We start from the raw sequence: 144,179 nt of genomic DNA, 5'->3' as shown, positions 1-144,179 counted from the left end.
GAAATAAATGGTTGCGTAACAGAGAAAATAGCCTGAAAAGGGGTAAAAATGTTTTCTATCTCTTCAAAACCCCCTCACCCTTTTTGAGAACTGAAACCTACATCCCTGCCTGAGGCTAGTGGTCAGGAGGGCAGGGGAGCATCTTTTGTTCTTTGAGCCACAGGAGATGGCCGGAGGGAATTGCCCAGGCAGAGGTCATAAGATTATCTTAGCCAAAGATGGGATTATGGGATTAATCAGAACCTGTAAAGGCTCTGTATTTCTGCTCAGAGGGAGGACATTGGTACTTTGTGATGGGAGTTTGCCAGCCTACTCATTTGCCAGCAAATTAATAAACTCCTATTTCCTTCTCCTCAAACCACTTGTCCTCGTTCTTCTGATGCCGACCTTTTGGTAACAGTTGCTAGGGAGGATGAATAGATACTTGGAGAATGAATGGATGGGGGAAACAGATTGACTTGTAAATTAGTCTGAATGACAGGTGTCATGTTTAGAATGATTTGGGCCAGGTCTGGTTGCATTCTTGATAGTTTTTTTCTGCAATATATTAAGATGACAGGGACAGAAAGGGAGGACTATGGTTCTTTTCGTTTATGCAGATAGAGGGAAAGCCACTTCCAGGGGCCTGTTAATCTCTAAGAACTTTTAATTCAAAATATTCTTTATACCAATGAGTCATATTTTGGGGAGAAATTTCGTGAGCACCTTCAGTGGTGAGGATTCAAATAGATGCTCCCCATCAAGCACATTCTACAGGACAGAACAAAGAAGGTCTCAGCAATACCCTTGGAGAGCGGTGCCTCTAGATCCTGTTTTGCTGGAGACTGGGATTTGATTTCCCAAAGAGGAAGCACTCAAGTCTTGAGTCCACTGAAATAACTGTTGAGTAACAATTTCCCATGTCCTCTTCCTTGCCTGCAATTCCAGCAACTGCCACTAGGGCCAAAGAGGTGCAACAACTCAGAATTGTCCTGAACCCCACTAGGCACTCAGTTTGCAGAGTACAGCTTTTTTATATACAGTCCCTCCTCCATTTTTCTCTATTCAAATTATCTGAATTTCTTTACCAACAATAGAAGGATCTGTTTGCATACTAGTTTCTCAATTATTTCACTGTTGAAAGTCCTGGGTGCATCTTTGCTTGGAGCTGTGAGCTGCAGGAGGAAAACAGGATAAATGGGAAATAACCCTTGCAGGTCTCTGGGTTCTTGGATCTGTCTTTGGATCTGTTGATGACAACTTGGGAGAGATGTCCTTCTAAATGTTCTGAGATGCTTAGTAAACTTTCAGAAAATAAGTGGTTAACTCTAAGGTCAAACATTGGAATTAAGAACAAAGGTCATAGTAGCATGATGAAAAAAAGTTGTTTTTTCTTGCATAGGGCTTTCTTTCACTTTTAATTTTCTTTCATTCAATTTATTTCATTCTTTCTTTCATTTTTATTCATTCTTTTCATTTTCTTTCTTTCAAACATTTATTGGGTACTATTTTTTAGGTAACACTGCTATATTTAAACCCTGGGGATATATCCGGTGACACAAACTCTGTGTTTGTATTTCCTGAAAATTCATATGTTGAAATTTGAACCCCCAATTTGATGGTATTAGCAGGGGGGAGCCTCTGGAAGGTGATTAGATCATGAATGGGATTAGTGCCTTTATAAAAGAGGCTCAAAAGTGTTCATTCTCCACTTCCACCATGTAAGGACACAGCAAAAAGGGGCCATCCATGAACCAGAGAGAAGGCCCTCACCAGACATAAAATCTGCCAACACCTTGATCTTAGGTTTCACAGCCTCCAGAACTGTGAGAAATAAATTTCTGTTGCTTATAAGCTACCTAGTATATAATATTCTATTACAGCAGCCCGAATGTACTTAGACATCTGGGATCAAATGTAGTCTTTACCTGATGAAGTTGATATTCTAGTGGGAGAGGAAGACAATTGAACAATAAACAAATATGAAATAATGGTAGGTAGTAGTAAGTGCTCCATATAAAAATAAAAAAACAAAAATAAAGCAAGGTAAGGAGATAGAGCATCATGGAGGTAGTATTTGGGTTGACAAAGTCAGAGTGAGCCTTTGTAGACATGTGGGGGCAGAGGAAATAATGCAAAGGCCCAAGGCAGGATTGAGCTTTGGATGTGAGGAGCTAGGAGACCAGGGGGACCAGAGCACAGTGAGCAAGGGGAAGGTGGAGAAGAGAAAGCTGGAGATACGGTATTGGTCCAGATCATGAAACCTTGAAGGATGTGGTAGTGACTTGAAATTCTGTTCTTAAGTGTGCTGGGAAGTTGTTAAAATGTACTGAACAGTAGATTGACATAATCCTACTTTAATTTCCAAATGATCATTCCAGCTGATATGAGAAGAAGATCCTAGTGGGAAGAATAGAGTCAGGGAGACCAGTGAGGAGGCTGCTGCAGTGATCCGGGTAAGAGGGCATGGTGGATGGACTAGACTGGTAGCAACAGAGGTGGCAAGAAGTGATAGGCATTCAGACAGAGTTTGAAGGCAGAACCAACTGGATTTGCTGATGGATTACATGGGGAAAAGAGAGGAATTAGAGATAATGCCAAGGTCAGCCTTGTTCAGATTATCCACTCGGGCAATGGACAAATCATTCATGTTCTGGCCTCCAAGAGGTTGCTGGTATCATAACAAAAATCTTTAAAAAAAAAATCCTAAAATTTTGGAGCCAAACTGGTCTTTGAAGGAGCAAAGGGCAAGTGCTACTGAAAGAAAGATCCTAATATGGTTCTAGTGTCAGAATGCTTGGATTCAAATCTAGGATCCACTCCTTACTGTGTGACTGAGGGCAAGTTATTTACATTTCTAAAATCTCAGTTTCTTCCTCTACAGAATAAAAATGATAATATCTACTCCATGGGGCTGTTGCAAGAAGTTAATAAAGTATTCTGCCTAAAGCTCTTGGCAAAGAGCTTGGCCTATAGTGAATAGCCCAAAACTGTATGTATTAGTTAGCTATTGCTGTGTATCAGCCACCACCACCCCCAAACTTAGCGGCTTCAGATAAGAATCATGTATTATTATTGCTCCTGAGTCCACATGTCAGCTTGGCAGCTCTGTGGATCTGGGCCAGGCTTGGCTGATTTTGTGTTGGCTGTCAGTGGGCGGGTCGGGTAGGAGCTCACTGGTCCAGGATGGCCTCGCCCACATGTTTGGAGATTGGCAGGCTGTCAGCTGGAGCAAGGGGGTACTTGGGTCAGCAACAGGCTTACCTGGGTTTATCTACACATTGGCAGCAGGGTCCCAAGGGAGAGTGTGGCCCCTTGAGGCGTAGGCTTAGAACTGGCACTATGTCACTTCTGAGGCATTCGCATGGCCAGAGCAAGTCACAGGTTAACCCAGATTCAAAGTGTGAGGAAATACTCAACTCTTAGATGGGAAGAACTGCAAAGACACATTGCAAATGGTGTGGATAGAGGGAGGGAAGGTGAATCAGGGCCATTTTTGTAATCTATCTACACACATTAGGGGCATCATCACTGGTAGTTAGTTAGTCGTGATGGTACTGACAGTTTATTCAACAGAATTCTAGGTTTCCCTGATTTCCTGGAAAAAGCCATGCCTTCAGGCTCCTAGATACCATCATCCCAAGAACTGGGTTCTGGGAGCAGCTAAAAGAGCAGGAAAGTTCTATTTATCTGCATCTCTTGAGCTGAGTGTCTCCTGCTCCAAAATCAGCCGATTCCTTCCCCAAACCATGAGCATGCAGAGTGGGAGGTTCCAGCTTCCCCTCGGCAGCACTCATCAGTCTGCAGGGCAGGAGCTGGGCCTTGGGAAAAAGCTGACAGGTGGGCTGTGTTAGCCACTGAGAGTTCTGGATTTCTCCTGCAGCACCGACTGCAGGCTTCCCAGGTCACAAGCAGAATGCTCTGAGGGAAAGCGAACAGGTCGCATCATGTGGTAGTCCTGGCATGCAGGAGGTTCCTGTCTTAGTCCTTTCGTGTTGCTACAACAAAATGCCATAGACTGGGGGCTTATATACAGTGTGGATTTAGTTCTCACAGTTCTAGAGGCTGCGAAGTCCTAGATTTGATGTCTTGTGAGGACGTGCTTCCTGGTTCCTAGGTGGCTGCCAGAAGAGGTGAGGGAGCTCTCCAGGGTCTCTTTTAAAAGGGCACTAATCCCATTCATGAGAGCTCCACCCTCATGACCCAATCACCCACCAAAAGCTCCACCTCCTAACACCATCATAGGGGTTAGAACTTCAACATACAACTTTTGGATGAACAGAAACACTCAGTTCATTGCAACCCCTGATAAAGCTGATAAGCCTATTCTTAGGGTCCCGGGGGCCCTCTTTATCTGGTCCTTCCTCCTCTTTCAGCATTCGCAGGAAGACAGTAATTACTTCCCAAAGCAGTGACTAACAGTAAAGTCTCAGGCATCTGTGTATATATTAAATATATATGTGTGTGCGTGTGTGCGTGCATATGCATGGTAATAGATGGGGGTGGGGAAGAAGAAAGATTTGGAGGAGTAGGAGACAGAGACAGACCTCTGCCTATCAGCAGTGCTTTTGGAGTTGTGAACTTCTCAGGAAAGTAGCTTCAGAGATGGGGTTAATCATGATCCACAAAAGTTCCATGCCAAGAGACAGGGATGAGAAGCACAGAGCCTCTATTTTTCTCAATGTGTTCTCAAATGCCCTTGGCTGGGCACAAGGTGCTTATTTGGAGCTCTGGAATCGCCCAGTGCAGAGGTAAGGGCTCCACAGGGCTACTGCTTGAGCACTAGACTTGGCCTTTTTTTAGGGGACCACGCAGGCCTATGTTTCCAAAGGACCTGTAAACTAGGCAATGCACATGGAGCTTACACATCTCTGCCTGGATTGTAGGAGCTTGTAAGTGTGGACTAGGGCTGGCTGGGAGATGGGAGCCGTAGTTGGGCTGTGTGATTTTGGGTAAGTTCTTTCCCTCTCTGTGTCTCAGTTTCCTCATATATAAGGGAATCAGACAATCTTGAGGGTTCCCTCCAGATACAAATTTTCTCGAACGTATGTAACAGACTACTTTACCTACCTGTGGCTTAAACAGGCTTTACTTACTTCATACAAATCCATAATGAAGGAATGCAGGGCTGTCGTGGCAGCTCAACAATGTCATAAGACCCAAGCCCTTTCTGTCTTTCTGCTTTGCCACCCTTGGAGTATTGGCTCGTTGTCTCATGGTCACTGCACCTCCAAGCATCACATCATTGTCCTAAGCAGGGGAAGGGAAAGGGAAAAAAGAGAATGAAGGTTTGTACTAGCATAGTCTGTCTTGGTTTATAAGGGAATCAAGGGCTTCCCTTGAAGCCCTAACCAGAAGATTCACGCTTATGTTTCATACACCAGAACAGTGCCCCACGGCCACCAAACTGGAAGGTGGCCAGGAGTTCTGGACGGGAGCTGGGTTAGCCAACCCACAGGTTGTCTGAAAACACTAACCACAAGTTCATATGGTCCTGAGGGAGCACCCTTGGGCCCTCATAGCCATGGGAACTCTGGCCAGTCAGATGGCCTTCTGGTGGCCCAAAAAGCAGCTGTCTCTCTGAGAACATTTTCCACGTAAGCCCATGGGACTCTAGGTTCCATTAAGACATGAATGTTGCCTCATCTTAGTTGGATCTTGACGACCTAGTTCAGGGCCTGGTACCTTACAGGTGCATGACAAATATTTGTGAATGAACAAATTTCACAACAGTGTGTTTGGACCTTAAAGGACTAGCGCAATCAGGGAATGAGGGTTTTGGATAAATGGACTTTCTGGCAGCCTGAGGGTGAAGCAGAAAAGCTTGTGATCTCAAATTAATTCCAACAGCACCAATTGAGTGGCTTCCATGTCTAAGCCTCCAAGGTAAAAAGAAAACATGCTACATATGTGTCACTGTCAGGGTCCTGCAGGAAACAGATGGCACAATCGGGGGAACTGTGAGAGTCTAATCAGAGACTAATTATGACGGTGTGGCAGGGTTAAGGGAAACCAATAAGGGTGGTGAAGTCCCCTGGAGCTAGCAGTACTGGAGAGCTGTTACCACTCCTGGGCTGAAAGACTAAGAGGAAAAAGTAGATCCCAAAAGAAAAAGACGGCTATAGCTGCATCTAGATCTGGAGCTACAGCTGGATTGGGATCTGGAACTGGAGCCATGGGAATGGGCTGCTTAACAGGAGCTTGAGAGGACCACAGCCACTAGCCACTGCCCCAGACTGGGCCCGGCACAGAGGGAACTGAGGGAACACATACTGCCCTCCCTCTTTCCTTCCATCACTGACCGTCTGTTGGTGCATTTCAGCGCTGTACTATTGGAAACCAGAGGGGAAGGCCCCACCGATGCAGTCCACTGAGATCAAACTCCAGGACACAAGGCAGGGAGAAGAAGGGTGATTTACAATCAGAAACATATTTAGTCTTTGTCCCCATTCTAGGCACAGAGCTCCTAAAACCCTCAGGATTTCCTAAGTAGTAGAAGTGATAAAGAGAATGGAGTATCTTGTGTTATTCATAACCAGCCCCTTTCAACCAGACCTTTTATGTTAATGTGGTGACTTCTGAAATCTCAAACCTCACCCCTCCCAACCCTGACCTCTGGGGGGAGCAGAGGGACTGGAGATTGACTTGATCACCAAAGGCCAATGATTGAATCAATCATGCCTATGTAATGAAGCCTCCATAAAAACCCAGAAGGATAGAGTCTGGAGAGCTTCCAGGCAGGTGTACGTGTGGAGGTGCTGGGAGGCCTGGAGGTGACCTGGATGCTCCTTGTCCCTGTGCAGACCTCACTCTGTGCCTCTCTTCCCTTTGACCGTTCCTGAATTTTATCCTTTTATAACAAATCTAATAAGTAAACTGTTTTCCTGAGTTCTGTGTGCTACTCTAGCAAGTGGTTGAACCTGAGGAGGGGGGTCACAGGAACCTCTGATTTACAGTCAGTAGCACAGGTGACAACCTGAACTTAAAATTGATGTCTAAAGTGAAGAAGTCTCGTGGGACCCAATCCTTAACCTGTGGGATTTGAAGCCATCTCCAGGTAGAAAGTGTCGGAATTGAGTTAAATTGTAGGGTACCAAGTTGGTATCTGCCAAGAAGTGGAGAATTGCTTGGTGTGGTCCCCCCACATCTGGTCACAGAAGTGCTCCATGTTAAGTGTGAGTAAAGGGAAAAACAGCTGCTTTTTCCTACACAAGTCAAGAGACGAGCAGGGCAGGGAGGGTTGGAGAATATCCGGCACAGTGCATGATTCTACTTGGTCGTGATCACACTCCGAGGTGGGTATGATTGTGCCCACTTTGGAATGGTAAAACAGAGGCCCAGAGCAGTGCAGTCACTCGACCAAGCTCACATGCCTTGTTAGTGGCCAAGCCTGGACTAGTGTGCAAACCCTCTGACTCGCACTCCAGTGCTCATGCCACCTCCCACACCCGCCGCGTCCCAGAAAGAGAGTCTGCTTCCTCCTTTGGCTTCTGGGTTCTTCTCAGGAATGATGAGACCAGGGTGGAAAAGAGCTGCCTTTCTATGAAGCAGAATGAGTTCTGCAAGGTGCAGGACTGGAAGTTGGGTGCCAGAGATGGGGATTTTCTGTTTGAGCCTTTTTAGAATGGCTCAGCCGTCAACAGGGCTGAGTCCTGGGTGGGCCCCACCACCAACAGGTATTATTTATTGAGTGTCTGCCATGTGCCAGGCACTGTGTTAAATGCTTCACAGTCATCATTACTAACTCTCCAAGAAGCCTATTACTTCTGTTTTACTGGCCTGAAAACTGAAGTGCAGAGAGCTTAAAATACTTGTTAAAGGTAGAAATAGGATTCCAAATCAAGACTGTCTAGCTGCAAAGGCCAAGCTCCTTGCTTTACTCTAGCAGTTGTCCTTTGGAAGTCTTCAAGCTGATTTTTTTTTTTTTTTTTTTTACCTATTTGGACCTGAAGAATTTTGTAAAGAAATTAAATCAGTGGCCAACACCATAAAATTATACAACTTCACTTAAAAATCTAGATATCTGACTTCTATTGGAAAAAATGGAAGGTCAGAAGCCCTGGGATAACATTCTTACATGGCAATAACTGGATTTAACTGAGTAACAGCTGCTCCTTTTAGATGGGAGATTTTCTCTCATTTTTGCCACAGTCCACACCCCTCTATATTGCCTCCAATACTGAGACTGAGAATCAGTTGTTGCTTACCCTCCCTGGACAGCTGGTTCTTTTACACTCAGTCCACTCCACTTATTTATGCTGCCTGCTTGGTTCCAGTAGGCATTTGGGCTTGTGTCTCCAAAGTGCCTACTTCACCAATGGTACAACATAATCTATTCAAGTGGGAGAAACAAATATTGGACCATATATTTTTATTAATATATCTATAGTCCCATTCCTTTTTAATATTTACTTTCATGTTTCATAATATACTTAATACACTGATACAATAGTCATGGTTATAATTTATAAATAAATTACGAATATACACTGAGTATATTTGCTCAGAATCATTTTTCCAGTAGGACTCCAAGATAGAGTTTAAAGATCACTGCTGTCAATCACCACATTTACACTAGCAGTCAGATACTTTGAAAGTCTCTCTGACTTTCTGGACCTAGATTTTTTTTCATTTGGAAAATGGAGATATTGCTACTGTCTACCTTGAAGGATTGTTTTAAAATTACAAATACCCAGCAAACTGTAAAGTGCTGAGCAATAATAGCAGAAAGCCACCCTGGGAGAAGTCAGAGGGTACAGCATGTGGTGGCTGCTCCTCTCACGCTAATGTTGATCTGGAAGGGGGATTGGAAGGCTCCCTGTAGGGTGTGGAGTCATAAAGCCAGAGCTTGTGGCCGACCTGGCCCAACCCCTGCACAGCAACAAGGATTGATTTTCAGGTTCATTAGTGCTGTTGATGTGCTGCTGGGGAAAGACAATAGCCCTGCTCTCATTAAAGAGAAGCAGCTGCCCCATTTCTGTTCACCTTCCCCTCACCTCCAGCCTACACCTGGTCTCTCAGGGAGAACATTTTCCATTTCCTTTAAACTCACTGGCCTCCTTTGTCCCTGGGTTCATTCTGGCTTGGGGAGAGTCAAGATTTAATGGCGCCTCAAACACAAGTGAGGGTGTCAGCTGAGTGCACGCCTTGGTTGTGGTCATGACAAAGCTCCGGGACAGGATGCCCCAAGCACTCGCTTCTTGCATTCCAATGACCAAGGATGATTTTAGAATTGCTGAAATCCCCAAGGTACTGAAAGGTCAAATTATCCAGGACCACAGCCTGTGAAGGAGTGGAGCAAGGAGGACCAAATATCATACTCTATCCAGGACCAAGAACTTTCAGTGCTAAAACCAGACCGTTCATGGAAAGCTGGGATAATTGGACATCCTAGATGGAGCTGGAATCTAAACTCCTGCAATCTGTCTCCAAAGCCCACACGCTAAACAGCTCCTCTACAGAGCCTTGGATGAGGACAGTGAGAGCCACTGGGGGGGTGTGTAATGTGACAGGCAGTGCACACCTCCAGGGGGAAGGAAAGAGGCGAATGTAGGGACAGGTTCTGGGTGTTGTTTCTATGTCTGCCTTAAGGCATGGCAAGAGAGAGTAGAGAGGGTGGTCTCCATACTGACCCAGTTTGCAAAATGGTACTCCACTAGAAGAGAGCCAGGGCTTGTGTAGACCCTAAAAGCTACTGTTTATGGGGCATCTTTACATTTACAACTTCGGTCTAAACTCTTGTGGGTAGGTTTTTACAGATGAGGAAACCAGTGCTTTGAGAGGCTCAGGAATCTTCTCAATGTCTCCAGCTGAAAGTGGTAGAGTCTGCACTTGACCTCAGGTCTGCTTGCCTCCAAGGTCTGTACTTTTAACCCCTAGGCACAACACTGTCGCCCCAAGGGGACTTTAAAAAAACATGGATCATTTCAAAGTAGTATTATTATCATCATAACCCAGGAGCTAACAGGAGTGGGGGTAGGTAGGTAGGAGCTTTGTTCAATCTTTCTGTGCCTTTTGAGCATACAGTATTTTCCATTATTGGTTGGCTGGGGTTAAGGCATGGAGAGGGGCCAAAGTTGAGAGTCTTATATTTCTGACTTATTAACACTCCATCAGGAGAGAACATCAAAGCTTTCAAGTGTGATGGAGGTGTCTGTGGATTTCAATTACCTACCAGAACCCTCAACCCCAAATCCAGATGGGGGAGGCCGCCTGAACATTGAGCCTTTGTGTATGGGGGTAGGGGAGGGATGGAGTTGCCACACATTCATTGGTGCTACTGATTGTAAAATGATAGGCTTTGTAACACTGCCTATGGGCATGCACTAAAATTAAAGTCTTATTTAAAATACAAAAGAGAGACCAATAGTCATTTAAATAGCTAAAAACAGTGTGAGACCCCCACCAACTGAAAAATACTGCCTTGTTGGGAGATCCAGTCCAAAAAAAGAGTTTTTTCCTTGGTCCTGAGAGTACATGTGGCTTCAGTCTTATTCCACAAACATTTATTGAATGTCTCCTATGGGCCAGGCACAGTGCTAGGTGCTGTGAGGATATCAAGAAGATATTGACTAGGAAGGGTCTTTCCCTCATGGAGTGCCCAGGTCATTAAAGGAGATAAGACATACAAAAATTAATATACTTCTGGGTAGACATGAAGAAAGGGACAGCATTCCAGGCAGTGGGAATGGCCTGAGCAAAGATCTAGAGGATGTAAAACCAATACACTTGGGACTGAGAGGAGCCTAGTTTGGCTCACAGAGCACAGCGGGGGCAAAGGAATATAGACTGCAGCTCCCAGCAGGGAAAAACTATCCCTTGATGCCTGACCTCATTTCTTAAGATATGAAGATGTACAAGCCAGAAATAGGTCCCAGGAAGACCTAATGGTCAATGACAAGAGCTAAATGTGGATAAATTAAAACTCCTAGGAAAGTCACAAACTTGGGAATTGCCAAAGTTGGGATACAAATGATCGGGTCAGAAGTTCAGCTAGGGGCTTGGCATGGGCTGCAGATCCAGTGCGTTTCAAAGACAAAACTGGAATTTGACTCAGACATGGGCTGTGGAGGGTGGAAAGGATTTCAGGGGTTGGAGAGAAAGCCCAGGGCAGTCTGAGCAGAGGGAACTGCCAGAAGAAAGGTGGGGAGGACGGAAGCAGAAGGTAGCTTGGGGTGGGTGAATGCACTGGTTTGACCAGAGCAAAAGGGTCTTTCTTGCTCTAACTCCCCCCCCCCCCCCACAAGCGGACAGATCAGTGAGCTGAAGGGCAGCCCAGGGTTTGGAGGGTTGGGTTGAATTCCGGCTCGGTTACTTTGCACCTCCCTCCGCCTCAGTTTCCTCACCTGCAGAAGGGCCTAAACAAGGCTTCCCTAGTGGAGCTGCTGTGAGGACCGCGGCCTCTTGTCGGAGCGCTCTGGGTGCAAGTCCTAGCGAGTCTGCCTCAAGTAGCCTCGCCTTCTGCTCTGCAGCCTCCGGCAGCTTCCCCCGCAGGCCCCGAGGACAACACAAGCACCTTTTGGGGAAAGAAGTCAGGACTCCTCTGCGGCTTTTTGTAGACATGAGGAAACTTCCCAGAAGCCCTCCAAGTCACATGCTCATTTCTGAACCACTCGTGACAAAGGGGTGGGACTTCCCTTAGACCAATCAGGCCGGCTTCTGGGGCGGGGAGGCGGGGTCAGTCCCGGAGGCTCCTGGAAAGGGGAATCTCCCCGCCCAATTCGCCGGCAGAGGGAGCACGCCCCCCGAAGGGTCTGTGTTAGAGACAATTTGCTAAACGCTGGCACGTGGAGGCTCTCAGTCCACGGGGACATGCTGGCTGCTACAGCCAGGCTCAAGGTGCCTTTCCTTAATTGTATTATACTGCGGTCATTAAAACCTCTAAATAAAAGGGAGGGGAGAAGATGAAGGGAGATTCTAAGACAACCCAAGCAGCTCAGAGTGGTTGGTATCAAAACCATAACGTTGTCTATAAAGTTCTCTTAAATGCATATTGCATTTGACTTAAAAAAAAAAAAAAAAAAGCCTGTAACACTTCTCCCCTGTTCTCCAAGGTATGTAACAACATATCCCTTTTCGTTTTGTTCTCACAAACACCCCAGACTCTTGTGGGGAAGTTATAGAGTCCTTCCTGTTACCTCTTCTGTGCCATCTGGAGGATCTCTACTCTTGGTGCCCTTAGTGATTGTGAACCTGGTAGAGGCCCCGCCATCTGGGTACACATCTCAGCTCCAGCACTTTATAGTTGTGTGAACTTGGGCAAGCTAGCCTCTCTTTCTTGCCTTATCTAGAAAAATAATAGTACCTAGCTCCTCAGGTTGTTATGATGATTAAAACAATTCGGTTTTCTCTGTTTGACAGAGGTGGCCTGTTGACGATAAGGAGAATTTTTGAATCTGGGTAGACTGGATTCTTGCCATTTCCTGACATCTCATTGAAGAGCAGAACATAGAACGGGGGTACGTGAAGTGAAGGAATGTGTACTTAATGAAAAGCATGTATTCCATAATTTAAAGAAATTACAGTATTATTGCTTTCCATCATAACAACAAGATATAAATAGATACTAATAAGTAAAATCAGGTTAGTTGCTGAAAATGTGCTGTTCATAATAGGGTTGCATTATATAAATGTTTGCACATGTAAAAGTCCTTTAAGACCCATGGACTTTAATTGCTGCATTGGCATAGAAAAATGCCAGCTCTGCCACTAACAGCTGTGTGAGCTCAGCCAATGCTTTTCACCTCTCTGAGCTTCAATTTCATTGGCCATAAAAGAGACTAATAACATCTTTCTTGTAATAAAAGACCAGATGAAGTAATGTGTGTGAAAGGACTTTGAAGACTGGAAAGCACAGTACTTTTCTTAATTATTTAGTAATTATTGTAACTAACAGTCATCCACAATAAAAATATATTCAAGGACAACATAAAAACTTGAGCTTACAGTTTGAAATACCAACCTTAAGAATAATCCAGAAATACTGAACTCGTGCTTTTTTTGTTTGGTTGTTTAAACAATGGGGTCTAAAAATTGGAGACATTTAATCTTCTTTTTGAGACATTATCTTTTTTATTACATCACCTTTGGTCTTCCTGGAATCTTCTTTAGAGACCAAACAGCAATTAGTAAATTGTTTCAGGCAGAAATCTCGATGGTCCAAGCTCCTGGATTAAGGTAGCCCTCTTTATGAATGTATTTTCTGAGTAAACATGAAAACTGGATTAAACCAAGCACTTCATTGTGGATAAAGAAAATCGATATCCCGTGGGCTGGGCTGTTTATAGACTATTACAAAAATGGATGCAGTATTTATACCTGCTCTCTCTGGCCATGGCTGTTAGCTCCTCGCTTCAAGTTCATTCACATGGCCATCACAATGGAGAGCCAGTCATTGTGGGTTAAAAGCAACTAAGGTCAGACCCCTGCTGGCCTAGTCTGGCACTGCAGGGGAGGAAACACTCCGATTCTTATTAATGGGGAAACTGGCTACAGGAGCAACAGCTGAGACTCCAAGGATTCAGTCTTGCCTCCCTTTGTATCTAGGGGCCAGTATTCCAAAGGTGTGCCCAAATGGGAGCATGAAGAAAGGTCGGACTTGACTTACAGTGGAGAATGGTTCTTGAGGGAAGTGGGGATCCTAATCTCCCTTCAGGGCAGTTGGGGCTTGGATCTGCCTGTCCCACAAGCTCACTCTTCATTGCTAACAGCACATTGCTCAGTTTTTCAGTAGCTTTCACACTCGCTGTTGGTTGCACACGCTAACCTCCAGGGGGCGCAGCGGCTTTCTCCCAGTTTTTCCCTTCTGCCTCTCAAAGGCAAGGCGAGGGGTATGACGGGTCAAGGGCAGAATGGAGCGTTGGAGGATGTGTGTGATGAGGCCACGGAACTAGGAGGTGGGGTTTGTGGGAATGAAAGTAGCCAGAAGTGTAGCTCTTTCCCTTCTTGTGGTCTGCGCTTCCTTTTCTCTCATAAAACGGGAATAGTACGGGGTGTGCCTCTGTAAGGCAGAACGGAGTCCAGGGAAAAGGAAGCGCAGAGCAGGAAGGGCCCAAACAAAACAAGAACCTCAGATGAAGAGAGCAAAGCTCTTGTTTGGGGGAAGGGGGTCTTGGTTAATGTTCCTGGTTGGCAGAAACCAGATGTAGCAGGAATGAGTTTAGAGAGTGGCAAAGTGGTGAGGGGCCTGGCTCCCTCCACTCCCAACCGAGTGTTTTTGGCTACAGTGAACAGGTAAAGGATTAGGACCGGGGAGTCATGAGGGCTGGGGAAAGTCATTCCACTTTCTCTGCTTGAACATGGCCCAGTAGATGCCCTTGCCTTCTTCTTCTCACAGTAGAAAGCTCTAAGGAGGGTTACCAATGGCCAAAAGTTAGGGTCTTAACTCATTTGGTTCACCCTACTGGCCCGGTGGCTTGAAGGTCACTGTAGCAAGACGGGGTTGTACCAGGAGCCAGGGTATCTTTCAACCAAGCCCCTCGAGCCCTTCCTCTGCAGGGTTTGTGCCTCTTCAGAGTTTGGCTTGAGTGACACCAATCCACTCTTCCCAGTAGAACAAAATCATCATCTGATTAGCATCCCAGAGAATGTTCCGTGATTGCAGGAAGGAAAGCTGTGATTGCCAATCTAAACTCGGAGGCCTCAGTGATTTTCAGAAGCTGTGTTTCATGAGCTAAGCAGGCAGTGAGAAACCCACCCTCCCGCCCTCCATTTTCTGTAGTGTTCCTCTACATGGACAGATTCTAAGACACGTAACCAGTCCCATTAGTGAATATTTAGGTCATTATCACACTTTTTGCCATTAAAAACAATTCTACATGAACATTTTTATGCAAAAAGCTTTGTGCCATATTTCTTTCAGTTAGAGAAATGGGGTTTGATACCACCAAATTTCCTTCAAAAAATCTGTTTTATTACTTCACCAATTTATAATAATGCTAATATTGACAATAACTATTTTATCTTTTGATAATTGCCAGGCACTGCATTAAGCACTTTTCATGCATTATCTTATTTGATCCTCTCATATACTCAGTGTGCTAAGTTCTATTATTATCCCAGTTTTAGGGATGAGGCGATGGAGGCACAGGACACAGAAGTTACTTGCTTAAAGTCACTTAGTAAATGCCAGACCCAGGCATTCTGATCCAGAGTCCATGCTCCCATTATTTCAAAGAGAACTCAGCTCTATTTCAGGAAGAGGGAGCTTGGGTAAAAGGCAGCCACTGGGCCTGGGGAAGTTGGCCACTTCCCTAGGGAGAGGAAGTCAATTGGAAGCTTATTGTTGGGAATGTCACCATCTTGAGTCTTCATTCACAAATCTATGAGTTTGGTGTTGATATAAAGATCCAAGTTCAAGATCACAAAAGGATTTCACTCCAGCTGTGCCTATGCAACCTCTTTTTTAAATGCATAATTTGATCGACACAGTAGTTCCATTTAACCTGTGCCAAACAACTGGTTGAAGTGATTTTTTTCCCCCCAGTTAAATTAACTGGTTGTCCTGGTATTCTGTCATGTCAGGATCATGAAATGGGATGGTGGATTGATCCATTTCGAAGGCACACTTGATGCTGGGCATTCCTAAAAGCAAAGTCACTCGATAAGTATGAAACATCACAAATAGGGACCACTCAGGAACTCAGGAATAGCTTTTCCAGGCACGTTTGTTTCCATGAGCTCCTCGGGACGATGCTCCCAAGAAAGGGCAGGAGGAAGCTAAGAAAAGGGGTGAGAAGGAGGAGACAGAGGAAAGACAGCTGTCCCAGCAAGTGGGAATATTTATTTCTTACTGTTGCTAAATGCTCTTGTTACATTCCGGTGGGTCTATAATCTCCTAAGAAAATACCACCCTTCTGTCTCCTCTTACTTAGAAGGACATGAACTCTGTATGAGACAGCCTGTGACCACATGGGGAGTGTTGTGATCTGGGTGTCACGCATACTTTCTAGATGAGGAACGGAGTCCTCATTAAACCACCAGCCTGATGACACACACACACACACACACACGCATATGACACATGACACACAACCAGTCTGTTGGGGGAGGGGGGAGTGGTGGTGCAAAAACTTCACTAAAATTGTAATGAGGTGGAGAAAATTGTACTTCCAAGAACTCCTTTCAGGGAAATAATTGTGTAGGGTTGGAAGAAATACTTTGAAAGCCATTTGGAAGTGGGTGGGGTGAGACCCCAAAAAGAGTAGGCTGGAATAACAACAGATGGTTGCTAAATGGTCTTCTAAAAAGAGGGTCAGGGCTTTCGTTTCTGTAAGCGTGGTATGCAGGTGGGGGCACGGCCTCCGATGCCCTCCCCCACACGTGCCCCCATCCTCGCCTCTGAATAAATGCTGACCTAATATTTAAAGAATAGCAGTTTGGAGGGGTGCCAACTCATTATTCTTCCTGATGTGCCCATATTTCCCTCTGGCGTTACACACACACACTCTCACTCTAACTGGCACCTCCACCCACGTGCTGCTGCCTGCCACACCAATGCCCCCACAAGGGCACCTGAAGCTTCCTCTGAGGCCTCAAGGCCAACAGGCCAGGAAAGGCATTTGAAAATGGTTCATGGTCAACTGTTAGAGTTCAGGCACAACCTCCAATCTTTGGTGACCTCCTTACACCTCAGTTCCCCACTCACCATTAACCTGGGGTACGGCGGCCTGCCGATGCACCTGAATATCCTGGCGCTTGGTGTACTGGTGTGGCAGTCAAGCAGGTCAGTGCTGCCTTTACTTCCTGTGCTTGCTTAATGTTGTAGCCTGGAAAAGAAAACTGGGAGAGAGGGAGGGAGGGGGTAGATTGGGGAGGGGGAGAGAAAGAGAGAGAGAGAGGAGGGAGGGAACCAGAGAGAAAACCATACAGAGAAAACCACAGATAGAGAATGAGAGAGAGCTGTAGCTTGTATAATAGCTTGTCAGAGCTGCACTCCATGTGACAGATGGCGCCACCCTGACAAGGAAGCTTGCACCTGTGCTGAACACTAATGTTGTGCAGGCCCCGAGACAGAACTGCAGCCTATCAAATGCTTCCTTTTAGAATCAAAGGAGAAAACTTGGGTATCTAATGTGGGCTCTTGAATCGACTCACCAAACAGACTTTCTCTTCTGGGAGATAGTGGCCAAATCTGGATAAGAACTCAGGTCTCCCAACAGCCACATGACCGTAAGCAAATCCTTTAATCTATTTGGGCCTGTTTTCTCACCTGTTAAATGAGATGAGTTGTACTCATCTCTAAATGGTGTTTCTTAAAATTGTCACACAGTATACCAGAAAACCAGCAAATTGTTACACTGAAACTCTACAATACACATGAACATACTAAAAGCTCCAAGAAGTACCATAGGGATGTCAGGTCTCTTAATGTGTTTAGCTTTGTTTAGCCCCCTGTTTTACTTCCCAGTTTACTTGACTACAGTACATTTTTTCATGACTTGTGCACATTTGGGGAAATGTTGCTCTCTGTAAAGTATGCATCTGGCTCTCCTGGCATAGCCCCAGCACACACATACACACGTATGCACACATGCATGCACTCACATACATGCCTGTGCACACATGCATATTCATCCATGGACACACACATACACGTGCTTACACACGGAGAGGAAAAAGACGACTTGGGACTCTCAGAGGAAGCATCTTCCTGTTCCCGCTGTCACTTTTTACTTCGCTAAGATCTTACAGTGTTAGAGCTGGAAACAGAGATCCTCTCATTTAGTTGACTCTGCCCCTATTACGGTGGCTCCTCATGTTAGGAGTAGAGAGAGAGTAGGACATGCCAAATGCTGTCCAGCTCGATAGTGGCAGAGCAGGAATGGGAATGAGGTTTCCCAATTCTCTTCCCTCTTCTCCTGGGAAGAGAGTGCGCCTTTTCGTGGTACCACTTGCTTTGGACACTCATTGTGGGGTAGATGTAGCTAAAGATGTCTTCCAGTTTTCGGTATTTAATATGGTACCTGGAGTAACTCTGGATATGAATGCTATCAAGATGTTGGTCAGTAAGTCCACAAATATTTTTTGAACACCTACTCTGTGTCAGGCAATTTTGTCAGCATTGGTAATACAACAGCAAACAAACAATACAACCTTCAGAGTTACAGACATTACCCATACGATCAAATAAATACAAACAATAATTTCAGATGCTTATAATTGATATGAAAAAGTAGATCAAGGCGACATGGTAGAGAGGGCTACGAAATAGCCGCAGGGAGGATCTAGAGATGAATAGAGCAGCTCCGTGGGCAACCTAAGGGCTGCTCCATCCACATCCCCAATAGGACTCCATCCTGGTGAGTGGTCATCAACACAATAAACAGTAATCAGCACTACCGTGTCTAAGTGCTTACTACATGTCAGGCACTATACTATGCCCTGTAGACCATCTGCTCATTTAATTCCTTAGTTAGTAAAAAGTAGAGCCTGTACTAGAACCAAACCTGCCTGCTTCTAAAACCCATGATCAAGAACAAGCTTGTTCCACTTTCCAAAGATAGAAGATGACACATTTCTCTTCTTCCTGGAGATACAACACTGGAGTTAAGTGGTTCATAATGTTAACAGTTTCACTTAACAATCTAGTCTAAATTTTACTTTTCACTTCATTCCATTACTCTTAGGTCTACCCTCAAGAGACCCTCCCCTTCCCCAATAATACACACAAAATCAATTACATTGTAGTATCTGATGCCAGTTGTGCTTATACCATATAAGGGAGAAAAGTGTATTTTTATGAGTGGAAATTTTGTTTTTCCATTCTGTTCCCTCCCAGGGGATCTAACTACTTTTTCTGAAGTTAGGCATTGTGTGTGGTTTTGGAGCTGAGTTGGCAAGAGAATGGATACACGCTACACCTTATTTATTTTCTCTTCTGGGGAAGGGTCTCAGCTGTTTTTTCTCCCAAATTGAATTCTCTTACTCTTAAAGAATGACCCAAGCTGAGAAATTTCCCAAACATCTGAAATCTGAGAATTTGTGCCTGGAATCCATGAGGCTCATGGTTTCCAGATGGAGAGGCCGGAAGAAGAGGCGGCGGAGGAGTGGAGGAAGGAGGTGGAGGGATAAAAGGCAGGGGAGCCTGAACTTTGGATCACTTCTGGCTGCCTTGTGAACTGGGCCCGGTCTCTTGCTCTGAAGTCTGCCATTTGACAACGTGCCAGGCCTGAAGATAGTCAGCAGTCATGCATGTCCCCCTGAGACTGTTCCAGTGATTATTCAGAAGTAAGTCATTGTGAAATTGTCTTTTCCAAGGGCAGTGACTGACCTCAGTAGCACAATATAAAGAAAGCCCTATGGTTTGGCTATCAAGAGGAGCATAAACACTCCAGATGGATTTTCTCACATCCCAGAAATGGCAAAAGACAGACACTTCTAGAAGTCTTGGCTTCCTCACACCACTTAACCATATGCAATGGTGGACCTCCAGGTGACCTAATTCTTCCTCCACATGTCTTGTCCTCGTGCCAGAGGTGAGGGAGAGGGCTTAATAGGCAAGCTTGTTTTCAGTAAATAACAGGAAAGTACAGTTTGGCCACAGTGGGCTAGGTATGATCGCAGAAGGCATGCCTGTGTTTGATCAACCAGGCCTGTATCTTCTAGGGAAATATGAATTTGGGGAAAATAGATCAGAACCCACCTGCTAGCAAATGGGAAGTTGGTTTGAGTGTTGAGAAAATACATGTTTTTATTGTTATCAGTGGTTTCTTTATCATCATCTCCACCCAAAACTACCCCACTGACACTCCCTATCATCCCCACACCAAGTCAGAGAGCAATCTTCTTCCTCTATCATATTTTTTTCCACTTAGAATAGGCTGAATCTGGCAATAGGATATAGCGATCCAGCTGGGTCGAAAAGGTCTCATAATATGTGGAGAGAAACCAAATACAGAAAAGTTACTTCCAATTAACACCTCTAATCTCCAGATGTCCTAATAAAAATGGTGAGGCAGCAAATGGCTACCCTTGAGCCAGAGAATCATACTTGGACTCACTGTTTTGAAGAGTGAGGCAAAGCATCAACCTCTTCTTAACTTGATCTCTCGGTCTGGGACACATAAATGTTTAATAGAACTCTGGCTTAGGGAAGCAAGCAAGCAGAGGTGAACATATCCTGTAACGGCATGGCTTCAACAGATTTCTCATCACCCCCTGAGGTATGAAGGGACGCTACCTGCCTCCTCAAGCTGAGCAGAATCTATGGGCCCAGAATCTATGAACTTCTTTGGAGTATGATGTGAATCTGGGGCCTGAGCCAGGCATTATCACTGGGAAAAGGTGGACGATTTCCCTCTTCCTCACCCCTCCTTTTCCTATTGCTGATTGTACTGGTCAGAAGTGAATTATGATTTAATCCCTTCTGCTGTTAAGAGTATTACAAACTGTTGGTTGTAATGAAGTAATAAAAAATATTTAAGTAAAAGAAAGAAAGATGGATAGATAATGTTACAGCAAAAGACAAAACTCATCATTACCACCAGCAGAAGTACAGGCAGGAGAAATCCTTGCCTGCACATCAAACGGAACGCAGCTGATGAACTTAGACCATTTCTATATATAGGCAACGCGGCATGTGCTTTTACAATCGTGCAGTGCTGAAAGCAGTGCATCACGGGAGAAAAGATAGTTCCAGTCACATGCTTCTGCATTTTTAATCTTAGGGTCATCAGCTCAGGGCCAGGTTACCACAAAGTGCTTGATGATCCGTGGGAAATGAATCATGTCTTCATTCCAGGGCTTAATATATGCATTACATCACTATTAGAAGCAAGCAACTCTTTGGTTGATGGCTCCAACTTGGATTAAGGTCAAAAGTGGCCCTGGAGACCAAATTCCCTAGTGAGGAATTGCCACACAACTCCTTGTGTCCTTTCCTTCTGAATTCTTTCTTCTCCTAGCAGCAACTAACCACCAGTTTTCCAAGTTGGCATTATGTCTACCTAAGGTTTATTCTTCTTGCAGCAAAGAGCTGGAGAAATACAAGTGAGAATTTGTTATTACAGGTTAAATTGTGTTACACCCAACTGGTGGTAGGGGTCCAGTTTCTTTTTATTGTACTCCAATTTTGTTGTAATGACTATTGCCTAAAATAAATGGGCAGTCGACAGGAGCTTAGAGATAACAGGGATGCTTAAGTGATTTTTATAGTAGCAGTATTTGTTGTAACAATTTGACCTGTATTCTGGTTATTAGTTTTATTCATCACATTGGAAACTTGGCACTTCCTTTGTTCATGCCATTATATGCAAAGCACTGTAGCATGAAAGTCACTTACAGAGCCATGGAAAAAACCCTCTAAACACAAGAGGCTCATGGAACAATAAAACCTCAGCTAGGGGGTATATATTGTTTTATTTAGCTAAATGTTCTGGATAGTCAAAAGTTTATTCAATTCCTGAGAGGTTGTTTTTTGTTGCTATTTTTTTTCTTTTTTTGCCATCTATGACATATTTCTTGACTTCTTCTGACCATAATCTGGTTTATGTGATACCCAGGGTCACCAGTTTGAATTATATTCTCCTATGATACAGTGAGGCTCTTAGGGATTGATATGTGCACAGAGCCATTTATAGCACTAAATACTCCCCTAAAACAGGGCTTTTGAAGCTTTTCAGTATACTCAAAATTTTTCTCTATTGCTGTCACTTCTTTCTCCTCTCCCTTAATCTGCTGTGGGCTTAGAAACTAATCATTTAGAAATATGAATTAAGAATAAATAGGTTCTGTGTGGGTGCTTGATGGGTAGATGTATGGCCTTTTTCTTATGCGTTTGCTTCATAGTATTTATTTCAACTGGTCAGAAGCCTTGTTTGCCTACTTCCTAGTTACCATTTTTGAATGGGTTGAGCAGAGGTTCCCAATTTTTCCAGTTCTGTCTCAATTACTCATTATCAAACCACTAGTTTGACTTTTGTGTTTAGGAAGTGTGGACAGGTGAGCTGTCAGATGGCTGAGCCCCAGGTAAATGAGCTGCTACTGAATCCTAAAATGGTGTGATGGTTGTGGGCCATTTTTATAAGGTAAATGGTATATACTGTGGCCATGATGGCTAAACTCAGTAAATGAACTTTAAAATAGATAAGCTCTTTCACCTTCCCTTTCCAAGAATATGAAGCTGGCCTAATGTCAAGCTGTTGGAGACGCCTTCAAGATGTTTAATTAAATTACTGACTCAGTGTCAGAGTTGGCTGACTTTTGGGATTCCAAGACCACAGCAAAAGCAGATCCGGCTTTGCTCTCTTGTTGATTTCCTTATTTATGGCCTTGGAACAAAGAAGATAAAGCAAGTTTAATAGTCTTCTCCTTCCAAAAGTGCAGTTTCAGGCTACAAGAGGATTTCACTGCTATCCTTAGGCCCCCTTCCCTCTCTGTACACTGCATTTTCCAGGCTATACAAAGCAAGACCCATTCTGCAAAGGGCAAATTCCTTTGCCCCAAAGCCATACGGCATGCATGTGTGGGGTAGAGGTTCAGGGGACGCAGTGACATTATTCACAATACAAGGTAGTGCAGCTAGGAAAAGAGAGATTAAGAGCAGGGGTTGTAAAGTCTGGTACACCTGGGTTTAAGTCCAGGCTTCCCATTTATTAGGGTGTAACCTTGGTCATAGTACTTAATTCTCTAAATCTGATTCCTGAGCAATAAACTGGGGGATTGACAGTATTGGTGTCCAGGCTTCCCATTTATTAGGGTGTAACCTTGGTCATAGTACTTAATTCTCTAAATCTGATTCCTGAGCAATAAACTGGGGGATTGACAGTATTGGTGTTGTGAGAATTAAGTAAGATAATGTGAAAAGCAACTAGGAGAATGCCTGGCCCAGAGAAAGAGCTCACTAAATGGTTAGCTCTTACTGTTAACAAAAATGAATGATATAAACTTGGACATTGCAGTATTTAACAAGCACAGACACTCAGTGCACCCGGTTATTAACTTTAGGCAGTCTCTTTTGTTCCTGTTTCTGTGACATCTTTTTCTTTTAGTATGATCAGCAGCCTGACTTTGCATTGGGTGTCTCTAACTCTGGTGCCTTAAGGCCAGGAGATATTCTACACAAGCTGCAATTTCACCCTTTTATGAGCATAAAGGAAATGAGGCCATGTGTAAACTGGACAAGTATCAATAAAACAAACAGTTATAGCTTTCAGAGGGAAAAATAATGAGAAGGGCTGGGGCAATGGGATGTGGTGTTGAGATACTGGCACCAGGGTGGAGGGAAGAAAACCTCCAAACACATTGTGGTTTGTTAAAACACTGAAGACTCCCAAGTGCTACAGTGGTTGGCGATGCCATCCCACCAGGCAGAAGTAGTGTCCTCAGCAACCGGGAAGAGGAAGTAGGGCCTAATGATTGCTACAGGCGACAGACAGTCTGCTGTCCTGGGCTTTACCAGCCAGGCTTATTGGGTGACCTTGAGTGACTCCCTACATTGGACAGTTTCCCCAAAGTTCTCAGTCCCCAGCCAACTGAAGAGTCTGATGAAAAATAATTTGTTAAAAGGAAATTTAGAGCAGGGTTCACAAACTGTAGCCCCTCCGGACACACCTGCTAGTGGGTTTCAGGATTTTTAAACACTCAATTTTAATGCCTTAACATTTTCTAATTTATACAATATTTACCATCTTGGGTCTTCATGTTTGGCTCCTGAAGGCCTCCAAGTATTTGACTGCTGGTTTTAATGCAATCTCTGGTCCTAATACTACAAACCAGATTGGAATTGCTTCATTTACAACTTAATTCTATCTCTTCATCAATTATATGCAAATATGTACTTCTAAAGTTCCACAGGGATGATTCTTCTGGCCTAACTGTAGTCTGTTCTACAAAGATTTTTTTCTAGGAAATATGATAAAAAATAAAATTTGAGCTTCCTTTTAGTTAATTCAAATTCTAAAGCTTTAATGTTATTTGAAAACGTCATTCAGGACCAAGTATTCCTTGGGTTATAATCTACTTTGCTCATAAAATTTAACCTAGGCATGTATCATTTTACTTTAAGGAGAAAACATAAATAAATCATAATATATATAAATAAATAAATAATGATCTTAAGTCTGTCCTTTTGCCACTTCCTAGAGATCTCCTAAGGTACTCTGGGGAAGTCGGGAGTAAATTATACTCGCACATCTAATAACCAAAACACCATCACCTCCAGCATTACCACAGTTAAGTATGCAGATCGTCATGAATATTTACACCTAGCAGGGTCCTTTGTGCACAACTCTGAGAGACAAATGGTATTTCCAGTAATAGTTTATTGATTTCCAAATGCACAGGGGCGCCAAGTCCGAACATCCTGGGATTGCAGTAAATCTCTCTTACAAAATAATTTACAGTATGAAAATGATATACTGAAACATTAACTCAAACGTGTAATTCCCTTGAAAGATTGAGTGTTCCCTTGTTTAATGTAAAGGGTGGAAGGGGAAGATGACTAAGGAGGGAATGTGACTGTGTACAAGAAACCAGGCAGAGGACAATGAATTCACTGGTTCTCCCCACTCATGCAGTGTGGCCTGTCACTGTAGAAAGACTGGTCAAGTTTAACTCCCATAAGTATAAATCTGCTGTCTCCTCAAGGTCATATCAAGCCCAGCATGGGCTCTGTGGTTTGTTCTTTTTTTTAACATCAATGTACCAAGAAGTGTCTTCGTTTATTTTCATTCTGCTCTGGCCCTTGTTGTGCTGTTTCTGGTATATTCTCTGTTCCAAATGATACTGTCTTAACAGGCAGGCCTTCAGAAGCAGGAACCATCTGGGTCTTACGGCTTTTGGAATGGGCTAGGGTGGGGGGTTTCAGAAACACTGCTGGGTGAAGGCAGTAATAATAAGGTCTGAAGTCTCCCTATGGGCCTTCTTTTTCTCTTTAGGGCTGGGCTGAACTCAATCCATAATGAGTTTTTTTAACATAAAAATCTGGATGTGATCGGCACACAGTAAACATGCAATTAATTTTCTTATGGAAAAGCAAGTACTGAACAGCCATTACATGAGCGTGGAATTTCAGGAACCAGCAGGAGGGTATTTTCTAGGTGGGAAGAGAGGACTTCCTAGGCCCTGACACTACTTACAAGGTCGTGAATTCTGTAGTTGTGCCCTCAGGCCTGAATGGAGTAGTTCAGGCTCTCAGGTTACCAAAATGGCTGAGCATCTGAATTTCCCATGTCATTAGACATCTTGGAGGAAGGATGGAGTACAATTTCCTTCAGGGCTGTCACCTTGGCTCAGTGCTTTATGAGCTGACAATCTCTGCTAGGGAGTTGCTCTTCTTGTAAGCATCTTGTAAGCAAGCACCTAAGCTTCAATGATCTGGTGGCACTTAATTAGGGCTGCCAGAAACCTTTGCAGAGGTATACAAGATGAAGAGGAGGATGCTGTGAGTTTCCCTCACTTCTTAAATAGTTTGTGTGTGTACACATGTATATATTACATACATTTACACACATCACATTTATCATTCACATAGAGGTACACACACACCAGGAATCAGCAGGAGAGTCCAGATTCACTGAGCTATGAATCACCACATCCTCACAGAGCACAAAACTGGTGGCTAGGTTTACTAAAATATGAAGATTTCTTTTTCTGCAGCAGTGAAGCTGCAGACATTTTCAAATTAAAGTTAGAGAGCAGATCACCCTTCACTTTTACTATTTCTGCAAAGTTCTATACTCTTAAGGCCAAGAAACACCTTATTTATGGAAGATGGCACCAAAAATAAAAGGTTCCCCCAACTCCTGGGGGCAGGCTCACGTTGTTAAAGTGTACGTGAAGCATCTGCTAAACAGGAGGAATAAGGCTACTTTCATGTAATTTCTGAGCCCAAACTACAGCCATGAAATGTCATTTTGAAAAATAATTCATGAAGTAGGATGGTCAGACTTCAGTGGGAGAACCTGAAGCCTCTTTATCCCTCTGTATTTTTAGGTGTATCACGGCATGGGACAAAGAGCCCGTCCACAGAATTAGGGAGAGCTGGGTTCAAAACCCGACTCTGATATTTCCTACCTGTGTAACTCAAGGCAAGTGACTTTTGTATGCCACATGTTTTATCATCTACGAAACAGGGGTGTAATACAGGGCTCATAGTTGGTCCTCAATACAGGTTAATTCCCTTCTTGGACTATCAGCACTGAGACTCCAAGCACTTCTTGAGACTGCCTTAGATTTAATATCAAGTCAAAGGACAAATTCCTCTTAGCATCCAGAAACCTAACAATTGAAAGGTAGCCAAGAATTGCTATGAGTTCCCGATTAGTTCTGGAGACATTCATTACCTGCCTCCCTTGGTGACTTTTTAGGGATTTCTCTGAAGCCTGTAGCCTGCAGCCAGTCAGAACACAATTCTGAGCACTCTAAATTTTACTGACCTGGCAGGAGGGAAGGCTCATCATGCGGGGGCTGAAGGCCCAGCAGCATGCTCCGGCTCTGGGGGAAGCTGATGCCACCGCAGGAAGCATCCTAGTTCTTACACTGATAAAATGCTGCCGGCAGGAACACAGGCGCCTGGGCAGAAGCTGCTGCCCTGTGTTTAATGCTTCCCTGGTTAAAGTTTTATCAGGTGCTGAAGACAGCAGGAGCCCATAAAGCAAATTTGAAACCCTTTCTAAGTAAAACCAAAAGTGCTTTCCTTGAGGATTACAGACGATATAATTTATTGAGACAGGTTGGCACATATTTTTATATTTCCATTTATATCCACCGCATAAATGCTTGGATTTCCCAGATACTGATTTAAAGTAATAATACATGATCAGGTATGGAGTGTCAATGATCTGTCCATTGCTAATATGAGGCCACCATTTAGAGACAGAAAAATGATTACTGGGGAAAGACAACACAAGTTTCCAAATTCTAGTCTTTCAAATCTTCTGATATTTAAACTCTTTCAAGAGTGGCCATTGGCCCTTCTTTTAGGGTAGTTTTCTTGGATATGATTGGAGGTTGTAATTAGCTGTATGCCAAATTCTCCAGTCTTTGTAGACTGATAGGTAAACCTCCAAAATTGTCTTAGCCATTTCTTGGCCACCAGCAGTTTGAGAGAAAAAGACTTTTTGGGGGGGTAATATCTCTAACTCCTCTCAGCCCCAATATCCAGACATATTTAGTGAGCTAGGGTAATCCTAACCTAGAAGCATATATGCCTGGTAGCTTCCTGGCCTCAAAGGAATAAATTATTTCACAGCAAGCACAGGATTGAAAAATAATATATTAAATAAATAGGACTCCTACAGTAAGCAAGTATTGTTTCTGCCTCAAACCCATCCTGCATGCACACAAATCAGCTGGCCCTAAAGCTTTGCAATAGGTACAGAGGTCACAGGCACTCAGACAGACAGGAAGAGGGGGATTTCTCCCAATGTAGGCTCCTTTTGTTCTGCCTCAGGCATTAGAACTCTAGGCCCCGGGTCAGCAGCAACCCCAGGGCTGCTTGGATGTGGTTCCAACTGTATTTCTTAGAAGTTAACACCACAATACCAGTAAAAGCAGAGGAGAGGAAACACATAGCCCACTTGTAAACAAGAATTACCTTTCAAGTCCCCTATTTTATCTTAACAGTTTATGTGTATGAACATTCTATTCCATAATATAACTGTGTTTGTTTTATATAAAAATAAGGCCATCCCCTGACTCCAAACCATTTTTTAAGTAAAACTGATGCTTCAGGAAGGTGCAAGGCTTTAAGCTTGCAGTTTTGTATCCCCCTAGAACATCACTACTTAATTGGGAGTAAAAAGCTTGGTTGTAGAAAACTGTGATTTGGGATTGGAAAAAGGGAAGGAAGTCTAACTTGAGGTGTGTCTCGCGTTACTTAACAGAGACCCAGGGTGTGGGGATGATCCGAAGTTCTGTGGGTGAGGAGTGCCACAGGAAGAAGGGTGCCAGGAAGGTATCTACCTGCTGGGAGAAGGAGCTGAATTCAGCACACCACATGCAGAGCGGCAAGAATTCTCCACACACTGCATTTAAGCCAAGTTAGGCTAAAATGGGGGTGGGACCAGCAAAAACCTACACTGAAAATTCCCATTTGGTGGGAATATATTTCAGCCCTTCATGTTGTGACAAGCCCATAAAACCTAGAGAAAAATTCACCCAAATAATTCAGTTTCTATTATATCCTTTAGTGACTATTTTGGAAACTCGGACAATTTGAATTCAGAAATATTGATTTCAACTTTTAATCAGATTTCTTTGGTCCTGTGTTTTTTTTTTTTTTTTTCCTAAGGTCATTTCCTTTCCACCTCTTCAATCATGTTTTCATTTCCACAGCACTGAATTATGAATCTGAAGTCTTGGATAACCTCATATACTAAAAATATCTTTATCTTCCTAACTTTTAACTATTTCTCCAATGCTGTTTTCAAGTCATCCATCTTAATTCATGGCACCACATTTTCACAAATGTAGAACTGGACTTTTAGAGATTTTCTACATGAGTCAATTCGGCCCCACCTTGCCATCATTTATTTCATGCTTCAATATGAACAAAGTGGGGTTTTTGTTAGCAGGTAGGGAAAAAACTCTGACTTCCCTTCAAGATTATTCCAGATCCTTCCCAAGGAAGCAATAGTTTTGTTAGACAATATCACAGGGGTTGGCTTTCCTGAGCAAGTTCCAAGCAGCCATCAAAGAACTGCCTGAAGGACCCTTCTTAATTGCTCCTTGTTGATCAAAGGGGCTCTTTTCCTTGACCTAACACAACAAGAGAATGAGAAGCACACAGTCAGCGAGCATAAAACTGGTCCTCTGTTGGAGAGATATATGTGCCTGCTGTGGATCTGGGGATGTATCCGGTGGAAGTACATTTGTTGCTGAGCAGCTTTCACAGAAATCAGAAGCCGTAACATACACGCTGTCACATACACACAGGGGAAGGGATGATTTTCCACTGGGGACGGCAAGCTTCATGTGTCCTCTTCTTCACTGGCACCACTACAAAGGAAAAGGAGAACCAGGTGAGTTAAGACATCACAGGAAGGGAGGCAGCATAGCCTACTGGTTGATGACACAGGCTTTGTTGTCAGACATACCTGGATTCTAGTCTCAACTACCATAATCGAGCAGTATAGCCATGGGCAAGTTACTTAATTTCTCTAAGTTCTGATATTTTTATCTGACTACAGGAAGAATGATGATAATAAAACTTACTTTTTTGGGTTACTGGAGGATTAAATACAAGAATACATGTAAACTGCCTGGCATACAGTAAGTAAATACTTATTTAAAGGAGCTGAGGGTCATATTATTAATTTTTTTAACTGACAAAATAAATTGCTGGTAAAAATCAGGAGTTTGATTTCCCCTAAGCCTTAAGCCATTTATTGTTAGGAGAAAAAAATGAGAAGCTGTCTTCTTCAATCCTAATGGTACTTTGCATTTGAAATAAAAGCCAAGGTTTCAACTCATGCCACAGGGATAGTTTAAATGTCACCTCTTCAGAGAAGGAACTCTACCTCCCTCAGTAGGACTCCTTGGTTATTCTCTATCTTATTTCTTTCATAGCCCTTATCATAGTCTATAATTTCTTTGTTTGCTATTTACTCTGTACTCCTGACTAGAGCAAACAAGAGTAGCGATACTATTTTATTAACTGTGTATAGCTACAACTATTTCATTATTTATGTACTATGCTAGGCACATAGAAGTGCTCAATAAATAGTTGTTTTTAAAAAGCGAATGAAATAGGCTGGTGCAGTGGCTCACACCTGTAATCCTAGCACTCTGGGAGGCTGAGGCAGGAGGATTGCTTGAGCTCAGGAGTTTGAGACCAGCCTGAGCAAGAGCGAGACTCCGTCTCTACTAAAAATAGAAAAACTAGCTGGGCATCATGGCACACACCTGTAGTCCCAGCTACTCAGGAGGCTGAGGCAGGAGGATCACCCGAGCCTAGGAGTTTGAGGTTGCAGTGAGCTATGACACCACTGCACTCTACCCAGGATGACAGAGCGAGACTCCGTCTCAAAAATGAATAAATAAAAAAATAGAAACTGAAATAAAAACAACAGGAAGAGAGGGAGGGAGGGATAGATGCAGTTGAAAGGAATGGTCAGTGATTACTGCCCTGATCAGGGTATTTCATACGTCAATGATGTTTCTGTGGCCAAAAAAATCAGGTGTAGTACCCCAGAGGCACGGCTAGTACCTCAGCTGTTCAGAATTACAGCATCTCAGGCTTGGTCCTGGGAGGGAACACTCAGTACAGGGATCAGGGCAAGGAGAAGGCAGAGCCCTAAAAAGAAAGGCGGCACACTTAGAAGGACAAAAGTCACAAACTTGCTTAGTTCCTCCTCACCCGCTTCTAAAGGTCACTGTCCTTAAGATAATAACAAGAACCAACTTGATCAAGTGCTTATAGGGACTACTATTATCTCCATTTCCCAGATGAAGACAGTGAAGCTCTGAGAGATGTAAAATCCTAGGATCACATAGTAAAGGTCTGTGTTCTTAAAATTCCAGGTTTAGTTTTGGTTGGATAAAGTCTGAAGTAGTCAAGCTGGTGGAGAAGGAAAAGGCATGTGGAATATCAGCTTCCAGCTATTACCTAGAGATTTTTCATCTCATGAAAGATTATCTATGTCTACATAAAAACTGTGCTCTTTTGCATCCATTTGGGAAAGGTTTTAAGAGAAAATATCCCAGGCAACAGATTTTTGGAACTTCTGTTAAGAGTGAAAACATTTCAAGACACAGGGCCTGCAAATTGAGGTAAGTGTACTCTAGGAGCCAAGAGAACCTACTCAGTAATCTTCACCATCCCAAACTCTGCCCTATTTTTACCCCCTTTTCCTGCTAGCTGTCTGATCATGGGATGGGGGTGCATGCTAGGAAGGGCTGGACAGTGGACTGTCATTAAGGAGCAGTATTTGGTGGCATCTGTTCCAAAGGGAACAAAGGATCTTTTATGAAAGCTTCTCATCAGAATCAAGGCAGAGTTGGAACTGGCGGCATACTATCCCCAAAGCAAGCTCTCATTGTTCTCTTGTCAGTTTTACTTCAAATATGAGAGAGCTAGCATGTGACTGTGCCCTTTCCTTAAGCTGCTGTTCACTTTTTAACATTTTTAACTTGACATACATAGTTTAAAGGATTCATGAACCTACTGAAATTGTATACAAAATTCTATCTGTGTATTCTTTTGTCTGAGAATTTTCATCATATTCTAAAAGAGGTCAACAAGTCCCCAAAATTGAGAATAATCAAATTATAAATAAATTCTTTTCCAGTTGCCCAGTCTTTATTATAAGACTTAGAGAGTGGCTGGGGAAAAGGACAAAGTCCTGACTGATAAAATCTTTTCTCATTACCGTAAAAAAGACCTGTTCCTGGGCCTGAAAGAAACAGTTTATCTCATAGTTTAAAACACAAGATGTTGAGATTCTGGCCTATCATTTATTGATTCCTTCATTTGCTAAATATTTACTGTCTACCATGTGTCAGTTATGATGCTAGTCATAATAATGAATAAGATGGACACAGTCATTGCCCTCATGGGCTTTACAGCCTAGTAGGTGAGACAGACAGAAAGGGGTGGTGAGTGGTGGGTAGGAGTGGGGTAGAGAGAGAGAAACTTTTCCCCCCAGAACAGCATCTTCAAAGAAAGAATCTTAGTTTTATAATCAGTAATGTGTTTTTCACAATAATGAAGAAAAAGGATCTGAACTGAATCTAAGATAAAGCTTTGCTCACCTCCTTTGTAGGTCTCTGCTGGAGGATAAACCCAACTGTATAATTAGTGTGAGGCACCATCTCTTCTCCTGAATACTTGTTATTCACTTTGTATGCAAGATAGTCTGTGTTCATGAGATTTTATCTTACATAGTCTATAAAAGTTGGGATTTTCTCCAAAATAAGTAATATAGCCTTCCACCTCAGCCCCTTATCATCCTCCTCTGAAACATCTATCAGTCATGCTCAGATTTATAACTGAGTGGGACTTAGAGGTTAATGTCTATTTTTTTTCTTAATGAACTATGGGTGTTAGGCAGACAGTCCATTCTATAGCAGATACTTACCAATGAGACAAGCAGCATTACATAATGGCTTTTCAGTCATCAGACTGAACTAGGTTCAAATCCCTGTTATGGCATTAATAAACTGTGGGACCTTGGGTGAGTTTCTGAACCTTTCTGAAACTCAGTTTTCTCATGGTAGTACTCTATCTTACAGGGTTATTATGAAAGTTTTATGTATTTAATGCATTATATGTCATAAAAAAATGTTGGTCCCCTTCCTTTATCCACCTTCCTTCTTATTCTGAATCAAAACCTGCCTCCTCCTAACTTTCCTTCAACATTCCTAGTTCTGGAATCTGAAATATCACATTCCAGAACAAGTGTGCTCTTATCTCCAAATACCCTTCAAATATTTGGAGAGCAACTGTATCCTGCTTTGCTCACTTGGAGAGTTTTTTTAATGCCAACTCCAGACCTGATGAAATATAGGTATTGAATAGAAAGGCGAGTTCCATGGCTCTGACTCTTCTACATGGCAGGGCTCTAGAAAAGTCATTCCCTGACAGACTCCAATGAGGACGAATACTGAGTAAAGTTTAGTTAACTGGCCTGCACTCAGTCACTGACTGATCTAGTCTGAGGGTACTGCTGTATCTAAAAGTGGTAGTTTTAAAAATGGGGTACACATACCGTTGTGGTACACAACGACTTTCCAGGGAGTATTTGGGTGCAGATAGTTTTAAGGAAATAAAATTTCCAAACGCTTAACTTCTTTCCTAAAACTGACTTTTTCAAGAAGATGCCTGTAGTCTATAGGTTCTCATTTCAGCCACCCCCACTTTGCAAATCACATTACTCCCACTTCAGAAAAGAAATGCATACCTCTCACCTTCCTGAATCTTACCCTACAACAATTTCAGAAGTCTAAATTCTAAGAGGAGTGCTATGAGAGAAAGGCAGGAAATAGTAAAGCAAAGAATCCCTTATTTCATTCAGGCAATAAGCTCTTGGCAAGGTTGTGTGCTTCATTTACTGTCCACTGATCTACGAATTAAAATTCAGAAGATAATTGTCATAAGGTGTATACTAATATGTTTGTTTGAATTGAAAAAAATGAAATCAGACTTGATCTGACAGAAAGCAAGTCTGATTTGGCTGGATGGTTTGACCGTAGCATTCATTGGCTTTGCCAATTAGATTATATAGAGTATATTACCTGTAAATTTAATAAGCTAAATGTGCAGTGCCAAAGTTTTGATGAAAGCATACATAAAAACTCATGTAAACTACACAATATGTCAGCAATCACATCCTTAGCAACTATCTAAACTTGATATATAAATTCAGACGTTAACGTAAATATGAGCAAGGAGGCAACATACTTTTTTCTATTCTTTTAGGGGTTATAAAACCAAAAAGTAAACTCAAAGAACTGGGGGCTCCTAAATTCTGACTGAGAGGGTATAAGATTTAACACCTCTCTGGTTGGGGTGACAGAATGGGACTAAGGTGTCCCAGCCAGCAGGACACTGTATCCTTTCTCTGATTGGGCACAGTGATGAGGTATTTTTTTTGTCTTGCTATGGTGCCTATGAAATTGAAGAGTTGTCAGAGGCACACCATAAGCCCCCGTCACATTCAGCCCTAAACACCTGCTGATAAAGTGATTATGATAGGGAAGTGTTTTACTACCTGACAATATTTTAGTCTGTATAGATAGGCAGCTCAGCTTTTCAGCTTCGGTCCCCAGAGCTATAGGGGGTATAAGAGGAAGTCAGTAAATGAGATGGCAGGCATTCTGACTTTTCAAGTTTAATCGTTTCTTTTCCTAAGCATATAATACAACTTAATTTGATTTGGTATCACTCATGTCTGCTGAGTTCTTGGCTATTAATTAATTATTTTTATAAAAGGATTATTCAACTCAGGAGGATAGAGAAATTAAGAGGTATTGACAAGAAAGGAAGGCTAGATTCAAGTGAGATGCAAAAAGACAGATTTAGTATTCTCTAAAAATTAAGCCACCCAGGCACTGTACAAGGAGCTAATTGGGAAGTCTTGAGCTTTCAGCATCTGGGGGAAGTGGTTGCCTAGTTGCAGTAAGTATGCGATCAGTTCTGCTAGGGGAATGGACACACACTTGTGTCCAGAGACAGTCCTCCACTAGACAGAGCAGAGCTGCCACCTTTGTCCCTCTGTCCCACACTCACCTGCCCCAACAGCTAGGGCTGAAAGTAAGAAGGTCACTGTGCTGTGAGGGATCAGAATTTATATATTTAGCCGTCACCTGTAGAACAAGTGAAGTATAAATATAAAATAAAGTAAAATGTTCTTGGTTTATCCTGGATTAACATGATGAAAAGACTAGAGTTCTAGCCCTGGCTCTGCTATGTGATTCTGGGATCCAGTTTCCTCAACTGGGAAATGAGGATGCTTTGCATTATAAGCAAAATTTAGGAAACCTCCAAACCAGACAAAAACTAAGCTCCTTTCCAACTTATACACCTGCTAATTTCTCTCTTTACTTCCTCTGCCCATCTCTCCATACCCTGGCGCCTCAATCTGAAGGCCAGCCTAAATGTTCCAAGTTCTTTCACCTCTTTTTCTGGCTGGGCCCAAATGCTGGGATGATGAATGGAACTTCTTGATTAGTCCCTAGTACAGACCCAAGAGTGAGCTCTGGTATGTACAAAAGCCCCATGACTCCCCATTTCATCGTGGTTCTTAAAAATGTTTGACTTAGCTCCAGCCTTATGGCATCTTCCTTCTCAAACCACAGGAAAGACAAGGAAAAGGGCTCTTCTCTCTCTAAGTTGCATTCTACTTTATCCTAGGAACCTTCTCTGCTTCAATAACGGCCACTATTCATAGAGGGCTTACTTAATGTTCCATCAACTGTGCTCAGCAATCTATTTACGTAAATCTCACTGAACTCTAACAACATAGCTTCTGGTTATTATTATTGTCATTCTACAGATGAGAAAATTGAGGCCCAGAGAGGCTTACATGACTTGCTCAAGGTACACAGCTTGCAAATGGTAGACCTGGGTTAAGCAATAAGACTCCAGAACCCTCAGAAATGAAACTGTACTTGGGTAAGAGGTTAGCCTGTATTTTCTGAACCCTAGGTTACCCAGTCATTAAGTGGCAGCCATTTAAGTTCTCTGAGGCCCAATTTTTTCACCTGAAAAATGGGATAATAATACCTACAATCAGGGGTTGCTCTGAGATGGAAGACACATGCAAATATTTTAGGATAAAAAAATGCCAGATAAGAGTAGCATTACTATAGAAGAAAGAAATACAGACACCTGGTTTGTCTCTCAGCCCTCACAGCTGACTCTGCTTCTCCAGACCTACTTAGGGGCCTCTGAGAGAGGGCTGAGTCTCCAGCACGGCTCATACCCTCATTCTGACCACAGTACCAACTTTGATCCCCATGAACCTTGGAGCCTATTTACTGTTTCTGCAGGTGGCTACTCTTCTCGCACTGGACAGGGCCTGTGTGGGTGGTGGCCTGCTCAGGCAGGGCCCTGCTACAGGGAGGTATTCGAATAGAAGTAACAAGCGGGTCTGCCTGCCAGTGCTGGCACCCTATCTGCTCTCGGAACTCCCTTCTTTAGGACTGAGTCCTTTGCTGCTGCTGGATTTAGAAAAGAATCATTTCCAGCATATTTTTTTTAATTCAAAAAGTAACTTTTTCTTTTTTGCTGCTTCTTACTTTCTATAACAAACAGGTATTGCTTCTACAAAAAAAAAAAAAAAATCCATAACGTTATCCACCAGGGATACTCACCATTAATACACTGAAATATATTCACCCATACTCCTTCTATACATATATAAAAATAAATATCTTTTATAAATTGGCTCATACTTCACAGGCTCTTTCATAATCGCTTTTTTCCACTCAACTACCAATCATTAATATCTTTACTTACCAAAAAATATATTTCTATAAGATTATGATTCATGATTGAATTGTATCAATTTATCATATCTAATATTTTACATTTAAGTTATTTCTACCTTTTCACTATTACCCACACCTCTGTGATACACATCACTGTGGATAAATCATCCTTAATTATTTACAAAGAAAAATTCCTAGGAGGAAACTCTTGGGTCAAAAGACATGTTTGTTTTATAAGCTTTAATATTTAGAACAGCTTTAGATTTACAAAAAATTCCAAAGGTAATATAGAAGGTTCACACACCTAGTTTCCCCTATTATGAACATCTTACATTAGCATGCTACATTTGTTACAATTAACCAATACTGATACATTAACATTAAAGTCTGTATTTTATTCAGATTTCCTTAGTTTTTCCCTAATGTCCTTTTTTTGTTCCAGATTTCAGCCGGGATGGCACATTTAGTCATTGTTTCCTTAGGCTCCTCTTGGCTGTGATAGTTTCTCAGAATTTTCTTGTTTATGATAGCCATGACAGTTTTGAGGAGTGTTGATCAAGTATTTTACAGAATGTCCCTCAGTTGGGATCTGTCTGATGTTTTTTTCACAATCAGGCTGTAGTTATGGGCTTTTGGAAGGAAAACCCATTATCATTACATCATATTAAGGATTCATAGTATCAACATGACTTAACACTGTTGAAGGTGACTTTCACTGCTTGGTTGAGGTAGTACAAGGTTTTTCCATGGTAAAGTTACTTTTTCCCACAGTGGGCTCTTCAGAAGGAAGTTACTATGAGTAGCTCACACTTGAAGAGTGAGGAGTTATGCTCCCTTCTCCTTGAAGGTGGAATATCTACATAAATTATTTGAAATATTTTTGAACATCAGACTTGTCTCTTCTCCTTCATTTATTTATTCAATCATTTATTTATATCAGTATAGACTCATGGATATTTTATACTTTGAGTTATAATCCAATACTACTTATTTTGTTAATCAAATTGTACAGCTTTGGCCTTTGAGAGCTCTTTTAGTTGGCTTCTGTGTTTCCTTGACATAGCTCCATCAATGTGGAGTTTTTTGTTTCTGAGCACTTCCCTACTTGCTGGCACTACAAGATCCTCCAGGCTTAGCTTATATATTTTCTGTCCCTGTCTTAGAATCAGATAGTCTCTATAAAGCAAAGAACATGTGTTTTTAAAGGCATTTGATACTTGATTGTTAATCTGCCCTCCAGAAATCTTATGCTGATTTACAATTACTCATTTAGGTATGAGAATGCCCATTTTCCCCACATCCTGGCAGTCTCAAAGTGTCTGCAGGGAGCTGATCTGGCATGGGATAGAGCATGTGTGCATGCGTGTGCATGTATGTGTCTGTCTGTTCCTAACCAATAACCATGTTATTTGGTTTCCTGTTGAACTTCAGGAGGAAAATGCCATGGGGCAGTTAAGTTTTCCCTTTTCTCTGCCTTTATGTTGGCCTTCCCCAACCCCCCTCTCCTTCTCCAGTGCTGCTGGATTTCACATCACTGAAGATCTCCTGTGGTGAGGGCTGAAAAAAACCTTTCCCATACCCTCTATTAGGGCCCAGGCAACTCCAGGAGGTGGGGAGTTAGAAGCAAAAAATAGCCCATGGGTTTACCTTCCTTGCTCCTGTACCTTCAGGAAATCCACCTGACCCAGTTTCATCTTCTCTTGGCATCTGAATAATGGAAACCAAATCTCTCAAGCAGTTTCCTTCTACAGAAATCTTAAACATAGGATTTAATAAAATGCTGGATTTCAAATTTCCTGTTGCCTCAGCTACCGTATCTTACAAGTTACCCAAGAAAGGATCAATAAATAAATATACTTGACATTAATCTCTAATCTCTGTCTAAACTGTAGGCTGTGTGTGCATGGGGGGGAGGGGGGCAGAGTGGGGGAGGGGGAGAGAAAGAGAATGAATATGAATGAATGAATGAATGAGAGTGAATATTTCTCAGTAGCTTTGAGTCCCACAATGATCTTGAATTGAGGTCTGGAAGTTGCAGAAAGTTGGAAGTTGGAAGTGCACCAACCTTTAAAGACCAAGTGCTACTTTCCATATGGCAGAGGGTTATGAATATGGATTTAGGAGTCAGAAACACCTGGGTTTGGGTCACAGCTCTGCCACTTACTAGCTATGAAATTTGGAGTTCAATGTTCTTACTTGGAAATGGAGGACAATTTAGTAATTTAGTTCCTACTTGAAGAGTTGCTGGAAGGATTAAATGAGATTAATGTATACAGAGTATTTGGCAAATATATAAAGAGCCTGGCATGGTTCCTGGCATTCAGTAAGCATTCAATACATTTTGTAGTTACTTACTAACATCACATGAAGGAACTAAGGCTAAGAGAGGCTAAAAGTCATACAGTGAGTTGATGGCAGAGTGAGATTGACTGGAAGTCAGTTTCTGGCTCCTGAATACACCACCATACCTGCAACCCCCACTGCCTCTAAGACTGCTATTTATTAACCAGAAAAAGAAAAGAGTCAACAATGTTGTCGCCCATACACTGTAGGTATCATGCAGTCATTTCTTCAAGATTGCTTCCTAAGCCTGTTCTCTTGGTGTTCAGGCCATTTTTCGGAAACAACAGTAACAGCTATCATGTACTGGGAATGCTTTCCATGTGCCAAGTGTTGTGCTCAAAACCTTAGGAGCACCATCACCCTATACCATTGAGTCCAACAGCACGTCCAGCTTACTCAGCCTGCACAACTTCTCCCATGGCTGTCCATTCCTCTTTTCCACTGCTGCCACCATTACTTGCTTGAACTACTGCAGCTTCCTCCGGACTGGTCTTTGTACTTCTCTTAATTCACCATTGTCTACTTTTCAAACTGTATTCAAAGTAGTATTTTTTACATGTACAACAGATTAAGTCACTGCCCCACTTAAAAAACCTTCAATGGCTTCCTATAACCCTTAGAATAAAGCCCACAGCCTACAAATCCCTACATGTGTTGACCTCTGCCTCCTTCTCTAACTGAATTTACACCATCTTCCAGCCATACTGGCTTTCTTTCTGCTCCTGAAATAAGCTGAGCTTGTTCCTGTCTTAAGGCTTGTGTTTTCCTGTTCTGTCTCAAAGCTCTTCCCCTTACATCTTAGAATGAATGACTTCTTAATATTCAGGTTTCAGCTCCAAGGTCACTTTCTCAGAGAGGCTGTCCCTGACCAAGCGATCTAGAGTAGCCATCCCACCCCTGCACGACTACATTAACCTGTTGTATTGTCTTCATAGCACTGATCATTACCTAAAATTACTTTGAGGTGGCAAATTTTGTTCTGTGCTGTATCATCAGTACCTGGTAATGTGCTTGGCACTAGTAAAACCTCATCAAATATTTTTGAATGAATGAACAAATGAATGATCAAAACAACCCTGTAAAGTATTACTGTTCTAGAAACTTTCCCAGGCAAACTATGGGCTGCTTGCTGAGTTTGGAGATAATGCCCAGGAATCTCAATGATAGCTTACCTGACAGGTGAACCCAGGCTCCATTTCTTTTCTAATTGTTATTGCAATGACCAGGCACATATAACCACTGGGCTCTAGGTATGAAGTAAAATGCTATATTATAAACAATGATTAGTCTTACCAATGACTAAGCCTTACTGGAAGTTTTACTAGCAAAGGACACGTGTAGCCAATGGACAGAGAATGCTGTTGTCACTGAGGACAAAGCAGAAGCAAGCTTATGTCCAGCTCTCCCTAAATACAGGAACTTGAAGAACCAATTTGTCTCCATGAGGAAATGTTCTCATTTGGCAACTTCCAATCCCCTAAAATCCAGCTGTGAGTTGTTCTGAAGGCCTGGATTCAAGACTTTAACCATCCACCTGTCACCCTACTAATGGTCTATGTAGGGACAGAAGTGAGGATGATATCAAGTCATCCAGGCCAAGATGGAGATGAAGGGGCAGTTAATTCATGGACCCCCTTTCCCTCAGATGCAATGTCAGCTGAAGAATGGCTCCAGAAGCAGAAGAGCTGGGTTAATGATTGTGGTGGCTGTGATTGAAAGCAGAAAAAGCACACAACTCAGCTTCAAGACCCATTCTAGCATATGTAAAAAGAGGATGATGATACATTATAAGCACTCACTAAATGGATGTTATCATTGTTTGCTAGACACTGAATAACCTTCACTGAAATTTTTACAGTCAGTTTTCATAATAACTCTGTGTAATACCATTAACACTCCATTTTACAAATGAAGAAAATCAGGAGCAGAGAAATGAGGTAAAATCCCAAGGTCCCACAGCTAGGTAGAGCTGCAGCTACAACAAAGGCCCGGCCCTGTTTGAACCCTGGGCAGGAGACTCAATGGTTAGAGAAGGCAGCACATAAGGGGGCTCGTGAAATCAGCCTGGCTGTATTTATCCAGCCAGGTTATTAGTAATGCCTTATTACCAGCAGCAGAGGTGGCAACTGTTACCTGGTTGCTAAAGATTTTCCAAGGCCTTGACAGACTCACCAATTACTACAGAACTTCCTCCCTGCTATGGAGGATCCCAGTAGTCTTTTAATAAAAAAGAAGCACAGCTAGATTTTTTCACTTTTTACAACTGCACCCAGTCTATGACTTTCCTGTTGTAACCTGGCTGCAAGGTGGCCGTTTCTCTCAGACACTCACCTTGGTTCTTGTGGGCTCTAGCAAGCATAATCATGTAAAAAGGTCTGCCACCAAGACACCTTCTCCTGGACTTAGGTCAGAGTCTCTCTGGGTCAGATGCCAGTTTCAATTCCAATCCTGTCTGTCCTGAGGTAAGAGGCACCAAGCTCTTGCTCTTTCAATTAGGTTGCACAGAAAATATCTTTCAAGGTTTCAGCTGATTTTCACTATATCCTACTAGAGGATGAAGTTTGAATTAAATTAAGATGCCCCCTTGTCTGCCTTCAGGGAACCAGTGCTGAAGGTGGTCTGATAGATCCCTGCTTTGCCCTCGCAGCTTCCAGAGGTTCAAGGGTTCAGAATGCCTTAGCATGGCTATATTGTAAATGTTGGTCTTTGCCACATGAGCTCCTTAGAGACTGAGTTTGTTTCTCATTCATCATTTTATCCCCAATGTTTAGCAACATGCCTGGCACTTAAGACATATTTGGTGGCTGGCACATGGTAGCTCTCACGACCTGCCTTGGCCTAGGGATTTAACTGGTGAGTTGAAAGGTGGGAAAGGCAGACCTTCAAGGCAGAAACTGTGTCCAGCAGGAAAGCAGTCCTGTCTCTAGGAGCACTAAGATCTATCTACTTGGAGAACTCCTAGAGGAGGTAATATAGTATGTTAGGATCACCCACTTTGGAATGACACCAGAATTATCATCCAAACCCTTCAACTCTGAGCTGTATGACTTTAGCAGAGCTATTTAACATCTCTATGCCTTAATTTCTGTATCTGTGAGATGGGTAGTTATTTCATTCATTTGCTCTTTCAGTGAACAAGTATGTACTGGGTACCCATGATATATTAGGAACTATATAATAGGTGCACTGTAACAGTGAAAAAGGTTAACAAAGTCCTTGTTCTCATGGAGCTTAATTTCTAGTGAGGAGAAAATAAACAAGTAAACAAATAATTTCAGATATAGATATGAAGAAAATAAAGCAGGATGCTGGAATAGAGAATGATGGGTGCTTGTGTGTCTGCGAGGGGGGCAACTCAGGAAGGCGAAATATCAGGATCTACCTCTAAGAGTTGACATTAAGTATTAAATGAGATAATGGAGGTATAAAGTGTTTGGCATACTTTCTAATAGGTAATGAGCACTCAACCAAATTCAACTGTTTTTATATCACTCCCACCCTGAAGTCAGTTGCTTCTCTTTCACCTCACAGTGACTGAGTACCAACCACATGCCAGTGATGGAATGCAGTGGTGAGTCGATAGGGTCTCTACCCTTAAAGAGATCACAGTGTGGCAAAGAATGTAGATGTGTGCTATGAGAGAAGAGATGGTAAATTCCACCTACGGAGCAGAAAAGGCTTTATCACTCAGTGTTGACAGATGGATTGGTATTTCCAGGAAGACAATGGAGCCAGGAGGGGGTATGCTAGGTAGAGGGAACTGCTTAAGCAAACTCTTGCAGTTGTGAAACAGCTTGGCATGTTCAGGGAGCTGTGAAAAGTTCACAATGGCTGGAGATAAAGTATGAGAGGGTCCACTGAGAAAAAAAGTGTCTCATCAGCAGCTCCTAATGCTTGTCATCATGGGCCATGCTTGAAGTGTCTCCTAAGAAGATGGGGGATGTAGATGGGAAAGAACAGGAGATGAGAAGGCTGCTAGGACTCCATATGGCGTCTACCACACTGCCAGCACCTCAAAATGGGAACAAGGGCTATGCTTAAAATATTCAGGCTGTGTTCTCTGCAACACTCCCAAGGCAGCACAAACAGATGTTTCATGGAAAAAAAAAAAGAAAAACAAATACCCAGTGGTAACTCAATATAAAGCCTGTGTGGGTGCTAGCAGGCAGTAGGCTGCTCAAATGTGATTACATCATCAGCACAGGTCTGAGACTCAATTTGGAAGAGTAACACGATTGCCAATGTGATGATGCTGGGTGTCTGGAGCGAATGCCCCCAAGCAGAGCCTAGGGCTCCTTCTGTGCCAAAGCCAGACTCACTCGCCTGAGAGTCTAAGGCTCATGCCAGGGGCATTGAGAGAGTTGGTTCTAAAATGGGAAAACAGGAAGCCATGAGGAGATGTCCTGTGCCCAGTTAATAACTCAGGCATCTCTGCCAGCACGTCTTTTCTGAGATGAGTATAACTGTGAAGTGCATGTTTATAGAAGAGAATGAGGTCCCTGTTCTCCCACTGCCTGGTTCCCTGCCTGTTTACTACACACTTCTACTCCTGCCTTTGAAGTAACCGTTCTCCACAGGAAATGGAAAAGAAGGTAAGAAAGCTATCCCCACCTGCAGCCTACCTTCAATATTTCAAAAGGTCATAATATAGCCGGTAGGTCTGGACTATAGGAATCTGCCCTTCCTGGGAGGAAGGTTGCTTGATGTAGACAGCCAAGGAGATGAACACTACATCCAATCTACTTTCAGCTAAACTCTCCTTGGACTTCAGTTGAGTGCTGTCAGATGAGAGAGTGCACTAGTCTAGTCATCACTAGGATGGCCAAAAACACATGAGAACACCAAATAGGAGATCCAAAGCAGAGAGAATGGAACTGAACACTGCAGCTTTCCATCCGTTGCATGCCACTACCCAATCTCAAGACTGAACAAAGCCCTGTGTACTGGAGGAGGTGACAGATACCCAACAGAAGAGCATGAAAAACAGCAAGGCCTTCACCACTTTCCAAAGATTTCCTCCTATAAGCCATTAAGCCTAAAGTCCCTATTAGTTCCTTTGGTTTAAGGTACTTAAAGTTCCTTTTCGTTGAATCTCTAGAGTTAAAAATCAGTACATATTATAACACAAGAATATGCCATGAGACCACCATAACCACTTGAACACACAGGAGTTTCTGGATGAGCCAGCTGTCACCTTAGAGCTGATGCGATGGGGTTAAGTTTTGCTGGAGAAAGAGAAATGATAATCTTTAAACGGTCAGGACTAGAAGGTATAAGTACAGGGTGCTGAAAGAAGCAGATAAGGGTTATTAAAGACATTTTGCCCTACTCCCAGTTTTTCCTGAAGCCAGCTCTGCTGTGATACCCAAATGACATAATCCTACCACTTCAGACATGTTTCATCTATATGCAGAATAACTTGTTTATGGCTCAGTCTCAGTATAAATCAGGTGTCATAACATTTATTTATGATATCTGGAAAGCAACCACTTTCCATTGGCCCAACCAGAGGAAACAGTGCAAATACACCAAGGAGCACCAAGAGAATATGACCCTTAGAACTGAGAAAGGCACAATCACCCTCTAAGACTGCCTAATTGAGGAGCATCTGTCAACAATTCAGATGGTAGGGTTCCCTGCTGTCAGAATTCTCACATTCTCTCAGACTGAGAGGAACAGGAAGCAACAGAGAAACCAAGGTCTGAATCCAGTCCTTCCACTTATTAACTGGGCAAAACTTACTCCACTGGGTCTCAGTCTCTCCACTTGTAAAGCAGGATCAATGATTTCCAAGTTCTTAATGAAGGTAAAAATGCATATAGCACATGGTAAACACTATTAAGTGATCGCTTTTCTCATGAAATGATGTACATGACAGTGCCCTGCACATACCAGACTTTCACTATGCATTGCTCTGTTCCCTTCTCTCTCCTTAGATGAGATGATTTCTAAGACTCTTGCACCGAGTCCCAATCAGATGGCTCTTCTACACGAGCACAAGGAGTTAACCAAAGTGCATAGATCTGTTGCTTTCCCCACCACTCACCCACTCACTACTTAAAACATTCCACTGCAGTCTTCACTCAGCCCAGCAGAGAGGGTGGGATGAAGGGAATGACAACAAAATAAATATTTCAGCTAATCACTTTGGGGAAAAGATATGAAAATTCTTTGGGGAGTTGTTTTTAAATTAAAAACCATTTGCTGTGAGACAATAAAGCTACTCCTCTATAAAAACTATTTTTAGGGCCTTTGGCTGAAATATATGTAAGAAAGAAAAAAGGAGTTAAAAAGAAGAGTGATATTTCTGTGCATAGGAGTTTAAGCAAAGCCTGTGGAACTACCTGTTTTCTGTTCAGCTGAAAAGAGAAAGCTTATATCCTTTCCAAACTGCTTCTCTAGCTCTCTCCCCTAAGTCTGATTTCTGACAGTGCTCAGAGCCCTGATCGGATAAGGCCTGTGGCAGCCAGTTATATGCCTCTTTTTGCCCACGGAAGAGGATGGGAAGACCAGGCTTTGGGAATGGGGTCAGACTAACTGTAGGAGTTTAGCAATCAAGGCTTCGAACCACTAGTCCATGGGAAACGCAAGATGCTCACCCACTTAGCTCTTACTCATTTTAATTGGCCTAAATGGTCACAATGTGGCTGCAAAGGGCACTCTTGCTAAGGGTCAAATAACCAGTCTCTCAAATTAGGCCCAGCACAGGAATGTAAAAATTGTCCGGAGAAAGAGAGTAGAAGGACCCCATGAATTTGATATAACTCTGTACTAGAGGCTTTATTTTCTTTCTTTCATTCCAACTCCTCCCTCCCCTCCCCTTTGGTAAAGAACAGTAACAGCACTGAAATCCACAGATAATCCTTAAATCTCTGTGGCAGCTCCAGTTCTAAAATCCTCCTTCACAATGACGGTTTGAACAACTGTTAAAAAGTTATAACAAGGATCTCTCTTGCTCCAGTGTGGAATATCCGTATCCTTTCTCTTTCCCTATCCAAATCATAACCAGCCTTCAAGTCTACATCTTCCATGAAGACGGTGCTGACTACTCCAGCCTACACAGACTACTCATCATCCACCCTCAGGCTCAGAGAATCTGGGTCCTGCTTGTAGGGTCAAGGGGAACTTAGGGTTATACTATGCATGAAGGAGCAGTAGAAATGTAGGATGCCAAGGGCTGGTGAGACCAGGTGCGCTAGAGGCAGCCTAACCAAGGGAATAAGCATAAACAACTGCCATACAGGCAAGACTGGCGACAGAGCTGACAGAGAAGGGCAGAGTGGCAGCCCTGAGAAGTGAGCCATGTCCATAAACAGACAATTCATTAAAAGGCTAGGAAGTGGAGTGCAATGTAAGCAGGACTGAAGAGCTTAGTATGAAAGCTGTGAACAGTGGTAGACACTGGAAGCCTCTTTATAAAATGTCCTGGCTGTGTGGTTTGGGAATAAGCCCATAAGGTTTAAGAGGGTCACACAGACTGGGCACATGGCACTTAATGTGAAATCCATTTCCCTGCCATTGATCACCCACTACCACAGGTATCTCTTGTTGTGATACTAACCCAGTATGGCTACTCGTCTTTTATACCTCCAGACAGTGAACTGCTGCTGAGGGCAAATACCCAAATTCATGACTTACAGCCCTGACTAGCAGCCATGTATCTAAGATTTGTGGAATAAAGATACAAAAGATTTTCATTTTTCCTCCATTTCCTTAATCTCCTTCCTCTTGGTAAAGACAGTCATAATTAGAAGGTAAAAAAAAAAAAAAAAAAAAGTGGGAACAGTCTAGGCTCCCAGGTGGCAGGCCATACAGTGACTGGCTGGCTCTACCTGCATGCAGAATGCTCCTCACGGTGACCACACAGAAACACTACAAAAATGTACTGCTAGCTGCTCTTTATCAGCTTTGGTTTTATTTTGTTTTGTGCTTTAGCTGGTGTTGTTTAAGAATATGAGAGCTTACCCATTCCATAATCCTCTACCGATTATACTTCCAGACATGCTGGCGGACCTGAAGTGGCAGAATGTGTGACAGCAATTTTCAGCACCACTCCTCCAGCTGCCAGCCAGCTGCTCTGGGAGCCATCATTTCGCTTTGCTGGAGTACAGCCTTGGCCCCTCCTCCAGTCCCCGTGCCCGCCCACACCACTTTCCCAGAGGTCAGCAGCAAGTTCACATCAAGCAACAAGCAGCGATTACAAATTGAGTTCCTGCTGGGAATATCTTTCTAGTGTCAAGCAGCCATTAAAAGCACTTAAGGAAATCACAAAAGGGAGGTGAGAGAATACTTCCAGAGACCTATGGGATGGGGAGGGCAAAAGGGAAAGCATCAGCCCACCTCCTACCTTGGGGAAAAAACAAGACATAAAAAGCAAAGTTAGTTCCAAAGAATGGACCTGCCTTTGGGAAACTGAAGAACACAGCATCTTCCAACCACTCTCCTGCTGGGGCCAAAACACTTCAGGGTGCCTGGGAAACCTTTTGCTAATACAAACAGGGTAAAATGACATTTTAAGCAACTATACTTAAAAAAATTTATTCAATGAGCATGCATGATAATGTGTACTCACATATAATCTCTTGTCCAACTAAGACTGCATCTCTGTGAAGAAGGCATTAAGGATGCTGTTTTATAGATATGGAAACTGAAGTTCAGAAACGTCAGTGACTAGACCACATTTGGATCCCAGGATTGGCCAACTCTAAAACCTATGTTCTTCCCACTAAAAAGAAAGTTGGATGGGACTATAACTTCTTGTCCAGTGTCTGTATTAGTCTAATCTACATTTTCAGTAGATGTTACTACTCAGTTAATTAATTAGGTATTAGTGTGAGTGGTCTGCAGAGCATGGTGGCTTTTCCTGTCCACCTAATAAAAGGAAGAGTCAACCTATCTATATTAAGTGGGCTAGTGAAGTCTCTTTGATGGAATCTTTCTTCAATCTTCTAGTTGTCAATAACCATCTAACAGGGATGGACTGGGAAATGAGATAAGTAGATAATGCAACCTTGGGAAGGTGACTTTTATGAGTTCTACTATCCACATCTGTAAAATAGATCCAGTAAAACCTATGTAATAGAGTAGATGTGAACACTAACTAGAAGCCCTTATTACACAAGTCCTTAATATTATATCTAGCACAAGGTAATACTTTATAAGTAATAGTTATTGTAATTTCTGTTATTTCAGATTTAACAGTTTCAGAAAATACACAGGTTTGGCACCAACATGTTCTCATGCAGAAGGTGCTATTTATTGTTGAAAACAATTTCTAAATCTCGAGTTTGTTTCATGGCTAAGAACAACTACAACAAAAGAATGGCAATGGAAGAACAGACCACGAGGGTTCAGAAAACGGAACACCATATTCTCTCTGGGGCTGGTCCTCTCCCATGTGATTCAATCATCTTAGAGCAGACTATAAGCACAGCTCTTTAGAGACTAGAAACTTATACTACACAATATACACATATGGCTGGGAACCTTGAACATTTTAGGAGGCAAAAGACATGTGTAGGATGAATTAATGCAAATGGCTTTGCTTCAGTTATATAGTCCCCTGAAGGCACATTTGCTAGAGGAACTCTCTTAAGATGGGCGGCTCCACAGAAGGACAGTTCAGGCTGGTTCCCAGGCTTGCCTGGCAGCTTAACTGAGCAGACAGCAGCAAACTGAAGGAGAATCAGGCTGATACTGTGTTTTGGCCCCTCCTCCTCACCATAAAGGATGAGCTGTAACTCCAATAGGGGTGTAGAGTCAGGTTTTAGTCTTCTGCAACTCTAACTCAAAGCTGCTCTGATGGTAAACTGCATTTTTCTCTTGTGCTCTGTCCACAGAAACATGAAGCCAGCGCTGCTGGAGACAGTGTCTATCTGTATTTTCATTTCTGCACCCTTTTCAGAAAGGCTTTCTAGGTTGAAGCAAGACTAACCTCACCCCAGGGCAAAAATAAAACGTGCTTCCAAGTCATTCTCCTTGAGGAAATGGTGAACAGGAGGGCAGACTGCTCAGACATGCAAAGCTCTGAAGGTTTTTGCCTTTCACTATTTTCTTTTAGGGGATACAGCAGGCATTATTGCTATTTGAACTTGCAAAAATGGAGAATACAGGACTCAGAGATTCAATTCAAGGGTAGAAAATACAGTATATTTGGTTCTGCAGAAGTTCCTGTAAAATAGTAAACATTTCAGTATAGTAGCTTTTTGGCACGAAGGAAGCAAAGAACAATAATTTCTTTAAGGTTATTGCACCAGTCTTATCTAGGCTTATATTTCTTGATAGATTTGGAAAAACTAGTTCTTGCAAGTCTGTCTTTCAGGTATTGACGTAAGAGTCAGGTGATGCACTGTGTAAAAATTAAGGCTAGAGAGACTCAAAGAGGGGAAGGCACTCTCTGTGAAACAGAAAATGAAAGATAATGAAATTCCACAACCTAGTTTTTTGATAGATTTTCAGCAATAAAAATCTGATGGGATTTAAGATCACTTAAAGATAGAGAAATTTTGCTTTCCCCCAAGCCAAATTTTAGAAAAAATCTTGCCCTTTTTTTTTGTTAGAGGCAAAACAAACATTTCCAGACCCTTTAATATATGTGCATATTGTATGTGTGTGTATATATACACATACTTACATACACACACACCCCTCACATTCTGAATTCAATTTGCAACCACTACTCTTTGATTTGCCTTGCAATTACAGAGCCAGCAATCCTAAACTGTGCAGCCAATTTTTATTAAGTGGTACCTTCTGCATATTTTAATGATTTAAATGGGGGTGGGAGGGGGGTGGATGATGGGAGGTTGCTTGGTGGGTAAAATGTGTACTGCTTCAGTGATATGTGCACTAAAGGCCCTGACTTTGCCACAATTCAATGTCAATGTAACAAAACTGTACTTGTACCCCATGAATACTACAAATAAAAAATAAATAGGAAAAAAAGATTTAAATAGGTATGGAATAGGTACTGTCTACCTATACCTGGAATATATATTGTATAAAAATGTAGTATTTTCTAGAAACTTGGGATACTCTTATATTCTATAAAACATTACCCCACTTCTTTTATAATTCCCAGAACCCTTGAAGGAGGATTCATAATATTGGGTCTTACAAGTTATCTTCCAGGTACTTTTTAACTGCTGAGGCCTGAAGCCTCAGAAAAAATGTTTGGCATAGATGTATCTGAAAAGATATCACTCTAAAAATCCCCGATAGACAAGCTGACGTCTAGAGCATATGGCCCACATATTGTTTCAAACGTAACGGGGTCATTTCTTGGATAGCTGAGCACCCCCAGCTCTTTGATACAAAGGAGCAATATCCTACCACAATCCAGATTTACAGAGTCTTTGACTATTTACCATCCTCTACCTCTTGGACTGACTCTCACCATAAACATCAGTTCACATAACTAATCCTAAGCCAAACACACTCTGCTCCCCAATGGGTCTCTGTCTCACTATTCACTCTCTACACTGAAGGCTATGTCAGTGTGTAGCTGACAGATGGGGAGACTGCTGGCAACAAGCATATCGACAACCTTTGCTAGCTATGCACATGATGGCAAGAAGACCTTGGGGTACCCCAAAGCTTGGATCCCGCAATCAGTACTTTTCCTCTTTCCCTCATAATGACATTTGACTATGATTTGTGCCCATTAAGTAGACCCAAGCACTCATTCACAAAGAAACCTGCTTGCACAAAGTTTGCTGAAATGCATAGCAAATTACCTCCAATGTGCCCTTCTGGGAAAGGGTAGAGAGACACTCATTTCAGGCCCACAATTCATTCTGCCCAAAACATTCTATCTGCTGCATGAATACAAAAACATATGCACACACACAGGGCATCCCTCATTTCCTCTGGAGTAATGGGAGCCTGGGCAATACTTTAAGTATTCATTTTCCAACATAAATTAGAATGGAGCATTGAAAACACCAGTGACATCTGCACGGATACAAAATGTATTCATTATGGTTGGTGCTATTACAATGAAAGGAAATGCATTCATAATGGCAGGACATTTGAAATAATGTGTTGCTAGATTCTGCGTCCATAAAAAGTAATAATGAAGAAACAGGAGTGGGTCACATAAATAAAAAGGAATAACAGGAGCATGGGGTAGCTTTAAGGGCTCTGGGCAATTTCAGTGAGATAGCACATTTGCTGGATCCACAGGGAGAAAGTTTTGAAAGTTTAAAGGTAAAAGAGGCAAAAAGAGCATCAGGCTGACATTTCAGAGAACTGAAGTTTGAATCCTGGCTCTGCTATATGCTAGCTTTGTGATCCTGGGCAAGTTATGTCAATATCTCCTTACACCTCAGATCTGTTACTTGGATACATCTTTAAAATGAGGAGAGCCTACCTCACAGGATTGCTTGAGGAAGAAATGTGAGGATGTATGCAAAGTGCTTAGCATGGAGTCTGGTGTATAATAAGCATACATACAATCAATATTAACTTTCGTTTTTGTTACCACTAAATAAATGTATGGCTCTGTGATTTTAGGTATCACCTAGCTCTTCAAATGTTTCTTCTTCTATAAAGTGGAGCTAATAATAATACCTGCTCTTCCCACCTCATGAACTTTACAAAAGAGGCAACTGACACATACATGTCTGGCAGACACAATTGATTGGCTGACTTAGTAGTCACTCTCAACTCACTCTCCTTGCTGCCTTCTACTACAGAGAGTGAAAGAGCTAAATATTCTGTACTTAGTCAACACTGCAGTTAGGGGTGGCTATGTAGCCCTGCTCAAGCATGACTCACAACTGTTAAGCCTTCTGGTTTGGTGGTGGTGATGGTGGGGTGCTCCTTGGGAAGTGTTCACTTTCCTGATTAATAGAGACATGGCCCTTCTTCTGACCCCTTCTTCATGTCTGAACATGGATATAATACCCAAAGCTGCAGCCCTTTTTCAATCAAAAGGCAACAAAGCATGAAGGAAAAGCCCAGGGTATCTCAGAGACACATGGCAGTCCTGACATCATTAGCTACTCAACCAAAAGCAGCACTCACCTCTCTCCAAACTTAGTCCATGAAACAAATAAACCTTTATTTGCTTAAGCTACTGATACCAGAGTTTTCTGTTACTCACAGCTGAACACAATTCTAATTGATGCAATGCATAAGTACTCTGGAGAATTAAAAGCCCTACACATAAGTATATGATCTTTCCTTTGCCAAGAATTTCATTTCCTTAGCTCCATCTGGCTAATTTATATATGTCCTTTAAGACTGAGATTTAGCAATAGCTCCTCTAGGAAGTTTTCTAAGACCCTATCCCCAGCTGGATTAGTGCTCCCCCCACCCCTTGGACTTCTCAGAGCACTCCATAAACACCTCTATCAGTTCATGTTATATTGTTTTGTAATTATTCATTTACTTGTCTGTTTGCCCCACTAGATGGTTAAAATGTCTTAACAACAAGGATCTTTATTTTAGCCATTTAAAAAATTCCTAGCACTTAGCATGACACCTGACACGTAGTAGATAACTCATTAAGGGTTTGCAGAAATATTGAGTAAACCAATGAAAGAATGATCTGAAAAGGGCATGATGTAAACGATAGCCTGTGTAGCCTTGTTATTATTCATTTGTATCTTTGAAACACTGCAAACAGCTTTCTAATTCCTGTTACGACTTTCAGGGACTCTGGGCTGGAAAAGCAGGTATCTAGGCAGTGATTGTTATCATTTTAAAAGTTATTCCACTTGATCCTTGTCTGAGTTCATGACATTCCCCTACTCCTACTCCCTAATTTATTTTATACCATTTATTTAGTCTATATTTATCTACATAAAAATAGTTTAATTTCCTTCTTTGTTTAGCACCAAAACAAATGTTCACATCATCCAGTGGCTCCCTTCAGAGGTGTCTGAGTTCTGTGTGGCTGGGGCTCTGGAGGCTTCCCGCCAACTCTGGCATATCTGGGTCCTGACCATCCCTGAATGCAGGGAGCAGCTCCTCAGGCTGCGTCTAATATGGTATGTGGTTCTCTGCTAGGAAAAAGATATAAAATCTCAAGTCCTCCTCCTATTAAGCCAGCTTGTCTCTGGGACTTGTATAGATAGATCACAGCCTTCTTGAAGTAAGATTATTAGCCCCACTGCCAAAATACCCAGGAAAAGAAAAGTGCCAAATAATATAATACCACCATTCAGATTATAAATCAGAAACATGCTCTACTATAAAGCACATTACATAAAAAAAGAAAAAAAGGGCTAAAAGTGAAGTAGTCTGATGCAGGTCTGAACTCCTTGTCCCTTTGCCTGTAACACTCTCCATGTCCATTTTTGCTTGGCTATCTCCTTTGTTCAGTCAGGTTTCAGTTCAAAAGTGATTTCCTTAATCCTTCTTTGAAAACATTCCACACCTTACCTATAAGTAGCTGCTTCTCCCCAGTCCCTTTCTACCAAATCATCCTGTGTTATTTCCTTTCTAACTCTGCTATCCAAAATTATTTTGTTCATTTAGTGGCTTACTAGATTTTTGTCTATCATTTCCCACTGGAATTAAATTTTACCAGACAAAGGATCTTCTGTGACTGTTCACCCTGTATCCTCAGCACCAAGAGCTATGCCAGGCATAATGTAGGTGCTTCATAAACATGAGGGGTCTTCAGAAAGTTCATGAAAAATGTGTATAGTTAAGAAATTATGCATGGATTTCAACTTTTTTTGGCACCAAAATAAACTCCTACTAACTTGTTATAATATGTCTGAACGGGATCTAGTTTGAGGCACTAAGAAAGAAAGATAAGATAGTTTGAAAAGAGTCCCTATCAGAGTAACACGAATTTTGCTAGAACTGAAGCAAGAACAAACACCAAATTTATGGTGAAGCTTAGGTGGAAGAATGGTGATGTTTTTTGAAAAGTTTATAGGGACAATGCCCCAAAGAAACCAGCAGTTTACAAATGGACAACTTGTTTTAAGACAAGACAATGTTGAAGACAAAGCCTGCAGCACAGACGATCCACAGTCTTATTCATGCCCTAATTGAAGAGGACTGTTCATTAAGAGCAGAAACAACAGCTGACACCATAGACATCTGAATTGGTTTAGCTTACACAATTCTAACTGAAAAAGGTGACCAAACTTTCCACTTGGTGGGTGCCAAAACTGGTGTGCCCTGATCACCTGCAGACAAGATCAGAGTTTTCAATGGAAATTTTAAATAAGTGGGATAAAGATCCTGAAGCATTTCTTAGAAGAACTGTAACAGGAAATGAAACATGGCTTTATCAGTATGATCCTGAAGACAAAGCACAATCAAAGCAATTGCTACCAAGAGGTGGAAATGGTCCAGTTATGGCAAAAACAGACTGGGCAAGAGCAAAGACCATGGCAACAGTTTTCTGCTATGCTCAAGGCATTTTGCGTTGACTTTCTGGACAGCCAAAGAACAATAAGACTGTTTTGAGAAAGTTAGCCAGAGCTTTAGCAGAAAAATGACCAAGAAAGTTTCACCAGAGAGTCCTTCTCCACCACGACAACTCTCCTGCTCATTTCTCTCATCAAACAAGGGCAATTTTGCAAGAGTTTTGATGGGAATCATTAGGCATCCACCTTACAGTCCTGACTGGACTCCTCCTGACTTCTTTTTGTTTCCTAATCTTAAAAAAATCTTTGAAGGGCACCCATTTTTAATGAGTTAATAATGTAAAAAAAGACTACAATGACAGGGCTAAATTCCCAGGACCTTCAGTGTTTCAGGGATGGATTAAATGACTGTTATCATCACTGACAAAAGTATCTTGAACTTGGAGCTTATGTTGAGAAATAAAGTTTATATTTTTAATTTTTATCTTTTAATTCCATTTTTCCATGAATTTCTTGAAGTCTTCTGGTATGTGTTGAAAATGAATAAAAAGGTAAGTGTGTGTGTTCACTCAGTAAATCCATTTTGCTGGCATTAAGTTTTCTTTTGTGTGTAGGGGTGGAGATCGGGTTGATGAGCACTACTGTAGGGGTGGTGAGGTTGGCTTTGAGAGGCTATGTGGAGTTGTGGAAAGAGCCAAAGTCCTGGCCTTGCCACTTACAACACATATGAGAACTGGAACATATCCCTTTATTGCTCTGAGCTTCAGTTTTGTCATCACTATAGTAAATTATTTCAGAGGATCAGTTTAACAATTAAATGAGACAAACACATAGTAAATAAGTTAGTTCCCCTCTGCCTGCCTTTAAGGCTGTAGAAAGAGGAAGCAATCCAGGAAGCCCAGGAAAGTGGTCTGATGCTATTCCCATTCTAGTGGTCACCTTAGCAACTGCTATGATTCTCCAGGGAGATAACCTCAAGCTGCTGTATCAGGGAGTCTAGCCCACGGGCCAATTTTGAAGTCCTGAGTACATTTTCAAAACACTGAGCACAAGTCTATCTTGCAAGAATATTAGAGATTTATTCCTCTCTTCTCAACTTTATATCAACTTATATTAAACCGGGGCTGATGTTATCCCACAGAGGTAAGCTTACAAATCTATTTTAAAGAAATTTACGCAGTGATTCTGCTACAACATGTGTTTCCTGTGGTCTCATCAAAACCAGGGTATTCAAAGCCATCAAAAATCTGCAGTCCCCTAGCCTGCTGGAGACACTTTTGGTGACATCAGCCATTACAGCTATTTGTCTGTTTGAACACAGCTAATTCTTTACACTTAATTCATTTTGTCTATTCATTTGTTCATTTAATAAGCATCAATTGAGCATCAACTGCATGTTCAGCCCTAGTGATACAAGTTACCATATATTGGGCAGTTATTTAATGTTACACATTGTAACCTAACCCCTTATGATCATGAGGTCATTCAGTCCTCACTTCATCCCACAAGTACTATAATTATCCCCATTTTACAGATAAGAAAACTAAAGCTGAAGAGTTTACATAAATTGCCTAGGTAGTCAATAAATGGTGGGGGTCAGTACTTTAACCTACCTCTTTCTAACACCAAATCCCATGATGCTAATCACTACACTCCAGCAAACAGGTCCTGAACATGCACTCGGTACCTAACAGGGTGCTAGATGCTTTCATAAATTAAAAAGAGACAAGCTTATACTATGACCTTCTTCAGGGTGAGAGCTCTGTGTGATTCTTCTTTACATTTCTAGCCATCAAAACAATGCTAAAAGTGTTTGCTGAATTGATGAGAATATGGTTCCTATTCTCAAAGACATAGTGGAAGCAAATAGACAAGTTTATATAAAATACCCAAAATAACAACCTAAGAAAAAGATGAAGACACAAAACTATACAGGGTACAAAAGGTGTGAGTGATCACAGCTAGGAAGTGGGTTTTACTCTATAACCAAGCAACAACACAAGGAGTCTGAACTAGCACAGGCATCACAGACTCAAATGCTTACAGGGCATGATATGTATCATAAATGAATCAACCTGGGACAAGGGGAGGCTGTGGTAAACTAGAAAAGCACAACCCCACCTAAGTAACAACTCAGCTTCAGCTGGTCATGTCATGGAGCAATGTGGATCCAGGATTACCACAACTTTTGAATGTTCAAAAGAAGCCAAAAAACCTATTTTTGATGTGAAATTTTCTAATTTTTAAGTGCCAGTCAGTAATTCATAAACTGAAAAAACACTTTATAAGCCAAACAAAACATACCCTTAGGCCAGATGTGGCTAACAACCCATCAGTTTGCAGTCTTCAGATTCAACTATATTTGGTCATCTTTTTATCATCAAGGAACCCCATTTACCCTCTATGGCTTCAGAATTTGAAAGTTTTTGTCTAACAAACAGCATTTTTGAATATTTAGTTTTCTTACATGAATTAAATAAATCAATAACTGACAAATTAGGTCACCATGGGAGAAAAACAGTTAACATTAACTCCACCCTAAGCAAAGAAACTTGGCATTTTTGTTACCAAGTGTAAACTTCTTACAACTAAATGTAAGATTTCCCATTAAAATTTCAGAAATAATGAAAATGGTGCAAAGAATTTATTTCTATCATCATGGATCCCCTTGGGATCTGAAGACTCCAATTAGAAATTATTAGATTAAGCAACTGGGCTCTAAAATCTGGTGGCAGTGAGGCAGGCATAGTAGAGAAAAATGTGGGATTTGGAACCAGACAAAACTGGATTGAATGCTAACCCTCAATTTACTAGCTATGTGACTTTCAACAAATTATTTAGCTTCTTTTACTCATTTGCAAAATGGGAATAATCCCAGCTACCTTACAGGGCTGCCATGAGGAGTATATTCAATTAAGTATGCAAGCTACTTTGCATGATGCCTGCCACATAGCAGGGATTAAATAAGACTGCTTTAAACTCTGTTCTATAGTCTACACTCAAAAAATTTGAATCCATGTTAGACACTCTCTTTGGGCCACCTACAATCAAATCACTGAGTTTTCAATCTCCATTCCCTACCTAAGTTTCTGTTTTGCCTTTTGTCTGCTAAGCCCTGGGCAGTGTTCTCTTTCCCCAAAGCTCCCTGAATGTGATTTAGTGAATTACTACAGCAGAGGGCTGTGAGCAGCCTTATGGACTATGGTTTTAGAGTGAAACTCCCTACTTTCTGATTAAAATTGTCACTGCAGCTGCCACTGAGCAGTCAGCCTCCACTTGGATGAACAACTTCTCAGGGCCAGGAACCATTAGGAGCCTGCATAATCATCACTACAGCCACCACTCAGTGAGCCTCCACGTGCTAGATCCTGTCCTAGGAGATCACATATCTGCACCATTATCTACATTGTATATGCGGGAATGTTGAAGTTCACAGAGGTTACGTAACTTCCCAAGGTCAAATCCATCAGAAAATAGTTAATGCGGGATTTGATTTCTGAATCTACATCTGTATAACTTCAAAGCCCATGGTCCTTCCACTACAACAAGTTGCCTCTCTTCAAATAATACATCTGTGGTGGTAAATTTTCATATGTGTGTGTATATATATATGTGGATGACCTTCTTTCCCACAGAGAAAGAACATTATGAGCATAATGTTTCCTCATTATTCCCACCACAGCACAGAGACATAATACAATCACAGAAAAGACCAAAAAAAAAAGGGGGCTAGCAGCACCCCCAACCTTCTTTCCTTAATTCTGTATCCTGGAATAGAGCAGCAGCACAGAGGATTATCTACGGCATACCCAACCTGTGACTGACAGAGGAGGGATACAGAAGATGATCTTGTATGTGGACAAGTCTGATTTTTTTCTTTGTTCTTATCCACATCTAAGTAAAGATGATCCTCAGTCAAATCACATTTGTGATCTATGTTTTTCTCTCATCATCATCATCATCTAACTAAAAAAAAACTACCCAGATAAAAGCCCATTTAATACCATTATAATGATTAAAATAATTCCAACTCAAAAACACAAAAAAATGAAGGGTCCTTTATCACACATGGGGGCAATGATGATACACACATTGATGTAGAAGTGTACATCTATTAACTTCCATTACACCTTTCATTCAAGAAACTCCAGTTCCTTAATGACAGCCTGAGAATTAGAGCTGGAGAACTGGAAACTTGGTGTGCTTATGAATCTTGCCTAAAATCATACCTTAACGCAGGTACGCAGATACGACAGCATCTATTTCTTAGTACCTCATGCTAAATGTCAGCCAAAAAAGCCAAAAATCAATCTTTGTTCCAACCTCTAATATAATTTATTAATAATTGAACTCATTTGTACAGTGCTTAACTATTCACAAAGTCATTTGTCCAACACACATTTATCAAGTGGCCCTCATAAGTAGCCAGAGAAGCTGATGAGGCATAAGTCAACCCCATTTTGTGAATCACGGAAGAGAGGCTCTAAGAAGTTGCAACTTACTCATGGTCACTGAATTAGTAAAGAGATGGAACTAAATTGACACCAAATTCATGGTTTTCTTCATATACTTTGGCCTGCAAGAGGCCACAACAAATGAGCAACAGCGGTGGTAGGAACTATATGCTGGCTGAATGATCACTACTCTATATGTCAAATGCCAAGCATGCAAGAATGGAATCTGTTCTGGAATGGCTGCTGAATGTGGTCATTTAGGAGCACTTTGTTGTCTAACTATAAGAAAAACTGTGTGTTAAGAAAATCTAAGTTGACACCTTAGATTATACATTGGTTTGCCTCTCTGGGGTAGCACAGTAGAATATCATTCAATTTTGCCTGCCTTTCCCAATTTGCTCTTCTGCCCTGCCCCTGACTTGGGTAGGAGAAGCCCTATAAACCACTTGACTCCCCTCCCCACCTCCACCACACATGCTTTTTTACTGTAGCTAACTGGACTGGGTATGCCCATCTAACACAAGAGCAGCTCACAGGCAGATGAACTGGCTGGGTTTTGTCTTGAGACAGTGGTGAAGCAATGGTGATTCTGCATCAGAAAACTATAGAGCTGGGGCCGAAGTGGTGCCAGGGCAAGCTGAAATTATAAGGGAAGAGAAGAGACACAAGTAAACAGAGGAGACTGCTCTGCAGAAAGGAGAGTGAAGCAAAAGGAGAAAGAGACAAAGAAAAGGAAGACTGAGAGAGCAATATCTGGTCCTAACCAATTCCCACTCCTACCTCCACCAGGCACAGAAATACTTCCTTTGATGGGGTCCTGTGAAATGCACCATATCCTTTCCATACACCCCTGTGTTATCTGAACTAGTTTGGGTAGATCTCTGTTTATTATGATTAATCAGTTTCTGACTAATACAATAAGAAACAGAAGACACAGTTATAACAGAGAACAAGTGAAAGAGTAGGAAATGGTTAAAAAGAAATTAAATCTCTTTCTATCAGATTGCACAGAAAGAGTGGGGGAGAATAAATGAATAAATGAATGAATGAATATGTCAAGATTGAAGAGGCCCCAAATTATGGCTGTCTCAGAATACACCAAGTTTCTTTTATGTCCATGCTCTTTTTAGAACCAGAAGGATAAATGTTGGCAAAGCCCTCTCCTTATAGAATAAAGCACAATGCTGACAAAGTGTGTTGTAATACACACTTTACACCTTGTGAATCATGGTTCAAAATCCCCTTGTAACTAATTGAGCCTACTTTTATGATGTCTATTCTCTACCCATCACTAGTCAACTTAGATTGTATAGCTCTGTTCAGGTCACTGGTCTGAATGAGTCAACATCTGTGAAATCTTCCCTTATTCCCTAGCAAGAACTAGTCACTTTTTACTGTGCCCCCCATAGCACTTAACACATTTCTGTGTGGGTTCTCATACTGGTAGATTATAATTCTTTGCTCAGGAACCTTATTGCTGAAATGGACTATTCCACTTTGAGAGCAGGGCCCATGGCTTATTCTTTATCTCTGTTGTGCCTCACACAGTATCTGGTACACATACTTATGAAATAAATAGATGCCCATTAGCTCTGTCTCGTGAGAGAGGTCCTGAAACAATAAATAAGATTTAAAATTTTTTTGTAACAAATCAACTGTGGTTGCAACTATGCACACAAATGGTTTAGTCATTTCAATTGAGTTAGCCTGTCATTTAAGTTAAAAAAAAAAAAAGTAGCAGTGCCTTTTGATATCATGTCAGAATTTAATAAGTACATGCCAGTTAAAGAGTTTCATTCCAGCTGGGTGTGATGGCTCATGCCTATAATCCCAGCATTTTGGGAGGCTGAGGTAGAAGGCTCGCTTGAGGCTAGGAGTTAGAGACCAGCCTGGGCAACATAGCGAGACTTTATCTCTATAAAATTTTTTTAAAAAATTAGCCAGGCATAGTGTTGCACGCCTGTAGTTCCAGCTACTCAGGAGGCTGGGGCAGGAGGATCGCTTGAGCCCAGGAGTTCGAGGCTGCAGTGAGCTATGATCGCGCCCCTATACCCTAGTCTGGGTGACAGAGTGAGACCCTGTAACTAAAATAGATAGATAGATAGATAGATAGATAGATAGATACATAACAAGTTATATTCTAAAATACTGTAAGGGATAATGGGATGAGGTGGACGAAAAGGAGGTTAAACTGTCCTTCCCAAACTATTAAGTACAACTGTCATCTTTAGGAAGCTCATATTGTACGATAAATTTAATACTGAATAGTCAAAGTAATCATTTAACTAAAAAAAGTAAAGTTTAAAATGCAGGATATAGAGCTGGACTGAGTTCCTTAGAAACAATTTATGGGTCAAGCAGATACTGGTTAATGGCAAATCAGCTTTGTAAACAACTTCCTATGATACAGGGGAAAAATAGCCTTCCTCTTTTATAATTGCACACTCCTACTGGCAAAGCTGAGAAAGGTGAATAGGAGGCCATTAACAACTGTGATGCGATGTTGAAAGGGTTTTGCCGAAGGTCATGCATGGTGTCACTTATTCACTGTATTCTCCAATTTCAAACAGGGGGAGCAGAAACTAAGGAGCTAAACAGTGATCAAGGTACTACTTTCGCTCATTGAGACCCAATTAATAAAGTATAGTGCTGACTTAGATCGACTGGTGTCTGAGGCTACAGTAGATGCCTCCTGCCACCTCTCCACTAAATTTATCTAAATCCCGGAGAAGTGACCTGATTTACTTATCTAAGCACTGATGGAGCAGTTGGAACAAACACCTGTATGGGTCTGTCATAGGTGATTCTTTCCTAATCTGCTTCAGAAGAGCAAAGAAGGCCCATCCTGACTGAACCAGGTGACCCAAGAAAGCAGAAAAAAAGAGAGAAAGATAAGACCATGTTGTCTTTTCAGTGCAGGGATTGTCAACACACTAACCCTTCACGACAGAGAAGAGGGGACAAATGATTACCAGACTCTCACCAATTAGATAAATTGCTCCTCTTCCCATGGGAAGGAGCAAGTAAGGGATAAAAGAGAGGCAGAAGCATGCCCTTAAGGAGAAGGAGGAGTTGGCAAAAGTTCTGATTCTATGGATCCGTGGGAATAGGGAAAAATATTTCTCCTCATATGGGCTCCTTGGCTGACATTTGTGAAGATGTTATCCTACTGTGAAATATGCTAGTGGAAGCATAAAAAGATGTTAGGATACCAAAAGATGCTAGAGAAGCACTGTGTACAAGGCTACATTAGTCCCATGACCTAGTCCAAAGGATCCCACATTAGAAATGAAGAATAAATTCTATTTCCTTTATAGATCACACTGGAGCCAAGGAGAAAGTGAGGGCTATAAGCAAGGGTAAAAAGGCACAAAACCCAAAGGGCTCAGACAAATGCAAAATGAAGCTGTTATATCTTTCTCTCCAAATTAACTTTCCCTCGCAATAGTACCACTCCCAGTAGTCTGTGGTCTCCCAGAACAAGGACCTCGGAATTTTGGAGTCTCAGAGGGATAGAGCTGGAAGGAACCTTAGGGCCCACATCAAACTCAGGACTCTCATTTTATGTATATTCATAATCAAGCCCAGAGAGGTTCAATGACTTGTCTGAGTTTACATAACAAAGCAGTGCCAGAGCTCAGCTTGGAAGCCAGTACTTTTGACTTAGCTCCATTCTTCTCCTTTATTCCTCAGATATAACTATTCACTAAGTCCTATTTCCCCTATCCTTGTTTCCCCCACCTACTTTTCATCCCCTTTGCTACTGTTCTTATCCAAGTCTAGAACTTCAAGATCTTTCATCTGCATTACTGCAATAATGTTCTAATCAAGTGGACCTTCAGGATTATTCTTCCCATCTGAAATCACTTCTCACTCTGTCTCAGTAGTGATTCTCTGCTCTACTGGGGTGGGTTTCATGGTTTTGCCATTGCTCTTTGGCAGCATGTTCCACGTAGGGACACGTTCTCCTTTAGTCTTGGTCTTAGAATGAAGGAGAAGGGAGCAGAGCAAAAGCTGATTCACAATGGACATGCAGTATATGAAAGAAATAAATACTTGTTATCACAACTGAGATTTCAGGGTCATTTGTATAGTCTATGCATTTACACAGTGCCTTGCACAAAGAAGGCATTCTTTTTTTTTTTTTTTTTTTTTTTTTTTTTACTGAATGATCAATCTCATTTAAACCTCATAGCAGTCTTATTTTAGATACCATTACCATCATCATTTTGTAGATGAGAAAACCAAGGCTTAAGGAGTTTAAATAGTAGGGCTAAGGGTTACATAGCTAGTAGGTAGTAAAGCTGGAATTGAAAATCAGAAGCTTTAACCCCAAAGTTCATATTCTACAACCAGTGCATCACACTGATTTGTGAGAACTCTTACAACTTATAGTTTGAAATACACATTTGGTTCTTAATTATGTATTATCTAATTGTCTGATTATTTCATGTATTATAATCTTGACTCTCCTCATTTACCCTTGATTGTAAACAACTTGAGGGCAAAGACTGCATCATGTCACAAGCCTAAACACCTGGCTCAATAAAGACTTGTTCACTAATCGACTGTGGCTGGTACAGACCAAGAGTTCACTCTTACTTCCAGTCCTCACAGAGTCAGAAGTGTGGATTGGGCACTCCTCACCTTGACTCAGTGCTTAAGAGGCAAAGACTGAATTTTAAACAACTTTTAGGTCTGACAGAGACATAACCTTTGAAGAAGGAGATTACTTCGTTCCTCCCAAATGTCAGAGCTATCACTCAAAGACAGGGAGGAAAAGAAATTGCCACCTAGAAACGTTATTTTAAAAGTAGAAAGAGGAAATGGTTAGGCTTCAGTTGGAAAGTAGGAGTCAACACAAAAAGTTTGTTTATTTTGGGAAATGTCTGAGGACAATTTGAGTTCACACCCTGCTTTTCCGGAGAGTAGTCTGCACTAACACTGGCTCAGACAGGCCACTGTTCTCCAATCTTATCATGTACAAGGCACACAAGTCTGAAGCTGAAAGGGAAGCCACTGTCATGAAAGCACCTCTGTAGCCAGTTGCTTGACAAGGACAAGGAAAAGAGCACTGCCCAAATCTCTCCAGGGGCTCTTCTGCCATGGCCTTGAGAGTACAGTGTACTCCCTCCAAAGCTCTCCCTGATAAATCCCTGCCTTTCTCAGAAGACTCAAACAGCAGACAGGACAAGTGAGTCAGCTTTAAATAAAAATAGAAAAGAAGCCAGCCTTAAATAGAGTTAAACCCATCTTTAGAGTAGACATGCATGAGAGAAGTTTAATTTATTTTGGTGCAAGCCTATGATGGTCATTTGACTCTGCAGCCAGACAGCTTTGGTTGAAACACTGGCCCTACCATTTACTAGCAATGTGACCTTGGACAAATTATTTAATCTTTCTATGTTCAATTTTTCTCATCTGAAAAATGGGGATGATAATAGTATCTACTCCTATGGGATTATTTTGGGGATTAAATGGAATTATGCCACGAAGCACTCTCAGAACAGTGTCTGGCACATAATAAGCCCTCATCAGTGTTAGCTATTAGGCCATGATGATCATTATCTAAGGAATGGCCATGCGTTCAGGAGTCCTAGTCAGTCATTTTCCAAGTTTAGAACATGGCAAAGTATGCTGATATATATATAATCAGCAAATAATATAACAAGACCTGCTACATGTTATAGAGATAAACAAAAATCAAGTACAGATGCTGCCATTCAGGTGCTTAAAGGCTACTGGTGTGATACAGCAGATACATAATTATAAAATAGAGAAGAAAGTGGTAAGTCCAAAAATGAACTGTATTCACAGTAGCCAAGATGTGGAATCAACGTAAGAGATCATCAATGGATGAAGGATAAAGAAAATGTAGTATATATACACAATGGAATACTATACACCCATAAAAACAAAATCTTGTCATTTGCAATGATATGGATGAATCTGAAGGACATTGTGTTAAGCAAAATAAGACAGGCATATGCTGCATGACCTCACTCATATGTAGAATTTTAAAAAGTTGATCTCATAGAAGTAGAGTGGAATAGTACTTACCAGAGGCTGGCACAGTTGGAGAGAGGAGTTAGTTGTATCCTTGTTAGTCAAAGGATACAAAATTACACTTAGATAAGGAGGAATAAGTTCAAGACATCTATTGTGACTATAGTTAATGACAATATATGTTCTTGAAAAATGCTAAGAGAGTGAATGTTAAGTGCTCTCACCACAAAAATGTATATAACTATGTAAGGTAATGCATATGTTAATTAGCTAGTTTAATCATTCCACAACGTATACACACTTAAAACACCATGTTGTACACAATACATATAATTTTATCTGCCAATCAAAAAAATAAATTTAAAAAAAACACCAAAAAACCAAAAATGAACTATAAAGACTGGAGGATCAAAGAAGGATTCATGGGAAAAGAGGCAACTAAGTTGGACCTTGAAGGAAAGGTAGGAATAGTACAGCTAAAAAGAAGACAGATAGTTCAGTCTCCATAACAGCAGAGCACTAGAGTGAGCAGCAGGTAATATGAGCCTACCTTTCTTTTACGCAATCACTCAAAGATTAGTAAAGAATGTTAAAGAAAAAGAAAGATTACCTCTAACACAAAGTCTCAAGGCCCAAGCCAATACTCATGTGTAAAGTGCTTAGCATTTACTAGTCACTTAGTAAGTATTCAATAAATGGATTCTACTATAATTTTATTAATATTATTATTACTCCCATGGAAAACCAGTTTATTTTTCCCCATTCATCATCTTGATATAGAACTAATATTTATAATTTGACTCAGTTTAGACAGAACTAAAGGACCAAAGTAGAAGCAGGAAGGCATGATTCTCTCAGCCCTGCACCTTAGAGCCACCATCTCCTCTACTGAAATTCCACTTGGTACTATAATCTGTCTCAGCCATCATGCTGTCTCCAGAAGCACAATTCCTCCGACTCACTATCCTCCCTTCCCCTGAACCTGGGAGGAGAGGCAGTAGCAGGTTAGGCTCTTAGAATAGTCTAGTCCTTTCACTTCATGAAGAAATCATCTCTTTGTCCTTCTTTGGTATGAACAATAGCACATTCGCTATTAGATAGTACTTATTTGGTACGGACCTTCACTGCCACAAGATCCATGGTACAAGTGTCAACACAACTTAATAGCAAACAGAACTTGGACTGCATTACCTGTCAGCTTCTACTGAGAAAGAAATGTTTTGAAACAACGAGTGCCTACACTGGTCAGAGTTACGAGGTATGAAGAGAAGAGGGCTGAACTATTAAGACCACCATAGAGGCTATGCAGTCAGGGACAGAAGATAGCAAAGGATATGACTCTCTGAAAGGAGTCCTATGTACCTGGGGGGTAAGGGTGGGGGTGGAGAGGGGGCAGCTACATAGTGCTTAAGGTAGGAGAGTCAGTTCCTTTAAATCAATTTGGCAACTGCATGGCATGAGCTTTCTTATTCCAAACAGCATTAGGATAGATCTGGTTTTAGTAATAACAGTGTTTACTCATTTACTTAAGCGTAATCTGGTATGTTCTAGAAACAAGACTGAGAATAATCAAGAGAAGACTTTCCTATCATTAAAGTAGCCCTGCCAAAGTGAACTGCCCCTAGGGGCCTTAATATGACTTGGTTCTTTGCAAAAATTATGATGCATCAGCATTATTTCACATAGCTACTAGGAACCATACAGCTTGAGCTAGTTATTCTTTAGGCCAGGGTTTGAGGATGAATCAAGGCCCTAGGCTTGGGATTCTAACATTGCCAGAGTAGAATCTCTGCCAGGTTGTAAGGGTATAGAGCTGCAGAGAAACACTGAAGAAATAAACTTGTATAAATTCCCTACCAGTGCTGTCCTGGAGGGAGATCAGGCTCTGAGACTCAAATACAGGCTTTTTTGTCCATGTCTATAATACCTTACTATTTTCAAAGGACTTATAAGTCAAAGGACTTACATTTGTTCATATAATCCCCCCTCAACTGTTATCCCATCTTGTGGATAACAAAAGCGGACTCACAATTAACTGCTGAAGGAAATGACCTGCACCAAGTGATAGACTGAGAATATAATCAAGTGAATCTAAGGTTTTCTTATTCCAAACTAGTGTTCTCTCCACAACTTAGAAAACAGTGTTTGCAAAGCTATTTATTTATTCAAAAAATAAACTGGGTTATGTTCTAGAGAATGCAGCTGTGAAAAAGACAGTTTTTACCCTCATGACACTTATTTCTAGTGGAGAAGAAAGAAAGAAAGTTGAATACATAATGCATTTTCATGCAGTGACAAGTATATGCAGAAAACCAAAGGGAAAGGAATTAAGGAATACTTCAGCAGAGAGCTGGATAAAGTGAGTGAGCCAAGTGAAGATCTAGGGATAAGCATCTAGGCAGAAGGGAACGTGAGTACAAAGGCCCTGACATAAGAAGAAAGTCCACATCTGTTTGAAGAAGAGTAATAACAGAGCATGACTGAATAACGAGGTGAATAGTTGGTGTGAGGATGGTTAGAGAAGTAGGTGGTAGCCTCATCTTGTATGGCTTCACAGGCCCCCTTCCTCCGGGGTTATTCTGAAGCAAATTCCAGACACAATATAATTCATACTGGAGTGTTCTGAATGGGAGAACTAGTTGATCTTTGTACTCTGAAAGTTCACTGTAGTGTCTATGTGAAGGATGGAATGGGGGGTTGGGGTGGGGGTAAGGATGAGTAAGAGTGGACACCGGTGGAAGGCAGTAGGATTTTTGAAGAGAAATGATGTGGCTTGGACCGGGATGATGAGGTGGGGGCGGTGAGAAGTCTTTAAATTTGATGTATACTTGAGGGTAAATACGATAGGATTTGCTGATTAAGTGGATGTGGAATGCAAAGAAAAGAGAGAGATGTCCTAGGCTACTGACCTGAGACAGGATGACGCCATGAACTAAGAAGGTGAAGTCAAGGGTAGAAGCATTTTGGGAAGAGAGGAGAAAACAAGAATTATGTTTTGGAAAAGAAAAAAAAAAAAAAAAGTAGCTAAGAGAGCAAAGGCATGGCATGCAGAAGGTGGCAGCCTTACTTTAAGTGCTGACTCTTGCCACTTCTAGTTCTAGTTGGGCAACCTGGAACACACTCTCATTCAATTTCCCCATCTATGTAATATGGGGATAGCAAAACTACCTCTCAGGATTGAGAGAATAAGGAAATGGGATGTCTGTGTGCACCCTGTAAGTTGTAAAGGTGCTGATCAAGGTTAATTTTGTTTCCTCTATTGTTTCTGGTAAATGTTTGTTTAAATGACTCATATTTGAGTCATAAGTATAAATACAATTATATCTTAACACATACCACTATAAAAAGACTTAACTTTATTTCATCTAATCCTACCTCACTTGTTCATAGTACACTTTTAAAGGGTATATGGTATCCTTTAAACTTCTTATTTGCATTTATTATATACTAGCATTCATATATATTATCCTATTTGATTCTTTATACAGACAGAGTAGGTACTATTGCCCCCAGATGACTGATGAGAAAATCGAGAGACAAAGAGGTCCTACTGAAGGCCTGACATCCTGATCTCATTGCCCCCCCTTTCTTAACCCTTAAGTTAGACTACTGTGATCCTGGCATATAATTCATTTGGCATCAAGGCTTGGTCATATTAGGGAAATTTTTGACGTGTTGAATGCTGAGCACTTCCATGATCATTAGTAAAAAAAAAATAACAACTACTCCTTAGACACTGTACTTAACAGTTTGCAAAATACTTTTATTTATATTATTTTCTTGGTTCCTTCCAACATGTGACAATAAGCATGTGATAGCTACCACACATAAGAGGCACTATCATGAGAAAAAAGGATAAGCCTACTTTACGCAATGACTTAAAACTAGAAAAATGTCACTGTTTTGTATTTAGAAATGTTCCTTGTGACTGATCCATTCATTCATTTAACCGATATTTGACTGCCTACTCTGTGCTAGGCAATGTGCTGGGGACTTGGTATATAGTGGTACCACAGCTTTGTTATTGTTAAAAATAGAAAAAAATTACATTACTAAGATGAAAAGAACACAAAAACTTACTTATGATATTTTATTTTTTAATGGAATTATGAACATCCAAGTTTGGTTTTTTTAATGTTAATTTTTAAAAATAGCCCAGCAGCCCTTTCTAGGCCTCCTTTTCCCTGGAATATGTATTAGCTTCATTATCTGTACCCCTGATACTTACGCTTTTGTGTTGCAAATAAATTACATCAATGATAGTAGCAAAATGGTCTAGACATCCCAGTTATTTGAAGCAAAGTACAATGAAGAGGATATTTCAAACTAAGGGTATGTGGATGCTAAACATTTCTTATATCCTCTTTCTGCCTGACAAATCATTAGCAACAGGTCCCAACATCTAGTGGAGAATGAACAGCATTCCCACAGTATATCTTGAGGAACTTCTTCTAAAGGATATTTATTTGATAGGGGTTAAAAGACTCTTATGGTCAATAAGTTTGGGAATGCTAGGTTAAACAACATAAACATATTTCACTATCACAGGACTGCTCAAAGTCTTTATCATACCATGGTACTTGCAGAACTCCAAGAGGTGGGTATATAAAGAGCTTTTGCCAAACTTATCAAACCATGGAACTCTAGTTTAGAAGAGCAAGTTGACAACTCAACTAGTGTTTACTCTAATATATCTTGGAAGCCCTGTATTGGGGCGATTTCCATTTATACTTGCATGTGACATGAATTTTTTATTGGGGCGATTTCCATTTATACTTGCATGTGACATGAATTTTTTAGTAGGCTGCTGATTCTTTAAACTTATAGAGAGCTGAACAGACACAGAACAAATGTATGCCCCTTAAACACTGCAATATGAATAAGAGACCATCACTACATGATAAGCACCAGAAAAACAAGGACTGGGTCTAGCTTTTGTTTCCACTATAGTTCTAACATCTAGCACCGCCTGGCACATAGTAGACACTTGTTAAAATTTATTAAATAAATGGATAAAAGAATGAATCCTGCAGAAATGACAGAAGGCTCATGGAGATTTGGAATGGGTAGCCACACTATTTTTCTGTCTTCAATGATTTCAACTTCTATTATCTAGACTTCTAGGTTGTGCTTAATTTTCTTAGAACAAAGGACTGAGAATTATTCCAGCCTTTTGCATCATGACCCTGTACTAATCTAATAAGAGAAAGGTTACACTGCTTTTTGTTGATGAACAGCACATTAATGAGATCTCCTTGAAATAATCTCATCTCTATTATGCAGGCAAAATTACATTTTCCAGCATAATTATTATGTCAGTAGAGCTCCCAAATTTTGATATTAATTGTTTTACTTGCAAAGGCAACATCAACTTATTAATTTGTCAAATCTCTGGAAAATCCAAAGTAAGCTCATAGTTTTAAGTAGCGATTATCAACCTATAATGCTCTCTTATTCGATCTTTTGCATATTTTCCTACCTGCCAGAACTGGACAATTTTCATTTTCTGTAATAGGTTTTAAAAGCAGGACTAATAGGTCTCTTTAAAATGTGTTTTTGAATTATATACCATATCTCAGCCCTTACTTGAAAGATTCTAGAATGTTAGCTCTTTGAGGACAGGGACTTTGAATGTTTTGTCCACAACCCTATCCCTAACACCAAAGACAATACTGTAACAAAGTAGCTGCTCCATAAACACTGCTGAATGAATGCTGTTTCTCCTCCCATTGAGACTCACTGTTTTAAAGTAAAATATCTCCTCCTTTCTCTCTCTCTCTCTCTCTCTCCCGCTCTCTCTCTCTCTCTCTCTCTCTCTCTCTCACACACACACACACACACACACACACACACACACTCAGGAACACAGGGAAGTCTTGTTATATACTATGGCATTTTTCCCATGAAAAATATATACATCTTGGGAGTTTGGTTAAAACAGATCATTTGACAAGCTTTGGACAGTCTCTTTGCATTGTTTAATGTCACCAAGTCACCTCCTCTTCTGATCCTTAACCCATCTTGAGACACAGAAATAAGTTAGGAAGGAGTCATGACTCACACTTATTCACCTGATCAGGGCTTAGGACATAAGGCTAATCTTGAGCTGTCAGCCTGACAGATCTCAAAACACAATAGGACATTCTCCAATATTGCTCATTCAACAATTTTTATTTTACAGTTAACCTTACTTTACTAGAAAAAAACTATTTTCCTTTTTATTATAAACAGTTTACGTCTATTCAAGTCTGATTTTATTCTAGACTGGGACCATCATTTCCCTATAGAATAGTATAGGTTCTATTTTATAAATACAACACAACAGATAACAGGATTCAGTACATTGACTTAGTAGCTCTGTGACCTTGGTTAAGGTACTCAACATCTCTGAGTCTGAAATGAGAATAATAATGGCACCTTCTCCCTAGGTCATTATGAGGATTAAATGAGATAGATCATCACTCACATGAGTGCTACTTTCATTAATACAATCTCTCAAGGGTTGATAGACCAGTAGCCATGAGAGTACCTAAAGAAGTTCATCACCTCTAACAAGTCCTCCTTTTATTTTCTTTCAAATAAGCTGCCCTCCCCCATTCCATCCACAGAAGTAGAAATTCATAGGTATGCTTTGTGGGTCCTATTTTATCCCCAACCATGAATTCTTCCTGTAGAATTTAGACAGCATTTCTGGATTGCTTCTGGCTGAGTGGTATCATTTAGGGTAGTCATTCATCTAGCCCCCTGCATTTCTTTTCACAGCCTATGTAACATTCTTCTTTCCTCATGTGGTTCCTTAAAGAGACTTGGTTGGCTAAGGACTTGACCCTACATTTTACTCTATCAAAAATTCCTAACCAGAGGGGATGAGCACTGAAAGCTAGGAGCATGCTGAGCTGGAGCATCTGTGCTTGGCCTTTTCATCTATGCCGCTTGCTGGTAATTGCTAAGTTTTTCCTCCTGCAACAATTATCCCTCCATTTCTCTCCCCACCCCCACCTCACCCCCAGTTAATTATCAGTTCTAGAATTAAACTGCTCGCCTCTCCTGCTGTTACCATGGCAACAGTTGGCCTGCACCTGCCACTGGGTGAACAGTGGCTCTTTCAGAAGAGGCAATGGCAGTTGCTGGCTCCACAAAAGCCAGGGAGCAAACTAATGTTTACCTGTCTGGGGAGAGAAGTTCCTGTTTATTCCACCTTAGGCACTTTCCTAGCAAGCTCCACCTCAACTTTCTTCTCAAACTGCTTGTTAACATTCAATAAAGAAAATGAAAAAAATTTTCTGATAAAAATCCCAAATCCCTGTTGACTTCTCATAATCCTATCCATTAGCTTCACTTATTCCCAGCTAAGAAGTTAAGAGACATGAATCTTCCATCTCCTGACAAAGGCAGGGCAGTAAAAAGGTTGGAAGCATAGAATTTTAAGCTGGATAGATCTGGGTTCTAATCCTGGTTAAGTCGATCTCTACATGATCATGACTTAGTCACTTAACCTCTTACAGTATCAATTTCCTCATGTACAAAGAGGGGATCAGAATAACTATACCTCACAGAGTTGTTTTAAAGCTTTGAAATATATAATATATAGGTCTAGCTCCTACTTAATGTTGAATACATAGGCAGGTATCACTGATATTGCTGGTTAACTATTAATCCTGGACAACCCTGAAAGTTAGGGCAAAGTTGGCAGCTTGGTCAGTTTTAATTAGTCCTTGTGTAAGTGATAGTATATGGAGACCAAGACGCATCTAGCAGCCAGGGGCAGCTGGGAAATGTTTCTCTCCCTGTCTTTGCAGCAATTCTGTCAGCTCCTCCCTCTCTGCACTGTTTTTCTCATACTCAATCTCACTTTCTTTAAATAGAATTGACAGAACCAGAGGGTAAGGGAACACGTACTCACCAAGAAAACAAAATACTTTTCCGTTTTACAAACACATTGCAACCTATGGGGAATAACTGGTAGTGGTACTAAGGAGTAGGGGAAATGAGGCATTTATGTAATAAAGTGTTTTTCTTCCCTGTAACCCTTACTTGTAAATAAGAAATTCTTTTTTTATGACCTGCAACCACTCATGTTTAGGTACTTAGTACAAACAAGAACAGGCATAGTGGATTTCACCAATGACCCAAACCTCACCATTTAGGGCACCTCAATTTTATCTCAGCCTTTGGCCACCTTTCTGAAAGTTCTAAAGCCACCTCCCTGTAAGTTCTAATTTTAAGAAAACCTGTACTCATTGACTCTAAACTTCATACCATCTTGAAAAGAAAAAAGAAAAACAAACAAAAACTCCACCAGCATGTGCTCCCAGCATCAGTTACAGATGCCTGCTGGTAGGTTTCTGGATGAAGAGGTGAATGCAGTTTAGCCACACAGAGCTTACCAAAAAAAGGAAGGACCTTTGGAAGCTGTCAGGAAAATGGAATTACTGACCTCTTGCCTGCTTCTCACCGGGAAAAGAAGCAAGAAAATGCCTGAGACCAGCAGGTTTCTCCTAAAAAGAAAAAGACACCCCAAACAATTTTGCTGTGGCTACCCACAGGTGAAGGGCCATAACCAAAGACATCAAATTTAGTTAGTCTTAAAACACAGACTGGAGTTTCATAACTTACTAAAATCTATGCTGTTTAGTGCCAGTCTAAAATGTATATGACAAATAAGGATAAAGAGAAGTAGGCTGTAGCCAGACTCTTTAGCATTGGATCTAATTCAGAGACCAATGTGGCATTCTTTCACATTAATTCTTTATCTTTTAAGTAAAATATCTATGCCCTCAAATAATTTGGAAAATGTTGGGGCTTTACTCCATTAATTTAAAAGGAACTAGATACCTACAGCAGGCCCTTGAATAACATTGTTTTGTCTGACATTATCTTGTTATAACACTAATGAGAAAAGAAAAATGGATTTCCACCCAGAGCCACTGTCTGTGTGTGGTTTGCACATTTTCTCCATGTCTGCATGGGTTTTCTCCAGGTACTCCAGTTTCCTTCGCATCCCAAAGATGTGAACTTGTGTGTCTAAACTGTCCCAGTCTGAGCGAGTCTAGGTGTAGGTATGAGTGTGTCCTGAGATGGAATGGCGTCCTGTCCAGGGTTGGTACCTACCTTGGGCCCTGAGCTGCTGTAACAGGTTCCAGCAACTCGAGACTCTAAACTGGAATACCTAGGTAAATATTAATAATTATCTTACTTGTTTTTATTAATCTTTCTTAAATCTTTCTAAACTATTGTTATATCAACTAGCCTATGGTAAAACTGGTTTTGTTATAAATCATTTCACTTAAAGTCTCAGTTTCCAAGAACCTATTGATGTTAAATAAGGATTTACTGTACTTTCCAAACTTCATTTTAAATTAGAGGAAGGGGTCCAGCACAGTGGCTCACACCTGTAACGCTAACATTCTGGGAGGCCAAGGCTGGAGGATCTTTTGAGGTCAGGAGTTTGAGACCAGCCTGAGCAACACAGAGACCCCATCTCTACTAAAAATATAAAAAGATTAGATGGGCAACTAAAAATAGAAAAAAATAGCTGGGCGTGGTGGCATGTGCCTGTAGTCCCAGCTACTCAGGAGGCTAAGGCAGGAGGATTGCTTGAGCCCAGGAGTTTGAGGTTGCTGTGAGCTAGGCTGATGCCATGGCACTCTAGCCCAGGCAACAGAGTGAGACTGTTTCAAAAAAAAAAAATAGAGGAAGGTAAGAGCTATCAAAATAGGACACAAATCAAATAGACAATTTCTTCTTACAACTACTTTATCTCAGTTGCTTTTTGTTCCATCTAAAAGAGCAAGCCCAAAAGAACACTTTCTTCTATAATGGGGCAATGCTGTAACCAAGAGGTAAAATGTAACAGAGTATTAACAACTTTTTGGTGCCTAAACATGGCATACCAGAACCTTTATAAGCTGGACTCAATCCACCTTTTAGTCTCATCTCCTGCCCCAGTCCAGTCATGCAGTTACTTACCATTCCCTACACAGCACATGCGTTTTCACTCCTCTGAGCTTTTATACTTCCTGCTGGTCTCTCTGCTTGGACAGCCTTCCTATCATTTCCATCTGAAAAAGCCCAGCCCTACCCATCTGTCAAGGTCCAAAAGAAATGCTATGTTTTCTGATTCTTTATCCTGAGTTAGTTGTATCCTATAACTTTTTACTTTAGAGAATCACTATAGAGCCATAGTTAGGAGTTTATGTTCTGGAGTCAGACTACTTGAGTTTGAACGCTGGCTCTACCGCTTTTTAGTTGTGTGATCTCATGAATGTATAACCTCTCTTGCAACTCAGTATTCTCATTTCAGATGAGAAATAAAGATAATGTATTAACCACTTATTAGGACTGTTGTGAGAAACAGTGTAAGTAAATGTTTAAAATACTTTTTCATAGTTGGCACTCACTAATTGCTTCTATATAATAATTTGTCATGATAATTATTATTATACTGTACTAAATATGAAATTATTAATAAAATTGTTTATTTAGCTCTCTCTAAACTAGACTTTGAGATCTTTAAATGCAGGGACAAAATATTAGTCATCTTCATATCCCTGAGGCCTAGTGATATGGTTTGGATGTTTGGCTTCTCCAAATCTCACATTTAAATCCCCAGTGTTGGAAGTGGGGCCTGGTAAAAGGTGCTTGGGTCATAAGGGTGGATCCCTCATGAATGGCTTGGTGCACTCCCCATAATAATGAGTGAGTTCTCACTTTATTAGTTCACATGAGAGCTGGTTATTTAAAAGAGCCTGGCACCACCTCCTCTCTCTCGTGCTGCCACTCTTGCCACATGATATACCTGCTTTCTTGCTGCCTTCCACCTTGACTGGAAGCTCCCTGAAGCCCTCACCAGAAGCAGATGCTGGCACCATGTTTCTCGTACAGTCTGCAGAACTATGAGCCAAATAAACTTTTCTTTATAAAATTACTCAGCCTCAGGCATTACTTAATAGCAGCACAAAATGGACCAATACACCTAGCATAGGATCTGGTACACATTAGGCAGTCTAAGATGTTTGCTGAACAAATGAATTAGAATTGCTCTGCAATCTTTCCTGTCTGAGAGGTTAGGAAATTGAGCTACTAGAGGCAAATGTTATCCTGATAAGCTTTAAGGTCAAATATATAAACAAGGTTGGCCTACCAAACATCATAACTACTGTACTGGATGGCAAACAGAAGTTGATTAGAGTAGAACAAAGCATGCAAAATGACACCCAGGCCCCTTCCTACTGGGCCTTTTTTTTTTTTAGCATCATGAAGCCAGAAAAGGCAGGCAGACGTATATTAGAATTCAGACTGTTCCTAGTCAGCATTTCCAGTTGGTGGCATATGCAATAAGCTAGAGGCACCTCAGCAGAATTTTCCAGCAGTGAATGGGTTCTCTGGTTAATACATAAAATAAAGTTGTGAATCTCACAGGCAAATTTCTAAAAATCAATTACTTTAGCAAAGAGTCTTGCTTTTGGTATAGAAAGACAGCATAATGCACAGCATGGCTTCATCTTTCATCTGGTTAACGCAGGGGATAAACAAACCATATTGGCATGGGAAAACAAAACAAAGTCAGCGCAGGCTCCATAAGAGGGAAATGTGAAAGTTAAGAGACTCTTTATGCTGAAGGCTAACTTAGATGTTGGAACCCTACTCTGCATAATCAGCAGCCTTGATAGTTTCATTCCATATCACAACTATCGCAGTTATTTTCTTTGGCTTCCAGATAGGCCTCCAGAAATGAAGACAACACAACAACCAAACCATGAATTTGCGATCAGGAAAATGAAGACAAAAGAAACCTAAGGGTATTACTGACTTAGTCCTCTTTTCTCTCTACAACCTAGGTAGTCAGAAAGAGCAATGCCATATCTTAGGAACATATGGTTATTCATTTAGAAGGGGAAAAAAAGTACCTAGCATACAGCCTCTGGATAATTTTTAAAGAAAAAAAACTAAGGAGGTAAAAAAAAATCTATCAAATTATAAAATCTATATGCAGATTCTTTTCACTCCATATTTGATACAAGATCTGTATTCCTACTGACAATTATACCCCCCAAATTAGGCAGAGGTAGGGGTGGGGAGTGATGAGGGTAATATTTACATGGAAATAAAAACAGAGTACCAGGAGGTTAAATGACTTGCCCAAGGTCACACAGTCAGTCACAGGCAGAACCAAGAATAGAAGCCAGGTCTGCTGACTCTCCTTCAGCTCCCACTCCTTCAAAACATGCTTCCTGTTTAATCACAGAATCAGCATGGGTCAGATTCACACTGATCTCAGCAGGAGCTTTTTGCCTGAATAATAGCCAGCTTTGAACATGAAAAATTCTATGGAAGTTCCAAGTATGGCTGTTACTATTAAAAAGCCATTTTCTTCTTAGTTTTTTAAAAAAAAAAAATCACAGAAAACCTCAATAGCAAATCAAAATTTAATCCTGATCTTGCTCCTTCTCCTCTGAACACAAGAGTTTAAGAGTCTTTCTCTCTCTGACTTCCTCCCACTACACAATAGCTTTCACGCCAACAGATCCTATTGCCACCCCCTCTCCTCGAATACATATTACTGCTCAGCAGGCTCCAGGAGGAGTAGAAAAGGAGCCAATCTGTGAGGGAGCGAACACAAGATCTCCCATAATAGCATAGAGAAGACAGAAAATTGCTGCCAAAAGTGTAAATTGCTTTTTTGCTTGAAAAAAAAAATCACTCTGAGCTTCAAAGACAACCTCTTAAGAGATGACTCCATAGAAGTTAATGCCCATGCTCTATATGTTAGGATTTTTGTTCTTCCACACCCTCCGAGAATCCTTGCCAGCTCCATGACTGTGTTATCACGGATTTGACGACTGAGCTACCAGATGGAGAAGCAATAGGCAGCTATTCTGTGGGGTCAAAGGAAAGCTTGGCTGGTTGCTCCTCAGGGAGCACCCATTTTGCTGCTAACCCTCTGAGATATTTTGTGAGAATAAGACGAAGAAATATCCCTTTATAATGACAGAAGCTAAGGAGAGGGGAAGCAGCTTGCAGAAAACAGAGACCACAGCAATTCAATGTCAAAGCAATTATAAGAACTCTCAGGTTAAAGGAAAAGACCTAAGTGATCTTTCTGAGGACTGTGTGAATCCTCTTGGCTTTCACACAGGGTCACAGAGAGAAGTGTGCTGGCCTCTTGGAGATAGTCTAAATGGTGGTTAAGGGCATTTGGTGGTTGAGCCCTGAAGCCAGACAGATTCAAGTCCCAGCTCTGCCACTTACTAGCCGTGTGATCTAAGGCAAGTTAATCTCTCTGAGCATTATTTCCTCATTTGATAAGTGGGATAATCATAAGCTTTGCATAAGTATTAAATGAGAATATATATAAAACACACTGGACATAATAAACCTTCAAAAAATGGGTGCTATAATTAATTAACAGGATGACTACACAGTAAAATTCAGGACAAGGAACACACACATGACTGAAAGCACAATATTTGGTCCCCTCATATCAACTGCTTGGAAAATCAAAACAGAAAAGAGGAAAGAAGGTGGGAAGACTTTAGCTGGCAGAAAGGGAGGAAGATCTATTATAGAGAAATATGTTTCCATAGGACAGAAATTATTCTTTATCCTTCCACTGTGGAGACTGGTTGGAACCTAATTCTCCCTGGACTTTTGTGTAGATAGTAGAGAAGTGGCTATGTGGTAAGAATGCTAGCAAAGGAGACGGAGGCACAATGACCCAAGCAGAACTGGAACCCAGGGTCTCCAGATTCATTTCTCATCCAGCCTCTGTGTAAGGAGACCCACACTTCCTTTCTGCCTACCTTACACAGCAAATCCTCATTTAATACTGTCAGCAAAACAGAAGCCTTTGGAACAAAATTCTGTTTGGCTTATTGAAATGCTAAGGTGTATATCATAAATGAGAAAAATTTCAGATCAAAGGCAATCTGCCCTGAAGTGTTAATTGGAATAAATTGAGCCAAATGGTAGTTCAATACAAATAAACTGAATGGAACCAACACGTACAAATTTAAAGGTTAAAAACGAAATTCGACTCCTCTTCCATCTTTCTGCCAAATTAGAACATGCTCTTCAAGTGCTCATTGTACCAAAAAGGGTTCTGTCAAGTCCCAGTCCAACAGACTGCCTGCTGACATCCATGGCAGCCTGGCTCGAGGGAGACAGCCTGACATCCTGGTTGCTAGTAAAGAACCTCTATGCCTCTACACTATTTTGTCAAAATGACACAAAGTTATCTGCAATTAAACTCTAAAGTCAGTATCTCACACTGAACAGTATCTGTGAAGCAAGTGAATCTCTTCATAAGGTCCTTATATTTTTCTAATCAATGTGACTCTGGCATGTGGCCAAAGACAAGATGAGTATGTTCATCCCAAACAGGATGTCCCAAGACAGAAATGCCATTTCTATTCTATGGAGCCTGCATATTACCTCTGCTTTAGTATTTTCTTTATTATGGTCTTGTTTGAACTCTCTTTCTGGGATAGAAGGTCTGGTGCTCTGCCTGGCTTGAATTTTAAGGAGCTAGAGCTAATCTTGAGAGTGGAAGAGCTAGAACGTCAATGAGATAAACAGTGTGTTTAAACCAAAGGTCTGTGCAAAATAGTAAAAACCTGGCCATTAACTAGAGAATATATTGATTTTGGTTCCCATCATTGCTAGACTAGTCTAACTAGTCTCCCAGGCTCCTGACCCACCTCCAATTCATTTTCTATTTTGTAGGCAGGAAAGATTTCTAAAATGCAAACCTGCCTAGGTTAATTCCTGTTTAAAATTCTATCCACTGCCTTCAGGACAGAGCTCAAATGCCTTATGAAGGCCCTAAATGATCTGGGCTCCGCTCTATTGGCTTTCTTCCACTCTATCTGGAGCTTTTACACAAATTGTTTCCTATACCTAGAACAATCCACCCCTGTACCTCCTTTGCCTATCTTCTCATCTTTCAGACCTCTGTTTATATATAACCTTTTCTAGTTAAGCCTCCCCTTATCCTCCAAGACTCACTTAGGAGCCCTTCCTAAAGCAGCCTAAACTTCCCTTTTCATAGCACTTCCCTCACAATATACGTGCCTGGGTACATGCTCACCTCTCCCACTAGACTCAGGATCTACAAGGATAGGGACTATGTCTGCCTTAGTCACCATGATTCACTACAGCACAGCACTAGACACAAAGTAGGGTCACAAATATCTTAGGTGGATACAAAGAAGGGAGGGAGGGATAAAAGGAGGAAAGAGGGAGGAAAGAAGGAAGGAAATAAACATAACACAAAAGGAGCCTGGGAATTATTGGAAGATGAAGTTTGAAGGGGTCCCCCGAGATTATGTAGGTTTAAAGCAGGGTGCACCTGTGGCTTTAGCCACAGTAGACAAGGAGCTGGATAGATTCTTGCAGTTCTAGAGTAGAGGCTGAGAACCAGTTTCCAAGGGAAGGATGTACCAAGAGATGCAGATGTTGGGATAACATTTGGCTCTAAGAAAGGGGCTCAGGATTGGAGAGAAAGAAGGTATTGGTTTGTAAATAAAACCAAAGGCCAAATCTTGGCTCCAGTAAGGTGACCTTGGCTAATTCATTTATTTTCTTTTAATGAGAGCCTTGAACTAGATTGGTGATTTTTAAACTGAATTCTGAGGAACCCTGGGTGTCTGTAGAAGCCCCTCAGGGTCTACTGTGATGAAGAGAAAAGGTTCACCAAAGGAATGTGGCCCCACTTTAACTAAAGAAAAATTATTTTCTACACACTGAGGTTCTACTTAAAAGTCCATTTGAAGAAAAAGTGCTTCTGCTAAAAATAAAGTTTGAACAGAAGTGGCCTGGATGGCCAGTGTGATACTTCCCAGCCTTAACAGTCCTTGATCCTTTGCAACAGATGGGACCTGGCCAGACATTGCATTTTACTTTATACAAATACCCCTAAATCGTGTTGACTGCACAGCTGCAGCATTTCCTGGAGTTTGTTCTCACTGCTGGAGCAGAATGATAGCAAAGGTAAGTAAACCAAAGTCCAGGTTCACTGAAAGGCTGAGGCAATAATAAAATGTACTTTTAAAATTTATCCAACTATGGTGATACAGAAGCACAAAGAAAGATTTTTTGTCTATACCTATGCCCTAGGGTTCATTACATAGGTGTCTTGGGTTAGACATAAAGATATTGTAGGTCAGAAATAAAGAATATTGGATCCAGAGCCCACTTGGAAAAAAAAAAAAAAGCAATCCAATTCCAATCAAGAAAAAACAATGCAAAATTTATCTAGTCAGTCCACCAGATAGCCTAACTACCATTATTCAAATGTTAGTGCCTACTTTTCTTAACAAGGCATTCTGAATGTGCTACAGAATACAGCAAAGTTACTGTCATTACATACTTTAAAGTCTACCTTTATCTGAAGGTTATAGGCAGGAATGACATAGATGGGAAGGGAGATGAGACTCTTACAAAATAAGATCTTCAAAGCCCAGGCTTTAGATAGAGATTCCTTTTCTGTGCTGTTCCTTGGCTGTCCATATTTCATGGAGCATTAAAAGGCCACACATATCACTTCCTTCAATTCTGAGAATAGACCAACAGCAATAATATGATCTTACCTGGGTCCTTCCTCATCGCCCTGAAACACAAACAAAAAGGAACAGCATTAGAAATCATAACTAATACAGACAGATTTAGATTTCTTTCTTTTTCCCTCTTCTCTCCCAACCTGAAAGCATGGATTGTGCATTTATTGTAACAGAGACAAACCAATGGACATCTAAGGGCTAAGACAAGGGCCAACATAATCCGATGTTCAAACTGCCCAGTGAAGATGAACTGATAATTTGCCCTTGCAAGCAGAGAAGTGAATGCACAGACCTAGGAGGCCTAAATAATAGCCTTGTCTTTTTATTTGTATGGCTGGAAGTATTTAGTTCTGAGCAAACTGAGAGCCCCAAAATAGCAGCAGGTCTTAGGCAAAAGCTGACCAGTTCCAAAAGCATCAAGCTGTTTCCTTCAAATACTCATTTCTGCCTTGGTCTAGCATTTTTCCTGCAAACACGAGCACAGCAATTCTAACATAAAGCACATTCTAGTAGAAAGGGCACTGAATTGGGACTCAGGAAATTGGGATTCTAGTCCAAGCTCTATTACTTACTAGCTATTTGCCCTTGGGCAAGTTGTTTAATCAATCTAGACCTTGGTTTTCTCCCCTGTAAGAGGGTAGTTCTGGAATTTGTTAACCCACATCATTCTTCAAAAAATGCCTTTTCTCTTTTTCTCATCCACTCATTGCAAAAACAATGTGTTAATGTTATTTTTCCAGGTATTGCATTCTCTCAACCTAACTTTATCAGCAGTGATCAAAGCAGATTCCTTTGAACCTCCTTCTGTGAGCAAATGAGATCATTCAAATGACCCTCAAGCCTTCCCAAAAGGACCTCACTCATCCTTTTGATGACCTCCTCCTTAGCCATCCAGGTATGGTCTCAATAGAGAATGTACCTTCTGGTTGTACTCCCTGGAGAATAAACAAATGAACAAATGAATGAATGAATGGTTCCTATTGGTGTAAAGCAGAATGAACTTTGGAAGCAGACACTCTGGTTTCAAATCTTAACTCCATCACCTTCCTGCTGTATTACCCTGCTTATTTTGCCTCTCTTAACTTCAATTTCCTAATTTGCAAAATGCGGTAATGATTATCTCTGTAACATAGGATATGTATGAAGATTGAATAAAATAATGCTTATAACCATTAGCACAGTGCCTATGACACAGGATGCACTTAATAAAGGTTATTTATCAATATCAGTAGCAATTCAATATGATTCATTAAGAAGCTATTACATGTAGGTGCTAAATAAGGATAAAAGATAAATAACCCATAATGATCTAACTTTCTAGGAGCTCCCAATCAGGAGCACAGAAAACAGGCAGAAAGAAAATGAATTATGACTAGTATGTTAAGGACTCTACCAAAGACATAAAATGTTTTGAGAGTCAAAAGATAAGTTATGAACATTGCCTCTCCTGGAGAAGATGGGAATGGTTTCACAGAGAAGGTGACATTTATATTGCTACTTGAGGGATAAGTAGGATTTTCCCAGGCTGACAACAAAGAAAAGTAGGAAGGGCACTGAAAGAGCAAGAGCAAAGGCACAGCAGTTTTAAAAAACGTATTGTTCAAGGAAATTTGAGTCTGTGAAAGCAGAGAATGGGGATGTCCATGTGTGTGTCTTGGTCAGGGAGCCTGGGGGTGGGACTGAGGGCAGCGTGAAGTAGAGTGGGACTGAGGTAAAGAGAGATGGCCAGGGTGTAAGACTATGAAGGACAGCTATAGCCAGAAACGTGATTTAAATCAGAATATACACTGGAGGTTGAATAAGAAGGGCACTGCTAGCAGACTGTTAAGTACTTGTGATAGTGGTAAGGGCACTAATCATACCTAGTCTAATGAGAAGGCAGTGGGGCGAGTGGTGCAGGAAGGGTATAGCAATAGTGGAAGCTTTCTCTGCATTTTGATCAACTGGTATTTCTCATGGGAACTATAATATACCAAGAAACAAGTCATATAATTTAAATTTAATATGAGTTACATAACTATCAGTGATATAATTAAATCTCAATACAATTTTTCAATTAATTTTGGATCTTTAAACATAATTGTCTAGGAGAACCTTATGGGAAAAAATATCTAAACTTTCTCCCATGATTTAGTGCAAGTCCTCCTCACAATTCCATACCCTGGTGCAATGATTAAGAGATGGGGTTTCTGAGTTATAAAAACATGATCTCAAATTCTGGTCCATTAATCCCATCAGTGAAGCTTTTGGCAATGCACTTAACTTTTCCAAGGTTCAATTTCTTCATGTGCACATGGAGATCCTAACTCTCACCTCAAAGGGTCACTATATGGATTAAAATGAGAAAAATCTGTGTAAAACACTAAGCAAGTGTTTGTTACACTGTAAGTGTTCAGCAAATGGCGTCCATTATTGTACTTTCCCTGAATTGTTAACAACATTTCTAGGGGAGAATGAGGAAAGGACAGAAAAGATGAAGCACAAGGTTTTGCTACATGTTCATCTATTTCTGTCGTTTATAGATGCAGGCATCTTTTCAGAAACAATATAATAGTCACTATCCAAGAACAAACACACATATAAATTACAAGGCCATTCTGAAAAGGTCAGCAGACATTCAGAGGATTGCTAATCTTGCTAGTAAAAGATGTACATGTGCTGTCCCTGCTACCTGAAATACACATCCCTCTTCTGAAAGCCTAGCTAATTCCTAACCATCCTTTAAGATCAAGCCTCACTGGGAAACTTTCTAACAGCTTGAGTGGGTTAATCTTCCCGTAAGGTTTACCCTTCTAGGCTCCTACTTAGAGAACTGACAGTGACAACACCACACAGTACCTCCCTCCCTCTTTGGATTTCAATTCCTTGAGAACAGAAACTATGTTTTGTTCACCTCTGTATTCACTGGACCTAACACAGCACAAGGCACATAGTAAATAATTAAGAAAGGAAAGGAAGGCAGTGAAGATCTAAATAGGATTTAAGACTAATTTCTACCCCCATTACAAGTGAATTCTGGTTTCAGGGAATATTAGCAGAGTCTCTTACATATCAACTTCCATTTAAATGACTTGTTGGATTTAAGCGGTGCTGCCAAATTCCTTCTTAAAACATCCTGAATGCTCTTGGTTGGCAAACTACACTCTCCTGCAACCTCTCAGTTCTACTTCCACCATGGAAAAGTTATTTACCAAGAATCATGTTTAATTCCAAACCTGTCTATATCGGTTGAACTTGTAATTATAATGACACATTTAATTAAATAACAAAAAATGAGTGCAAGAGAGACAAGTGTTGCCTTCATGAGTTGTTGCTTTCATGAAAATTAATTTGAATGCACCCACAGTATTTAATAAAGTGAATTATGTAAAATTGCTATCAATTTTAATACAGGTGAAATACATGCAAAATACTAGAAAAAATAAATTATAAAAATCTAACATTCTGCATTCAGCTTGCTTTGAATGGTATTCTCCCTCATTATAAAAGACACTGAAATTGGACCTTATAAATGGTAGAACATAGGTGTGGTTTATGCCAGAAACATGACATTCAACTCCAATTAGCAACACCGTATTTTCAAGGAAATGACCTTGCCTCAGAATCAAAAAAATGTACAAATATATGTTTCAAGTTTAAAACATATGCTTAAGGTACGCACGCATCATTTTTAATAATTTCCTCATCCAAAACAACATTTTCCAGTATCATCTCACTGCAATTCAGTACTCTCCTTCCAAAACTGGACAAAAGATGCAAATTCTCATGATGTACAAATATTTTTTAATACTTGACTCTGGCAAAGAGTTTTTAAAAATGATGTAACTAAATTCAGCAAAAAAGAGAAAGTCAGAAAATAAAGAAGGGAATATTTCTGAAGTTTGTTTTATGAAGCCAATATAACCCTAATACCAAAACCTGACAATAACATCAGAAAAATATAAAAATACAGACCAATATCCCTCATGAACAAAGACACAAAACCCCTTAATAAAATATTAGCAAATTGAACCCAGATAATACATCATGACCAAGTGGGAGTTTATCTCAGAAATGCAAGGTTGGTTTAATATTGTAAAATTAACCAATGTAATTACCCATTACAACAGAATAATGGACACAACCCATATGACCATTTCAGTAGATGCAGAAGAAATATCTTCCAAAATTCAACATTAACTCATGATAAAAACCCTCAGCACATTAGGAATAGAAGGGCACATCCTCAATCTGATAAAAGGTATCTAATAAAAACATCATACTTAACAGTAATATAGTGAATGTTTTCCTTCTAAGATTAGGAACAAGGCAAGGATGCCCACTTTTACCATTTACATTAGACACTGCACACTGGAAGTCCAAGTTATTGCAATAAGGCAAGAAAAAGAAAGAAAAGGCATAAAGATTGGAAAGGGAGAAGTAAAACTGTCTGTACTTACAGATGGCATGACTGCCAAAGTAGAAAATCCATAAAACCACTACTATAACTAATAGGTGATTTTGGCAAGATAGCAAGATACAAGGTTAAGACACAAACATCAACTGTATCTTTATATAAACATAAAAAATCTGAAAAATAAAGTTTTAAAATTATTCCATTTTAATAGCATCAAAAATATTAAATACCTAGGAACAAATTTAACAAAAGCCATTCAAGACCTTTAAATGAAAACTATAAACCATTACTGATTTTATAAAATCAGACTTACAAATAGAGACATGTTCATTCATATTGTTTTTCCCCATAGCTAATGTCATTTCTCTTTAGCTCCTCTGGCTTCAAAGTTTTTTTCTTTGTGATTCATTTTCAGAAGTTTGATTTTGACATATCTGGATGAAGATTTCTTAGAGTTTATCTTGTTCAGTTCACTTAGCCTCTTAAATCTGCAGGTTTATGTCTTTCAATCAAATTTTTAACACTTTGAGCCATTATTTCTATAAACATTTTTTATCAGTCCCACACTCCTTTTTCTCCCATGAATAGTAGACCCTTTATTATTGTCTCACAGGTCCCTAAAGGTCAGTTATTTTTCAATGTTTTTTTAATTGTTTTTGTTGTTTGGATTGGATCAATATCAATCTAACTTCCAATTCACCAAATCTTTCCTCCAATTTGCCATTGAGCCCATCCAGTGAATTATTTATGCCAGTTATTGTATTTTTCAATTCTAAAATTTTCATTTGGTCCTTTTTTATATCTTCTATTTCTTTGTTAAGCTTTTCTATTTTTCATTTGCTTCCAGCGTGTTTGTATTGCTCAGTGAGATATTTTTATGGCAGCAGGTTTAAAAGCCTCATCTGATAATTCCAATATCTGTGCCATCTTGGTGTTGGCATATATTGTCTTTTCTCCTTTGAGTTGACATTTTATTGGTTCTTGGTATAATGAGTAATTTTGAACTATATCCTGAACATATTGAGTGAGTTATATTATAAATATCTCGTTCCTATTTAAATCTTCTATTTTAGCAGATAGTCATCCTATTTACATTCAGAATACATGTCCTGGATCACTTTTGTAGACTATGGTTCAAATGCTAACTTGGTTTATAAAGCCTCTACAGTGCTATTCTGCTCTGCCCCATTCAGATGACAGGACTCACTCTATAGTCTCCACAGAGCTAGCTGGGAAAGAGGAGGGATACCAACCCATTACTACATGGCAGGAGTGGAAGATAAAGTTCTACCCACTAACTCAGCTGGGGAGGGCAATGTTTAGTTAATGCAGTGGTAAGAAGGAGGAGTTAGAGCTCTATCTGCTGTCTCCAGAGGGTAGGTGTACTACTTTCTTACTGTTACTGCAGGGCAGGGTAGAAGTCAGAGTTCCACCAACAGGTGCTTGGGAGATGGGCACTACTTATTATTGAGAGGAGCAGAGACAAAAGTAGAAGTCAGAGTTTCACCCATAGGCTCCATGGAGAAAGAATGATACCTCATTACTGCAGAGGAGGATATAAAACAGGTTTTGCTCCACAGCTGCAGTGCCAGTTTGGATTGGAGAGGAGTGTAACTTTTTTCACGGTGTTCATCTCCAGAATAGGCAGGTATGGTCAAAAGGTTTCTCTATGACTGAACCATCACTCTTTTCCCAGTATTTTAACCAGAAAAAACTGGCTTTTCTTGGGTATTTTCTTTTTGTCTGTGTCCATTAGTGTTTCCAGTTTGCAGAGCACACAGGCCAGGATATATAGGAAGCAAGGAAAACCCCAGAGAATTCACTGCTTTGTATTCCCTCAAATCCCAAGGTCTCCAGTCAGTCTGCCATCTTTTCTCCACCTTCAAGAATCTTCTGGTAGGTTACTTCAGTATTTTTACCCAGGCATTTTTCCTGTGATTAGTGGAAGGAGTAAAATGGAATTGTGTTTAACTGCATCTTATTCATAACGAGAAACTGCACTTTGCTTTAAATGCATCAAAAATAAAATGGATTGATGAGTGGAAGACTGGAAAGATGGCTAGACTTACAATGAACCAAATATGGCAAAATGTTAATGGTAGAATCTAGGTGGTAGGTATATGGGTATAACCTATAAAATCCTTTCAACTTTGCTATATATTTGGAAAATTTTATAATAAAGTGTTGGGAGGGAAAATCCTTTGGTTCAATTCAAAATGCAGGTGATTTTTTTTTTTAAATTCCATAATATGCAAAGGGAAGAACAGAATTCCTCTGTTGAGTAAAAGGTACTGAATATTTGCTCTGATCATTAAGTTACCAGATTAACTGGAATGAGAAGCTATTAGATAATAACAACTCTTTGTAAATGCTCTAGCCAGCTGAATATTACTTCTTGTTTTCAACAGCTTATTTTGTCCACAGCCTGGTCCTTAAGAGTAATTCCCTGTAAGAGTAATTCCATCAGAGTTAACAAGGATAGCGCAGCTTAGGTGCTTAAAGGACAGTTAATGTTGGGGAAGGACTAAATTCACTACTTGAAATAAAAATAAAAGAGAAGGGGCTAAGTCTCAAAATTAAACCTTCATTTTTGAAAGAACAACCTAATCAACACATTGAATAAATGTGGGGGTCCAATTTGAGAGCAATTTGGGAAAGAGTTACACTATTAATTCCTTGAGTTAACTCTGGTTGAACTTTTTGTTTATTAAGAAACAAAGTGAGCATAAGCAAGAGAAAAACCCCATCTCCACAAAAAATAGAAAAATCAGGTGGGTGTGGTGGCATACATCTATAGCCCCAGCTACTCAGAAGGCTAAGGCAGGAGGATCACTTGAGCTCAGGAGTTTGAGGTTGCAGTGAGCTATGATGATGCCACTGTACTCTAGCCCAGGAGACAGAGCAAGACCTTGTCTCAAAAAACAAAACCAAAAAAAGACACAAAGTGATCACCTCAACATTGTAAAAGGTCTTAGGTTATGCAAAACTGTCTAGAACACTGATTCTCCTAATTTTTCCCACAAATACTAACAGGACACTTAGTGTATGGCACACAGTAGGGAAAAAGCACAGGCCCTGCAGTAGGACAGACTTAAATCTAAATCCTGGCTCTATTTTCTGCTAACTAAATGACAGTAGGTCAGTGTCTCTGCAGTTCTCTGCATGTCAGTATCTCATCTGTAAAATGGAGTTAATGAATGCTGACCTAAGGATTAAATAAAACGACAAATATAAAATGCTCTCTTCGCTGTCTAGAAACTTATTTACGCACATAATTTCTTAACTCTGGGGAGGATAATATGAAAAGAACAGGAGCTATTCTTTTCACACATGAATGAAAATTAACACATTGACTGCCACACTAGAAAAAACAATTTTTCCTTGGGGCCATAGTGTTTTATTATGAAAGTAGAATAAAAATATCAAAAACAAAATGATCCCATCTAATTTAATGAAAAATTTGTTATTTTTTATTGTTTTCTGTGCATGAGTTATATGCAACTTGAAAAATAGTTCATGTGGCTCACAGGGTAGAGACGTGTGAGTTACATATTCTTCACAAGGCCCCAGGCTCAAAACATGGCAGTTAATGTGTTAATCAAGAGCCCTGGATAGGCACATTTCCTGTCAGGGTGATTTGGATAATACCTGCCTCCTGGATTACCTTGGCTCTTCTGTTGGCTAGTTTATTCTCTCCCAAGCCAAAGCAAGACTGCCAGTCAAGGCTGAACTAAATCAGCAGCAGTCCTGTGAAGTACACGGGACTGTCCTAGATTTTCTTCGGAAAGGACCTACCCTAAGCCTATCTGGCATTGGCTTGACCAGAATTTTCAACATAATGCTATGGAATCTGATGAACAGAAGCCTCTCCCTAGTAGATGAAATGTAAGTTTTCTATATTTTTTTAATGACTGCCTTAAATTATTTTTTAGAAATAGATTCAAAATGCCTAAAGATGTTGTTTGGTAAATTGCCTAAGATCCTTTTATTCCTGTTACAAAATAACAATGACTATTAGTAATTAACATTTATACAGTGATTCAACATTTACCTTGTATCTTTCAATTTTGTTTTTTTGTATTTTTTCAATCCTTACAATGCCCTAATGGATGTGCCACTTATTTTTTTTTCTGGAGACAGAGTCTCACTCTGTAACCCTGGTTAGAGTGCAATGGCATGATCATAGCTCACTGTAACCTCAAACTCCTGGGCTCAAGCGATCCTCCTGTTTCACCCTTCCAAGTAGCTGGGACTACAGGCATACACCACCATGCCTGGCTAATTTTTCTACTTTTTGTAGAGACGGCAGTCTTGCTCTTGCTCAGGCAGGTCTTGAACTAACCTCAAGCAATCCTCCTGCCTCGGTCTCCCAAACTGCTATGATTATAGGCGTGAGCCACCGTGCCTGGCCACATGCCACTACTAATCCAGCAGTTATGCCCAAATTTATATGACTAGCTCCTGAGGCACCGTTTTACTATTCACAGAATAAGTCCAAAATCTTTGATTTGGTCTGCTTTATGCTCCACTTTCTGATTTGTTCTCATTCAGTCCAGTTCTCATCTCTATTATGACTTTATTTATAGGCTCATTTCACAGCCTGGGATCTATAACCTGCCCTCTTCTCTGGCTCTGATTTCTAACTTCCCTCCTTCAGTGTGATTAGTATCTGCCCCACTGACTATACTCCTTTAAGTCATGATGGATAAATACTTTGCCAGGCCCAGACACTGGGTGCCCTAGTGGCCAGTACTTCCATACTGGTTTATACACCAGTTGAAACACTTATAGCCTATCTAAGCTTTCAATTTATTCATGTTCATGGACCACAAGGGAGTATTTCCAGAGCTAGTAAATGTGGCAGTTTCCTTCTTTTTCTCCTACTACTACTAATTATGGGTATTTTTGTTTACCTCTGCCTTTGGCTCAGCTGATTCATTAGAGGTATCAAGTTGTTCCTTGGCTTGGGCCATCTGAGTCATCAATCTATCCATGTGGGATTGGATGTCTGCCAGTATCTCAGTCACATGAGCTGTGGCCATTGCTTCCTGGATGTCCACTAGATGAAGGGCCTTCTGCTCCTCATCAGCAATCACTTTTTGAACTTTCTTAAATTCTTGCTGTATAAACACCTTCATTTGGTCCCGAGTTACCTGTAGAACAAAGACAAATAAGAATAAGATGGACATACAAAGAAATGAAAAGGTAGAGTTATTGCTACACAGCCTTGGACAACATACAAACCATGGTTCCTATCTGATCCTGAAGTTTTGGGAAAAGCCTATAAACAATGTTCCTCTAAATTCTTTGATGAATTTATTGCTAATCTTTTTGCCTGTTTTGTTCTTTAGGAAGTAATTTTATAACCTTTTTTGCTTTTGTTCATTTTTATACCAATAATATATAATTACTATTTTAAAAGTTTAATAGATGAGTATATACAGTCAAATGAAATTCTTCTTTTCTCGCCAATTACTGTTAACAGTTTGGTATGTATCCTCCCAGCCATTTTTATATATACTTATATTCATATGTGTATATAAGCTGTATAGTTTTTATATAAATGGATCATAATGTACATATGGTTCTGTGTTTTGTTTTTCTACTTAAAATATGTTTATGCATTACAGACAAACTTCATTCTTTGTATTATTTTTACTATCTGTATATGACACAGAGATGTGTGTGTGTGTGTGTGTGTTTATCTTCTATTTAACCATTGCTCACTAAATGAAAGTACAGGATATTTCCAAATTTTTGTTATTATAAATAACACAGCAATGAACATCCTTGGATATACCTCTTAATATTCGCATATGAGTTTCTTTAGAGACCTTTGGAGCCACTGAGTCAATTTATATATACTCTAAAAATACTGACTGATATTGCCAAGCTGCCCTTCAAATAAGATGTACTAATTACTTTCCTACAACAATGTGTGAAAGTAAGCACTTCCCTGCACCCTCACCAATATTGGATAATATCAAACTTTTAAATTTTTACTACCTGATAGGTGGAAATACAGCATTGTTTTGTTTTACAATAGTAACTGTGAACTAAAAATATGACTGTTGGCTATATTTGGCTAGGGCATAAGAAAGGCAAACAAAGTGAGTAGGTATCAAAACAAGAACTTCTAAATTCCAAATCTTGCCAGCAACTGCATTTATTGATGTTTCCTCACAACTATGTTTATTTTATGAGTATTTTTAAAACTATGCATATAATGAGTAGCTGAGATAGGGACAAGAAGAGTAGACAAAAGGAGAAAGGCCAACAGAGGATTTCAGACCTGGAATAGAAAGTAGTTGTCATCTCAGTGAACTCCTTCCTTTTACAGATAAGGAAACGAACACAGGGGCAAACTTGTAGGAGAGGGAAAGACTCCAGTCTTCTTGTTCACAGACTGGTGCTCTGTTCACTCACTGTTAGTCTATCAGAAGGGAAATCAAACTGGGAAAGCCTCAGAGATTGAGGAAGAGAACGACTAAAGGAGGGGGGAAGGAGATGAGGCCATTTTTATTGAGCCTTTTAAAAACTGATACCTTAAGCACCTTTTGTAACGCTGCCATAAGAACAGTAATGTAAAATAAGGCACGTATGATACTATCCACTCACACAGTAAGTTACTAAGTGACAGAAGCCCTCAGGAATTCATATATTCTGCAGGTGCTCTCCCTGGTGTTGGAGAAAAGGGGAGGGAGAGTATTAAATGTTATTAATGTCCCTGCAAATTCTGTATCAGGTTGAGAGCTATGATTTATGATTATTTACGTAATTCCTTTTTATTTTTAGTGTGTATATTTTAGGATTATTATGCTTTATGGTTATCATTTATTGATGGATCTCTATCCTGAAATAAACTTAGGTATTAAATGACTAGGACCTTCACTCAGAGACCAAACCTGCAAAGTTTTCACTAAGGGATGAACTTTTCTAAATGTCTGAGAAACTCTCTTAATGGCTATAAGTGACTAAAAATGGAGATTGCAATAAAAACTGACTCACAACTTATTTTACTAGACATCACATACACATGTGGGTCAAAGTTAGGATGCTGATATCACAGACAGGAAAGGTGCATGGGTTTTAAAATTCTCTATTTTCCATTGTTTTACAGATGTCTTTCAACAAGACATTTTATTTTATACAGATCAGGCCACAAATGAAAACTGAAGGCAAAATAAGCTACTCTATAAAACCTTTGTGTCTTCTTCCCACTCCCATTCTCTACTAATTAACAAATAGGTATACTCCAACCTAATTCAAAATGGTAAGAACAAATTTCTGGGTCATAGGAGCCATTCAAATTCGGAACTCAAGGGAAAGACTCCCTGGGAAACTGGGCATGTGGTAGGTTGGGTATTCTGGAAAAGAACTCTTGCCAATGGCAGGAGTGAAGTAGCTTTCAAGACTCCCTTTCAGGTTCTATTTCATTTCCTTGTCATCAAAACTCCATCCTGCTAAAAACTGCAGTTCTCCAAGAGTGGTAGGCCCTTCATGTCTGGGCTTGTTATCTGGAGCCGCTGGCATCATTTCCAAGTGCATTTCATAGGGACTTCTTCAGCCTCTGTTCTATAGTTTCCCAAAAGTGAGAGTGACAGTGTTATACTCATGACTATATAACTATATGCAATGATACATAAAAAAAGAAAATTCTGCATACTCAGAGAAGACAGAAACCTGGACATCTGCATGCACCACAGACTGATAAAACTGATGCAAAAGTTTCCTTTTATACAGCATCTACTAGTAATTGTCAAACATTTTTAAAGCCACAGAACTTCCCTCACTCCAAACAAAATCTTAACATGGAATCTCAAAATGTAGTAAAGCCAAAAGCAGAACCATTCTGGTTAAAAAAAAAAATTTCCCCATCCTTCTTGAAGTCTTTCTTAGGGCACTGGTAGTGATCTCCAGGAAAATCTCACCTGAGGGACCTGGGTCCTCAACACAAATGAAACCTTAAAAGGAGCTTACTCCCTTTGGTCAACTGACTGGCCCCTAGTTTGTCAAAACCTTCAGCTCCTAAGTTACAAGCAAGATGATGTATCTTTGCTATACTTGCACTAGGGTGAAATGTAACCAGAGCATTTTACTAAAATTACTTAACACAGTATTGTAATTTGAAAGATTTGACCATTGTATGATCAAAACTAACTAGTAAACATCTGAGACCAACCTCCTCATTTTATAGGTAAAGAAAAAAACCTCCTCATTTTATAGGTGAAGAAAAAAAAAAGTCCCAGAGAAATGAAGTAATAAAGTCAGGTTTAGAAACTTCCTCTGGTCCAGTCCAATGTACTTTCTGCCATAACATATTGCCTCCAGTGATCCCTTTCTGACTGTGTCAGGTTTTTCAAATGTATTCCTTCTTAACTGAGATATTTCCTCAGTTAACAGGCTGCTTCTATTATTATCCCCACTGGGATATTATTCTCCCTAAGTAAAACTTGGGATAAAAGATTTACATCTGAAGAGTTACTGTCTTATCCCATGGTACTTTCTATGTGTTCTGATAGTTAATATTCCCAAGGTAGGCCAGACCCAAGAGGCATGCAGACTGGTACCTTACACACACATAATTAAATACATAAAACCTTGAATTTAAAAAGCTTGTATTTAAAAACATCACTCAATGTACTTTACATGGGCTAGAAGCCATTAACTTCCAGCTAGGTGGGCTGTAGAAACCCAAGCCTTCATTTAATTTTTTAAAATTTACTTTTCTATCAGAGGCAGATTATAAAAACAATAAGCATACTAGCTAGAAAGCATCATGGCTTCAGAAAGATTTGTTCCAGAAAAGTATTCCTGAGATGAACTGAGAAAAATGGATCAGGAGGAGCAGGAAGCTACTCAAAAGAGAAGCATGCAAGTCTACACTGCTTGAAGATTTCAGAAACACTTGTTCTATTAGCCACATGTACTGCAAGGTTTAAAGGAGGATACTTTAAGAATAATTTTAAAAATTGTGGACTGCATGAAATAGAGGATGAGGACTCTACCTCCTCTAAAAAGTCAAAAAGTCCATTTTTACTTCCCTCTTCTTCATCTGAATGGCCACTTTTCTAAAATAGAAAAACAAATGAGCAGGAAATGGAACTTTTTCAGATGCTGCAAGCTGTCCTTACTGCTACCACACAGTGCCCTCCCTTGCCAGTGTCTATGGAAATTTTCAAGTTAGGAAGCTCAAAGTTAAGGTTTCTGTACAGCCTCCAGCATTTATTCTGGCATTATACGCCAAGAGAACTCCTTTCAAACTTCTGTCAGTCTCCAATGCTGGCAGAGAAGAGCTTCATCAACAAGAACATAGGCTTTTTTCAACAGATGGCAAGATCTTCCATTTCCTGTGTCCTTTGTGTATGGGTGGAATAGCCACTATTTGTGAATAAAACAACTGCCCATATTCTCCAGGCTTGGATATTATCCAGCAGCCTACAAACAGAGCAGACATGAACTCTGAACTACATTCCATTACCAGCATTCTCAGTGATGTCATTCTCAGTAACCTAATTAGAAGCCTAATTGGCTTAGTTTTTGCAATGGAGCATTGAGAATGGTAGAGAAAAAGTTTACTAAAGTGAGCATTTAGGCTGGGCATGGTGGCTCACTCCTATAATCCCAGCACTTTGAGAGGCCGAGGTGGGAGGACTGCTTGAAGCCAGGAGTTCAAGACCAGCCTGGGAACATAGTGAGACCATCTCTACAAAAAATTAAAAAAAAAAAAAAAAAAAAAAAAAGCCAGGTATGGTGGCATGCGCCTGTAGTCCCAGCTACTCAGGAGGTTGAGGCAGGATAGCATGACCCCAGAAGTTTGAGACTGCAGTAAGTTATGATAGCACCATTGCACTCTAGCCAGGTGACAGAGCAAGACCCTGTCTCTTAAAAAAAAAAAAAAAAGAAAGAAAGAAAGTAAGCATTTAAACTCTTCCTTAAACCATCTTCTCATTCTCGTCAGAAGCTTTGAGGCAAAAGCAGTCATCTGCAGCTTCTTCACTTCCTTTCATCACCCCTACTTTGTTAATAGAGCACCATGAGATCTTTACCTTAGTTATCCACTTAGTTACTTCGAGTATCCACTCAATGAAGTAACAGTGGTATTTACTGTTGCTATTGTGACTGTTATTATTTCTATTATAAAAGATTATAATAAATATACCAAAATGTTAGTGGTTTATCTATTAGTGGTGGGATTACAAGTACTTTTCTCTTTTTTACTTTTCAGTCCAAATTTTCTATAATAATGTGTAGCTTTTTTTGGAACAATAATTTTTAAAAAGAAATGTAGCTTAAAGAAAAAGTTAAATCCTTAACAAAATATTAGCAAGTCAAATGCATTAACATATAAAAAGAACTATATATCGCAACATAAACATAGGATATATGCCAGGTATGCAAGGCTGGTTCAACATTTGAAAATCAGCTAATACAAGCCATCCACATCAATGCGCTAAAGAAAAATCACATAATAAAATCAACAGATGCAAAAAAAGCATCTGACAAAATCCAACCCATTCATGATAAAAACTCTCAGCACACTAGTAATGTAGAACTTCCTCAACTTGATAAAGAACATCTATAAAAAATCTATGGCTAACATCATACTTAATGGCCAGAAATTCTAGGCTTTCCTGCTAAGATCAAGAATATGATCTTACCACCTCCTTTTCAACATGGTACTGGGTGTTCCAGCTACTGCAATAAGAAAGGAAATAAAAGGTATACATGTTAGGAAGGAAGAGATAAAACTATCTTTGTTTGCATTTGACAAGATAGATCATTTATGTAGAAAATCTGAAAGAATTGACCCAAAAAAGGAAGAAGAAAAAAAAAAAAAAAAACCTCCTGGAACTAATAAGCAATTATAGCAAGACTGAAGGACACAAGGTTGATATACAAAAGTCAATCTCCTTTTTATATACTAATAGTGAACAAGTGGGATTTGAAGTTAAAAAGACAAAACCATTTACTTTAGCATCCCCCAAAATGAAATACTTAGGTATAATTCTAACAAAATACATACAAGATGTATATGAGTAAAACTACAAAACTCTGATAAAAGAAATCAAAGAAGAAATAGAGAGATATTCCATGTTCACAGATAGAAAGGCTCTATATTGTGAAGATGTCAGCTCTTCCCAACTTGATCTACAGATTCAACACAATCCCAATCAAACTCCCAGCAAGTTATTTTGTGGATATAAACAAACTGATTCTAAAGTTTACATGGAGGGCAAAAGATCCAGAACAGTCAACCCAATATTGAAGAACAAATTCAGAACTGACACTACCCAACTCAAGACTTACTATGAAGCTATAATAATCAATACAGTGTGAAAATGGCACAAGAATAGACCAACAGGTCAGTGGAACAGAATAAAGGGCCAAGAAAAAGACTCACATAAATATGTCAACTGATCTTTGACAAAAGAGTAAAGGCAATACAATAGACAAAAGACAGTCTTTTCAAAAAATGGTGCTGGATATCCACATGAAATAAAATTAATCTAGACGCAGACCTTATACTTTTCACAAAAATTTACTCAAAGTGGATCATGGACCTAAATTTAAAAAGCAAAACTACAGAACTCCTAGAAGACAACACAGGAGAAAAGCTAGATGCCTCTGAGTATGGTGATGACTTTTTAGATAAAACAGCAAAGTCTTAATCCATGAAAGAAAGAATTGATAAGCTGGACATAATTAAATAAAAAACTACTACCCTGTGAAAGACATTGTCAAGAGAATAAGAAGGGAAACACAGACTGGGAGAAAATACTTGCAAAAGACATATCTAATAATAGACTATTGTCTAAAATATATGAAAAACTCTAGAAATTCAAAACTAATAAAATGAACCTGACTTAAAAATGGGCAAAAGACCTGAACAAACCAATCATATAAACAGATGACAAGTATATGAAAAGATACTTAACATCATATGTCATCAGGGAATTGCAAATTAAAGCAACAATGAGATTCTACTGCATACCTGTCAGAATGGCCCAAGTCAAAACACTGACAACACCAAATGTTGAGGACATGGAGCAACAAGAACTCTCATTTACTGCTGGGAAAGCAAAATGGTGCAACCACTTTGGAAGATAGTTTGACAGTATCTTAGAAAACTAAACACAGTCTTACCATACAACCCAACAATCACTCTCCTTGATATTTACCCAAATGAGTTGAAAACTTATTTCCACATAAAAACCTGCACACAGATGTTTACAGCAGCTTTTATTCATAATTTTCAAAATCTGGAAGCATCCAAGATGTTCTTCAGTAGGTGAATGGATAAACCAACTGTGGTACATGGAGACAATGGAATATTATTCAGTGCTAAAAAGAAATAAGCTGTCAAGTCATGAAAAGACACAGAGGAATCCATATTACTAATGTAACAGGTACCAAGAATAAATTTAAATGACCCCTGTATGTTTTTTATAATCCTATCCCTTTACTAACTACTTGACCTTTTGAGTTGTTTTTCAGAAATAATGGATTTTCTACAAGACAAAGGAATTGAGACTTCCTGACACCAAGATTCTCTACCTCCTCAACCTGCCCCAAGGCATGTGGCCACTCCTTCAAAAAAAAAGCCCATGTCTGTATTAGGCAGGAAGATTTAAGGCAGCTTCTCCCACTAACTGGGACATGATGTCTGTCGTATTAAAAAATTCCTTTCTTCCTTGGCAATCCTCTGTTGTCTCAATAATTGGATCTTTGTGCAACAAGCAACTGGATCTAGACTGAATCTTAGTGTTTTGACAATAAAAGAAGCCAATGTGAAAGGCTATACACTGTGTGAGTCCAACTATATGACATTACGGACAAGGTAAAACTATGGAGACACTAAAAAGATTAGTAGTTTACAAGAGGTGTGGAGAAAGGGAGGATGAAAAGGCAGAGTACAGGATTTTTAGGGTAGTGAAACTATTCTGTATGATACTATAATGGTGGATACATGTCATTATACATTTGCCAAAACCCACAGAATGTACAACACCAATAATGAACCCTATTGTAAACTACAGACTTTGAGTGATAACGATGTGTCAGTACGGTTTATAAATTATAACAAATGTACTACTCTTGTGCAGGATGTTGACAGTAGGGGAGGCTGTGCATGTGGGGTGGGGAGTGAGTACATGAGAACTCTGTATTTTCCATTCAATTTTTCTGTGAACCTAAAACCACTCTAAAAAATAAAGTCTATTTTAAAAAGTCAATATAAAACTAAGTAGCCTAGAGAAGATCTTGGGGTGGGATGAGCATCCAAAGGGCCAGGCAGGATAATTCTTCTGCTTGAACCTTACTCCCAAACATGTCAACATTTCCATTTTCTCTGCCTTCCCAGGTAATACTAGACCCTTCCTTCCCAATCTGACTCCCTCTTTCTACAATACATCAAAGTTTTGAAAAGCCCTTTTCAACTTAAGCCCATTCAATGGCTTCCACAATAGCTAAACACTTAGCACATGCTGCCCCTGTCATTTGAAGGTTCTTCTATGGAAATCTCAGTCATTCTGTGTCCCCTCGTAAGTGCCTGAAAAATTGTGAAAAAGATCTAACTAGTTGATCCAAAGACCTGAAGTCTGAAGTTACTTTTGACAACTATCAAGCTCATCAATGAGAAACAGACATCATTACAATATATGCTTCAGGACACTGTATACCCACAATAGCACTAAACCTCATGATACTGCTCACATTATAAAGTGGGAAATGGAATTAGGAGCAATGCTGGTTGAAACAGAAGGCAAGCCTAACTTTGGCCCTGTTTTGGTCATTGGACATTTTGTCTTTTAATCCATGACATAAATAAGGTCTTAGAAATAATAATGAAAACAATATTAATATCTACCATGTGCAGGCAGTGTTCTAGGTATCATCATATGCACATTTCTCACTGAATGCTCAGGTAGGCAACAATACTTTCATTTTATATTAAGGGAAACTGAAGCCCACGGTAGTTAAGTCACTTGCTTGATGTTATGCCTCCGGTGAATGATGATAAGGCAAAGATTCAGCTCAGGTCGGACCTGTTCCAAAGATAGTGCTCTGACAACCACTCTATACCACATCTTGCTACTCAAAAGAAAATCATGCCTCTAAAAATCAGGCTTAGACCACTGGTAAGCAATCTGGAAAGCACTCAGGATGTCAGGTCCGAGGCCATAAATTAGTCTTGCCTTTTGGAACTGACCAGCTGTGTGACTTTGGGTAAGTCACTGAATCTTTCAGGGCCTCATATTTTATTATAAAAAATGAAAAGCCAGCTGGGCTCAGTGGCTCACATTGCTTGAGGCCAGGAATTCGAGACCTGCCTGAGCAAGAGTGAGACCCCATCTCTACAAAAAACAGAAAAAGTAGCCAGATGTGGTGGTGCACCTGTAGTCCAGCTACTCAGGAGGCTGAGGCAGAAGGATCACTTGAACCCAGGAGTTTGAGGTTGCAGTGAGCTATGATGACGCCTCTGCACTCCAGCCTAGGTGACAGAGCGAGACCCTGTCTCCACAAAAAAGAAAAAAAAGGGAAAGGCCAAACTTTGTTTCCTTTTATCTCTAAAGTGAAACAACTACATAAACTTTAGACTCTTAGAGCAGTAATCTACCAATCCACATTTGCCTCTCTCTAATCATATTTGTTGCCAAAAAAGTCGGAGGATTCAGGGGACTGGAACTCTAACTCAGTCATTGTTAGGGTGACATAGCCAAAATAAGAAGTAAATAAGAGTGTAGGATAATCCTTTTCCTTTGACAATGCTGCCCTATCAAGTGATTACCCTTTCTCTTTAACTACCAACGTTTTTAAAAAAGTAACATATTTGCTGCGCTCTCTACCACAAAGGTGTCTACTACTCACCAATTCCATTTGACTTCACCACTGACCAGTGTGTAGCATTCAGCACGACAGACACCTGTTAGTCCCATGTTTGCTGTAACCCTGGACTTCCCTGGCTCTCTGGTTACTGGCTTCATATCTGAAATTCTATATACTCTCCAGGTGACTGAGATTAAGAAAATCCTCCACACCAGAGGTTTTCAATTTCAGCATTACTGACATTTGGAGCCAATGATTCTTTGTTGTTAGGGGAATGTGCTGGGAATCCTACAATGTTTAGCAGCATCCCTGGCTTCCATGCACTAAATGATAGTAGTGCCATCCCCATCCCCAGTGAGGACAACAAAGAGTCTCCAGGCATTGCTAAATGTCCTCTGGTGACAAAATCACTTTCTTTTGAGAAAAACTACTCCATACCCTCTTCCTTAGCAATTTTGTCCCATCTTTGAAATTCAACTACTATTAATACCTCCATAGGGATGGCTCCCAAGCCTGGAATTTCTTTCCAGGAAACCAGTCTCACAGTTCCTCTTGGCTGATGCACATCTCCACCTGGATAATTTCTACTATCCAAGCCATCAAGCCTGAAACTGAATCCTTCCCCTCCTCATCATTATCATTGCTACCTTCTTTCAGTGCCCTATATTTAAGGCACTATTCTAAGCACTCCATGTACAGTACTTCAATTAATTATCACAATGATACTGAAGGAAATTAAAAATGTTTATCCCAAAATATGACATTTTGACATTCTGGACTGATTGAGGAAGCTTCAAGGTCTCTCTGACCTTCTACCACCATCATGACTCTATCAAAATCTTTTCTTCTGCCTGAGATCAGAAGGAGGACCTAGGAGGACAATTGTTTTTTTCGTTCTCTCCCTGTAAGACCAGGACTCTAAGATAGGACAGACTCTAAGAAGATAATGTCCAGTCTCTCAGACTCACTTAAATCCCAAAGGGAACTATTTACCAGTTAATTTTTGTTCCCCATCCATTCATCCACTCCAATAATCCTTTATTGCCTCTCTACAGAATTCCTCTTTTTCCATCCCATAATCCATTTTACCAGAAAGGCATATAAACTTCTGAACCCCATTGGGGAGCTGAATTCTCATTTTCTGGGGGTTCTTGTGTATATATATTAAATAAACTTGAAAATTTTCTCTTGCAATCTTATTGTATTTATTTAATTTTTCAGTGAAGCTTCTGAGAGCAAAGGGGAAGTTTTGTCTTCACCCCCACAATACCATGGTAGCTATTATTATACCCATTTGACAGATGAATAAACTAAAGTAGGGAGGTAAGAAATCTGCCCAAATTGTCACACATATAGTAAGTAGCAGAGTTTGAACCCCCATAGTTTCTGCCTTCTGATCACAACCTGCTTTCTGACCACAACATTATTCTCCTACACCTTCCTGTCAAACGTTGACTTACTTCCTCTATTCCCCTTAGTGAAACCACACTTTAGGCAGTCCCCTACGCTTCACACTCTGGAGTCAAGTCCAGCAGATAATATGTCTCTTGATTTACTATCTGAAGGGGAAATTATGACACTTTAGCTAAAGGCCTTGCACAAAATGGTGGTCACCACATTCTGACTGAATGTCAGTAGCCATACCACATCTGCTCCTCCAAAACAGTCTGGCTGGAGAGATGTTCCCCCACATCTATGAAAACCCCCTTCTTTTCTCTGCATGCCCTTCTCACTACTCTCCACTAAACATCTAGACCCATTCTTCAACATTACATTTTAGTCCCACCTGCCACCCCACCTAGGCCCTTTAACCCAATACCACTTCCCCTTGCGCCACTAACTTGCTAAAACAAAATTCTAAGTGACAAAGAGCTTCTGAGTGATTTGAAAAAATTGGTTACGATCCTGCTCCTACCTTCAGCTTGTTCCTAGAAAGCTTTCTCTCCCTTCTCATCTCCACTTGGACCTGAATTCTTGACTTTCTAATCTTCATCTCAAATCCTACTCTTGGTTTCTTTTAGACTTAGTGACTAAATGTGGCCACTGACCTGGTGTTTAGACCTTAGCTTTCTTTACATAGTCTTTGGCTTGGCTTACACCTTTGACTCCTAGAATCACATTCTCTCAGATAGAAACCCCGTATCTTAGTCAGAATACTCCACCTTCCTCTACTTCTGTCCTGAGTAATTCTTCCTAAGACTATAAATTTTGGTACCTGAGCCCAAGTACTGAATTGTTCTTTAACAGCTTCATGCATGTGACCCTATGCTTCTTCTGAATCTCCTTCCCTTCGTGGTTCTCCTTCCTCGATATACGAACATAAATGTAAGTATTCCTGTATATACACACACATATACACAGTATCAGAGGCTCAGGATGATGTTTCCTAGAGGCTTTGTACTTGAAAGGAGCTAATAAACACTTCAATTGAGTCTGTTAATCAGTTGTGAAGTAGACAGCAACTGTGTACCCCAGTCACCTGCGAAAGACACAGTCACAGACAACTGACAAGCAGTTACATGGAGATCTAACCACTGCAGTTGTGGCATCACTGCCAAGAATCCTCTTCTTCCAGAGCTGCTTGTTCATGCTGTCAGCTACTAAGACTTTATTGCCGTGACAACCTGATGTGTAACCCAGTGACACAGCACTGAACTAGACGCATCAGAAAGCAGTTCACTGGGGATGGTGAGTTCACTGTGACTCGGTACTATTGCTTGCTCTTAAGATGCTTCTCTTTGCCTGACCCCACGGTGGCAATAAAGCATGCAATCGAAACTTCTGAGCACCATTTTTCCAGAGTAAATAGAAGAAAATTCTGGGTGGCTCTCACTGTAGGAATGTGAAAGTAGAAGAATGAGTCCCCAGAGAGACCCAGAACTTGTAATAACCAAGAATAAGAGGAGAGCTTCTATTGCATCTTGATTTCCTGCTTTCTTATCACCTTAACCTATGCATAAACAAGAAAGACAGCTTCTGCTTCAGGAGTTATTATGTAGGAAGTATAAAGTGACACTGAAAGTTTGAGGGGGCAACTATACAGAATTTATACTGTTTTAAAGCCTTTCTTTGACAATACAAAGAAAGCCTATTTTATCTGTTGATGATTGAAGCAATTTTAAAACAAACAAGACTCACTCCTCAACTACCGTTCCAGTTCTCTACCCAAGCAACTTCCCTGAAAAGCCATAGTTATTATATTTATATATTATTAAAACCCCAACATTGAAACAACTGCATGCCACCAGGAATACTCAGGGAAGGAGACCAAGATGCACATGTCATGTTTTCTGAGTCCTCTTTGCTACAGAGAACCACAAGGGTTAAAGCACACAGAATCTGATGTGGTGGAGAAAGGGTTTGAGAACTGGCTCTGCTAATTCTATGCTTCTAGAGCTCAGAAAGGTGAAAGTTTCTTCATAAAATGGGGGTAATATATTATTCTTACAGATATTTTTCTGAACTTTACATAAAATAATACATGGAAAAAACTTAGTACTTTCTGGGCACATAGGATCATCGGCAGAACAGTTCCGCTGATCAGAGGTAATAGTAACTGAATTTTTATTGTGTGCTTTCCCATGTAGTACCAACTGAGCTCTTACAAAGAGCCTCCAATGAGCTTTCTTAAAAAAAAAAAAAAAAAAAAAGGAAGACTATACCCTTAGGAGTTCAGATTCTCATTTCCTAAGGGAACATAGGAAGGCCTTTCTTACCCTCGGAATTGAAGAGTAAAGATATCAATACAGGGGCTCTTTGCCTCAGTTTCACTAAATGGTTACAGGTTGTCAGGGAGCAATGGCTGCCTTTTCTAGTTTGTTAAGATCTGACTGGGCAAGGCCTCAGATACAGTCTACTTCAATGATCCCGAAGCAAAGCACAGAGAGTACAGGAAGGACGGGTCACATTCTGCTCCACAGCAGCTGCACGGAGTCAGCCTATGGGCACAGTTGGGTTCTGAACCTCACAACTTGCCTCTTATTGTATTTTTCTCTCTTTTGTAGACTAAAATTCCACTATACCTCCTTGAGGAGCTAAAAACCTGCTCACCTAAAAACCACAGTGCTCATTAACTAAGTACAGTTGCTAAAATACTTTTCTGGTTCCCAGAGGCTGTGACACCAAATCATCATGCATCATTTCTTACCTCCTCCTCAAAGTTTCCTTTTTTAGGGTACTCATTAATAAAGACATAGTATGATCAGTCCTACCTTATAGAGGACACTGAAGTATGTAGACGTGTGTCATTTAACTCCAATGTTTGTGCTCTTTCACCATAAAAGGAAAGAAAAGCCTGAGCATCCCATACTCAATATAAATTTTTTTCCCTGAAAGTGTGAACAAACTCTACATTGGTATACTATTCTCAATCCATTTTCTATATGCAAAAGGTTAATAACTTCCTATAACTACTAATAATTCTATATTTAAGTCATAGAAAGGTAACTTAATAGCATCCTTATCCCTGTGACCTTGGACAAGTCACTTAACCTCTTAAATCTCTGTTTCTTCATCTGTAAGAAGCGGATTTTAACATCTAACTAATTGGGTTGAGTGAGGAATTAAGGAAATTTGGTAGAATCTATTTCACCTGCTATGAAGTAAATAAAAGCCATTTAACAAGGGGTGGTCATCAACTGGATCACTGGGCTAAATGGAATTTCTCTCTGCAGAGACCTGATGAATTCTGTCCTTTGGTTAAACAGAGTCATCAGGACTCTGCTTAACTCTGTTTAAAACATCAGGCACTGTTTTAAAATTTTACATTTATATATATGTACAACCATCTACATATAGACATGAGGTAGACTGAGAGTTGGTTGCATTCTGTAGGTTTAGCCTTAAGATATCAGAGAAAACACCTTTTTCTTTTAGTAAACCTAAGTTTTATTTCCTTAACTGAATGAGGCTGAACTAACAAGAAAGGAGTAGGGAGGGGGACAGAAGAAAAGCAGGCCCTTGAATAAAACTCTGGGTGGTTTTATCACTATCATCACAGTAAAGTTTTATGTCTAGGTACCCAGGCTCCTAAATTAACTGTCAATACAATCCTGCACTGGAAACATGAAGCGTGGCTACTATGGGGGAGTCCTGACAGTTCCACTCCCATCTCTGCATTGGCTGTGTAATCAGTCCTTCAAGCTTTTAGCAGAGAGTGCATTATCAAGTCTCCTGTCAGTGCAGACAGGAGCTGGTGCAGGGAGAGAAGGACATCACAAAGTGTTAATTTTATTAAGCCATTTAAAGCTCAATCCTTTTGCTTTCTAACAATGCTCCAGCCTACCAGGCAGCTCAGAAACCATGCCCACCTTATGTTTTAAAATGCCTACAGTAGATGTGTGTAATGGTTCACTTAGGAGCTTTGGGACCCCAGTAAGAAAGGGGAGGAGTCAAAGGATAAAGCTGCAGGGGAAGGGAGAAGACGAGGTAGGAAGGGAAAGAAGAATCTCAGTGGTGTTTACTTTAAAGTGGGGATTTATCTCCTAACGTGTTTCTTAACCATGACTTAGCTTCTTTATTTTTCTTTTAATTTGGCACCAGGCAGTTCTGCTAACTAGAGAGTTTGCTCATAACAATAAACATAATTGCTTCTATGCATTGATTTCTTGTTTCTATTGGGAATATATGGACACACAGCTGCACACTCCCAAGGCAGATATATTTGCCTTGACTTGAATGGGCAACAGAGCTATGGTGAACTTATGCCAGTTAACTCTCTGCAGCCAGGCAAGGCCCACAGAGTGAGTGAGCCAGTTAGCCACACCATGGGATCCTCAAAGTGGAGATTTAACTCAATTTATTTGCTTATCGTTATCACTCAAAGTGGTATGAATGGCCCTTGAAAACCTGCAATCTGGGTCACTAATCCTCAGGAGTGTTAGTTGATCAAAGTATAGAATCTAGTTATTTATAAACAGGTGGGTTACTTTTCTCAGCAAGGCTTGTAAGGTCTCCTCAACTCTGTGGAGAGGAAGCTACCCCTATGTACCCCTGCCCTTCTGCTGGAAGTAGTGGTAGTCCTCAAGACTAGGAGAAGGTTCGCAGCACCCACCATTAACAGTGTAGAAGAAAAAGAAAAATCTCAGGACCCTCCCTAAATTCATTATGCCAAAAGAGAGAACTGAGCCTGAAAACTGAGTCACACAAGCACTGCCATGCTCTCCCCAAGATGGTACAGGGTTCCTCTTTTAAGAAATGAAAGGGCTTAGAAGATGACTAAACAGAGGTTTTTGTTTGTTTGTTTGTTTGTTACTATGGACTGGCTATGGGAGGGAGAAAAGAAGCCTGGCTGGCAAGGTGGTCTTGTTACACAAATAACCCTCACAATAACAGTCCTCAAGGAAATGCTTTTATTCAGACCTTTAATGGTGTCAGACCATCAGCAAACCAGTCCCAGACAAATAGGCAGGGCCTCGATGCATTTAACAGAGTTTCTCTACAAAAGCAAATCTCTCCCCCAGCCTCCCCCCAAGACAGCCTTACAGCATTACCCGCCTTTTGTCAGCAGCCATCTCAAAACATGCCAAAGAAATATATTTTGGGTTAAAACATTACTTCCTTCGGCCCTAAAAAAAAAACCCTTCAAGATATACAGCCCCAATAAAATGAGTGCATGTCAATTATAACCTTAGGACTGTAAAAATCTTAAATGTCAATTACAAGTTTATCTTCACAGATGCAAATCAAGGAAAAGATAGGATCACTCTTCTACCCTCCCTGAGAAGATTTACAACTTTGACTACTTCCTCTACCCCGTTTTTTTTTGAATGTTCACCTTATCATATATAGACTTACTGAGCACCAAATAGAACTTCACAAGAATAACACCATTGCCTCACTGTCCACCTCCTTCACCCCTCCTTTTTTCCTGTACCCCCCTTTTTCCTTTAAATGTGAAGTTCTCAACCTCTTCTACAGAGAACTCAGTCCACGACAGATGCTTTGTGGGCTGTTAACCCACCTACCACTGCACAAATTTCAATGACTACTATATAATTCTCTCTCTTAACTACCTGATCTTTTGAGTTGTTCCCAGAAATGGTGGGTCTTCCGCAAGACAAAGGAGCTGAGATTCTGAAGGCCCCTGGGCAGACTTCCTGATGCCAAGATTCCCCATTCCCCACAACCTACCCCCAACGTACCTAGCTAGCCCCTTGTTAGTTACACCACAATCTGCCCCAGGGACAACCTGCCCCAAGGCAGGTGGTCTCTCCTTTAAAAGCCCATGATCTCCATTAGTTGGAGAGGCAGATTCGAAGCAGCTTCTCCCACTCTCCTGATGTAACAGAAGAAATGGCTTGAAGGAAATGGCAAAAATGTTTTCTGTCTCTTGACAGAAACATCCCCCACTCCTTTTGGAGAACTAGGACCTCCATCCCTACCTCAGGCCAGTGGTCTGGAGGGACAGGGGAATGTCTTTTGTTCTTTGTGCCACAGGAGATGGCTCAAGGGAACTATCTGGGCAGAGGTCACGAGATTGTATAGATTGTCTAAACCAAAGATGGGATGAATCTGAGCTAAGGCCATGAGATTGTCTTAGCCAAAGATGGGACTGATCAGAACCTTTAAAAGCTCTATACTTCTACTCAGAAGCAGGACAATGGTACTTTGAGACAGGAGTCTGCCAACCTCCTCATTTGCTGGCAAATTAATAAACCCCTCTTTCCTTCTCCTCAAACCACTTGTCCTTGTTCTTCAGATGCGGCCTAGGGGACAAGTGCTGAACTTTTGGTAACACTGATAAGACCTCTGTTGTATTAAAAAAAATTCCTTTCTTCCTTGGCAATCCTTGTCTCCAAAATTGGATCTTTGTACAATGAGCAACTGGACTTAGACTGAAACCCACTTGCAGTTTAGACAACAGCTGTGCTTTTCCCAGGCGTGTCCTTAAAATCTTGGCTTAATAAACCTCTACTGTGTGTGACTGTCTCATTTTTGGTCACTTATCATTTAGGTTAACAGGATGCTATACTCAGCACTTTACATGGATTATATCATTTAATGTTCCTAACAACCTATGAAATATGTACTGTTATCCTCTATTTTGCAGCTAAAAAACAAAACAAAAAAACCCCTGAGAAATAGAGAGTTCAAGCACAGGATTTGCCCAAGGTCCCATAGCTATCAATGTTGGAGATGATGGGAGCAGGGGTGGGGGGGAGTGTGGAGATTTACATTTGTAGATCTGATTCCAGAGCCTGAGCTTTTAATAACTGCAGTAATACTGCCTCTGCCTGCCAGAAGCTAACACCAGGTTTCTGACCCTCAGTCCTGTCTAAAAGAGTAAAGGAAAAAGAAAAAGACTGACACTTCAAGTGAAGGGTCAGAAAAAGTGATTCAGGCAATAATATTTCTCACTTTCTCTCTCAATAACTTTACTGAGATATAATTCACATATCTTACAATTCACCCATTTAAAGTATACAGTTCAGTGGTTTTTAGTACGTTTACTAAGTTGTGTGGCCATCACCACAATCAATTGTAGCACATCTTCATTATCCCAAAAAGAAACCCTGTACCTATTAACAGTTGCCCCCCCTCTATCTTCCTCAGCCCTAGACAATACTGAGTCTACATTCTACCTATAAATTTGCCAAATCTGAACATTTCATATAAATGGAATTATACAATACTTGGTCTGTTGTGAACAGCTTCTTTCCCTTACCATAGACAGAGTTCAGGACATCTATCCAAAAATATGACTGTAGGAGAGCAGAACAGGCCACCCCAAAATATACCTCTTTGGTGGAAGAACTAAACGTGTGAACTAAAATAAAATCCTAAGCTGCCCCTCCCTCCCCCGACTGAACACAACCCTTCTTGGCCAAGGGGACCACAGGAAAACCTTAAAACTGAGTTCCTGGCTATGAAGGGAAGGGAAGTCAAGTCCTACAGGCCTCTTTATAACCACCCTCCCCCTACCTTTGGAGTTCAGATACAATTGATCAGCAGTAATGTTAAAGCAGAGATCCTAAGACTGACAAAACAGACTCTTTGTGACAATAAGATACTAAATTATTAACAGGACCCAAGGCCATGCAGGACAAAGGTTAAATTACCTGCAAGCCATCCATTTTCTTTCTTTCTTTTTTTTTTTTTTTTGAGACAGAGTGTCGCTTTGTTGCCTGGGCTAGAGTGAGTGCCGTGGCATCAGCCTAGCTCACAGCAACCTCAAACTCCTGGGCTTCAGTTATCCTACTGCCTCAGCCTCCCCAGTAGCTGGGACTACAGGCATGTGCCACCATGCCTGGGTAATTTTTTCTATACATATTTTAGTTGGCCAGATAATTTCTTTCTATTTTTAGTAGAGATGGGGTCTCACTCTTGCTCAGGCTGGTCTTGAATCCTGACCTCAAGCGATCCACCCGCCTCGGCCTCCCAGAGTGCTAGGATTACAGGCGTGAGCACCATGCCCGGCCAAGCCATCCATTTTCTGAACAGATCACTTGAGTATCTTGTAGCTGGTCTCCGATTAACAGACTTCCTTACCTTAACTTAAAACATTCCAAGCTTTTAGACAAAGCTTTACTTCTTTAACCAACTACAAATCAAAGAATCTTTGAACCCGCATATAACCTTATAAGCTCCCACTTCTGGATGTGTCACCTTTTCAGGCCAAACCAATGGACACCTTCCCTGTATTGATTAATGACTGTATCTGTAATTTCTGTCCCCCTAAATGTATAAAACCAAACTGTAACCCAGCCCACTTTGAGACCACTTGCTCAAGACTTCTTGGGCATGGCTTCCCACACACATTGGCTCAGAATAAACCTCTTTAAATTATTTTACAGAGTTTGGGGATTTTTTTCTGTTAATATTGATAGATAAAAGTAAAATACTAAAAAAATGTAGATATATATACACAGATTGAACATCCCAAATCTGAAAATCCAAAATATGAAACTTTCTGAGCACCAACATGAGAATCAAAGGAAATACTCACTGGAGCATTTCAGATTTTCGAATGAGGGATGCTCAATTGGTATAATTGAAATATTCCAGAAATAAAAAAAAAAATCCAAAACACTTCTGATTTTAGGCATTTCAGATAAGGGATATGCAACCTATAATATCATGTTCTACCTGAAAGGCAAAACACCATAATATTACCCATTTTTTAATAGGTGTCTCTTAAAGTCTGATCATTGACCATATGCATCAGAATCAACCAGGATGCATATTTAAAAAGATCTCAGAATGGAATCAGATGCTCTGAGGCTCAAGAATCTACATTAAAAAACAAAAAGTACCCAAAGTTTACAAACCACTGCAGGTAGCAGAAGAATGGGTGATTTTTTTTTCTTTTGTCTCTATACTTGCCTCAATTTTCCAAATTTTTCTACAGAAAACATGTACAGACAGTCCCCAATTAAGATTTTTCAGTTTTACAATGGTGCAAAAGTAATACACATTCAGTAAAAACTATACTTTGAATACCCATACAACCACTCTGTTCTTCACTTTCAGTACAGTATTCAATAAATTACATTAAATATTCAACACTTTATTATGGAAAAGGTTTTATGTTGTATGATTCTGCCCAACTATACACTGGTGTTAAGTGTTCTAAGCATGTTTAAGGTAGACTTAGCAAAGCTATGATTTTCAGTAGGTTGTGTGTATTAAATGCATTTTGACTTATAACATTTTCAACTTACAATGGGTTTATCAGGATGCAACCTCATTTTAAGTCAAGGAACATCTGCATTACTTCTATAACTGGATTAGGGAGAGTGAGAGCGGGGAATTTACTTTGTTTTGTTTTGATAAAGGCAAGGGAATAGTGAAGGAAGGAAAGAACTTGTTTCTTCTTTTTCTGCTACTTAAGAGTCTATAGAGGAAAAAAAGGGGCCACATTTGCTTCTGGGTTATTTCCATGCCTCAGAGCCTAGAGAAGACCTGAGAAGACACAGGTATTTTTTTCTGATTGGTGTCCTCCATCCATCAGGTCAAACTACTGAAGCACTTGCCTCAGTTCTTCATTTAGCCAGGGCTAAATGCTCCAGGGGTTATGGTTCCTTTGCCATCTCCTCACATTTTCTGTTGGAAAAGGCCATTCTCTAAGTCTTGGTGCTCTAGGATTGTGGGACACTGGCTGGAGGATCCCAGCAAAGGGAAGTAAAAGAAAAGTATGATGGAAAAATAATCAGTGCAAGGTCATATTGCTAGGCATGACAGGTTTTATATATATATATATATATATATATATACACACACACACACACAGATATATATACACGTATATACGTGTATATGTATGTATGTGTGTATATATATATCTCTCTACAGATACAATAGTATATGGGTGAAATACATGGAGTAAGACAAATTTGAAGTCCAGGTCCCATCACTTACTAGCTAGCTATTTTAACCCCTCTATATCCCAGACTGCTCATCCATAAAACAGGACAAATACTTATTTTCATAGGGCCATTATAATAATGCATATCCATTTAGTACATGCCAGACTCCATGTTGATAAGGGTTGAGAATACACAGCTAAAATAAATACAACTCACACCCCTGAATTCCCTACCTATAACTTTTTTATGAAAAGTGCAGAAATAGGTCAATAATTCTACTAACCCCTCAATCAAAGAAACACTTTTACATGTAGCAACTTGATAGCTGAGGCATCTCAATTCTCTGCTTCATTTGGCTGAATAAACACTGCCCTTGTGTATGTCACAGTCTTGGTGCAGAGCAAGGACCAGGATGAGTGAGGCCTGGCTTGAACCTTGTAACTAACAGGACACTAACAACAAGAATTCTAATTAAGTTTTGCTTATATTCATTATTATTTGTACATTTAAAACTTACACTTTTTGACAAGAATCTGATTATCACAGAAGAAAGAAAGATTGGACTACATTACATGCCAATGATATCCACTATGAAAAAGGATTGTCAAGTCCTTTGCAATTATAAGATGCTACAGAAATGCTAAATAAAAATAAGAAAACCATTCTCAGATCTATTTAACTAATTTCACGTTGCTAGACAATTCTTTGGTTTCACACTTCAGTAAGGACACCTAGAGACTGGAGACAAGAAAAGGAAAAAAACCTGCTGTTTTAGGCAGACTTGGTATCACCAGATCCCATGTTTAATCCCATTCTAGTCAGACAGAATAATGTGAGCCACTTGGTGAGAGTTTTAAGATGCTTTTTTTGAGAATAACTTCTTATAAGATTAGTATGAATCTGAGACACACAACTGTATTTTTAACTGCTTGCTTCAAGCATACCAGTTATAGGAAACAACGAACAGAGCACCTTATAGTGAAAGAAAAGCAATCAATACATAATAGAGAAAGTGGCTGTTATTAACTGCATAATAAGAATTTAGTTTGATTGAACTTGGCATGTTATGTTTTTGGTTCATTGCTTTCTGAGGACCGAGTAGAGGGAAGGGAGGGGGGGAATCAATGTATTGTCAGGCCTTGGTTTCCTATGGGTAAACTATGAAAGATAACTGTATAGTCACTAGGAAAAGTGTGTGAAGATAAAGAACTCAAAAAAGGAAAGCTGTGAAAATAAAGAACTCAGAAAGCTTTAAATTTCTTAAAAATCCAGGTGCAGACACACACATAAACCCCTGACTGACTACATCTTTTAACTTCCCTAAAGCCTAGCATAAATTAAGAAATCTACAGACAAAAATCTTGCTTTGTTCAACAGGTGTTTCTGAAAAGTTTGGCTGGGGAAAAAAAAAAGTTTGCAAACTGAATTATGTCAAACACATTAGGACTGCTTATTATTTAAAAGACTACTTCCTACTAATCCTTTTGACAAATTAAAGATTGTTATTAAAATTAATCTTCTTCCACGACATAAGGGGTTCTACATGTCTAGAGGTACTTGCATCCTTTAAAATAAGCTTACCACAGCAACATTCATGCACAAAACTTCATCTGGTCCTGTGCCTTATTATTTCTCAACCATCACTAGCTCTGATTCCTGCCCTGAGGCTCAGCCCTAGTGGCTGGCTGTTCCTACTGTTCCTCTGGGTTTAGAACTCAGCCTACTGCTGAACCTAGGCATGGGCTTTGATCTTCCTCCTAAATCCTGACCAGGACCCCTTTCCCTCTTTTTGGCTTTGCTATTTCCCTGTTAGAAGTAACAATGTAAAGTAATCCTGTCCTCTTAGCCTCAGCTGGCTTCCCAACCACCTCCCTTTACCCTCCCCTACTCCTTTACTATCTCTGCTCAATTTATTGTTTCATAAACCTAGATTTCTATTCAGTTTCTTTTTTTTTCAAATTTGAAATCACTCAGACTTAATTCTAGAGACTCTTCTATTTGCTGAAAAGAGTGAAAAAAAAAAATCATAACAAGAATGAAGAAAAATAGCTAAGGTCCAGCACAGTGTTTCTCAAAGTGTGGTCCCTGAACCAACAACATCAGTATCACCTGAGCACTGCACAGAAATGAAAATTCTCTAGCCACTCCAGACCAACTAAATCAAAAACTCTGGGGGTAGTCCCAGCACTCTATATTTTAGTAAGTTCTCTGGGTGATTTTCATGCACACTGAAGTTTAAGAACCACTGTGTCTGGAAGAAAAGGCTGCATCTAACAAATGTTTTGGATAAAATGAGGCAACTCATTAAGAAGAATTAAGTCTATATTATTGACAGAGAAGAATACTATGATATTCTACATAATGAAAAAAGCAACTGAAAAACCATAGGTATAGTGCAATTTTATTAATAATGTTTAAAAATGTATCTCCATGGGGAAAAATGTATAAAGGTTGTACACCAAACTGTTAATATAGATTAACTTTGGGTAAATTCATTTTACTTTTCCTTTAGGAATATCTGTATTTTTTAATCTACAAGCATGTATTATTTTATAATTTTTAAAAATGGTTAATCTAGGCATCTTCTATTGCTCTCTGGCAAAACTCAGAGGTAAAAATTAACTCAGTCCCCAGTAGACTTCAGTGTCTGAACTAATCAAGCTTTGTGATGCTTTAGGGAATTCTAGAGGAAGTGAAGCAGAGATAGTGCTCTATTCTCCATGACTCAATCAGTGCTTCTACGTAAAGCCTCTGTGCCAGGCAATGACAGGTCATAAAGCCTGAGAGATTCTGCACTTCTTAAATAGGCCAACTCAAACAGGGGATGGTGGAGTTCTGCAAGCAAAACAGAACACACTAAAAACTTAAGGGTCTCTTAAAAGACACCAATTTACTTTCAGAGAAATTTTCTTTGTTGCAGAAATTATATATATTTAAGTCACCCATTTTTCACCCCCTTCCTGACCTAGCAGTCATTCTGCAATTATGTTCACCCTTCTTCAGGCTGGCTCCAAATACATACAGCATATGCACATGGTAGACTAAGAAGGGGCTTGAAAATAAAATAGATTGGTGGTAAATGATCCAGGGAAAGATAAAGAGAAGTTAAAAGAAAGGTGTGTGTACACACATACCCAAGAGTAAGTCAGGTCCATACAAATATCCTTTAACTTATAATGCATCATGGGAAAACCCTCAGGCTTCCATGGGTTCCTCTCATGGGACCACTCAATTCTTTCATTTCTGGCAAGTTTCCCATCAGAAGCACTACATACATTCACAAAGGATCTCAAAGCACTGTACCTGTATTATCATCATATACAGAGGCCACTTAGTGTTATTTGTACACATCCTCTCCCTCTTCACTGCCCTGCTGATTACAAGCACACTGGTGTGGCAGAAACAGAAAATACAGTGTCTCCCTCAGCATAGGCTGTTGCCCCAGAAATCAGAGAAACTTGGTAAGAAAAGCTTTCAGGAATCTTTAATAATTGGTTCATCTTTACTAAAGGAAAAACTACTTATACCAGAGGTCCTTCTACTTTGAGCTAAGAAAGTTGATAAAGGTTACCTTAATTTTCTCTATCTATCAGGATACTCTCTACTTCTGAAACCTTAACTACATAGGAAGACAAGAGATATTATCAATGCCCCCATACTTTCAATGTCATATGAAGTGAAAATTATTTTGTAAATTGGTGGCTGCAGTCACCTTTTCAAGAGCCTGTCACTCTCTGTGGCTATGCCTCATATAGTGTTTCAGTTTAGAAAACTGAGGCACAATGTGATTATATGGCAAAAAGGAGATAAAATCCAGTGCTTGGTTTGCAACATGACATAACAGAAAGAGTACAGGCACTGGAGTCAAAAGTTTTAATCTCACCTCTACTTTATACCAGATTTGGAGCAAATGACTCTACCTCAGTCTCAGTGTCCTTATCGATAAAACAGGAATAATAAGCTACTTTACAGGGTTGTTACAGTAATCAAAAAGTATATAGGGGGAGAGAGGAAATGAGGAGTTAGAGGGTAAAGAGTTTCAGTTTGGAATAATGAAAAGGTAGTGATGGTTATAAAACAATGTGAATGTACTTAATGCCACTGAAATTTACACTTAAAAATGGTTAAAATTTTGTTATGTATTAGCACAATTATGTAAGGCTCCTAACACAGTACCTGGCTTTTCAGTAAGATGCTCAAGAAATAAAGGCTAGTCCCATTCCCCTTATAAATAATGTACAAAAAAAAAAAGACACATGAAGTAAAATAAAATCATGCTCCTTTTCCTATTTAATTGTGAGAGTTTTGAGTCTGAAGCAGAGCCAGCTGACCCAATACCAGGTAGTGCCACAGTAAGTGTCTGGGTAGGAAGGAGAAGGGAGTCTGTTAGTCATAATTCCCCATCCCCCTGCAACCTGGCATGTTCAGTTCCAAGTCCACCCCCACCCTGGTATGGCGTCTCCCAGAATATCAACCCTCCAGCCCCTAACATCTTGAAAAAAAGCTGGGATGCTTAAGCTATTTCACAAACCAGACTCCAGGTTGTGAGGACAAAAGCATTCTCTGTGGCAGCTGGCTCCTATAAGGGGGAAAGAGACTAGATGCCAATGCTGAAGACAAACTGGATGGGTCTGGATCCTGTTCCAGTTCCCAGCTTTAGGCTGAACAGTATCTCAGATGCCTTTGGCTAGATTTAATGGACACAAAGGACCGAGCTCTCAAAGGCCCAGTAAAGGAAGATTAAAAATGCACTTGTCTCCAGTTCAGGGAAAACAATTAATGATTATGTGTTGTAAGTCATAAAACGGAGAAGGAGAAAAATAGATGACTTATCTCCAGGCATATTAGAACATTATTTTTGATGGGCAGGCTTAATTAGATCTTAATGCAATGTTCAGATAGGTGATCATTAACACCCCTCAAATTTAGCTCAAGGAGAATAAAATGCTTGGGGTACTAACACCCAATCAATTACAAAACAATACTTACCTTAGGGTCTGAGCTCTTGAACTTTAACCTTTCCACCAACTCTATCATAGCTGCCTTCAGTCCACCTGAGTCTTTGCTCTAGAAGAAAGAAAAGTCAGGGGTCACTAGACAGCATTTTGTTGCTCTCTTAAACACAAATAGCGTTTCAAAGGACAATGAAATGGAAAGCAATTTTTTCTTCTTATCAGCCAAGAGAACTAAACAACTAAAGAGAGCTGCATTGCCCCTCTTCCCCTTCTCTATGAACAAAGAGGGTCAAGGACATAAATTGCCCGGTGACCTGAAAGAACTATATGAAATGAAAATTAAACGCAATTTGTGCAGGCCGACTCACTGCTTCATTTCAGGCTCAACTGTGCCGGCATTCACTGAGGGCTGAGGCTCTGCAAAAGAGATTTCCATCCAGGATGTCTATGTTACGGCCTAGTAAATTTCATTTTGAACCTTTACATGTCAGATATAGAAGTATTCAATATTAAATATTATTAGGAAAATTAAAACAAAAAAAATACCTTGAGATTCAATTGGAAACAGGATTACAGTGTGCTGATTAAGAACACAGGTTTGTGAGTCAGAAATAAATAGTTTCAAATTTGAAGTCCATCGTTAACTAGCTAATTAATCTCAGGCAAATTACTAAATTTCTCAAAACCTCCTACCCCTTCTATAAAATAGGGATAATAAATAGGGCTTTTCTGAGTCTTAATTGAAACAGTGTTTGTAAAGCTATTAGCAGAGTATATGGCACATAGTGCTCAAAAATTACATGGCTGGGTGTGATAGCTCACACCTATAATCCCAGCACCCTGGGATGATAGGTTGAGGCTAGGAATTCGAGACCAGCCCAAACAACATAGTGAGATACTGTCTCTACAAAAAATTTAAAAATTAGCCAGGCGTGGTGGTGAGCACCTGTAGTCCTGGCTACTTGGGAGGCTGGGGCGGGAGATCACTTGAGCCCAGGAGTTCAAGGCTGCAGTAAGCTATGATCATACCACTGTACTCCTCCAGCCTAGGTGACAGAGTGAGACCCTGTCACCCTGTCTCTAAAAAAAAATTTCTTAAGAAAATGTCATGTGCTATTATTATTTCAATGTAATGATTTAGAGTAGCACAGTCCAATAAAACATAATGTGAGCCCACATGCAAGCCACATGTAATTTTAAGTTTTCTAGTAGCTACAATAAAAAAGTGAAATTAATTCTGATATATTTACCTCAGTATATTCAAAATATTATATTATCATTGCAATATGGAATTTCAGCATGAGATATTTTATATATTTTTTCATACTAGGTCTTTGAAATCTAGCGTGTATTTCACAATTATAGCCCAATTCAATTTAAACTAGCCACATTACAAGTGCTACAAAGATACATGTGGCTAGTGACTATTGGTCAGGTCAGATTTAAAGCACAGATTATAGAGCCCCATTGCCTGGATTCAAATCCCAAATCTACCACTAGCTGTGTGACCTCAGGCAAGTCACTTAGCCTCTCTTTGTTTCAATTTCTTTATAAAATGGAGCAGTAATAACAGTACCTACTTCATAGGGTTGTAGTAAGATTAAATGACTTAATATATGTCAAGGTGCTTAGAACAGGGCCGGGCACATGGTAAACATAATATGAAGTATGAGACAGTTTTATTATTATCATCTGCTCCCTCATGGTGCTTTAAGTTCCTTAAGGGTAAGAACTACATCTTTTCTCTCTCTGTATCCCTCGTGCCAGCATCAAAAAGGTGTAAAAAATCTGAATAAACGAATCAATTAATGAACATACAATCTTAAGACATGAATGCCCTAATAATAAGACATTACATGTGTGTAGCACAATCTAAAGATCATGAGTTAATTTTCTTATCTCAACAACTTAATGGGAAGGACTGTTCATTTCACCAATGAGGGAAAGGAAGCAACAGGAAGTAAAAATCACTGTCATTTTTATGGGGGAAGAAACAATAAAGAAATACAAGAATAAACAAACATTACAAATAACTCCTACTCAAAATTGCCCTCAGGATGAGTGATAACATACTTTCCAAATTTGCAGAACAAATTTCAATTCTTCCAAAACAGGAAATAGTTAAGTCCCCATTGTACGGATTAAAATACACCAAAGGCTCAATCTTTTTTTCCCTGTGACCTCCCTTACCTCCCAAGTCTACACAGTAAAAATTCGATGTAACATGACTATGACCAACATCCACTTTAGATGTGCTCTCCAGATACAGCTTAGATCACATTTCCATGCTAGCTGTGGTTCTATATTTTAATAATTTCCATTTTTTAAAATGATTGTTTACAATTCCTCTAAATTCTCCACTAATTTAAGTCTTTAATCTCTGTGGTCTCACAGCAGACAGTTGGAAAAAGGAATCTAGAGGTCACATACCAGAGTGTGGGTGAGATCTGAAGTATCTATAAAAGGGTTAAGTTGCCAGACACAATCCTGCTTTTATGAGATGATCAGACAATAAAGCCTGTCTGGTGATATCATTACTCTAACCTGCTTCTCATTGGCTGAACAAGCAGGTCACTTGTCCCTGGAAAGCTCTCTTTACCCACATCCCAGCTGCCAGCGCCCATTTTAAGCTCTTCGGCAAGAGCCCTGATGTATAGACTCCCCCCGGCTTTGGAGACCAGAAAGGAATGCACCAAACTGTGCCTTAAAACCTTCAGAAAAGAAATAAAATGACGAAGAAATCCCTAAGAAGCAGACAGCCTGTCTGCAGGCAGATGTGCCTTGTGTAGACAGATAAGGGAACTCCTAGCCTTCTTTCATAAAAATTCAATGTGTCAGCAGAATCCTTCCTCCTTTTCACAAAGCATCAGCAGCATCACCTACCCAGGGGAGAGACAAAGGAGAGACACCTGAAGAGCACCTCCCTTCGGGAAACTCACCTGGCCCACCTCCCCATCCTACTTTCTGTGAATTATTCAGTAAGATTAATTGGACTCTATGTTGAGCCTGCTACACTCAGTCTCTAAATGAGTGGTGAAGAAAACCTTCCCCAATGGCAAAACAAAACAAAACAAAACAAAACAAAACCCATAAAATAAAGAGTTGGTAAAAAGGGAGAGTCTCCTCTGGGTAAACCTGACCCTAACATGACAGCTGCAGAGCTGGGGCAAGAGTCCAAATAGAGGACTCTGACCCAAATCCACCTCCCTGTTGCTTTTCCCACACTCCAGTCCCTTCCTGCACCCCAAGAGGCCTCATGCACAGGTGTTCAAATTAGTATGTCCAAGCTCTGAAAACATCCCTCTCAGCCACACCTGAAACCCAGGGATACATATTTCATGGGTAGGGTCCAATGGCTTGATCCATCTTCAGGCAGACAGATTCTGCAGGCCCTAGAGGCAGGCTCAGGATATTTTGTCAGGTACTTCTTGGGTCCTAGATACTTGGAGAGTGGTCTATAAAGGGGCAGACATGGTCACAGGAGGGGCCTTCAAAAATGCACAGGACAGGACAGGCACAGTGGCTGACGCCTGTAATCCTTGCACTCTGGGAGGCCAGCATGGGAGGATTGCTTAAGGCCAGGAGTTCTAGACCAGCCTGAGTGAGAGCAGGCCCTGTCTCTACAAAAAATAGAAAAATTGGCCAGGTGTGGTGATGTGCACCTATAGTTCTAGCTACTCGAGAGGCTAAGGCAGGAAGATCACCTGAGCTCAGGAGTTCAGGTTTGTAGTAAGCTATGATGAAGCCACTGCACTCTAGGCCGGGAGACAGAGCAAGACCCTGCCTGTCTCTCTCTATCTCTGTCTCTGTCTCTCTTTCTTTCACACACACACACACAGCATAGGATATAGGGCAGGAACACAGGTTGTCTGGGCCTAAGGGTGGTATCTGAGTATGAATATCCCTAAACCATAGGATCGCACCATGTTTCAGTTAATTGTTTGCTGAGGGCAGTCACTACTCAAAAAGGTAACCAGAACAGGCATTAAAACCTCGAATGTTCCCTAACTGGTAGAACATGACAGCTGCCTCTGAAACTCACGTTCTAATTGAGTAGTGGACCGTAACAAAAGCAAAGCTAATTCTAACCTTGTTGACATTTGGTTCCATAGATGACCAGATTCTATTATGTCAATCCCTGGGACAAGCACTGTGACTAGTGAAGAGGTGGGACTCTCATAATATCCGTATTTCTCCACCTCCATCCCACCCAATGCATTCCAAGAACACAGGAGTTCAGCATGAGCAGATTTTGTTTATGTACCTCTTTCCTCCCCCAAGAGAGTGTAGAATAAAACGAGACAAGTCTTATGTTGTGACACCTAGCCCTCAGAATTTGATTAATCCGCATGGGATGCTTCACAAGAGCCAGCTCCTAGGTATGAGTCAAAATAAAACCAAAGAAAGGACAAAGCTTTACATTTGAAGGTATTCTTTACTTTCCAAAGCACTTTCATATGCATTCACTGGCATTTCACAATAACCCTAAAAAGAAGTGTATTCTCTTCTCAGTTTACAGCTGAGAAAAATGGCTGGTGAAAATCAAATGAGAAACTCAAAAATCATAGAGCACATATACTCTTTCACTGGCATTTCACAATAACACAATAACTAAGAGGTAGTGTATTCTCACTTCACAAAGGAGAAAAATGGCTTTGACAATGATGTCCCCAAAATCAGAGCCAGTTAGTGGCAAAACCAGGGATCAGAAAAATCCAAATGCAAAAGATTTATATATACAACAGAAGGGACTGTTATCAAGAATACACACACACACACACACACACACATACACACACACACACAAAGAAACACAAAGAATTTTTATAAATCAGTAAGAAAAAGCCAAATAAGCACAAAGGAAATCCCAACAAAAAAATATGAACATAACAGAAATGCGAAATGGCTTATGAACATATCAAAAGATGCTCAAACTTACACATAATTAAGATATCATTTCTTATCCATTAGACTGAAAAAATGTGAATCTGATAAAAGCAAGTGTTAAGGGGCTTTGGGTGAATTGAGGACATCCATATGTTGTTGATAGATGTGTAAAATGATAATGCTACTCTGAAATCACATGCCTAGCAAGTCCATTTCTCATTTCCCCTTGAGAAACAGTAGCACGTGTCAAGAAAGCACGCACAAAAGTATTTATTACAGCACTGTTTGTAATACTAAAAAACTGTAAACACCCTAAGCATTCATCAATGGTGGGTGCCTAAATAAACTGTGGAATTATCAAACTATGGAATATGACATAGCAAATAAAAAGAATGACATAGATCTATATGTACCTGGATACAAGGCAAGACATACTGCTTAATATTTTTAAAAACTTGCAAAATGGAGGCCGGGCGCGGTGGCTCACGCCTGTAATCCTAGCACTCTGGGAGGCCGAGGCGGGCGGATCGTTTGAGCTCAGGAGTTCGAGACCAGCCTGAGCAAGAGCGAGACCCCGTCTCTACTAAAAATAGAAAGAAACTATCTGGCCAACTAAAAATATATATACATAAAAATTAGCCGGGCATGGTGGCGCATGTCTGTAGTCCCAGCTACTCGGGAGGCTGAGGCAGTAGGATTGCTTAAGCCCAGGAGTGTGAGGTTGCTGTGAGCTAGGCTGACGCCACGGCACTCACTCTAGCCCGGGCAATAAAGTGAGACTCTGTCTCAAAAAAAAAAAAAAAAAAAAAAAAAAAAAAACTTGCAAAATGGTACTAATACATATAATAAATACAATTAATTTTTTTTAAAAAACCACAAAACTATTATTTTCTATGGGTGATACATATGTACATAAAAGATCAGAAAAGCAATTATTGTTGGGTCTGGTATTAGGGATAGTAATAGAAGAGTTTTAGACTTATGTGTATTAGTTGCATTAACATTAGTTGCATAATTAAGATTTGGTAAAAAGAAAAAAAGATTTGGTATATGGCCAGGAGGGCAGGGAGGAAAGGAGAGAGGAAAAGAAGGAGAGAGGTAGAAATGGGGGACCCAGAGCTCCTGCTTCTTCCCATGAGTTTGCCGATGCGTAGTACTGGGGGCCTGTTCATTTTACACTGCAAATACATGAACCAGTAGGTACAAGACAGGATTTTTTTACTTGGTATTTATGTATGGATTTCAGGGGGTCTGAAATCTGTAAAATTTGGGCCATACATGCACTGTTCCAGGGAAAGAGATATTAGCTTTCCACAGATCCCCCCCAAATTTAGCATTCCTAGTGTAAAGAGAATCTCACAAAGAGAAAAGACACCCAGGTTCTATTCCTCATTCTGCCAGTAACTGCTATGCGAGCTTGGGAAAGTCATTTTACATCTCTGGGTTTTTGTTTCTCCATCTATACATGAAGAAGATGGGCCAGATCAGAAGCTATAAATTCGCACCTGCAGCCTACCCAACTATTTTCTTTAGCTTTTAGAGTGTTGCCCCACACACTTAAAATTCCCAGTGGAATTTTAAGTTAGTTGCCAGCAATTAAAAATCAGAAGATATGACATAATAAAGATTTCTAGCTTCTTTTGGAAATCTGAAGGGTATGATTGTGCTGGACTCCCATTCCCACAAATCAGAAATTGGCTGAAGGTGAGTAGCGGCTATTCACTGTAGGCGAAGCAAGCTCTCTCCAACTTGCCATAGTAACCTTAGTTTGCTTCTTTCATTTACATTACCTTTCTGATAGACATCTGAAGTTACTACCCATGGAAGCAACTCTCTTTGAAAGTTTTTCACCTCTAAGTTTCCCCATTTTTGAATACCAAGAAATTGAGATGTCTTTCTTCAAAGGAGTGCAGAATCCTTGATATGCACATATCCACTCACCCCAAAACACAGAAATAACACACTTCCTTCTAATGTAAACATCCTTTAAAAATGGGCAAGGGGCAGAAACAAAGGTGGAATATGGTAGGTAAAGTGGCATCAGAACACGAAGAAGTATTTCTTGACAACCTTTTGCACTTTTATGGAAGTCAGTCTAGTCTAATGCCAATTACCAGCTGGGCACCCAAAAGAAAAATCAAATGTCAGCAAAAATGTAAATATAAAATCACAGAAATATCCTAAACTGGCTCCTAAATATTGAATTCTATATTACAAAGCATCAGAAGATGCTGAATTCAGAAAGAATACTGGCTGTCTGTTTGGGAGTGTTTTTCTTCCTAACCCACTGGCCTTTTGCTGATACCATGCAAAAAAAAAAATATCAATCCAACTTTGTCATTTTTACAAAAAGGTCTTGTTTGGGAGAAACAGTGCAAAGGATCAGAAGATGGAATACATTTCAAAAGGAAGTGAAGCTAAATGTTACTACTGCTATACCATGTATGAAAATCTTTACCATCTTCTTCATATTATTTCATTTTCCAGCTCAAAACCCACTCCTATGCTAGGCCCTCACCTTTAGTTGCTGAGACCCAAAATCATTCTTGGGTCTGAGAAAATCTATCAGTAAGTCTTTTTAGACCTAACTCTAAAATAAATACCATCTCTGGTTGACATAGATTCTTCACCATCTCCACTACTCCCAACCTAGTACAAACAAGCAGCAATACTGCTCCCACTCTTGCTACCCACCCTACAGTCCATTTTCCACACAGGAACCAGAGTGAATTTTTAAGAACATAAATCAGATTACTTATTCCCTTGCTTAAATAGTTTATGGCTATTTAGAATAAAATCCAAAATCCTTATCATGTCCTACCCAGTAATCTGACATTATCTACTGCTCATCCCTCCATCCTGCCCTTACTCATATTCCATCCATTCTTTTTATTCCCTCAGTAAGCTTGTTCTGTCTCAGGACTTTGTACTATTTCCCCCACTTAAACCACTATGCCCCCAGATCTTCTCATCACTGGCTCTAACTACACCCATGTCACTAGCTCAAAAGAGTCCTTCTCAGATTCTTAAACACTGCAGTCCCCAGCCACCAGGCTGCAGACCAGTACCAGTCTGTGGCCTGTTACGTTAGGAACTGGGCCACATAGGAGGAGGTGAGCAGCTGGCCAGCGAGCAAGTGAAGCTTCATCTGTATTTACAACCACTCCCCACTGTTCACATCACTGCCTGAGTTCTGCCTCCTGTCAAATCAGTGGTGGCATCAGATTCTTATCGGAACATGAACCCTACCATAAACTGGGCAAGCAAGGGATCCAGGTTGCATGCTCCTTATGAGAATCTAATGCCTGATGATCTGAGGTGCAGTTGAAGCAGTGATGATAGCATCGGGGAGTAGTTGTAAATACAGATTATCATTAGCAGAGAGGTTTGACTGCACAGAGACAATAATAAATCAATTGCTTTCAGACTCATATCAAAACCCTATCAGTGAGTGGCAAGTGACAATTAAGCTGCATCTAGTGGCAGGCTCTATAGTGGAAAGTGAGTTGATGTACTTCAATTGTACAGCTGCATCTGGTGGTAGGCTTTAAACCAGAATCTGACACTTATTTTATTTACCACTTCTGTCTGTGCCTCTTTCCCGCACCACACACTTGTCTCAGTCACAGTGTTGGTAATTCCATAAGCTAACCCTAGCAAAAATGAGTGAAAAACAAACATCACTGGAGAGCTCCTTTGAAAAGGGGGAAAAACCCAAGGGTGAAACAGCAGAAGACTCTAAGACTGCCAACAAAATGAAAGCTTCATTTAAAAGAAAAATACCAAGAGTCCTACTACTTAAATTACCGGTTTATTGCAACAGGTGATTCACATTCCCCAAGCCCAATTTCTACAACATGTGGCAACTTACTATCCAACAAAGTCACAAAACCTTCAAAACCACTTCACCACATGGAGACCAAGCACTCTGCATTAAAAAACAAGCCTTTGGAGTTTTTCAAAAGAAAAAAACACGAAGTACAGAAGCAATTATTGAAGGCCACCACTTCATCAAATGTCTGTACTGACAGCATCATTCTTAGTGGCTAACCGCATTGCTAAAGCTACGAAGCCCTTTACTAATTGGTGAAGAGTTGATCCTGACTGCTGCTAAGGACATTTGCCTTGAACTTTTAGGAGAGGCTGCAGTTCAAACGGTGGCACGTGTTCCTCTTTCAGCTAGCACCATAACTAGACGAATTGATGAGAGAGCAGAGGATACTGAAGCACAACTGTAAGAGAGGATTAGTGAGTCACCATAGTATGCAATCCAGGTTGATGAGTCTACCAATGTAGACAACAAGGCAACAATGCTTAGTTTTGTTTGATACATTTTTAAGGAGAATGTGCAAGAGGATATGTTACATGCACTTTTATTGCCACCCAACACCACAGCTGCAGAACTATTCAAGTCTTTGAATGATTACATATAACACAAACTGAATTGGTCATTTTGTGTCGGTGTATACGCAGATGGAGCAGCTGCCATGACTGGACAGCTTTCCGGTTTCACTACTCAGGTCAAGGAGGTCGCTTCTGAACATGAGTTTATGCACTGTGTCATCCATAGCGAACTGCTGGCTAGCCAAAAAATGTCACCTGAACTAAACAATGTTTTGCAGGATGTGATTAAAATTATCAACTACATTAAAGTACATGCCCTTAAATCATGTTTGTTTGTGCAGCTCTGTGAGGAGATGGATGCAGAACACACACGTCTTCTTTTATACACAGAAGTGGATGGCTTTCTAAAGGTGGATCACTGGGCAGAATTTTTGAGTTATGAGAGCTGTTCCAGAGATTTCTTTCTGAAAAACAGTCTCCACTCGCAGCACACTTCAGTGACACAGAATGGGTCGCAAACTTGCTTACTTGTGTGACATACTCAACCTGCTCAACGAACTCAATCTGCCACTTCAGGGGAAAGCGACAACTGATAAAGTGGATGCATTCAAAGCCAAACTGGAATTACGGAAGTGATGAGTGAACATTGGGATTTTTGACATGTTTCAAACATTAGCAGAGAGTTTGAAAGAGACTGAGCCAGGGCCTTCTTTCTCCCAGCTGGTGCATGATTATCTGTCTTAGCTTTCAAAAGAGTTTGAGCATTACTTTCCAACCACAAAAGATCCCCAAACTGGGAAGCAATGGATCCGCGACCCATTTGTGAATAAACCAGATGAATCGACTTTGTCCGTGTTAGAAGAGGATCAACTGCTTGAGACTGCAAATGACGGTGGCCTTAAAAGTATGTTTGAGACAACTTCAAATCTCCATACATCTGGATTAAAGACAAAGTGAGACTGCCTGAGATTGCCACAAAAACACTGAAAAGCCTGATTCCATTTCCAACATCCTATCTTTGTGAAGAAGGGTTTTCTGCAGTGACAGCAACCAATATGAGATTATGGAGTAGGCTGGACTGAAGCAACACACTTCGGGTGTCACTGCCTCCCATCACCCCAAGCTGGGACCATCTAATTACAGGAAAACAAGCTCAGGACTCCCACTGATTCTGCATTACGGTGAGTTGTATAATTATTTCATTATACATTACAATATAATAATAATAATATAAATAAAATGCACAATAAATATAATGCACTTGAATCCTCCCAAAACCCTCCCCCAACCTTGGTCCATGGAAAAATTGTCTTCCATTAAACCAGTCCCTGGTGCCAAAAGGTTGAGGACCGCTGCTTAAACAGTCTCCCTCTCATTCCCACACCCTAGTCCCTATCTTCTTCCCTAGTGTATTCATAGTACTTATCATTATTTGACATATTATTTATTATTTAACTTGTTTACTGTCTGTTTTGCTCATAGAATATAAATTCTATGACTTAGAATTGTTTATTGTTAGGTTCCTTACTGCCCAAAATACTCCACCTGGCACATTTTAAGCCTTCAATAAAATGTTGAGTGAATGAATAGATCAAAAGAAAAAAATCATGCCACTACAAACAAACGTATCTTAATAAATACTATACCTCAAAGAATTGTGGCAAAAATTAAATGCAATAATGTGTAGAAAGTTTATAGTATAGAACCTGGTATAAGCTAAATTCTCAATCAATTTCAGTTATTTGTTATTATTATTATTATTAATTAAACAATATAGTGACTATTAGGTATCAGGTACTGATCTAGAGAAGTGATGAATAACAAAATGAACAAAAGAACCTGTCACTGATCAAAATACTCTGTAAAAATATACAGGAAGAAAACTTCAGAGAGAAGAGGAAAAACAGTTTTATGATATTCAGAAAGTATTTACCTATTAAATACCTTCATACAGATAGTAAACATTAGGAGAACATGTCAGTACAAGTAAGAAAGCTTACATGTGAGTGGGAATAAATGAGTAAAGGCAAAACAGAATGGTGGAAAAAATATGCACTTTGGTGTCAGACCTGGATTCAAATTCCAGTCTTTCCACTCCGCTGAGTAATCTTTGGCAAAACTCAACTTAAATATCAGTTTGCTCATCTATAAAATGGGAATCATAACAACACAGCTTATTGGGGACTTGTATTGAGGATCAAATGAAATAATGTATGAAAAATACCTAGTCTCAAACCACTCAACAAATGATAGCTATTATTTTTTTTTTTTTCTCATCTCTGGAAAGAGCCTCAAAATTCGACAGACAAGTTTCTAGATAGATTCTCTTAGTTTTATAACTTCAGCCAAAGGTTAGCAGTTTTATTCTTCATACACATGAAGTCAGAGTCTACCACTCAACACAAGTTATACCCTGCCAGGGTTCACACAGACCCAGAGTACAGAGAGAAGAACAGTACGGGCACCTGTATAAACACAACCTTACATCTCTTCCCATGACTGCCTAGTAGAAAGAAAATGGAGGCTATTTTCTAACCAGAAAGCAAATGGTATATTGTCCCCACCTCCCCTCTGCTTCTATAAAAATTTCCCACAGTTCAGAATGTAAAACAGAATCTAAAGAGGACAACCAGTAAGACTTGTGAACCTAAAATTAGACCTACCAGCTGTGTTTTGGTTAGCTAGTGCATAAGGCACCAGCAGGACACTGAAATATACAGAAGCCTCTTCTCTAAAGACAAGTTTTTCACCAGCCTATCTACCCACCAGATTAAAGCAGGCAGAAGGAACAGAAGAAGAGGGGGCTGAACAGTTTGCACCCAAGAAACTTGATGTCCAGAACTTCTATTGCTGCCAGACTAACTTGTCTGGAATTGAACTCAGAATAGAACCTTACTATAATGGTAATAAGAAAAAGAGCCACCAATTGCCAAGGGCTTATTATATTCCAGGCACTGTGCTAAACTCTTTACATCTATGATCTTGTTTGTTCCTCCCCATAACCCAATAAGGAGAAACAATTAGTATGCCCATGTTACTGAAGAAGAAACCAAGACTCAGAGAGGCTTAGTGAAATTACTGAACACGACAAAGCCTCAGGTGGTAGAGCCAGGACTCAAATACATAGATTACAAAGCCAACTGGGGCAAAGACTGTTTGATCCTTCGATATTCATTCTCCCATTTTTCCTTAATAACAGAACCTTAACTTTTAGCTAGACACACTGTGGCCTGGAGAAATGACTGTTTCCCAGCCTCCCTTGCAACTATATAAAGCCATGGAATTGAGTTTTGGCCAATGAAACACAAGCAGGAATGTGTGCAACTTCCAGAGAGTTCTTCTAAAATAGAGGGGTATGCCTTTCTTCATTTTTCTATGTCTGTTATTCCGAAACTTGGAAGTGCTTGCTGGACCTCCAGCAGTCACCTTGGTCCACGACAAGGATTACACTGTAAGGATGTCAGAGTGGAGCTAGAAAGAGCCTAGATTCCTGCTAACTTTGTGGTTCCTCTACACCAACCTTAGAATGCCTACGGACTTCTTTTACGTGAGAGAGAAATAAATATCTATCTTGTTTGAGTTGCTGTTATTTTGGATTTTTCTAAATTATTTCATAACTTTACATGCAGTCAAACTTAATCCCAATGTAAACAGTGATACAGTAAACTACTATGCAGTACTGGTCTCTTTCAGTTCTTCATTAATGCCCTGGGACTAGATGAGATTATACTACTTCATATCACACATTTACCAAATAGTTCATGCACATCTACTATCCAGCAGGCACTGTGCTAGGTGCTGGGAACACAAAAATGATTAACACATAGTTCTAGCCTTGGAAGAGTTTATAACCCATGATGGACAGGTATGGAAAGGGATGATACAGTATACAGTATTTAGTGCTATAATAAATGTGTACAGGCTACTGCTATGGGAACACACAGAAGGGCTATCTAAAAGCCTGTATCTACCTAGCAAAAGGGCTAATGTGCCATGGTGTCAGCCTAGCTCACAGCAACCTCAAACTCCTAGGCCTAAACAATGCTCTTGCCTCAGCCTCCCTAATAGCTGGGATTATAGGTGTGCACTACCACACCTGGCTAATTTTTCTATTTTTAGTAGTGACAGGGTCTCACTCTTGTTTGGCTGGTCTCGAACTCCTGACCTCAAGCGATCCTCCCACCTCAGCCTCCCAAAGTGCAGGGATTACAGGTGTGAGCCACCGTACCTGGCCTGAAGTTCATTTCTTTTCCTTCTAACTTTCATAGCATACCTTTTATACTTCTCTAATGCACACAATTAAGCATGTTAAAGACTGTCTTTCCTATTAGGCTATAAGCTTCCTGAAGTTGAAACCTTTCCTTATTTCTCCCAATATCCATCACACAGCTCACCATAATAACTGCCCCCAAAATTATTAGGATAAATAAAATTAACTTATAAAAATATCAGTCTCTGAAATTGAAGCTAACTATTAATATATGCTAGAGTTTGGACATATTATAATGAATGTTCTCTTTAATATTCTTATTGAAGTTAAAAGCAGATTATCACCTTATCAAAAAATAATCACCTCTCAAGTGATTTTAATATATAATTTAATGTTCAAAAAGAATAATCTAGCACATTATAGTACACATCAAAGTCATTGCCCATATGGTTATTTGTCATAAATTATAGACTGTGCCTTTAGTAATTTGGGAAATTTTGTTTGACTGGTTTTGTTTTTTCCATTTGTGATTAGTTTTCTGACATCTAAAAAAGGCATCAATATTGATTTTTTCCCCCCTGACGCCATGTTGGCTTGATCCCTATCATAGTGATGCACACATACACACAAACACATATACACACGTAGAGGATTAAACTTTCCCAGGGCCAGGCTTCTGTTGTTTCTCACTGCATTCTCATTTCTACTTCATGTATCAGGACTAAAGCTCTTGCTCCCCCCACTCCTTGTTTATACTCTGTCTATATTCTGAGAAGTCCATGAGCATCTATGTTTCTTCCTGCCACCCAATAAGTTTAGCACCCGGTTCTGGATATTAAAATAACCAACAGGAATAAGAACATGAAACTGAGCTAGTTATCCCAGACTGAACTGTAACCCCAAGCAGAAGACACACTGGACACTGATACGGATGAATCTCTGCCTTCTCGGACTTAGGTCAGATGCAATGGGAGAGAAAAGCTGGGTATATTAACGGACAGGTAGGCCGGACAAACTCCATGTTTAAGGGTTATAGTCAAGAATAGCTGGTGCCAGAGGCACAAAATCCTTTATTTCCAGAGGAGCTTAAGAATAATAAGCCTACTGCATCAGCAATCTTACCTCGAAAATCAATTGCCTAGCAGTATAAAATGCCTATTAACTCAGTCTATTTTGATTGAAAGATCAGGGAAGAGAAAAAGAGTGCACTACACTCTTGGGGGAGAGAGCAGGGAAAACCTGGACCTTTTCTCTCAAGGGTGGGGCGTTCACACCCATCTAAGCTCTGCCACTTTCCAAATGTATGACCCTGGGCAAGTTATTTGACCTCTCTATGCCTCAGTTTCCTTTTTTTTTTTTTTTTTTGAGACAGAGTGTCACTCTGTTGCCCAGGCTAGAATCACAGCAACCTCAAACTCCTGGGCTCAAGCAATCCTACTGCCTCAGTCTCCCGAGTAGCTGGGACTACAGGAATGTGCCACCATGCCCAGCTAATTTTTATTTTTATATATACATATATATATATTTTTTAGTTGTCCAGCTAATTTCTTTCTATTTTTTTAGTAGAGACGGGTCTGGCTCTTGCTCATGCTGGTCTCAAACGATCCGCCTACCTCAGCCTCCCACAGTGCTAGGATTACAGGCCTGAGCCACCACCCCGGCCTTAGAATAGATATATTACAATAGAATGTACCTCTAGATCGCTGAGCCCAGGAGTTTGAGGTTGCTGTGAGCTAGGCTGACGCCACGGCACTCACTCTAGCCCAGGCAACAGAGTGAGACTGTGTCTCAAAAAAAAAAAAAAAAAAGAATGTACCTCTAGGATTGTCATGAGGATCAAACCAGTCAATATGTATAAAGCACTCCAAAAAGTGCCTGTACATAGTAAGTATTACATAAGTGCTAGCTATTAATATTATTAATCATTTTTCAAGAATCAGGCTATGTTCAAAAGTTGACCAATGAGTGAGGGAAAGGCAGGGAGAGACTTTTCAGGCCAGTGCATGAGACATTACATGATCCTTACTCATGGAATCACAGAAAGGAGGGTCAGACACAGAAAGTACCAGAGAACATCCCCTGTCTCCCAGACATCAACAGGGATAAGTCATGTTGATAGTCTGTACCCTTAACTCTGTGGTCTTCCTCCCAAAAATCCATAAGCCCAGTCTAATCCTGAGATGAACATAAGACAAATCCCAAAAGAGGGACATTCTACAAAATATGTGACCAGTACTCCTGACAACTGACAAGCTCATCAAAATAAGGAAAATCTGAGAACTGTCAAAGCCAAGACGAGTCTAAGAAGACATAGTGACTAAATGTAATGTGGTATCCTGGGTGAACTACTGGAACAAAAAAAGGGCACTGGGAAAACTAAGGAAATTCGAATAAAATATGAACAATAATGTATCAATATTTGTTCCTTAATTGTGACAAATGTATTCAACAAATGTATTCACATTAACATGTTAACAATAGGAAAAATGGCATGCGGTATGTGGGAACTCTCTATACTATCTTCTCAACATTTTTTAAATTTAAAACTATTCTAATGTCAAAATTTTATTTAAATACACACACATACACACACACGCACACCCTATGTATGTATGCCTGGCCCCATCCTGAGAGATTCTGATTTGATTGGTTGGGGTGGGGCCAATCACAGGTATTTTTTAGAGATTTCCCCTCTATAGGTGATTCAAATGTGGAGCCAAGGCTGAGAAACATGTTTATTTTGTTGGGCTCATCAGCTACTCCTCTCTCACTCCAGCCTGCTCCATCATGGCATTCTTGCTATCCCTCCAACACCCCAAGTTCACCTTTAATCAGAGCTTTTGTATTCACCATTCTTTCTGCCTTAATCACTCCCAGACTTTTCTTAACCCTTACATTATAAAGTATAATTTTAATAATTTAGGTTGCGGAAAGAGTCCACACCCTTGCCATGACACAATTAGATAGCTCTTCCCCCTTCATTTAACCCTTCTAGTCTCTTTACTGAAGCTCCATCACTGCCAATGTCGAATCCCCTGAAAAAATCTAACTATTGTAAAAGGGATTCCTATAACCTCATATTGCCTCCATAGAGTAGTATTTTCACTTGTGCTGACAGCACATTGTAATTGCTAGAACAATGTCATTCTCTCACTTACAGAGCCAAGAGTTATATAAACCAAACCAATTGTCTCTACTATGAATAAAAACACTGGACTTTCTATAAGCAGCACCAAATGGTAGCACAATAGGAGAGTTTCCCTAGATCTTTGCAATATGTCATAATTCAGGTCTTCACCCAAATGTCATAGCTCAGAGATGCCTTCCATAACACATCTAATCAAAAAGTGGCCCTATCCTGCCACACCACTCACTCTTACATTACCATGATTTATTGTTTTCATAGTACCCATCACCATCCAAAATTACTATCTCTCTCCCCTGCTACAGGGTAAATTCCAGAAAGCTAGGGCCTTGTCTGTCCTGTTCACTGCATATTTTCAAGACTTATTACAAGTTAAAAAAGCAAATTTTGGGCCCAGGCGTGGTGGCTCACACCTGTAATCCTAGCATTTTGGGAGGCCAAGGCAGGAATATCACTTGATGTCAGGAGTTCAAGACCAGCCTGCACAAGAGCAAGACCCCATCTCTACCAAAAAAAGAAAAAAATTAGCCAGGCATGGCGGTGCATGCCTGCCTGTAGTCCCAGCTATTTGGGAGGCTGAGGCAGGAGGATCACTTGAGCCCAGGAGTTCGTGGTTACAATGAGCTAGGATGAGGCCACTGCACTCTAGCCTGGGTGACAGAGTGAGACCCTGTATCAAAAAAAAAAAAAAAGCACATTTTGAAGGGTAGACTGATAAACTGAGAAAAGGGAATCCCAGAGCTACAGACCTCACATAAACTTTTCACAGAACTATTTAGGGGCAGCCCCAACTTGTGACACCAGGCCATCTTTTTACCTTAGTCTTAGCTTTTGTCTTATTCTGCACAAATAAGACACTGGTTGAACCACTAAGTAGCCAGTGCTTCATGTTTATTAGAAGGTGACCTATAGCCTTTCAGACAAGAAATAAAAAATGTAAGTAGGTTCAAACTCTGCCTCCCTACCAGAGCTGCTTCTGTGAGCTAAGAGCCAGAGCCATTGACCACTATCGGATACCTATGGCATATCTCCAGCCCCTCTGGAGTCACAGCTGTTCTGAGCATATGCCTTTATCCTTCCAACCACCCTGATACCAGTGTCCCCTCACTGACTCTCCCATGCAGTTGTTCCCCATATCATTTAACCAAACATTCTTCTCCCCAAATACTCATCTTAAAAGCAAAGAGTGTGGTTTCAGAATCTTTGGGTCTACATATACCAAAGCCATGTTAAGAGCTCCACAGATACTATGCACTTACTGCCAACCACTTCCCCCTTTGCCACTTTTTAAGTCTCTACCTTTTCTTCAGGTGATCTTAGGGTGAACTAGATAAGTGCTTTTCAAATCACAGGACACCACCCATTAGTGTGCCATATGAATTTAGTAGGAGGGTTCAGAATTTTTCTTTTAACAGAACAGAAAATGAACATACCATATGTAGTAAGGTAAACAGTGTTCCATTTGAGTTATTTAAAGAGATGTGTATGTAAATGAGGTCACAATGTAAAATATATTTCCCCTACTGTAGGCTATGTTCAAAATAATTTTAAAAACTACTAAATACTGAATATATCTAACTGTACTTTGATTGTTCAACAAAAAAATTCATTAACTATAGCTCTGAATGCAAATTCCCTTGACCACATAAGAATTTTCACATGAATAAATCCAAAAAGCAGATCAAGTTTCTTGGTCAGATCCAATGACTCATTTTCAGGCCCAGAAATTATGGTCAGAGCGGGGAAAAAAAAAAAAAACATATCTGAGATAAGAAGTCATGACCCAGGTAAGAAGTCATAAAGTGGGCTGTGTGACTATTTTTCTATGATAAAACTAGAGCCCAGGCTCAGTTCAATTTTGGACCAACAAAATCCTCTGCAGACCAAATGCTGTGGAGCCAAACACAATAGAGCAAAGTCCAGGAGAGAAGATGGAATAGTGCTTCAGTGACTAAGTGTTGACTTTGTCCCTTCAGGGTGCTCACCTCAGACCATGTGGCCTAGCAGGTTGCTTCTACCCCTGATCCCCTCTTGCTGTATGGTCACCCTGGTTTTCTGCCCATCTGGCCTTGTTACTTTTGTAAGTGTCAACAGACCTTGGCAATAATTTGACTTTCAACCACCAATACCAACCACTCACAGCCTGATTCAGCACTGAAGTATCAAAACAAATTGCACAGATTTCTCCCAATGCTAAACTTGTATGTTTAACTAGCCTCTTCACATTAATAACAAAAACAACAGCTAACATTTATTGAGCACTAACAATGTGTTAAGCATTGTTAAAGTCTCTATCCACTAAGTCATTTCGTTCTCACAAAAACCCTATTTCTTATTATTATACCCATTTTAGAGATATGGAAACAAGGCCAAACTGTTACATAACTTGCCCAAGGTCAAAACTAAGTGGCAGAGCTAGGATACTTCTTGTCCCTCTCTAATACTGTATTATGTTTTATTTATTTATAACACTGTATGTTTGTTCTTCTCTATTTCCCTCTAATACAATGTCAGCTCCAGGAGAAGTAGAGACTTCTTCCATTTTGTTCACTGCTATATCTCTAATGCTTAGAAAGTACCCACACTCCACTGATGCTCAATAAATACTAGCTGAATGAATGAATGAATGTCATTAAACAATGATCCTCTTCTCTTGCCCATCATCCCGCTGAGTCACTTTTTATATTCCAAAAGACTTACACTTGGCTGGGCGCAGTGGCTCCCACCTGTAATCCTAGTACTCTGGGAGGCTGAGGCGGGAGGATCGCTCGAGGTCAGGAGTTCGAGACCTGCCTGAGCAAGAGCAAGACCCCGTCTCTACTAAAAATTGAAAGAAATTAGCCGGACAACTAAAAATATATACAGAAAAACTTGGCAGGGCATGATGGCACATGCCTGTAGTCCCAGCTACTCAGGAGGCCGAGGCAGAAGGATTGCTTGAGCCCAGGAGTTTGAGGTTGCTGTGAGCTAGGCTGATGCCATGGTACTCTGGCCTGGGCAACAGAGTGAGACTCTGTCTCAAAAAAAAAAACAAAAAACAAAAAACAAAGACTTACTCTCTTGCCAATAAGCAAATGTACATTGCACTCAAAACATTTGAAACACAGAAGTTAAACTAAAGCTACAACCAAGCTCCCACCAAGCTCAAACCTTTATTGGATCAAGATGAGCAGCCCCTCACCCTAGCTGCCTAAAAGAGCAAATGGCATGCCCTTTCCTAGGAGAAAAAAGAAAATATTACTCCAGTTTCTAGAGTTCTTTTAAACACAGTGTCTGACATTAAATGAAAAATCATGAGACATTAATAAGAATCAAGAAAATGTGACATATAATCCAGAATAAGGCCCAAAAAGATCCAGAGAAATAGATCTCTAAAAAATAGCCAAATAGACATTCTAAAGTTAAAAAACACGGTATCTTAAATTGAGAATTTAATGAGAGACACACAATGGAGTATTTGCAGTAGTCAAAAGTAAATTAAAAAAAAAGAATGAGGCAAATCTATGAAGTAATTTCCAGGACATGCTGCTAAGCGAAAAAAACAAAGCATAAAAGAGTATTATTTTCCCCCAAAAACCCATTAACTCCAGTTTCACTATGAGGAAAACATCAGACAAATAAAATTAAGGAATATTCTACAAAATACCTGACTAGCACTCCTCAAAACTATCAAGGTCATCAAAAACAAGGAAATGTAATGTTGGAGTCCTGGATAGGATCCCAATATAGAAGTGATTAAGGGGAAAACTGGTGAAATTCAATAAAGGCTATAGTTCAGTTAGCAAAACTGTTCCAATGTTAGGAAAGGCAGAGGACAGGAAGCAGCTCTTGATCTGAGGACAGTTACTGATCCCAAGAAACTGGGCTGTGAATTTGGTTAGGGGTGAGAAGTAAGGTGGGAGAGGAGTAAGGGGTAAAAGAAAGCACAGCCTATGGCATGCACAGAGTGGGACATTTAAAGGAGACCCTTTCAATATAGACATGAGACCCTCCCACCTTCCCATCCCTGCCAAAGGTAAAATCCCAGAGTAAAGGCAAGCTAAAAGTAAACTTGCCACTATATCAACCTCCAAAGGGGACTGTAGGAAGTCTTGTCTCGGAGCTGAACAAAACAGAGGGGGGATAAAAAAAATGAATGAAAAATCTTTAAGAGGCTATAACCTTGGTTAGGCCCTCCTGAAAATCTGGTCCAAGAAACCTCAAGAAATTAATTCAGGCTGGGGGTGGTGGCTCATGTCTGTTATCCTATCACTCGTAGAGGCCTGGGCAGGAGGATCACTTGAGGTCAGGAGTTTGAGACCAGCCTGAGCAAGAGCAAGACCCCCGTCTCTTCTAGAAATAGAAAATTAGCCAAACAACTAAAAACAGAAAAAATTAGCCAGGCATGGTGGTGCACACCTATAGTCTCAGCTACTTGGGAGGCTGAGGCAGAAGGATCACTTGAGCCCAAGAGTTTGAGGTTGCTGTAAGCTAGGCTGACGCCAAGGCACTCTAGCCCGGGTAACAGAGCAAGACTCTGTCTAAAAAAAAAAGAAATGAATTCAGTTTAAGGGCATTCTAAACAAGTTGTCCTCTCAGGCCTTAGCAGAAGCAAACTCAAATTTCTCTTGAAATGTGCAGCTTCATGCAAGGCTTGGGGAAATCCTCACAAATAATTTTTTAAAGTCAATGAGAAGTTATTGAATCAAACACAACCAAGCACAAAAGGAAATAAACAAAAAAACCCCAACAAAAACAACAGAAGAAAGTGATCTGTACAGTCTTAACATACTGGAATTATTAGAGGCAGACTACAAATCAACATGCTACTGTTCCCAAAGAAATAAAGAGAATAGCTATAGTATGAAAAAACATAATGAAAGGATATGCTTCACAAATTTATACTACTATATTTGAAAATTTAGACAAAATAGACAAACTTCTGAGAAAACGTAGCTTATCAAAATTGACTTAAGAAAAAAATAGACAACCTGGACAAATGTATAACCATTAAAGAAATTAAATCCATAGTCAAAAATATTATACAAAACAATAACAAAACAATCCTCTCCCTCTGCCTACACTTTCTCCAGGTCCAGATGTCTTCCACGGTCAGTTCTACCAATTATTCTAGAAAGAAATATTCCAGTCTTACACAAATACTTCCACCAGAGCATGAAGAATACATTAGAAACAATACACTCTGCTTTGGACTAGGAAGCCAGCATAACCTAGACTACAAAATCTCATGAGGACAGTACAAGAAAGAATAATTACAGGCTAATTTCTCCCATAAAGTTTTAAAATTCTACATAAATTATTAATAAACCAAATAAAAAAACATAAAGATACTTCATCATGACCACGTTGAGTCAAGTATTAATATATCTCAGAAATGCAAGGCTGCTTTAATTATAAAATATAATAACACGAAGAGATGTACATAAGACCACATAAATGCACACACCTATATTTGCAGAAAGAAAACACTTGAAGGATGAGCAAAAACCAAATATAAGTGGTTGCCAACAGCTGGTGGGAGAACCAGGTAAAAGGGGCATTTGAGACATATGAACACATTACTGATTTTTTAATTTAATTTTAAAAAGTAAATCAGCTGGGCATGGTGGCTCATGCCTGCAATCTAGCACTTTGGGAGGCCATCGTGGGAGGATCACTTGAGGCCAGGAATATGAGACCAGCCTGAGCAAGAGTGAGACCTCATCTCTACAAAAAGTGGCATGCTCCCGTAGTCCCAACTTCTCAGAAGGCTGAGGCAAGAGGATCGCTTGAGCCCAGGAGCTTGAGGTTACAGTGAGCTATGATGAAGCCACTGCACTCTAGCCTGGGCGACAGAGAGAAACCCTGTCTCAAAAAAAGAAAAGTAAGTCTATTAATGTAATTCATTGCATTAACATACTAAAAGAGTACAATCACACACTCATCCCAATAAATGTAGAAAAATCACTTGATAGTCAATATCCATTCAAAATTAAGAAAAACTTAGTAAACTAGGACCAGAAGAGAACTTTCTTAATCTCATAAAACATATTTAAAAAAAACTATAGAACATATCATTTATTTGTGAATGATGTAAGTTATGCCTAGATTAGGAACAAGGCCAGAATATCTATTATCACATCTATTCAACATTACACTGGAGGTCCTATCCAAAGCAGTAAGGCAAGAAAAAACCACAGGTACAAGGATTGGAAAGAGACAAAAACTGTCCCTCTTTGCAGGTAATATGATTATGTACGTAGAATGAATCTACAGATAATTAGGATAGAGTATTTAGCAGATAGTTAATACAAAAATCAATATATAAAAGTTAATCATATTCCTATATACAATTAGAAAAAAAGCTTAAAAACATTTTTTCCAGTGTTACTAAGGATTATCTGCACAATGTACAAGATCTTTCCGAAAAAAAGAAAATTTTATTGTGAGGCAGTAAAAAAGACCTAAATGAATGCATCAGAAGACTTCATGTAGTAATGGTATTAATTCCCTCTATATTGGTTTATAAACTCAATACCATACCCAAAAAAACTTTTGCAGGCTTTTTTATAGCACGATTCTAAGAAACATAAAGGGCCAAGACACTCTTATAGAACAAAACGGAAGGACTTGGCTCTATCAGATATTAAGACATGCTATAAAGCTATGGTAACTAAAAAAACATGTTGTTCACACAGGGATATACTAACAGATCAATGGAACAGAATAACACAGTCAATAAACACATTCACATACAGGCACTTGATGTATGACAGGTGGCATAGCAGATCAGTGCAGAAAGGGTAGGCTTTTCAATAAATGCTGCTTAGAGCAACTGTCTATCTGTAAGAGGGAAAAAGGAAACTGAGCCCCTACTTCCACCACACAAAAATCAATACTAAGTGGAACAAGACACAAAAAGCACTAATTATAACAGAAAGTATTGATAAATTTTACATTAAAATAAAGAACTATTCAAGGCACCACTTTTTTAAAAAAGAAAAACCACAAAGTAGAAGATATATACAACCCATATAAACAAGAGATAAGTCAGAAACAAATATATAAAAACTTCTATAAACGAATGAGAAAAAGATAATCCAATAAGAAAATAAGCAAAAGACCTGACTGGATACTTCACAATAGAAGAAATACAAAAGATACTCAAAGTCATGGGTGACTAGAGTAATGCAAATTAAAACCGCCATAAAATGCCATTACACATCCACAAGATAGACAAAAATTTAAAATATTGTAATAGCAAGTATTGGTGAAAAATACATAAGCAAACAGGAACTCGCATACTCTTCATGACAATGCAAACCGGTACAACCACTTTGGAAAACAGCAACATCTAGTACTGTTGAAGATATGCATAGTCTATGATCCAGTAATTTCACTCCTATGTTTATATTCCACTTAAATGTATGTAAATGTGTACCAGAAGACATGACCAAGAATGTTTATACCAACATTGTTTATAATAGCCAGAAGCTCCAGAACCTGGGAACAAATCAAATGTTTATCCATGATAGAATAGGTAAGCGCAGCCCATTCATAAAATGGAAGTCAATACAGCAATGAAAATGAACAAACCACAGCCAATCACTGAATGAATCTCACAGACACAATACTGAGAAAATGAAGCAAAACCCAAAAGAATGCATGATAAAAATATGACACCAACAGAGGCAAGTCCAAATAAATTTATGAATGCACATGTACGTGGTACAAGTAGAAAGATAACCAAAGATATTATCACCACGGAAGTCAGAATAATGGTTACCTACGGGGAAGAGATGGTTATAATTGGAAAAGGGCAGGGGCAGGGAGAAGCTTCAATATTGTAGTAATATTCTATTTCTTAATCTGGGTGAAAGCTATATCAATCAGTATTTGCTTTATAATTACTTGTTAGACTGTGCATATGTTTTTACCCACTTTATCAATAAAAAATAGGGATTAAAAAAGGGAAAATCTAATACACACGATCTTCATTCATTATCAAAGTATTTGTTATCCCAAAGCCAGCAATTGTGAGGTTGCTTAGGAAAGCAGAAGTCATCGTAATATGACAGCATTCACTGATATACCAATCTCTTAATGAACTGATGGCTCCACTCAAACTTTCCTCCCTGGTCAACACTAGGAGTTTCTCTTACTGATTGTAAACACCCACAATATATATTAAAAGGCAAATCATTTGCAAATTCATTCATTCAACAAATATTTACTAAGTGTCCACTACTTGCCAAACACTGCTCTAGGGAACCAGCAAGGTCCAAGATAGAAGGCCCAGGAGGAGGACATGGGAACTTCCACTCCCACCCCAATTTGGCCTCCACCCTCTTACCGTCCTTTCCTACGAAGTTTCACACACGAAAAACGTAAAAGGAACTCAGGGCACACATGAAGTTATTATCAAAACCACTAAGTAAGGGAGTCTTTTCACTACAGAGAAATCACTGTAGTGACTGGATTCATTTTGCAAAATCATGGCTTCTCATGTTTTCAGGTAGGCAAAGAGATTGCCCTATCAAGAGCCCGAAGGCAAGGCACTAGTCTCAACATTAGTGATGCAGCAGAAATGGGCCTAAGTAGGGTCAAAATTCCCAAGAAATAAATGCTTTACCTGCGATCCAGAGCAGAGGCCTGCAATTTTCCAGAAAGTGTACACTAGATTTTGTGTGTGCATGTATTTTTATCGGGTCAGAGCATAGAACTTTCATTTGATTCTCAAAGGAGTTCAACCAAATGGGTGAGTAAGCATTGCTCCCAACAAGTTGAATAGACAGCTTTTTAAGGATGTGGTGAAAGTGAATATGGTCACAGCTAGGCCACCTGAGTTGACAGCCAGGTGTCCGTACCCCTAGGCCTATACTCTGAAGGCCCAATACTTACTCTTAGTTCTTCGAAGGCTTCGTCTAGGGTAGAGAGTTGGTGGCCCTGGTGAGCCCCAATGACTGGACACAGGACACAGATGAGCTGCTTGTCTTCCTGGCAATAAGTGCTCAAATCGAGCCCATGGTCCGGACACTTCCTCTTAGCCACTCTCTCTGCTTCCATTTCTATTTCGGGGTCAAACTCGCTTTCTGCTTCAGTTTCTCCCTCCGCCTCAGATTCCCCTTCTTCCTGATTGTCCTCCTCTGCCTCGCTTTCTTGCTCATCCTCCATTTCTTCCTCACTGTCTTCTTCACTCTCGTCATCGCTCTCATCCTCACTCTCTTCCTCCGTCTCACTCTCGTCTTCCGACTCGCTCTCTTCCTCAGACTCACTCTCTCCCGCCGCTTCGCTTTCTATCTCCCTCTCCTGCTCCACTTTGGCCTCCACGTCTTCCTTCCCCGCCCCCTCCCCGCCGGCTCGCGAGGTCCAGGCCTGGGCGCCGTGGACGTATTCGGCCAGGTGGTGACTGAGGAACTTCTGCCTGTGAGCCTCGGCGTGGCGGCGGCAGTAGCAGAAGCCGCATTCTCGGCACACTTCTTCGGCCCCGGGAGCCTCGTCGGGCTCGCACTCGTCACATGTGCCGTCGTGAGGCAGCTCCTCGAAGGCCGCGCCCACGCCGGAGGCCATGTGGGTGCTGCGACGCGGCCAAGGCCTCCGAGCCCGCCGCCTTCCCTTCGCGCGGCCTCTTCACGTCCTCCTTCCGCCCCCCGGGGACCCTTCCTCTGGAGTCGCCGCCCGTCTGGGCCGCACCGCGTCTCCTAGCGGGACCCGGGGCCGCGGCAGCCCCTGCCCGGGCGGAGGAGCAAAATGCCTCGCCGCCGCCTTCGCCCGCTCTGCGCTGCCGCTGCGCTTCCTCTGCAGCGCGGGGCACTTCCGGCGCGGCCGCCCTGCGCCCCCGTCGGCCCCCGCGCCGCGCCGCCCGCTCGGCCTCCGGCTCCCCCGGCGAGCTCGCGGGCGCCGCGGGCCCTGGCGCCGCCCCGGTTCCACTTTCCCTTTCGCTGTCAGGCGGCCCCTTTCACTTCCTGAGTCATTTAAAGTGGCAATGGCCCTTTTCTGCCTTTCCCGCGGGGCTCGGCTGCGCGGCTCAGAATCTCAGCATCCCTGAAGGAGTAGGAGGATGGAGGAATCTCCCAGTGGCTGCTGAGGCGGGAATTGGGCCCCGCCTCCCCCACTCTCTCCCTGCAGGTGTTACCGTGACTTTTCAAGGCCACTAGCTTGGTGTCCCTGTGTATTTCAGTCGCTCTCTTGCCACGTTATCGCTGCCCATCACAGTCCCCGCTGTTCTGCAAGGTGCCGGGACTGAGGGGTGTTTACCAGACTGAACCTGACCTCTTGGGACTTCCTGAGGGCCCCAGAAGGGCTGTGTTTGTTCTCCAGGGCTCAGGGAATGTCAGAGTCAGGCTGAGCAAACAAACATTTTCGAACCACTGCAATACTATGCCTTGTCTGTTTGCAAAGTCTATTTGCATTCCTGCTTCCTAGGGGCTCAGAACTTCTGGGGTAGCAACCTCTGTGCCTTTTTCTGAGAGCCTGTCTTGGCTTAGACTGAAATGTCAGGTGAAGTGAGATGGGAAGAGGCAGTATTTGTCCAGTGAGAGTTCCAGGTTCCAGTCATTTTCCTTTATGTAAGGAGTCCCTCTAGATTCAGATTGGATTCCAAGAGAAAGTTAGGGGACTGTTGTTTATTAAACAGTACTAAAGTGCCAAGAACTGGGCTAGATCGTTTTATGGCTCTTTTTAAAAGCCGGCTTTTTGGAAGATTCCACTGTCCAAGGGTCCCCAAATCCTGATGCCACTGCTTATCAGTTTTGTGATCATGGACAAGTTAACACATCATGTTTTCCACTTTTTTAAAAATATGCAAAGTGAAAATAATGGTAATATCTACATTATGGGGTGTTGTATGGATTAATTGAAAAGGTGCCTGCACTGTATTCACTAATTACTATTTTTGGCACAAATTATATTTAGTGCTCACAATAACCCTTTGAAGGAGGTTTTAAAACATTTTACACACATAGGGCATTTCTGGTGGGCTATTGGTAGTGTAGGCAACACCCCACCCCTACCCCAAATCAATGTCTCTCCATTCACAGAAGAGCTTTTATTTTGTACTGTATTTGAGAGAGGAAAAAGAATTTTTTGATCTATTAAGGGGAGGGGCTGGGGTGTGGTTAGGAAGAATGGAGGAGTGTGGAGTAGTGTTTGTCTTTCATTGATTCCCTTAGATAATTTTGAGCTAGGGTTTCCAAATGGTCTCCACAAAAATACCAGGGAATGAAGTGGGTTAAAAAGCATTTTAAACAATTTTTATGTTTCCCTGGATGATGTATGCTTAACCTTTGTGCAGCTTTTGTTAGATATTTTAGTTTTTAGAAACCCCTTTTTTTTTTACCCTCAGAACAATTCTATAGAATGTCAAAAAATATCGTATTTGTTTTGTTCTAATTTGTACACATTTCTCCTTTCCTTCAGCTCATTTCTCTGGAAATTACTTATACGTCTGCCTTTGAAACAAGGATTGACGCACCATTCTGAAGAAAAATATTCAACAGATGTCAACTCAAACATCAAAATTAATAATACCTAGTGAGTAGTATTCCTTGCTTGATTATTTACACCTCCTCCTACCCAGGCTTAA

General features: G+C 40.3%; 1 protein-coding gene across 1 annotated transcript; it reads right to left on the bottom strand.

The window, feature by feature from the left end:
* Positions 1 to 24,219: 24,219 nt before the first annotated feature.
* On the bottom strand, positions 24,220 to 142,576 carry TRIM44 (tripartite motif containing 44). Its single transcript, XM_045557815.1, has 5 exons — positions 141,497 to 142,576; positions 116,065 to 116,142; positions 89,854 to 90,093; positions 80,575 to 80,594; positions 24,220 to 28,917 (listed from the first exon to the last, which is right to left on the bottom strand). Exons 1-5 carry the CDS (start codon positions 142,163 to 142,165, stop codon positions 28,890 to 28,892), a joined length of 1,035 nt encoding a protein of 344 aa, XP_045413771.1. The 5' UTR covers positions 142,166 to 142,576; the 3' UTR covers positions 24,220 to 28,889.
* Positions 142,577 to 144,179: the final 1,603 nt, after the last annotated feature.

The sequence above is a fragment of the Lemur catta genome, chromosome 7, assembly GCF_020740605.2.
Source record: "Lemur catta isolate mLemCat1 chromosome 7, mLemCat1.pri, whole genome shotgun sequence".
Lineage (NCBI taxonomy): Eukaryota > Metazoa > Chordata > Mammalia > Primates > Lemuridae > Lemur > Lemur catta.
The sequence above is the reverse complement of the archived record's forward strand: the minus strand, read 5'-3'. Positions and strand labels throughout refer to the sequence as shown.

What these genes read in the sequence shown, in the direction of transcription:
- TRIM44 (XM_045557815.1), bottom strand. Translation starts at nt 142,165, where the DNA reads ATGGCCTCCGGCGTGGGCGCGGCCTTCGAGGAGCTGCCTCACGACGGC. An exon ending in TCAAGAGCTCAGACCCTAAG is followed by an intron (nt 90,094 to 116,064) that starts GTAAGTATTGTT and finishes TTTGTTCTACAG; the next exon opens with GTAACTCGGGACCAAATGAA. An exon ending in GGCGATGAGGAAGGACCCAG is followed by an intron (nt 28,918 to 80,574) that starts GTAAGATCATAT and finishes TTTCCTTTGTAG; the next exon opens with TGGTGCCAGTGAAGAAGAGG.